This window comes from Artemia franciscana, chromosome 1, assembly GCF_032884065.1.
Source record: "Artemia franciscana chromosome 1, ASM3288406v1, whole genome shotgun sequence".
Classification (NCBI taxonomy): Eukaryota; Metazoa; Arthropoda; class Branchiopoda; order Anostraca; family Artemiidae; genus Artemia; species Artemia franciscana.
Genome location: NC_088863.1, coordinates 45,643,206 through 45,787,384, shown reverse-complemented (window position 1 = coordinate 45,787,384; position 144,179 = coordinate 45,643,206). Strand labels below are relative to the sequence as shown.

The 144,179-nt window shown below is 35.4% G+C and overlaps 6 protein-coding genes across 13 annotated transcripts; 4 read left to right on the top strand and 2 right to left on the bottom strand.

Moving 5' to 3' along the window:
• The first annotated feature begins 19,771 nt into the window (after positions 1 to 19,771).
• LOC136031844 (general transcription factor II-I repeat domain-containing protein 2-like) lies at positions 19,772 to 20,254 on the top strand. Its single transcript, XM_065711730.1, has one exon. The coding sequence runs from the start codon at positions 19,772 to 19,774 to the stop codon at positions 20,252 to 20,254; it is 483 nt and encodes a 160-aa protein (XP_065567802.1).
• Positions 20,255 to 41,094: 20,840 nt separating this feature from the next.
• On the top strand, positions 41,095 to 73,776 carry LOC136030403 (putative gamma-glutamylcyclotransferase CG2811). Of its 4 annotated transcripts, none has more exons than XM_065709375.1 (3): positions 41,095 to 41,293; positions 60,732 to 60,961; positions 73,755 to 73,776. In XM_065709375.1, the coding sequence occupies exons 1-3, from the start codon at positions 41,105 to 41,107 to the stop codon at positions 73,759 to 73,761; spliced, it is 426 nt and encodes a 141-aa protein (XP_065565447.1). In that variant the 5' UTR covers positions 41,095 to 41,104; the 3' UTR covers positions 73,762 to 73,776. The 4 variants fall into 4 exon arrangements, 3 of the variants coding, with proteins under 3 accessions (XP_065565447.1, XP_065565431.1, XP_065565439.1); XM_065709359.1 differs by lacking the exon at positions 73,755 to 73,776 and adding an exon at positions 64,414 to 64,655; XM_065709367.1 differs by lacking the exon at positions 73,755 to 73,776 and adding an exon at positions 61,721 to 61,826.
• LOC136030430 (uncharacterized) lies at positions 61,771 to 92,613 on the bottom strand. The gene is made up of 4 exons (XM_065709412.1): positions 92,476 to 92,613; positions 88,558 to 88,805; positions 71,274 to 71,416; positions 61,771 to 61,981 (listed from the first exon to the last, which is right to left on the bottom strand). The coding sequence occupies exons 1-4, from the start codon at positions 92,543 to 92,545 to the stop codon at positions 61,828 to 61,830; spliced, it is 615 nt and encodes a 204-aa protein (XP_065565484.1). The 5' UTR covers positions 92,546 to 92,613; the 3' UTR covers positions 61,771 to 61,827.
• Positions 92,587 to 125,312, top strand: LOC136030484 (mitochondrial import inner membrane translocase subunit TIM14-like). 2 transcript variants are annotated; one of them, XM_065709505.1, is made up of 4 exons: positions 92,587 to 92,716; positions 116,944 to 117,078; positions 119,781 to 119,894; positions 125,134 to 125,312. In XM_065709505.1, exons 1-4 carry the CDS (start codon positions 92,714 to 92,716, stop codon positions 125,239 to 125,241), a joined length of 360 nt encoding a protein of 119 aa, XP_065565577.1. In that variant the 5' UTR covers positions 92,587 to 92,713; the 3' UTR covers positions 125,242 to 125,312. The 2 variants fall into 2 exon arrangements, with proteins under 2 accessions (XP_065565577.1, XP_065565586.1); XM_065709514.1 differs by lacking the exon at positions 92,587 to 92,716 and adding an exon at positions 94,070 to 94,111.
• Positions 125,313 to 126,544: 1,232 nt separating this feature from the next.
• LOC136030436 (26S proteasome non-ATPase regulatory subunit 9-like) lies at positions 126,545 to 138,035 on the bottom strand. 4 transcript variants are annotated; one of them, XM_065709424.1, is made up of 3 exons: positions 137,947 to 138,035; positions 130,994 to 131,168; positions 126,545 to 127,076 (listed from the first exon to the last, which is right to left on the bottom strand). In XM_065709424.1, exons 2-3 carry the CDS (start codon positions 131,165 to 131,167, stop codon positions 126,648 to 126,650), a joined length of 603 nt encoding a protein of 200 aa, XP_065565496.1. In that variant the 5' UTR covers position 131,168; positions 137,947 to 138,035; the 3' UTR covers positions 126,545 to 126,647. The 4 variants fall into 4 exon arrangements, with proteins under 4 accessions (XP_065565496.1, XP_065565502.1, XP_065565511.1 ...); XM_065709430.1 differs by having other exon boundaries at positions 137,891 to 137,983; XM_065709439.1 differs by lacking the exon at positions 137,947 to 138,035 and adding an exon at positions 137,821 to 137,939.
• A 2,073-nt stretch (positions 138,036 to 140,108) lies between these two features.
• On the top strand, positions 140,109 to 140,615 carry LOC136031782 (uncharacterized). The gene has a single exon (XM_065711599.1). The coding sequence runs from the start codon at positions 140,109 to 140,111 to the stop codon at positions 140,613 to 140,615; it is 507 nt and encodes a 168-aa protein (XP_065567671.1).
• The last annotated feature ends 3,564 nt before the right edge of the window (positions 140,616 to 144,179 follow it).

The following is a 144,179-nucleotide window of genomic DNA, read 5'->3' as shown; positions in this document are numbered from 1 at the left end:
AGATGAATTATCCATTAAAAAATCCCGTGCGAATGCTGTGTCGTGTACTAAGCTATAATTTCCTCAAGGGACACCACTCCTCAAGTGGGAATAGAGTTGACCGCAAGGTCCCAGTCTTGCATGTGCCCCGAAAAGGTCAAAAGAGCCCTTTACGGGCCGTTGTCCTTAGACCTGAATCTTACCTCCTGCCGCAGCTGTCCTCCTATAGAGGATCCTCCCATGATGGTGTTCTGGGTCATGATGCAATTTAACCCATTACTGGGGGAATGTTTGTAACTTAAGGGATGTTTGGACACGCCGGTGGGCCCTGTTGAGGGGTACATTTGAGGGGCTTTCTTCCTCACCCACCTGTATTTATGGCCCCGGGCGAGGGTGCCACAGTTTCCATTATGCACCCCCCCGGGAAAAGGTCACCCCGTGGTCCATGCCTCCTATGGAGGTAATTTACATATCTGTAATAGTAGTAGCAGTAAATGCATTTTCCAATAGTCAATAACTTTAGCAAAAAAAATAATAGCTTAATTTTTTATTGATAACACTCAAACTATTGACAAGTCAAAATAGCTGATTTAAACCTCCATATTCTTCAATTTAATTTCATATTTCATTTTACGGCATCTATTGTTTTCTCAAGATTTTAAGAACGTATTTTCGATACTCAACTAACTCTGATAATTTTGCCGCATAGTAAGATCGCTGATTCGAGAATCAAAATCCGAGTCTGAGTATAAGATTATGAATAGAAACCTTATTATCAAAGTCGAATTTCCAAGGACTGAAAATTTTCAATTCGATTTTATGTCAAATTGAAAACAAAAATTATAGTCAATGAAAAATCCCTCTAGTCAATGCTAAAAGCAAAAAAAAATGGTTGAAAACATATATAGACTTACGTGTACGCTTGCTTATAAATGGAACTTGATTTGCAAAATGCAGCTCCTGAGCATATATGTTCTGATGGCAATGTTTGGTAGCAATATCGGCACTCAAATGTTTTGTTGAACTTTCGATGACCCTAAAATAAATAAAAAATGGTTAATTTTTACGGTTAATTGTATTATTGACAACAGGAATGGGGTCTCAGTTACCAAAAAAATATATATCTGAAAAAATATCTGTGCATTTATGGACGAATCGGAGCAAATGTTCAGAGCACGATCAACCCCAGCTACTCGCCAAAGAGGGGTTTATCACATACCATACGACTTGTGGCAATTACTATATTGGCAGAACTTATCAGAATTTAGAAAAACGGCTACACCAGCATAAAGAAGACATATACAAAGCATTAATTTCTAATAGCTCTAATAACTCCTTTGATTCTACTTTGGCATGCAATATATTTAATAATCCCAGCCACAGAATACTTTTTGAAAAATCTTTTCTCATTAGTAATGATTTGGGGATAAAATAGGTGGTTCGGGAATCAATCAATATTAGTCTAAAAATAAATAATAATATTTCTTTAAAAAGGGACTGAGTATAAATTCTTTATACTCAAATTTAATTAAAAATGATCTAACAAAATATTTTACTAAGCCAATTTACAATAGTATTGAACCCTTTACAAAAGGGCCTTTAAGGCTAGCTCCCAAAAAAGCAAGACTAGCTTTGAAAGCTTGTATTTACTTACTTTATTTTATTTCGTTTGAAGAAATTTTAATACCGTCAGAGATACCAAAAAGAATATCTCCGAAAAAAAAAATTATTTCTGCATTTATGTACGAATCGGAGCAAACGTTCAGGGCACGATCAATCCCAGTTACTGGCCAAAGAGGGGTTTATCAAATACCATGCGACTGCGGCAATTACTATGTTGGCAGACCTAATCAGAATCTAGAAAAACGATTACATAGACAAAGCATTGATATTTAACAGTTCTAATAACTCCTTTGATTCTGCTGTAGCTTGTCGTATATTTAAAAATCCCAGCCACACAATACTTTTAGAAAAATATTCTTTCTTTAGTAAGGATTTGGGGATAAAACAGGTGGTTCGGGAATCAATCGAAATTAGTCTCAAAATAAATAATAATATTTCTTTAAATAGGGACTTAAGGGAATATTCACTAAATTCTTTATGCTCAAAATCTAATTAAATCTGATGTAACAAAATATTATACTAAACCAATTTACAATAGCATTGAACCCGTTACAGATAGATAGATACATGTTTATGTGCAACAAGAATTAAACCATTTTAACAAACAGCGCAAATGCCTAATGGCATGCTTAAGCACGTGGTATATCACCAAAAAAAAAAAAAAAAAAAAAAAACAGACAAAAGAAAAAACCGTCATTACTTCGGCTTAAACTAATTTGCATTTCTTTCGGAAATCAAACTTCAACACTTACAACGGAAAATATTATGGGAGACTAGCAACATGATTCCTTAATAACTTCAGAAATTTATTTCTATCATTACAATTTCTCACAGCTATTGGGATTAAATTCCAAACTTTTGGACCAATATGACGCAAACTAAATCCCGCTCGCACCGTTGGCCTAATTTCAAAAGAGAAATCAGAACTATGAGATGTTGGGTAATTGTGGAATTGTGAATTTGTCGGGAATAATCTTGGGAAATTTAGTGAAAGTTGTCCAAAAACATAATTGTGGCAAATTTTAGAAATGGCAATAAAATGATGTTGATGAACAGAGAAGAAACAGAAGATCCATAAAGATGGCTAGCTGAAGATCTATTATTAACATTAAACATTAATCTAAGGGCTTTATTTTGTAGAGTTTGAAGAGGTTTAAACGTTGAAGGAAAAGTAGATGCCCAGACAGAAACACAATAAAGAAAATATGGATTATCAAAAGAAAAATATATTGTCTTTAAAATATTCCTTGGGAAAAAATGACGTAAACGAGAAAGAATGCCGACATTTCGCGAGATTTTTAGAGACATTGTTTTCACGTGTTCACGGAAAGACAGATTTTCATCCAAAATGATTCCAAGATATTTAAATTTATCAACTTGTTTTAGTACCCTATCATTTAGATAAAGAGAAAACTGTTGTGTTTTCTGAGAACCAGATCGAGAAAACAGCATATATTGACATTTCTTCTCATTTAATGAAAGTAAATTTCTGGCATACCAATCCCCAGCAGATAAAAGTATGTTATTAAGATTATGAAAGAGTATGGATAAATTACCATGGGATGCAAAAATAACAACATCCTCTGCAAACATTACAATTTTACAAAGTGGTAATACCTCAGGCAAATCATTTATAAATAGAAGGAATAAGGTCGGTCCAAGGACAGACCCTTGAGGGACCCCACAACTTGTCAAAAAACTTTCCGAACGGATACCATGAATTCTATCATGACATTCAAGTTTTCTATCCGTAAAATAAGTTATTATAAAATTTAAAGATTTTGAAGCAAAACCATATTTTTTGAGTTTCATTAACAACAAACGATGGCCGACTGTGTCAAAGGCCTTGGCGACATCAAGCAATACCACCAACACATACTGATCACTTTCATGTATCATTTTTCTCAAGCAGAAGTTGATGAATTGCCAACTCCGTTGATTTCCGTTTCATGAAACCAACCTGAGAATTATGAAAAATATTTTTACCAATTAAATAATTATGGAGCTGATGGTTCGCTATCTTTTCCAAAAGTTTACTAAACACTGATAAAAGTGATATACCTCTATAATTTGAAGAATCACTAGTAATTCCGCCTTTATGCAGTGCAATAACATTAGCTTCTTCAACAAATCGGGAAAAACTCCATGTACAAATGACAAATTATATATGTGTGAAAGTAATGGGGCAACATCAGTAGCTACCTGCTTTACTGTTCGAGTAGAAAAACCAAATTCATCAGACGAAGAAGTATTTTTAAGCTTCATGATAATTTTTTTCAAATGTTGGGGCGTCGTTTCGGAAAAATCAAAAGGGTTTTCAGTTTGATGATCGTTACCAAAAGAAATGGTAGGGACATTTAACAATGGAGAAAAAAAAATCCGATGTAAGCTTTTTTCCTACTGAACTAAAATAGTCTCTCAATATATTCAAAATTTCTTTACGGTCAGTTACCTTCCTTCCATCAACTTCTAGGCAATCAACACTAGATTTAGATTGCTGGTTAGGTCGAATTCTTCCATTAATCAATTGCCAAATTTTTTTCATATCTGACTTATACTGAATAATGCTCTCTTTGCATATCTAACAATCGAACTTAACTCATTTCTATATGCTCTATATTCTTCAAAAGAGGCATCACTTGGAATTTTTAAATACCTCTTAAATTTTATATTCTTATTCTTATTTGAAATCAAAATTCCTTCGGTAATCCAAGGATCAAATTTTTTTGAATATTTCCTATGTATAAACTTAGTTGTAGTAGCCTCCTCTCTGAGCCGTATCATATCAGAAATAAATTTAGAAAATGCAACATTAACATCATTTGAACCATAAACTAGACTCCAATCGTTACTATTAATTAGTTCACGTAGTAGCTTAAAATCAATCCACTCAAATCGTTTATGTGAAGTATCATCTCTAGCATCCCAAGAACGAGTATAAACTCTTCCTAAATCCAGAAGAACACTCACCGGGAAATGGTCTGACATATCAGACAAAACTATAGAGGCTTTCAGTGCTTTAACTGAATTAACAGAAAAAAAATATGTTATCAATCAGTGTAGCTGTAGTATTTGTAACCGTAGTTGGGATAGAAACGCTGGGAAGAAAACCAGCACACAGCACAATATTCAAAAATTCCTTATGAGTACTAAGATCTAAATTCAGCAAATCAAAATTAGATTCCCCTGATACAATAACTGGTTTCTTTGACTCGCCGAGTTTTAAAAGAACCAACACAAAAACCTCAAAAAAACTTTTGGGTTACTTGATGGAGGTCTATATACTGAACCAAATATAAACGAACCACCACTCGTGGGGTTAATTTCCACAAATAGCGTTTCACATAAACCCTCTTCCCAAATTGATAGATTCTCTATTACACTAAAAGACCAATCCTTGCGAATACAGATCACCTGTCCACCTCGTGCATTCAATTTCCTACTGCGAGATACACTTTTCATCATAGGAACCTCGAACATAGCCATAGGTGAAGAACTAGACAAAAATGTTTCACATATGGCCACAATATCTTTTGGACTAGATGATAGCAAAACTTGAGTTCATTATACGCACTTTGTAAACCTTGAGCAATAACATGAAACACTGCGACCGGGAATTTACATCTGTCGGGATCACACTCTAAAGTGCCTTCTGAAGAAAAATCAGTGACGGGTAAATTTTTAGCATGAGGCACATCTTTATCACCACCAATAGACGTATTCAAAATCGCATCTAATTTTGAACGGGAATCCAGAAAAGTCTGGAAGCGGTTCACACTACAAAGTCACAAGGAAAACAAGAAACCACCATTTATTTATGCTATCGACGGCTCATTAGCGAGATCATGGATTTCAACTACATCACTAATCGATTTACACGGAATATTTTGCGAGCCGCTTTTCACATAAATAACTCCTCTCATGGTCCACACGTTCTTCTTGTCGAATTTGTTGCGCGCTAGTTTGAAAACTTCCCGCCTTTCTTTGGTGAGGGCCTCGTTGACAAAAATAAGCGAACCTTAGAGCTTTTTTCGATTACGCAGGATTTCGACAGATGTCACTGCAGATACTAAGGTAAGCTCAATTGGCACCTGAGACTGGTTAAAAGACCCTAAACGCCTTGCAGTCTTGAGCATAGTATTATTAAGATGGAGTCCCATATGTGCATTCAGACGATTTAGGCCTTTTTCGCCTAGAGTAGGTAGGTTCCGAGCGGTCGTTTCAACTCCAGAAACAATGATCTTGTTAAGAAGAGAAGTCTGGCTAAGATCATCAACTTTAGTTTCTAATTTTTGAATTTTAGCACCATTTTGGGCGATTTTGCACTTCAAATCATTAAGACATTTCTCAATTTGATCGAACTTAGACTGGAACTGCAGTTCTATGGCTTTGTACACAGCCTGTGTTATAGTGTCCAAAAATTCATTTCTAAACTGCTGTGGAGACACGGTGTCTAACTTCGCTAACTCATTATCTACCTGTCTTCTGATCTCATCTTCTATTCCTTCTCGCAAAGTCAACAGATCGCTTTGCAGTGAAAAAACTGAGTTCGATAAATCATCAGGTAGACCATCTGAATCCTCCATACACAGCTTAATAGCCCTTTGAACACTTTTTCGCCCATCCTTTAAAGCGTCAGCATGCTTTGTTAAGTAACGCCAAATATTCTCCGACGTCACAATCTTAACTTCATCACTACCATAACAGGTAACCTCAAAATTACTGCCACCGTCCTTGATACGTATCACTCGCGTGATTTTACACGGCCAAAGTTTGTAGTATCGAAACTGAGCATACACTTTATCTCCCGCTTGCATAGCTCCGGAGGCAAACAAAGTCAACTAGCAGGAAAACACTTAAATATCGCAAGGGGGCTTCTTCTCGTATTCCTACGCCTCTCCTATTTTCAAACAGCTGCTCTAGATTTGTCAGGAAAATTCAGTTAACACTTTGCGCCTGCGTTTCCTGCTTGCAAAATTCTCTAATTAAAAGATTCTGACGTAACTGCTATAATAATTCACTTATATACAGCATCGATTAAAACTAGTTGGTTGCGCAAGCTGTTAAGCAAGTTAAACATGTGTTTTATCCGATTGAATTGAAACGTATTTAGCTGTTAACTCTTTGAACTCTAATTCAATACAAAAAGGCCTTTAATGCTAACTGCCAAAAAAGCAAGATTAGATTTGAAATCTTGTATTTAAATATTTTATTTTATTTGAATGAATTTATCATCTCACATCATTTTATTTATCAGTCCTGGTGGAACTCTGTTGACGTAAGGATACTAAGGGCTGTTTTAAAAAAGTTTTTTAAAAACAATAGGTTTAAAGTTCTTATTTTAATATAAGCTTATATATATATGTATATATATATATATATATATATATATATATATATATATATATATATATATACTAGCTGTTGGGGTGGCGCTTCGCGCCACCCCAACACCTAGTTGGTGGGGGCGCTTCGCGCCCCCCCCCCCAAGCCCCCCCGCGCGCGTAAGTCGTTACGCGCCATATTAGTTACGCGCCATTGTAGTTGTGTCCCTATGTCCCACCTGTGAATATAGATAGATATATATATATATATATATATATATATGTTTTTAACTACGTAAAACTTGCGAATATACAACATTCTTTGCTGTCCCATTGTCTGTGCATATAAATAGATTGTCAGGTTTACCGACTCTTGAACATGCAACATATAATGGTCCATGGGAAAACAATCCGTATTCAGATCTATACCTCATGATTCTAATGATTGCCCTTGAGCTTTGTTGATGGTGATTGCTAATCGACCATTCCCTGTCCCGGTCGTCATTTATATCCCCCTGTGCCCCCCGGCGTCCCCGTTGTAGTTGTGTCCCTGTGTCCCGGTCGTCATTTATATTCCCTGTGTCCCGGTCGTCATTTGTATCCCGGTGTCCCGGTCTGTATATACATTCGTTTTTTAGTTTTGTTTTTCTCCTTTATTTTTTTCCTTTTTTTTTCTTTTTTAGTTTATTTAGATTTTTAGATTTTTTAGGTTTTTTTATTAGTTTTTAGTTTTTTTTTTCTTTTTAGTTTTTTTGTAGTTTTTACCTTCTTTTTAGTTTTGTTAGTTTTTTTTTTTTACTTATGTCCTGGTCGTCATTTATACTCCCTGTGTCCCGGTGCTTTGTTGATTGCTAATCGAACATTCCTTTTGTCCTGGTCGCTTTCTCTTTGAGTGTCGTCATTTATTTTTTTCTTTTTTAGTTCTTTTAGTTTTTACCTTTTTTAGTTTTTTTAGTTTTTTAGATGAAAATTTTTTTTAGTTTTTTCCTTTTTTCTTTTTAGTTTTTTATTGGTTTTTACCTTTATTTTAGCTTATTTTTCAGTTTTTTCCTTTTTTTTAGTTTTTTTTAGTTTTTAGTTTTTTTAGTTTTTTACCTTTTTTTAGTTTTTTTAGTTTTTTTTAGTTTTTTAGCTTTTTTATTTTTTTTATTAGTTTTTAGTTTTTTTTGTAGTTTTTGCCTTTTTTTAGTTTTTTCAGTTTTTTTTTTAGTTTTTAGTTTTTTACCTTTTTTAGCCTAACCAGGATTTGAACCTGGGACCTTCATTCTCCGTTCTGACACCCTCTCTCACCGAGTGACTACTCCAGCATGTTCATTTTGGTGTTTTAAATGGTATATTATTAACCAAATTAATGTGTTTTACAATATACTAAGCATCGTCATAACAAAAATGACGACAACTAATTTCATGACGTCAGCCGACACAGAAACATGACCTCACCTGATCCACGGATCCACAGACTGACAACTTATTTTTATATATATAGATATATATATATATATATATATATATATATATATATATATATATATATATATATATATAGATAGATAGATATATATATATTTTTATATATATATATATATGTTGTCTGTCTGTGGATCCGTGGATCAGGTGACGTCATGTTTCTGTGTCGGATCCGTGGATCAGGTGAGGTCATGTTTCTGTGTCGGCTGACGTCATGAAATTAGTTGTCGTCATTTTTGTTATGACGATGCTTAGTATATTGTAAAACACATTAATTTGGTTAATAATATACCATTTAAAACACCAAAATGAACATGCTGGAGTAGTCACTCGGTGAGAGAGGGTGTCAGAACGGAGAATGAAGGTCCCAGGTTCAAATCCTGGTTAGGCTAAAAAAGGTAAAAAACTAAAAACTAAAAAAAAAACTGAAAAAACTAAAAAAAGGCAAAAACTACAAAAAAACTAAAACTAATAAAAAAATAAAAAAGCTAAAAAACAAAAAAAACTAAAAAAACTAAAAAAAGGTAAAAAACTAAAAAAACTAAAAACTAAAAAAAACTAAAAAAAGGAAAAAACTGAAAAATAAGCTAAAATAAAGGTAAAAACCAATAAAAAACTAAAAAGAAAAAAGGAAAAAACTAAAAAAAATTTTCATCTAAAAAACTAAAAAAACTAAAAAAGGTAAAAACTAAAAGAACTAAAAAAGAAAAAAATAAATGACGACACTCAAAGAGAAAGCGACCAGGACAAAAGGAATGTTCGATTAGCAATCAACAAAGCACCGGGACACAGGGAGTATAAATGACGACCAGGACATAAGTAAAAAAAAAACTAACAAAACTAAAAAGAAGGTAAAAACTACAAAAAACTAAAAAGAAAAAAAAAAACTAAAAACTAATAAAAAAACCTAAAAAATCTAAAAATCTAAATAAACTAAAAAAGAAAAAAAAAAGGAAAAAAATAAAGGAGAAAAACAAAACTAAAAAACGAATGTATATACAGACCGGGACACCGGGATACAAATGACGACCGGGACACAGGGAATATAAATGACGACCGGGACACAGGGACACAACTACAACGGGGACGCCGGGGGGCACAGGGGGATATAAATGACGACCGGGACAGGGAATGGTCGATTAGCAATCACCATCAACAAAGCTCAAGGGCAATCATTAGAATCATGAGGTATAGATCTGAATACGGATTGTTTCAGATCCCGCCACCCCAACACCTAGTTGGTGGAGGCGCTTCGCACCCCCCCAAGCCCCCCCCCCCCCCCCCGCACGCGCAAGTCGTTACGCGCCATATTAGTTACACGCCATTGTAGTTGTGTCCCTGTGTCCCACCTGTGAATATAGATAGATAGATATATATTTTTTTAACTACGTAAAACTTGCGAATGTACAACATTCTTGGCTGTCCCATTGTCTGTGCATATAAATAGATTGTCAGGTTTACCGACTCTTGAACATGCAACATATAATTGTCCATGGGAAAAACAATCTGTATTCAGATCTATACCTCATTATTCTAATGATTGCCCTTGAGCTTTGTTGATGGTGATTGCTAATCGAACATTCCCTGTGTCCCTGTCGTCATATATATATCCCCCTGTGCCCCCCGGCGTCCCCGTTGTTGTTGTTTCCCTGTGTCCCGGTCGTCATTTGTGTCCCGGTGTCCCAGTCTGTAATTTCTCTTTGAGTGTCGCGGTCGTCATTTATATTCCCTGTGTCCCGGTCGTCATTTGTGTTCCGGTGTTCCGGTCTGTAATTTCTCTTTGAGCGCCCTGGTCGTCATTTATATTCCCTGTGTCCCGGTCGTCATTTGTGTCCCGGTGCTTTGTTGATGGTGATTGCTAATGAAACATTCCTTGTGTCCCGGTCGCTTTCTCTTTGAGTGTCCCGGTTGTCATTTATATTCCCTATGTCCCGGTAGTCATTTGTGTCCCGATGTCCCGGTGTGTAATTTCGTCAATCAACAAACATGACGTCAGTCGACACACAAACATGACGTCACTCGACACACAGACAACTTATTTATATATATATATATCTTCTATATATATAAAAATAAGTTGTCTGTCTGTGGATGGATCAGGTGACGTCACCTGAAAAAACTGGATCAGGTGACGTCAAAACTGAAAAAACTAAAAAAAGGCAAAAACTACAAAAAAAACTAAAAACTAATAAAAAAAATAAAAAAGCTAAAAAACTAAAAAAACTAAAAAAAGGCAAAAACTACAAAAAAAAACTAAAAACTAATAAAAAAGCTAAAAAACTAAAAAAACTAAAAAAAGGCAAAAACTACAAAAAAAACTAAAAACTAATAAAAAAAATAAAAAAGCTAAAAAACTAAAAAAACTAAAAAAACTAAAAAAAGGTAAAAAACTAAAAAAAACTAAAAACTAAAAAAAACTAAAAAAAAAGGAAAAAACTGAAAAATAAGCTAAAATAAAGGTAAAAACCAATAAAAAACTAAAAAAAACTGAAAAAACTAAAAAAAGGCAAAAACTACAAAAAAAAACTAAAAACTAATAAAAAAAGTAAAAAAGCTAAAAAACTAAAAAAACTAAAAAAACTAAAAAAAGGTAAAAAACTAAAAAAAAATAAAAAATAAAAAAAAAATAAAAAAAAGGAAAAAACTGAAAAATAAGCTAAAATAAAGGTAAAAACCAATAAAAAACTAAAAAGAAAAAAAGGAAAAAACTAAAAAAAATTTTCATCTAGAAAACTAAAAAAAACTAAAAAAGGTAAAAACTAAAAGAACTAAAAAAGAAAAAAATAAATGACGAAACTCAAAGAGAAAGCGACCAGGACAAAAGGAATGTTCGATTAGCAATCAACAAAGCACCGGGACACAGGGAGTATAAATGACGACCAGGACATAAGTAAAAAAAAAAAAACTATCTATATATATAAAAATAAGTTGTCTGTGGATCTGTGGATCGTGGATCAGGTGACGTCACCTGAAAAAACTGGATCAGGTGACGTCAAAACTGAAAAAACTAAAAAAAGGCAAAAACTACAAAAAAAACTAAAAACTAATAAAAAAAATAAAAAAGCTAAAAAACTAAAAAAACTAAAAAAAGGCAAAAACTACAAAAAAAACTAAAAACTAATAAAAAAGCTAAAAAACTAAAAAAACTAAAAAAAAGGCAAAAACTACAAAAAAAACTAAAAACTAATAAAAAAAATAAAAAAGCTAAAAAACTAAAAAAACTAAAAAAAGGTAAAAAACTAAAAAAGCGACCAGGACAAAAGGAATGTTCGATTAGCAATCAACAAAGCACCGGGACACAGGGAGTATAAATGACGACCAGGACATAAGTAAAAAAAAAATTAACAAAACTAAAAAGAAGGTAAAAACTACAAAAAAACTAAAAAGAAAAAAAAACTAAAAACTAATAAAAAAAACTAAAAAATCTAAAAATCTAAATAAACTAAAAAAGAAAAAAAAAGGAAAAAAATAAAGGAGAAAAACAAAACTAAAAAACGAATGTATATACAGACCGGTACACCGGGATACAAATGACGACCGGGACACAGGGAATATAAATGACGACCGGGACACAGGGACACAATTACAACGGGGACACCGGGGGAAACAGGGGGATATAAATGACGACCGGGACAAAAAAACTAAAAAGAAAAAAAAACTAAAAACTAATAAAAAAACTAAAAAATCTAAAAATCTAAATAAGCTAAAAAAGAAAAAAAAGGAAAAAAATAAAGGAGAAAAACAAAACTAAAAAACGAATGTATATACAGACCGGGACACCGGGATACAAATGACGACCGGGACACAGGGAATATAAATGACGACCGGGACACAGGGACACAACTACAACGGGGACACCGGGGGAAACAGGGGGATGTAAATGACGACCGGGACACCGGGACAGGGAATGGTCGATTAGCAATCACCATCAACAAAGCTCAAGGGCAATCATTAGAATCATGAGGTATAGATCTGAATACAGATTGTTTTCCCATGGACCATTATATGTTGCATGTTCAAGAGTCGGTAAACCTGACAATCTATTTATATGCAAAGACAATGGGACAGCAAAGAATGTTGTATATTCGCAAGTTTTACGTAGTTAAAACCATATATATATATATATATATATATATATATATATATATATATATATATATATATATATATATATATATATATATATATATATATATATATATATATATATATATATATATATATATATATATATATATATATATCTATCTATATTCACAGGTGGGACATAGGGACACAACTACAATGGCGCGTAACTATTATGGCGCGTAACGACTTACGCGCGCGGGGGGGCTTGGGGGGGGGCGCGAAGCGCCCCCACCAACTAGGTGTTGGGGTGGCGCGAAGCGCCACCCCAACAGCTAGTATATATATATATATAGATATATAGATGTCCCGGTGTCCCGGTCGTCATTTGTGTCCCGGTGTGTAATTTCGTCAATCAACAAACATGACGTCACTTGACACACACACACACACAGACAACTATATATATATATATATATATATATATATATATATATATATATATATATATATATATATATATATATATATATATATATATATATATATATATATATATATATATATTGCGTAGTCCTGAAGACGGCTCTTGGACATAGGGCCGAAATATTCGTTGAATTAAATTCCACTGTCTTGAGAAAATCTGCCTATTGTTCTCAAGTTGTGTTTGTTTAAAATTTAGGGCTTTGTCCTAAGGGACATGATAAGGGCTATGGAGGATAATGTATTCAACGAGAAAGTAAAACTCTCCCAAATTTAAATTACTGATAATTTGAGTGGCTCAGATAAAACTGTTAACAAATTCAATGGTTTTATGGAGATCTTGGAATCTGCCTATTGTTTTCTAAGTTGTGTTTGTTTGAAATTTAGGGCTTTGTCCTAAGGGACATGACAAGGGCTATGGAGGATAATGGATCCAATGAGAAAGTAAAACTCTCCCAAATGTAAATTACTGCTAATTTGAGTGGCTCAGATAAAACTGTTAACAAATTCAATGGTTTGATGGAGATCTTGGAATCTGCCTATTTTTTTTCTAATTTGTGTTTATTTGAAATTTAGGGCTTTGTCCTAAGGGACATGACAAGAGCTATGGAGGATAATGGATCCAATGAGAAAGTAAAACTCTCCCAAATTTAAATTACTGATAATTTGAGTGGTTCAGATAAAACTGTTAACAAATTCAATGGTTTTATGGAGATCTTGGAAGTTCAGCATGCAATCATAGGTTCAAAAATTGATGTTAAGAAGACTAAGTAATTTAGACTAGGAATAATTGAAGGTGAAGAGGTGGTGTTGGGTAGCAAGAAGATAGATCACGTGGATATCTTCACTTACCCGTATATTAGTAATAAGATTATGGGTGCACAGAAGATGGCCAGAGTAGAATAGCCAAGGCACACGGTATTTTTTTAAAGGCTTAAAAATTTGGAAATATTGCAAGATAAGTCTGCGAACCAAGATTAGGATATTAGAAGCTACAATGATAAGAGCTGTCAAGTAGGGTTCTGAAAAGTAGGCGCTTTAAAAGACAGAAGAGGATTTATTAAATGTTTAAAACATATATATATATATATATATATATATATATATATATATATATATATATATATATATATATCCATATTCACAGGTGGGACATAGGGACACAACTACAATGACGCGTAACGACTTACGCGCGCGGGGGGGCTTGGGGGTGTTGGCACGAAGCGCCCCCCCCCCAACACCACCACCCCAACAGCTAGTATATATATATATATATATATATATATATATATATATATATATATATATATATATATATATATATATATATATATATATAATAACATGCAAATAATAACGAAATACAATATTTATATAAAGATAGAAATATAAAAAGACACATGCACACCTATAAGTAAAAAAAAGAAGAAAAAACACGATCCCGTCTTAATTTCCGCAACTATTTAGCTGCAAACTATAAAAGCTTGGCAGCAAATAATTACAAGATATAAAGTTCGAAAATTAATGCAAATCTTGCTGAAAAAACTGAGACTTTAAAATTGAACTCATTTCTCTGAACATCTCCAAACTCGACACCTTGTTCTTAGAAATGTTATCTGTTAATATTGGCATAAAATACATACTTGGACTGTAAATTTTAACTACAGATGTTCAAAAAATACTATTTCGTTTTTATCCAGGAACCAAAGCTGAGAAAAACGATAATTTACCACTGATTGGCTTACATATTTCATTTTATTTTACTATCATACATAGCTTGATCTTGCACAAATTTGATATTCAAAAGCAGCACTAGATGACAGACATTTTTTTTTGAAGAATTTCAATTCTACTGCTGTGGAACAATAATGTTGTCGAGAAACACAACTACTTTTGAAGTTTTCTTCCCTTTTTCGTAATTAGTGAGTTTCTGCTCGGTAATGGTAATATGTGAAGGTTCAAGAATTTTTTCTCTGTAAAATATAACTGGTTTCTAGCCTATTTAATAACATAAACAGGAAAGAAACCTTATAGCACAAGAAATGGTTACTTATTTCATCTGCGGTATGACTATTCAGTATTCAGCAAATACAGACATGCCCGCCCGTGAACAAAAGATTTTAGGGCTTGCCCAAAAATGGTACAGTTTTTGGAAACCAAAACAAGTAATATATTTAGTGGCGAATCCATGGTTTGTGTGCATTTTATTTGAAGACATTTACTTATATTTATAGGAAGCCTTCAATAAAACTGTCGACAAAAGAAGGACTCAAGGACACTTACAGAAGAGGTAATACAACCTTCTTGGTCACGTAAAATATTGACTTGAACCACTAATTCAGACAAAAAAAAAGGTATAAACATGGTTTGTGTAAACCAATAGGTTTACACATGAAAAGATGCTACTAGACTAAGGTAGAAAAATATGAATACGAGAAGTATACATTTGAAGAAAACGAAAAACTTAAAAGTTACTTGTGTTAAGTATTCTGCGATCATTAACAATAAGCAAAAACACCCTAAAGAAAAAGTAGTTGTAGAAAACAAACTCGAAGAAGATACCGTTACGAAATCAAAATTTAAACAAAATGGAACAGATAGGAAGAATTAGTCATGAAAGACAGTGTGGTCTAAAATAAATATTAACAGCTAGAAGGAAAAGGGCAAAATTTTTTAACTTGGTTACTTTTTGCTTTTTTCTTACTTGGCAGTGGCATCCTTCAAGTACCGTGCAGGTAGCGTCAGTCATTTCTCCGTATACACATTGATAGGAATGTACACAGGTGATGCATTCGCTAGGTAGATCCATACAGTATGGGAGATCCTTTTCTAATATTGATACCGCCTAGGGGAATAAATGGAAAACATATAGCTTCTTCTTAGGAATTTGTTGGGCTGGCGGACAACATGACTGAATGCAATATTACTTTGTGTGTTTTTGATAAGCTTCAACCATTTAGGGAACACCTAGGTCACACACCAATTCCTAAAACACGAAAACATGTTCTGTGCTTAGTATTCAAGGCGTTAAAATCTACTAAACAAGCCCAAAGCCCACGAGGGTTTGCATCCACAAATAAATATGCCAGAAGTTATCGATATTTTGGTCCCAAACATATAAAATTCTTTAAATTTGCAATTGCAGATCAAAAGTCACTGAAGTTGCACAAAAAAAAAACTTGCGCAGTCTTAGAAAAAGTAGAGAACGTCTCTAAAAATGGTTGTAATCATGACTAAAAATGCTGAACAAAAAAGCAAAAAATGAATTTTACAGAAGCGAGAGCCTAAGGTATGCTATTAGAAATAAAATACAATGCTTAGTGTTTTTCCCATGAAGGATGGTCAAAGACAGCACTAATTTTCTTATTATTTTGATTTTTTGTCAGACGTCATCTCATTGAATCAGTATTCAAACTTAGTGTCCCTTGTCGGTAACAAAAGAGATTTTATAAGGCAAAATAAAATCATTGGTTGGAATAGAGCTAAGATGGTATAGAGCAAAGACTTTGACGCAACCAGCCATTTTCTAACCGTTAAAAAAGCTACTTTTAAAACCTTTCCGTTTCTGAGGATGAATTAGCATGTGGTGGCTATTAGTCTCTGAAGATATGTGCAGCTTTTAATAATAGAAGAGAGGGAGGGGGCTCAAAAATTTTTCCAGAAGAAGGGTTTGACAAAAACAATTTTTATTAGAAATTTATCTTAATTTTTCTTAGTAGTGTTTAATGTTTCTTAAACCAGAAGAATATAGGCAAAACAACTGTCCTGAAAATTAAAACATTCAACCACAGATAGGGAAATGTATGAAGGAGCCTATCTAAGCAAGAGTTAATTTTCTGTTCTTTTTTTTTTTTTTTTTTTTTGATTGCCTATGAGAGGGTAGCCTCTGCTGGATCTCTTAAATAACAAATAAATTCCAATTTTTTTAATTCCAAATTTCTTTTTAGAATGTCTACCAGAAATTGACAAAGATCCCAACTAAACTTGGGGGAATTATGGGTCAGTCTCCAAGTTGTAATTCATAGTGTTTGGACTAAGTCTGTAGGAGACTAGTGTCTGTGGAATCTGTACATTACCCACAGCTTTTGCTTATCCATTTCTTCATTGCAAATTTCTTTACTCAGAAATAAAAATTCATAAATATTGGTTAATAACTTTACTTAATACAACTTTTCAGGCAGGTTCCAAAATGCAATCATGAATTTTCTGCTGTTCATAATTTGTGCATTATATCTTCACTATAAGAAAGTAGAGCAAAACCATGAATTTTAGAAAATGTCTCAATATATCTTCGCAATAAACTAGATTGACAATTAGTTTGTCCAGATTAATGCTAAAAAAATTACACCTCAAAGAACCAAAAGGAAGCCTACACAGAGTTAGAGCCTTAAAAATGGATTCATTTAAATTGCAAGGATGAAAATTAGATTTTTCTTCTAGCAGCCAAATGTTTGTTGATTGAGTTTTTTTTTTTTTGATCATATCTTCATTTCTTGGCTTATGGGCTTCTTAATTGGTATCAGGGTCCAACTCTATCCCCACCAAAACCCTAAATTTTACTGAATTTCTGTGCCCTTCTGATTCAAATTTTAATAACATTTTTTTTTAAACAGCCCCCCACCCCCACCCCCCGCCCCTCAACCAAACAAAAAAGAGAACAAACTTGCATATGCGGTAGACTAGTTAGTTCATTAATTATGGCTACAAACCTGCTCTCCATGAAAGATTTTCATAAGATGAATTTCAGTCTCATTTGATGCTTTTACAGAATTATTAATACATTCAGAAAAATCTTCAAGCAGAGTTGAATAAGTAAGCTCTGGAGGTACACGTGTTGCTTCATTAGACTCTGCACATTCCATACATGCCAGCAAATGTAACACCAATATTCCAGGACACAGAAGTTTATACAAAGACAAAAACATATTCATCTTGAGTTGTTTCAGTTATCCTTGTGTCTCATTCCTCTATTTTCATTCTGAAAAAGGAGAGTAAGTCACGCTAGGTTTTCTCTATTCAATTTATTTAATCTTCTTATTTAGAAATATACCCTTAAATTTAGTTCATTCACCCTTCTTGTTCTTCCACAGTAACAATTAGAAAAGATGAGCGCCTCTTCAAACTTTAGGCAAATATTCTTATCAAGGTAAGGTGGTACTACTACTACTACTAAGAACTAACTGCATCACCAAGCCGCCTGCAGCCAACACAGCTACACACGCTCCTCCTTCAGCCCAATCTATTCAAACCTTCCCTATTTACAACCGCTTTCATCAATCACAAGTCCAAGGTACTTTGTCATTTTCACCTGAGATACTGATAACGGATACTTAGAAGAAGTAACTCGGGTAATTCGAGGGCAGATATTAGATTTTCTGCATTAAATTATAAAATTAGTTTTTGATACATTCAAAGCAATAAAATTTGAAGAACACCAATCAAGAACATTAGAAAATGCAGTATTCAGTTTTGCCTCCAACTCCTCGTCATTCCTCTCAGAAATTGAAACTGCCGTATCATCAGCAAAATGCGTGTTGAGACACGGGATATATCTTTGCAATAAACTATATTGACAATTAGTTTGTCCAGATTAATGCTAAAAAAATTACGTGTTGAGTAATTGAGCAAAATGCGTGTTGAGACACGGGAATTTAAAAGCTTGGTGAAGATCATTTATATAAATTAAAAAAAGCAGAGGATCTAGGACAGAGCCCTGAGGTACCCCAACCTTCAAAGACTGAGGTCGAGGGGAAGAGAGGAAATTACATCCATCTAATCGTTGCTTTCTCTTATCAAGATAAGATTTAACTAGATCCAACGCCAGTCCGCACACACCACAATTATCCAATTTATGAAAAAGAATACAATGGGATATTGTATCAAATGCTTTTTTAAAATATAAATACATTGTTGCTGGAATTTCACCTCTATCTAAGCATTCATGAATATATTGGATGAGAGCAACGATAGCATGTTCAGTATTGTGTCCAGACCAGAAACCAAACTGGGAATTTGTGAAGAAATTAGACGATTTAAGTAAGTCATAAAACCTCTTATAAATTGCCTTCTCAATTTTAGAAAATGCTGACAAAATAGAAATAGAGCGATAGTTTGATGGATTTTCAGGAGAGTCACCTTTGTGAAGCAGAATTATCCGCGCTTCTTTAAAAGCAGATGGGAAAACCCCAGTTTTAAATGAAAGATTAATTACATGCTTTAATGGTAATATTACTGAAGACAATATCTCTTTAACAATTTTAGAACTAGACCCGTCAATTCCCACTGAATTACCTGAATTTAGATCACACACTATTTATTTCAGACTGAGAAATAGGCCCAATAAAAACTAAATTACTTTGAGGAGATGGAAGGTAGGAAGAAAAATGTTTATTACTATGTGAATCAAACCGGTTCATTGTTGATGAAACAATATTCTCTCCTATATTAGCAAAATAAGTATTCAAAATATCAACCACTTTCTCCAATTTATTAATAGTCGATCCATTGTCTAAACCAGTCGTTCTCAACCAGGGTCCATGTAATATTTTCCGGGGTCCACAGGCAAAACACAACAAATTGGGGGTCCACAATGATATTTGGGGTCCATGAAGAAAACCAACTCAGAACGCCCCTTATTTTTAAAATTTCAATTTCTACTGTAATTTACTGTTCACTTTATATTGTGTTCACTGTGTGATACACCATCAACACTTAGTTCCAAAGGAAATGAGTGCATGTCTGCATGATGCCCTTACTGTTGTTAAAAGTAGTTAACCATAGTAAATCAAATTCTCTCCAAGACCACCTTTTTTGAGAATTCTGTAAGCAAAATGGAGAAACGTTTGGGCCGGATTGTATTATATACAGAGGTGAGATGGCTATCAAAGGGGAATTGTCTTAATCGTTTCATTGCAATTTGGGATTCTATTGTTTCCTTTCTTGCTGACACACAGCTTGGAGCAAAACTGCTTGCAAATAAATGTGATGTGTTTTACTTATCAGATTTATTTGAAAAATTTAATTCACTTCAAAAACAGCTCCAAGAAAACAATTCTGATCTGATATGTAGTAAAAGTAATATTGCTACTTTTCTAAGGAAACTACAGCTGCATAAGAATAATATCAGGCGTCGTGCATTTGAACAGTTTCCTTGTTTGGCCTGTGTTAACAGCGATTTGCAAGATGAAGATCTTGCTTTATATTGTGAATATTTGGAAAATGTACATGAAGATATGCAAACTCGGGTTGGTGACCCGAGGATGGATATACTGATTTGGGTTTCAATTCCTTTTGAACTAATGTTGCCGAAATAGACATATCTTTGCATGAGCCCATCAACGAAATACAAAGTGATGAAATAATGTATGCAAAATTCAAAGATGAAAAGTACAATATATGGAAAACAAATTATGTATAATAAATTATGGATAATAAATTAGTTTTCATATAAAAATAAAGCTTAATCGAATACTATTTCTCTGATAATTAAAACCTTAACATTTATATTAGTGAAGAATAGAAATTTGTTATTATGTCCAATAGCTATGAAGGGGTCCACCAAGATAAGAAGAAGGGAAAGGGGTCCATTTGTAAAAAAAAGGTTGAGAACCAGTGGTCTAAGCCAACAACTTCAGGAAACTTAGATTTCCTTTCTTTTTTTATAAAAGAATTAATTAAAGACCACGTTTTGCGAGGAGCATTTGGAGCTTCTTTGAAAGACTCTTTATAATATCTATGTTTCGACAATCGTATCAGTGTGGTTAATTTATTTTTGAAAATTAAAAAATTTTCAATATTATAATCAGTTGGATTCTTTAACTGCTTTTTTAATAGCTGATTTTTTTTTCTTAACTGATATCAAAATTCCAGATGTTATCCATGACCTTATACGAAATTTTTCTCTGTAAATTTTATTCATAACAAACGGGCAACTAGAATCAAGGCAGCAATTGAAATTTCTTAGAAAATTATCAGTTACCATATCTGCATCCTCCATTGATATTAAATCCTGTCAATCCAACAGTCCAAGGCTTTCATTCAGGTTCTTTTATGTTATTTTATTTATTAACTGTACTTGACGTTCCTTACTTACCTGCAGTATTTTATAAGTAAAAGCTAAATCTGAAACCAGCAGGAAATGATCCAATATATCATTTAAAACAGCAAAATTTGCTTGAATTGGTAAAGATGTAAAAATATTATCAATAAGAGAGACAGAACTAGGTGAAATTCTTGTAGGTATCAGGAAAGTAGGAAGCAGATACGCAGAAAAGCAAGAAGACAATAACTCAACAGAAGATTCATTTGAAGCTTCTAGAAGGTCAATATTGAAACCTCGAGAAAGGATGACATCTTTGCCTTGAAAATGAGGTTGATGCAAAAAATTATGGAGTTTTGAGAAGAAAGGCTTGACTGGAGAAGAAGGCAGTCGGTATACTATGCAATTTTTTTTTTTTCCAAGACTAATTTCAGTCACCATTACTTCAAAAAGCATTTCCTCATGAGAACCTTCCAGATTTGCAATGCGTCAAAAAGAGATACCTTCTTTAACTAATACTGCTAAACCACCTTGGCACCTGATCAATCCATTTTTAAAAATAAATTGATATCCAGGAAAAACAACCTGAGGAGTCAGGTCCATAAGAAAAGTCTCATAGAATCAAACAACATGACAAGATAGTTTATGAACTACATCAACAAGATCATCCTGGGAACTAAAAAAAACCTACAATTTAAAAATCGTATTTTCACAACACCAGTACTGGGAAGATCAGAAACTTTGGAAGGTAATTTATATTTACAATTTGGAAAATTAATTAGCCCACCATCATTTATCACATTTCCTGCCAATTTATCATGGCTCTGGAAAATGGAAAAATCAAAAGGGTTAGACTCAAGGTATCTCAGTCTATCCCCAATACAATTATCATCCAATGCACAAAATCAGAATTATCATCCAATGCACAAAATCAGAATTATGATCTGAACCAGCAGAAACTTTCACAAAATGCATTCCGTCAGAATCTTAAAGTAGCAAAAACAACTGAACCAGTGAGAACTCAAAAAAAAATGAGAGAAAAAGAAACTGCTTGAAAAAAAATAGAAACAAGAGAAAGAAATGGAACATATCCATTGTAAGTTGAAATGCGGATGCTAAAAATTATTGCACTCAATTACTTCATAAAATTAGAAACAAACCCAAAAAAAGACATAAAATAACCTCATAATAAGCTACAGAGAGATGAAAAATCACGCAAGAAAAGTACAATCATATGAATAGAGAAACATTACATATTGTAAAGTAATAAAATAATCTCATCAAACAAAATGTCATTATTAATCACCATAACTAGTCAATCTTAACCCACTGTGAAGATGAAGACTTTTTACATTTGAGCCATAATTTGCTCCCTTTTTATTTAATACACATAAGATGAACTGAACCCAAATCAAAGGTGTCCTTTCAACATTGTAACATTCCCAATTGCAAATTTTGTAAGACTTAGATCATTCAAGGTGTTATAGCCTAAAAAAAGCAATGCATCCCAGTAGTGCATGTCAGGGACAAATACATCCTCTCAAATCTAAACAAAGTACTTAATCTGGCTAATAATTGGACAGCAAACAGTCCTTGGGACTCTCAGTTGAATGGAGGCTTTCAGCAATCTTGGTCCCTACATGATTTTCCACACTTGGCAATACTCTTCTATCAACAAGAGTCAACATCCAGCACAAGCAAAAACTGAGCTTAATACCTCCAACTCATTACATATTCACACCTACAAAAATTATGCTAAAATGGACAGACATCAAACAGTTCAAGGCAACAAACTGTAGTAAGGAGCAGCCTGGCTCAATAGTAACCAAAACTCTAAAAAATGGAATTTTGATACCAATAGTTACATCAAAAGAATTGCATTTTAATGCTGATTTTAAATATATAAGTTTCATCAAGATTAGTCTTACCCATCAAAAGTTACAAGCCTGGGAATATTTGCCTCATTTTAGAAAATAGGGGGAAACACCCCCTAAAAGTCATACAATCTTAACAAAAATCACACCATCAGATTCAGCATATCAGAGAACTGCTAAGAAAATTGGTCTCAAACCTTAAAATACCTTATAACATTGATCTCAAACTTACTGTTTCATTACAAATCCATTTTTTTTAATGGTATATTATGTATGTCCTGGGAAGGTATTTTGAAGTACCCATCACCACTTCTTCTCTCTCTAGAGGGCCCTGAAATTTGTCTACATGACAGGTCTATACCTATTGAAATTTTGACACAACAACATTTTACCTTAATTTTCAGTTACTAGTGGCTTTTTCTCTGCCTTTAGTTCTGAAAATACAATTCCTGTTATTTGAGTAGAATTTTGAGCCACATCACTGTTTGTTTTTTTTCAAAATTTAGGAGATGCATTTGCATATCTTTAAAACCTTATAAAATGGAATGGAGCAAAGTTATGAAGCTGAAAACAATTTTGTTTTACTTCAATTAAGCAGAAGATCTATTTTGCAAGGTTTTCACTTTTATAACACATATTTTTGAAGGTCATTAAAGGTCAGGGCCCTCTAGAGGGAGAAGGAGTAGAGGTAGTTGCTTCAAAATACCTTCCCAGGACATAGGCTACTATAGTCTGTAGACCCATCCCTGAAAGTTTCATTGTCATAACCTAAACCCTTTCTGAGATAGCAGGAAGTTAACTAGAATTTTACCACATTTTACCTTAATTTTCAGTTACCATTTGCTTTTTCTCTGCCTTTAGTTCTGAAAATGCAATTCCTTCTATTTGAGTAGAATTCTGAGCCATATCAATCTTTTTTTTTCAAAATTTAGGAAATGTATTCGCATATCTTTAAAACCTTATAAATTGGGATTGAGCAAAGATGTGAAGCTGAAAACAATTTTGTTGTACTTCATTCAAACAGAAGATCTATTTTGCATGGTTTCAGTTTTACAGCACACATATTTTTAAAGGTCATCAAAGGTCAGGACCCTCTAGATGGAGAGGGACTGAAGGTAGGCACTTCAAAATACCTTCCCATGACCTACTTTAGCCTTTAGAACCATCCCTGAAAGTTTCATTTTCCTAACCTAGCCCCTTTCCAAGATAGCCAAAATTTGCTAAACTAGAATTTTACCTCTTGTGGCTGCTCTCCTGATAATGCACTCTATCCCTCTGGTGATTTCAAATTTAGGCTAAGCCTTATCCTAGATTCATTCTAGGCCTAGGAAGTTTCAATTACAAAACTCAACTTGAAAAGTTTCATTAGCATAATGTCTTTCACATGAAAATCATTTAAAATTTTACAAATATTTTACTTTGACTGCAAATGTAAAAAAAAGCCTCAAATAATTAAACAGTCTAATTCAAGTGATATCACATTTCTTTTTTTTAAGCCTGGGCCCTTTTTTGTATTACAGGAAACCACTGTTGTAAAATGACCACGCAGGGCTTCCGGTTCGAAATTGTCAAAAAATATTATCATAGCCAAAAAACATGAGATAACATGAGAACGTTGAAACTTGAAAAACATGAGATTTCGCATGAGAATTTTCTTTTGTTTATATTTTTGAGTTCAATGTCCTAACGAAACTCAAATTTGGCAGCAGTTCATTATATCACTCATTTCTATTTAAAATCAGCTTTCAACTAATAGGCACGTATGCTGCACTCCTAGTAGTTTCTGGTTTTTACTAACTGGGGTTTGGTGCTGGTTTGGTGTTGCACTACAAAGGAGATTCTTGGTCTCACCTATTTACCATATCCCACTTTCTACTTACTAGAACCTGACTCCCAAACAAGTTTGGGGGATTCTACAAATATGAGATTCAGAAAAGAAATATCATCATGGCAATCAGTCGGAAAATAACAATCAATTAAAACTACTTTGAAAAACTACAAGCTAAGAAATTTGTATCAATTACTAGAATAGTTGCATTAAGATACTTTGGTAAAATAGTAGCTAAACCACTGGAGGGACGCCCACCAGTCGGGGTAGCGGGAACAGCAAAAATATCATGCTGAGTAGACAAACTAGAAAGCAGATTCAACGAATGATCAAGGAGGTGATGTTCCTGAAGACATAATAACAATGATTATTCATTCAAAAACTATGAAGTACAGATAATTTTCTTAACACACCATTTGAATTACAGTACGTAACATGAAGTAATACATTCATTTACAAAACTTCTTTTAAATCGGACACCTAAAGCTGTAAAATGGATGATCATTCGAGCCACAACTGGCGCATTTAACTGGCGCTTGACATGGGGAGTCTTTAGTTGAAATGTGATTACCGCTACATCGGGCACATTTGAAACATTCAGATTTACATTGATTTTGAACATGGTTAAAACTTTGACATTTAAAACAATGCCTAGGCTGAATACGATCACGTTCCACTCGGAAAAGCTCATAACCGAATTTGATGCCATGTGTGATATAAAATGCAGATATTCTTCTGTTTGAAAAATAACTCTTACAGTTTGCAATTTTCCCAGCTGATTCAACTCGATTATACCCGGAAAGTCCAATGCGTAGGCACTAACATCAAAATCAGTGTCCACACTGCTGATAATTCCAAAAAATCGCCGAAGCTTGGAAGTTATTATGCTTTCAGGAAAATTAACCTTTAGATAACAACTGAGCTTCGATTTATCTTGACATGGTACCGATACCATAACACTACCCTTAGTCACTTTAACATAACGAATATTTGCACACCCTGTCTTATCAAATTCCTTTTTGCGGCAGACAGGATCCTTCAGTAGGAGAGCGGATGGGTTTTTATCACTATGGTCTCTAGTGGGACAGTCTTTAGTGGGAGAGGCGGCCATTCATTGCGGGGCACAGTGGGTGGATTGAGATCAAGATCATTACCGGGCTTTATTTTTTTCTCCAAATTAGATTCGATACGCCCAATAGAAGACAGTGTTTTTTCAAGCTTTCGGGAATAGTCATAAACAAGTTTATCAAGCCGGACGCTGATGTCAGGCTTTAATACTAGACATTCATTAAAGCTCCGTGGGACGATTACAGGCCATATGAACTGTTTCGAATAAAGTTCTATGATAATACGCATTATGTCCAAGGCAGTAGTCTTTTCAGTTGTTTTTCCTCTCCTTTCTTGCAATCTACCAGCTTTACGACACAGACATGCGAGCAGTGTTTTTGCTACATTCAACTCCTCTAAACGATAGAAACCTGCCATTGCGTTAGATATTTCATCAACACTTATTCCGGCTTTCAACGAATCAAGAGCGAACAATAATATCGAATTAACTACGATATGCGAAATTTCTGTCTCTGACACAAAAGTCTTATCAAAATCGCATGCATTGAGTGGCTGGCTTGTGACATCAGATATATTGTCACTTGGAATTACTACAATGGAATGGTTATTTGGTCTTGAAATAGTCGGGACTGACAGGTCCACGTCTCGGCTGCATGAATTTTCAGCTACAATATTGGTATTAGCAGGAATGGATTTTTGACTGCTGATTATCGGGGATATACAGGGATTATTATTAGAGATGCAAGATTCATGAACTTCATCGTTATTTGAAAAAGATTAACAAAATCCAATTCGGTTTTTCTTTATGCTCAGTTGGGGAAATGCCTGAATACTGTGGGTGAAACATCTCGAGACATTTTGGGCATTGCAGGGTGATCCCCATACCACAAGATCGACCACAACCAGGACAAATAAATATTGACATTTCTCACTCCTTAGGTCTGGGGTTAAATAAGCAAGGCAAAAAAAAATCGCCTTTAGCGCTTCATTAAGCTTATAATGCAATAAAATCCTTAAGGTTAAACTGGGAACACAGTACGTCTATTCGGTACGGACACTCAGATCTTCAAAGCCAAAGGGGTGTGTGACTATCCCCCGTTAACAGAATTTAGTCGAGCGAAAAATGAATTTATTCCATTAGGATCAAATCAGATACACTAATCCGCTCATATAGCTGTATAAATTTAGTCACACTAAAGTAGACCGGTTTTACTCACAGTTTATAAATATCCAATTCAAACTAAATCCTTTTACTTTGAACTCTGAATCAATATAATCCAGTTATTTGAGATGTTCTCACTTTGAAAGCTAGTTCAGTAATGACATCTAAGACCTGTGTTTCAAGGTTTTCGTTACAAAAGGATACACACACTACCAAATTTTTTTTTTTTTGTGGTTTGATCGGTTGTCTCTCGTCAAGGATGCTGGAGAATGGTGACATTTTCAGTTTCTCCGCAATACCGTCCTTAAACAAAGGACCAAAACCTTGCCTGATAAGTTCATAGATTTCTGTTTCCCCAACTGTACATGCTGCACTGCTTTTCCTGCCCCAAGTAAGGATTTTACAAAGGGACACCACATATTATACATCCATATCCATTTCATTGGAAAAGTTTTTGGCAGTGGGGTAGTCGGGTGTCATGTATGTGTTCCATTAAAACATTTTTTCATCGCCCCATTTTCATTTTTCTTAATACGGTTCAATAGGGGACTCAGTGTTCTTGACTAGGACCAAGTAGGAGGTGCATCAATATGTGGTATTTCTCTTTACTTTTGGCACGAAACTTAAATTTGGCAGAAGAAAATAAACGTAATATCGGGTTAAAAGGCTTAAAGGAACTTTTAAGAAATTAAAGCAGACTTCCTGATTAGACCTTTTTTATCCGTAACGAGTTTTTAATCTTTAGTTATCAAAAAGTCTTCTAACGTTTAAGCTTCCCCCTCAAAAATACATCCCAAAAACGAAAGATACATAAGGTCCATTGCGCATCACACATGGGCTACTGAAAACGGGTTTTGTTGAGTACGACGACAGGTACAATAAAGAAACGGACAAGGACGGAAGTGAGTGCTACTATTTATTGAGAAGTAAAAAAAAATACTCTCAGTTCTACAGGCTGCTGAGTGCTGGCACTTGTGTCACGTTCTCAAATTTACTCTTGTCATTATGCATTATTTGCCCTTGGCGTTCTAAAGGTCTTTAATTGACTCTTCAGTTTAGTTGGATTTGAACAATAAGTTACTCAGGGTGTTTTAATCAGATTTGAAACTACCTCCTGATAGGAAAAATGGCTGTCAACTGTCGATGCGCAACAGGATAAAGATGGGTGACAAGCCAAAATTTTTGCCGGTGTCTCAGTGTAAAGCGGTTTTCCCTTTTGTCGCAGTTATTCAACGCCGAAAGAAATGGCGTGTGGTCGAGGCTTATTCAGTTTTCCTTTCCTTTTTCTACTAAACTGAATAGCATGGAAGTGCTCTACGGGATGAGGATGCTATATTGAAAAAAGCCTTTCTCGTTTCAGCGAATATTAAAAATAATATTCATCAGTGCTTTCTTTTTTTTTATTTTAAACCCTTCGCTCCACACTAATATTTTCCACTGATTGCATTCCTGGATAAATTTAAAGAGGCGTGCATAAAGAATAAGGGAATTTGTAGTGATAGTTTTCGTCAATTTTCACCATTTTGCAGGAGTATATTGTTTGATTTCTCCAAAAATCAGTCACCAGCTTTGGATTGGATTTCTAATATGTCTATATATATGTACTCCCCTCCCAAAAGAAAAATAGTCAGTGACCCCTATTTTCTTCAAATAAGAGCATACTAAACTAAGTTTTAATTTTTTTTTCTTAATAGATTCTCCTCTTACATTTTTCCAAAGGATAACTCCACTACTAGGAGGATATTCAGCTAAAATGATTGAAGTATGCATCGAAAACAAATGTTGAAGATGTTAATAGACCTAAGGCCTAGGCTTGAAAGGATTGCATCTGGTTTCATTTACATCTACTGGGGTTTTTGTAACTCTAGGGTCATTTCTGCATATCAAATGCCACGTTTTCATTTTTCATTTGAGGAATAGTGCACAAGGGCCATTAGGTATGGTTTCGTCTAAAAAATGTGAAGGCAAAACAGAAAGGCAATGGCTAGCAAAAAAAACCCTACTGTTACCAGGGCTGAGTTTTAATGAGAATCATTATATTAAAGTTAACAAAAATGTAAAAAAGAAAAAATTAAGATGGGCAGAAAAATGTAAATCACAATCAGACAGCCTGTCATGATTTTCACCAAAGCCTATGTGGGCAATTCAGAAATAATATTTTGACTTGCAGTAATGCAGTCCTTCAAAGTCGAAATAGCTTTTTCTTTAAGGACCTGATTAACAAATCCAAGTTTAGCTCCACTTTGCCACAGCTAAAGTTATCTTTGAAATGACTTTTTGGGCACCTTTTGACTTTCAATGTCAACGAAACTATGATTCAACTAAGGTGATTTCACCTGTTAGTTTTAACTTCTTGCAAAAGACTGAAAAGCAGCTCAGTGCGATAATTGATATTGATAATGAAAAAAGCATATTTTTGAAAGTTTGAAAACATTACTCCTCCTGTGGGAGATTTAATTGTAAAAAAAAAATAATGAACCCGTCTCCGTTTTTTTAGTCATCTCTAGAAGGGAAAGTGAAAATTTCACCAGTTTGTCACATATCCCTAGACTTAGTAAAAAACTTATTATTAGAGTAAAAATATTAAGAGACTTAATATTTCCATTTCTTTCAAAAATGAACTAAGCGTCGAACGTATTTTCAATCCTGAGAAAGATAAAACTAATTCTCTGGTAGGTAATGGTGCTTACTGAGTCGCATGCTCTTGTAGGAAACCTTATATTGGCAGAAACCGTCAACGGCTGGAGAAAGACTACATAAACATAAGCTTTCAACAAATAAACCTCTAAATCTAAAAGTAAAAATGATGAATCTGACTTTTCTTCGGCCCTTCTCGTTTTTGAATATCCAAGTCATTTAAAAATTTTTAATTTCCACACTAACTGTTTTACCGCAATCTCTTAGAGAGGCAACTGAAATTCTAGCAAAAAACACAAAAATAATCACCTCACTTTAAACAAAGATGCTAAGGATACTCTTATAGACCCAGTGCAAAGAGAATCAAGCAATATTTCTTTTCAAGATAAACCTATATTTTTTGACTCTGTTAACAAAACCAGATCAGTTCAGGGGCAAAGTTCATTGCTAGGGTGTATAATTCTTATTTAATACTAGCTGTTGGCGTGGCACTTCGCGCCACCCCAACACCTAGTTGGTGGGGTTCTTTCGCCCCCCCCCAAGCCCCCCGCGCGCATAATTCGTTACGCGCCATATTAGTTACACGCCATTGTAGCTGTGTCCCTGTGTCCCACCTGTGAATATAGATAGATATATATATGTTTTTAACTACGTAAAACTTGCAAATATACAACATTCTTTGCCGTCCAATTGTCTGTGCATATAAATAGATTGTCGGGTTTACCGAATCCTGAACATGCAATATATAATTGTCCATGGGAAAAACAATCCGTATTCAGATCTATACCTCATTATTCTATTGATTGCCGTTGAGCTTTGTTGATGGTGATTGCTAATCGAACATTCTCTGTGTCCCCGTCATCATTTATATATCCCCCTCTGCCCCCGGTGTCCCCGTTGCAGTTGTGTCCCTGTGTCCCAGTCGTCATTTATATTCCCTGTGTCCCGGTCGCCTTTTGTGTCCCGGTGTTTTTTTCTTTTTAGTTTTTTACCTTTTTTCTTTTTTACTTTTTTTTAAGTTTTTTCTTTTTACGTTTTTTCTTTTTTTAGCTTTTTTTCGCGCCATATTAGTTAAGCGCCATTGTAGTTGTGTCCCTGTGTCCCACCTGTGAATATAGATATATATATATATATATATATATATATATATATATATATATATATATATATATATATATATATATATATATATATATATATATATATATATATATGTTTGTAAAACTTGTGAATATACAACATTCTTCGCTGTCCCATTGTCTGTGCAAATAAATAGATTGTCAGGTTTACCGACTCTTGAACATGCAACATATAATTGTCCATGGGAAAAACAATCCGTATTCATATTTATACCTCATTATTATAATGATTGTCCTTGAGCTTTGTTGATCGTGAATGATAATCGAACATTCCCTGTGTCCCGATCGTCATTTATATATCCCCCCTGTGCCCCTTGCGTCCCCATTGTAGTTGTTTCCCCGTGTCCCGGTCATCATTAATATTCCCTGTGTCCCAGTCTGTAATTTCTCTTTGAGTGTCCCGGTCGTCATTTATGTCCCGGTGTCCCGGTCTGTAATTTCGTCAGTCGACAAACATGACTTCAGTCGACAAACAACTTCATGACGACATACAGCTCAATCCTTATAATGACGTCAGTCGACAAACATGACGTCAGTCGACACACAAACATGATGTCAGTCAACAGACAAACGACTTATTTATATACTTATAGATAACTTTGAATAGTCTTTCCTTTGTTGGGGCTTGGTTTGTTTGTGTTTTCTGAATGTCTTCTGTTTGGTTGGTTTTACTTGAAAAAGTTGGCTTTTTTGTGTGCGTGTGTGTGTGTGCGTGTGTGTGTGTGTGTGTGTGTGTGTATGTAGAGCACTACGGGCAGATCGGTGGAGGGGGGAGGGCATTGGCGAAATGTATTTTTTGTCTTTTCGTTTGGCTTTTTAACTGGTTGAGGATCACTTTAGTTTTCTTGGTTTTCTTAATTATTTTTATGTTGTTTCATTTTTCAACAAACCTCAAGTGTTCTACGGTTTCAATTATGTATTTTAGATTAATGACGCTTACTCACTACTAAGGTCCTTGCGTTGAAGTCCGGGTCCCATATTACGAAGCTGAAATAAAACCCACTGCGTCACCAAAGGACAACCATAACTGAAGAATCTTGGCCAGACTTCGCATCTTCAAGCAGCAAGTTTGGTTAGATGGTGAGTGCACATGGACCTAGCTAGGTTTTCAAGACCCACATTTCTTACTAAATTAAATTAATCACCCGTTTCACAGTACCTTATCATCCATATTTCATCAGAAATTAAGAGCAGAAATATCCATCTTTCCGTGTACATTGCTCAGTATAAATACAGTAATAAAAGCCATTTTGTGATAAAACCGTGGTATGCGGTATGATGAGAAAATTTGGCAATGTTGCCCTTGAAATTTAGGTATCATACCACAAATTACAAAATAAGTGACCACAGCCACCATCAGTATGGTAAAATATTATTTATAAATTTTGAATTCCACAAACATTTTAAGTTAGAAAGTTGTAAACAAGAGGTGACTGGAGCTAATATTAGCCGAAAAGAAGAGTCTTGCTAAAAAATAATTTGCTAAGGAATCGAATTTTTACGGTAATTTAAACACAGAAAAAACATTGAAATTAAAGCTGCTTAAAAATAGATACAAGACTGAGAAATTTTGGCTAATTTTAAAAAAAGCAGAAAACACCCAGAAAAAGGAGAGTGATCTTTAGGATGTTGAACCAAAATCACACCACCAAATTCATCATATCAGACATATTTATTTCAGAAGTTCTAAGCCCCTTTCTACAAAAATCCAAACTTTGTACATTCTTCCAGGAGGATGATCATCGATGAATGTTAAATTACTGGGCTTTTTCTTTCTAAGGGATGATCGTATCAAACCAATAACCATAGAATATAGGAAGAGGAGTCATTCAAACGAAAAAGTCAACCTTCTAATTTAGTTAATCTGCGACATTCTGGGAGGTTTGAATGCCCCTAATACCACCCCATTGGTCTGCATTTGAGCAGTGGATGCTTGGGGTTGTTTTATGGTATGTGCACCTCCCAGACGATCGAAAGTTAATCTAATTACAAGAGTAGAGGGACAAAAAAGGCAAAGAAGAAATGCCTAAGTTTATACAGTTTTTTTTAATGGTTGTTTCTACGAGGATTAACTTAAAAAACTTTCCAAAAAGGAAGTTTTCTAAACAAAAGTAAAGGTCATACTAAACTTAAGATTAGAAGAAATAGAAACCTACAATAACTTAAACTCAAAACAACAAGAAGTTACTATTAAAGAATAAATGAAACCCAAAACGAACAGAAATGAAATAAACAATCATAGCAAATAAACAAACAATAGTTACTTATATAAATGAGTAAATGAATCTCGAAATGAGTGAAAATTTAAACTGAATATGCAAATCGAGCTTGGAACGATCAAAACTCTGAACAAAGAAGAGTTTTGGTTTTGCCTTTTCCAGTCATTGCAAAAGTCTAAAGCCTACTACGTCACTGGCGCATTACTGAAAACTATATGTGTCTTGAACAGGCTTGAAAAGTACAAATAGAATCAAACTGAACGTATAATATATAATGCTATTAATTGTCGAAAGATCATCAGTTCAAAATTTAATTTTACTGCAATTTTATATTTATTTTTAATGTTGTAATAAAAACAGAAGAAAATATTTGTAATATGTTTCGTTTTCAGTAAAGGACCAATGATGCAGTAGGCCTTAGACTTTTACAGTCAGGAAAGTACCAGCATCCAAACTCTTGTATGTAGTGAACCTATATTTGTCTTGAACAGGCTTGGAAAGAATTATTAAAATTAAACTATATGATATTAATTGCTGAAAGCTCATTAGTTCAAAATATGATTTTACTGTAATTCTTATGTTTATTTTCAATGTTATAATAAATACAGAAGAAAATGTTTTGTAGTATAATTCGTTTTCAGTAAAGCGCCAATTACGCAGTAGGTTTTAGACTTTTACAATGGAAGAAGGAGGCAAAACTCAAACTTTGGTTTGTAGTGATTCTTGTTTGTTTCAAGCTGGATTTGCGCGTACAATTTAAGTTTCACTCGTTTTATTCAGATTTATTCAATCATTAATATTAGTAACTATGTTTGTTTGTTTGCTATGATTGTTTATTTCATTTTTGTTCGCTTTGGGTTTTATTTATGCTTTAATAGCAAAATATATTTGTTCGTTCTAAGCTTGATTTGCTCATTCGACTTAAGCCTTACTCGTTTTGCCACTTAAGTAAGTTGTTACTTTAAGTAACTTTGTTGCCACTTAAGTAAGAGAATAATAATTCTAAGTATGAAAATTGGTTATTTAAGTAAGAGAATGATACTTTTACCTTTTGGGGAACGAGTAGTACCAACGCTCTTGTTAGTACTGAAGACACCATTCATTAGAAAAGCATAAACCCAATTCTTTCGGAAACAATTGGGGAAAAAAATTTCGGAAAGTTTTTCAATTTATTTTTGTTCGTCTTTTGATTGTAAAATGTTTCAAGTTTATCAAAAAATCCTTATTTCAAAATAAGATTTTTTCTCAATATTAAACTTTAGTAAGAGAATTGGTTATTTAAGCTAGAGAATGCTACTGTTAACGTTTGGGGAACGAGCAGTACCCACACTCTTGTTAGTAGTGAAGACACAATCATTAGAAGAGCATAAGCCCAATTCTTTCGGAAAGAATTGGGGAAAAAACTTTCAGAAAGTTTTTCAATTTATTTTTATTCGTCTTTTGATTGCAAAAAGTTTCAAGTTTAAATAAAAACTCCTTATTTCAAAATAAGATTTTTTCTCAAAATCAAACTTTCACCAAAGTATCAAAACTAGTCTCAAAGTAACAATATCAGATTAAAGAAAGAACCAAGTTAACAAGGTATCAAAGTAAACAAAGTATCAAAGTAACAACAAGCAAATTGCACAACCTACAGCCTTTGGACCTTAAATCGAAGTTACTATGTAAATCACTAATCAAATCCAAGTATCAAAGTAAACAAAGTATCAAAGTAACAATAATTAAGATCCATAACCTCAGAGCCATATCCCCGGGACTGGGGGGGGGGGCGTCAAATCTGAAAGCATAGCTATTTGGCCTTCGAACTATTTTGAACAAAATGGTTGTCTCCAAATTTTGACCGGATGCCTTTTGGGAAAATGGGGCGTGGGCTAGTTGGCTATTGATCACTTTTGACTCTTCAAAAAAGCTAGAGGTCTTGATTTCCTATCGAATGAGCCTCCTCCAAAGTTTTATACGACCACACCTTCGACAGAACCTTATATTTTCATAATGCGCAAATTATATAAGTTAAAATCCTTGCACTGGGGCTAGGGAATATTTATCAGCCCCTAAGTTATAATAATTTGAATTTTGGACTACTTTGAATAAAATCCCTATTTCGAAATTTTTATAAGATACATTTGGAGAAAAAAGGTGCAGGGGGGGAAGTGGTCGGTTACTTTTTGACCACTTTCGATTCTTAAGAACTTATGACTTACACAGGTTAACATTTTTGTCCTGGCTGCTATGGAGGATTTCTCATCCCCTAATTTAAAATAATTTGAATTTTGGACTATTTTAAACAAAATGGCTATGTCAAAATTTTTATTCGATGTATTTGCGGAAAAAGGCGAGAGGGGGGGGTAGATAACTTCTGATCACTTTTGATGATTCTTGAAAAGAAAACTAGAACTTCCAATTTCCAATCATACAGCCCATCTCTGAAGTTTATAGGACCACCCCTTACATAAAACCTTGTATGCCCTCAGGGCATAGCTTACAACACTTATTCCTGGGCCCTAGGGGGATGTGTCGACCCCGGAGTTTTTGTTATTTAATCTTAAAACTAATCAGAAGAAAATAGCTATCTCAAAATTTTGATTGGATTCATTTGGGGGAAAAGAGCCTTGGGGGAGGGCTAGTTACCCTCCTAACACTTTTGACTTGTGAGAAAGGGACTAGAAATTCTGATTTACAATCGAAAAAGCACCTTCTAACAATCCCTAATGCGACAATCCCCATGTAACAATCACTAACATAAAAACCTTATGCTAACATAACAAGATCTATGAGCTCATATGGTATTTGTGACAAGGCCAGAAGAGCTAAGAGCCAAGAACTCATATGGTATGATCTCTAACAAAATTCTAAGAATAAAGAGATTGATTTAAAAGGAAAATCGGAGGCTTAATGCCGGTTGGGATGTCCTTCTAAATATTAAAAATCATTAAGATCTGATCAACCACTCGTAAGTTATAAATTCCTCATTTTTTCTAATTTTTCCTCTCTCTTTAGCCCCCCAGATGGTCGAATCTGGGAAAACGACTTTATAAAGTCAATGTGTGCAGCTCCCTGACACGCCTACCAATTTTCACCATCCTAGAACGTCCAGAAGCACCAAACTCACCAAAGTACTGAACCCCTCCCCCAAAGAAAGCGAAGTCAGTACGGTTACGTCAATCAAGTATCTATGACATTTGCTTATTCTATCCACCAAGCTTCATCCCGATTCCTTCACTCTAATCGTTTTCCAAGATTTCCGATTTCCCCCTCCAACTCCCTCCAATGTCAACAGATGTGGTTTGGGTTTGAAATAAGATTTCTGAGACATGAATTCCTTTTAAAGATCAAATTTCATTAAGATCCGGTCACCCGTTCTTAACTTAAAAATACCTCAATTTTTCTAATTTTTCCAAGTTAACACCCCCCAACTCCTCCAAAGAGAACGGATCCGTTCCAATTATATCAATCACGCATCTAGAACTTGTCCTTATTGTTCCCATCAAGTTTCATCCCGATCTCTCCACTCTAAGCGTTTTCAAAGATTTCTGTTTCCCTCCTCCAACCCCCTATGTCCCCGGATCCAAGTCGAGTTGAAAAGGGAGCATCTGAGACATAAGATCCTTCTATATATCAAGTTTCATTAATATCCGATGACCTATTCGTAGGATAAAAATGCCACAATTTTCACATTTTCCATGAATTCCGGTCCCACCAACTCCCCCAATGTCACAGGTTCACTTCGGAATTTAAAATAAGAGCTTTAAAGCACAAGGTCTTTCTAAATATCGAATTTCATTAAGATCTGATCACTCGTTCGTAAGTTACAAATACCTCATTTTTCCGAATTCCACCCCCCCCCCCCTTCAACTCCACCAAAGAGATCGGATCTGGTCCGGTTTTGTCAGTCATGTATTTTAGACTTGTTCTTATTCTTCCCATCCAGTTTCATCCTGATCTCTCCGCTTTAATTATTTTCCAATATTTCCGATCCCCTCCCCCAACTTCCCCCCCCCAATGACGCTGGATCCGGTTGAGATTTAAAATAACAGATCTGAGTTACGAGCTCCTTCTAAATATGAAGTTTCATGAAGATCCGATCACTCTTTCGTAAATTAAAAATACGTCATTTTTTCCTAATTTTTCAGAATTAAGTCTCCCCCCGAAATTCCTCCAAATAAAGTGGATCTGTTCCAATTATGTCAATCACGTATCTAAGACTTCTGCTTATTTTTCCCACAAAGTTTCATCCCGATCCCTCCACTCTAAGCGTTTTCATGATTTCAGGTTCCCCCCAAACTCCCCCCAATGTCACCAGATCGGGTCGGGATTTAAAATAAGAGCTTTGAGACACGATATCCTTCTAAATATCAAATTTTATTGAGATCCGATCACCCATTCGTAAGTTAAAAATACCTGATTTTTTCTAATTTTTCAGAATTAACCCTCCCCCCCCCCAAACACCCCAAAGAGAATGGATCTGTTCCGGTTATGTAAATCATGTATCTAGATTTTGTTCTTATTTTTCCCACCAAGTTTCATCCCGATCCCCTCACTCTAAGTGTTTTCCAAGATTTTAGGTTCCCAACTCCTCCCAATGCCACCAAATCCGGTCGGGATTTAAAATAAGAGCTCTGAGGCACGATATCCTTCCAAACATCAAATTTCATTAAGATATGATCAACTGTTCGTAAGTTAAAAATGCTTCATTTTTTCTTTTTTCCGAATTAACCGACCCCCTCCCCCCCCCAGATAGTCAAATCAGAAAAACGATTATTTCTAATTTAATCCGGTCTTTGATACGTCTGCCAAATTTCATCGTTCTAACTTACCTGGAAGTACCTAAAGTAGCAAAACCGGGACTGACAGACAGACAGACCGACGGACAGACCGACAAAATTAGCCATTGCTATATGTCACTTGATTAATACCAAGTGCCATAAAAACCTGACGGCTGGACGCTGTCAGGGCACTTTTGACTTTCAAAAGGTGAATTAAAACTCTGAGCTTTTAATCATTTGAATCCCCACCAAAGTTTATACGACCACCTGTTCCGTAAAAACCTTTTATATCCCCGCGGCATAAGTTACTACCCTTCTCCTGGCTTTCGGGGGAGGTCAGGGGGCTATGTTGACAACAATTTTTTTGTTATCTAATCGTTAGACTATTTCAAACAAACAGGCTATCTCAAAATTTTGGTTTGATGTTTTTGAATGGGGGGTCGCGTCGACCTCGGAGATTTTGTAAATTGATGTTTGAACTATTTAAAAAATAGCTATCTCAAAATTTGTACCGGACGGGATTAGGGAAAAAAGTAATAGGGGGAGGGGTTTAGTTGCCCTCGGATCTCTCCGAGATCTCACTCTAAAAAAACTCGGATCTCACTCTAAAAAAATAAACTATAACTTTCAAATTACAATCAAATAAGCTCTCTCCAAAGTTGATGCGAGCATCCCTTCCACAAGAACCATATATGCCCCAAAAGCATAACTTAATACACCTGGTCCTGGGCCCTGGGGGGTTGCCTCGACATTGGAGTTTTTCTTCTCTGACCTTTGAACCATTTTTAAAAAAATGGCTATCTCAAAATTTGTATGGGGTGGTTTTAGGGAAAAAAGAGCTAGTTGCCCTTGGATCTCTCTTGTCTCTAAGAAGATTAGTTATAATTTTCTATTTCCAATCAAATTAGCCCTCTCTGAGGTTTATACGAATATCCCTTTCATAAGAACCATAAATTCCACATGGAAATATCTTACATTGCCTGCCCCTGGGCCCTGGAGGTTTATGTCGACACCGGAGTATTGGTTATCTGACCTTAGAACTGCTTTAAAAAAAATGGCTATCTCAAAATTTGTTTCGGGTGGGTTTGGGAAAGGAGACTAGTTCCCTCTAATCTCTTTTAACTCTTAAAAAGTGAACTAGAACTTTCAATTTCCATTCAAATGAGCCCTCTCTGAAGTTTATATGAGCATCCCTTCCATTAAAACTGTATGTGCCCCCACGGCATAATTTACAGCACCTGCCCTCAGTCCCGGGGGGTTGTATTGGCACCAGAGTTTTTCTAACCTGAAATTTGAACAATTCGTAACAAAATATTTATCTCTAAATTTTTATCGGATGGGCTTAGGGAAAAAAAGGATGGGGTCTAGTTACCATCGTATTTCTTTCGACTCTTAAAAAGTGAACTAGAACTTTCAATTTCGAACCAAATGAGTCCTTTCTGGAGTTTAAACGAGCATCCCTTTCATAAGAACCGTTATGCTTCCAGGAAATAACTTACACCCCATGCCCCCAGTACTTGGGGGGGATTTGTGGACACTGGGGTTTTGTTATCTGACCTTATAACCATTTTTAACAAAATGGCTATCTCAAATTTTTTATTGGATACATTTGGAAAAGAAAGGGTGCGGAGGGGCTAATGGCCCTCTATTCTCTTTTGGCTCTTAAAAACTAAACTGGATCATTCATTTTCCAATCAAAGGAGCCCTCTCTGAAGTTTATACGAGCATCCTTTCCATAACAACCACATATGCTCCCATGGCATAACTTGCAACGCATGCCCCTAAGCCTTGAGTGAAAAAAAAATCTCAAAGTTCTTATCTGATGTTTGAGGAACATAGAACCTGGAGGGGAGGGGGCTTGTTACCCTCTGATCTCTTTTGACTCTTAAAAAGTGAGCTAGAACGTTCTATTTCCAATCAAATGAGCCCTCTCCGAACTTATTACGAGCATTCCTTCCATAAGAACCATACATACCCCAAGAGCATAGCTTACAATGCCTGCCCTCAGGTCCTGGAGGTTATGTCAATACAGGAGTTTTTCTTATCTGACCTTTGAACTATTAAAAAAAAATAGCCATCTCAAAGTTTGCATCGGAAGGATTGGGTGAAAAGGGCATAGGGGGCTAGCTGCCCTCCGATCTCTTTTGACTCTTAAAAAGTGAACTAGAATTTTCAATTTCCAATCAAATGAGCCTTCTACTAAGTTTATGCGAGCATCCCTTCCATAAGAACCATATATGCCCCCAGGACGTAACTTAGGACGCCTGTCCCAAGGCCCTGGGGGTTTGTATCTAAACTGAAGTTTTTCTTATCTGACCTTTCAACTATTTTTAACAGAATATCTATCTCTGAATTTTTAAGGATGGGTTTTGGGAAAAGGGCGTGGGTGAGGCTAGTTGCCATCGTATTTCTTTTGACTCTTAAAAAGTGAAATATAACTTTCAATTTCCAGTCAAATGAGCCCTCTCTGAAGTTTATACGAGCATCCCTTTCATAAGAACCATATACACCCTCGGGCATAAATTACAACACCTGCCCCTGGTCCCTGGGGGGTTTTGTCGACACCTGAGTTTTTGTATCTGGCCTTTGAACTATTTTTTACAAAATTGCTATCTCAAAGTTTTTATCGCATGCATTTGATAAAAAAGGGATATAGTTGGGGGGGGGGGCTATCTGACCTCCAATCTTTTGACTCTCAAAACTGAACTAGAACTTTCACTCCCCAATCAAAGCGAGCCTTCTTTGAAGGTTTTACGAGCTTCCCTTCCATAAGAACCAAATATGTCCTCAGAGCCTAACTTAAAACGCCTGCCACTGGGGAATTTTGTAGACCCCAGAGCTATCGTTATATGATCTTTGTACTGTTTTTAAAAAATGGCTATCTCAAAGTTCTTATCTGATGGGTTTGAGGGGGAAAGGTCGTGGGGGGCTAGTTGCTCTCCGATCTCTTTTGAATTTTAAAAAGTAAAATAGAATTTTCAACTTCCAATCAAATGAACCCTCCTTGAAGTTTATAGGAGCTCATCTTCCGTAAAAACCATATATTCCCCCAGGGCACAATTTACAACACCTGTCATTGAACCTGAAGTTTTTGTTATATGATCTTTGAACTATTTTTAACAAAATTGCTGTATCAAAATATTTATCAGTTGCATTTGGAGAGGAAGGGGTGTGTGGGGGGATAGTCACCCTTCAATCTCTTTTGACTCTCAAAAACTGAATTAGAACCCCTTCCTTCCATAAGAATCGTATATGCCCCTAGGGCCTAACTTGCAACACGAGCTCCCGGCCCCGGGGGTTAAGTCGACATCATAGTTTTTGTTATATGACCTTTAATGAAAAGGGAACGTGAGATAGTATCTCATCCTCACGGAAATTGGCGCCATCACACATTTTACGTTATAATAATTTAACTATTCAATTCAAATTTCAGAAATGCTGGTTTTTGTCTATGGAACCTTGAAAAGGGGAGAGCCAAACCATTGCTGGCTGACAGATGATAAAAACGGCTGCGCAAAATTTTTAATGTTTGGAAAAACTGCCTCTAAATATCCTCTCGTTATTGGAAGTGAATACAACATTCCTTTTCTATTAAAACCTTACGATGAATTTGCCATTGGACATGTAAGTTAAGATATAAAATGGAGTTCTTTTGACATTGCTACCAATCAATCCTCCTCTTGAATTTTCATTTCTAAAAACCCACCTGTTTTTGCCTTGATATTTCAGAACCCAAGTCCCCCAGCAAAAACCAAATTCAACTGTGTGGTTGATAAATTTACAATACCTTAAACAAATCAGAATAAAGAAAACAATAGTTTAATTCCCCATTTAATACTTTTATTTATAAAGGTTTAGATAAATATAGAACAGTTTAAACTACTGATTTGAGAATAATGCAAACATACCACTCAATTCCTTTTTTAGGCCCATGCTCTTTCCAAACATAATAATTGCTTTAGGCCTAATTGTGCACTGAGTCAGTTATCACTGTTTCCCTGCAAAGTTTTCCAAAGAGGTGTAAAAGTATGTAAATAAGGGAAACAATGATTAATCATCTTCATGTACCATCTTCAGTGACCCAGTCATTTGTGAGTCTGGTGATGATGACACGAGAAAGGCAGCAACTTTTAATTAAAGTTTTTCATAAGTTTTTGTAATCCTGCTGCTCATGTGCAACCTAAGCCCATGCTGGTAGCTCCTTAACTATAAAGTGATTTCAAAATTGATGATAGGCCTTTGGAGTTTACACCTGAACATATTGAGAAAATATAAAGAATATTTCTGTTGATAAAGCCCCTGATATTGATAGTGTTTCTAATACTGTCATGCATGAACTGGCTTTTTGCTTGCCCACTCCTCTTGCATCTCTTTTTAATGTTTTTTAGATTCTGGTAAATTCCCTGTTGCATAGAAAAAGGCAATAATAAAACCTCTTCATAAGGGTGGACTAAGGGTAGACTCATTGATTATTGACCTGTTTCAAATACTTTGATTTTTTCTAGGTTTATAGAAAAACAATTGTTGATTAGGTCCAAAATAATTTTGAGAAACTAACCTGTGGCATGTAGCACAACATGATTCTTGGAAAAACAGGTCTTAATACTCAGCTAATGGAAGTTTTGTCAAACAGTGTTACTTTGAACTAAAAGTAATTCTTTTCTCCTTTATTTTGCAATAACTTTTGTTTTATATCCCCCCCCCCTTGGAAAAAGTGACAATGTTACAATTCTCTGTACAATTAATATTCACAGCAAACAAACTACTCATAAACATTGCTCATTTATTGATTACAAAGCTGTATATAGAGATTTAGCATGTATTAAATGGAGCTTTACCACAGATGATGATGTTGAGGCTTCTTGGTATATCTTCAAAACTTTATTACTTGGTGCTGAATTGAGACATACTAGCATCAGAATGATTAGACAGCCTTAAACACTGCCATATCCAACTCCTATTATTTGTAATCTCATCCAAAGCATGGAAAAAGTATAGCAAAGATAAGAACTCCTGTAACTTCAAAAGATACCAGGTAGCCTGAAATCTTGTTACAAATAACACTAAAAAATTAAAATCAAATTACAAAAATAAATTGGCTCATCAAATCAAGGTAAATCCCAAACTCTTTTGGAGGGATGTGTCAACTAAAAAACCAGGCAGACACTCAGTTCTGGATTTGTGGGAAAATGGGCATATGATATCCACACCTGAAAGTAAAGCAGAAGTCTGGAACAAATAATTTTCCTCATTTCTTGATGGTCAGGATGTCCCACCTCCTGCACTCTCTTCTTACCCTATCACTACTGCTATGCCAGATATTGAAGTAACTGAATGCAGAGTGAATAAGAAACCTGCCTCAATTAATGTCAATAAATCTAAGGTTCTTGACAATATTCATCTTTGACTTCTCAAACACACTGAAGATATCCTAGCCGCCCCATTAGCTGTCATCTTCCAAAAATCAATCAAAGCTGCACAACTTCTGATGGATTTGAAAAAAACATACATAACTCCTGTTTTCAAAAAGGGAAAACGAAATTCTGCTGCAAATTACAGGCCAATCAGTATTATCTCTTCTGTTGTCAAAGTGATTGAAAAAATAGTTAATGACACTATTATTAAGGATCTTTAAAAGAATGGCATCCTTCACCATTCTCAGCATGGTTTCTGGAGTGGTAGATCTGTTGACACAAATTTGCTATAGTCTTACAATCTTGTATCAGATCTAATAGACAAGGGAATTTCTGATGATGTTTCCCTCTTTAACCTAGCCAAAGCTTTTGATGGGGTCTGCCACAGGAGACTGATTGTCAAGTTACATGCTGCAGAAATAAACAACCAAGTTGTTGGCTAGATTAAGGCATTTCTGGCTGAAAGGACTCAACAGGTCAGAATGTTCAAATCTCATGGAATGCTTATTTATTCCAATTCATTGCTAGTCAACAGTGGTGTGCTGCAAGGTACTATCCTTGACCCTACCCTCTTCAATATTTTTGATTAATGATGCCCCTAGTATATCACACAATTATTTAACTTCATATGCAGATGATTCCAAACTTATTGGTGGTATCAGAAACCAAATTGATGCAGAGGTTTTTCAACATGATGTTAATGAGCTTAATAATTTGGCAAATGCCTGGTTGTTGAGCTTTAACATATCTAAATGTCATGTCCTTCATTTTGCAGAAAATAACTTACGTTTTGGATACACTCTCAATGACCTACCACTTGAGGCTGTTCCCAAGGATAGAGATATGGGTGTCTTGGTTGACAAGAAACTTAAATTTGATTCTCATGCTGCTATTGCTGCTTCATCAGCAAATCAGACCCTAGGAACAGTAAAGAGAACTATCAGCAGCTGCTCCCCAGGAGTCGTGACAATACCAGGGCTGCCACAAAGTCCCTGGAAGACATTAAATCTGGCTTTGGTCCCTAAATCAGTGCGCAGGTCCCAAAAGAAATTTTCCTGATCAACATTCTTCCATATTAGTTGAATATCTTATCTCTAAGTAATGGAAGCCACTATGAAAGGTATGGTATTTCAGTTTTGGTTCATGTAAGTCATCTTCAACATGTGTTCTTGTAACCATAATCCTGTTTCACAGCTACAGCATTACTGTATAAAGTAGCAAAAAGGATTGACATCCTTTGCCTCTGGAGTCATATTGGGATATAATTTTTTATCCTAGCTTTCAGGAGATTTAATTATTTTGTCAGTGTTATTCTAAAATGTGGTCCTAGCTAGCCTTGAATTCTAAGGAGCTGATTATTTTGTCAGTATTATACTAGATGCGTTTCTTTTTATCCTAGCTTTCAGGAGAGTTTATAATTTTGTCAGTGTTTTGCCAGATAGTGGGCCAGCCTTGTATTTTAGGGAATTGGGGGTAAATAGCCTCTTGGAATAACTGCTCTTAACTTTTCTTCTTTTTTTCAGGCTTAATGGTAACTGCTTATAACTGAATTTAAATAGGAAAGTGCAAATTTAAGAATGCTTGGCTTGAGGAGAAAGATAAAACAGCACCAAATGAAAGAGTGATGCAGAGCAGTCCCAGGAGATGTATGCTTGTTCTACTGTGTAATTTGTAATTCATCACTTGCTTGTCAGAAAGGTTACTCTCTACTGTAGCACTCTTGGACTGGAGATCATAAGAAAATCATCCAAAACAAGCTGAAGCTCAATCAACTATGCTTAACTTCAGCCTCCAGCTGCGTCCTGGAAGGTTATCAAACTGGGAATTACACTTACTCAGTAAATGAGCAAACAGTGATAACTGAAATTACATGGGCTCTGAAGATGATTGAATCTGACTACTCTGGTAACTCGGCAGACGGAATAGCAGAAGTCATCAAGAAAATGTTCAAGGACCCAGATCTTATTAATTTCTCCATTGGAAGAACTAAGTTTACATACCTGTTGAACAAAGCGCTAGGACCACATTTTCAAAAGATTACAATGGAGGAAATTAGTAATAGATATTATGTGATAGAATTTGATGAAACTACCAATAGCAAAAGCAAAAAGGAGTTACGATTAGAATCCGTTTTTGGTCTGAAAAGATAAACCAGGTGGTAGAGAGGCATCTGAAGACATGTTTCTTAGGTCATACCACTGCAGAGGAACTAAAATTGGAAATTCTGAATGCAATTAATGGTAGCAGTTTGTCCCTCTCTAAGCTGCTTACTTTGAGCAATGACGGCCCGAGTTTCAATAACAAACTGTTCAGACTGATGGACAGTAAGAAATGGAAGGTAACAAATGGTGACAGACTTCTAGACATTGGCACCTGTAGAATTCACATTGTACACAACGCCTTTCGCAAAAGCCTAGAAGAGGTTGGCGAGACTTGCTCTAATCTCATTGTGAAGGTATATTGCGTTTTTTGTGGGTGGCCTGCGTGGCTGGAAGACTATTCAAAAATCCAGCAGAAAACTAGAGCTCCCAGGTCAAACTTGAGCAGTGGCCAGCTATTGTCGAGTATTTTACCGTCTTCATTCCAAAGAAAAATGCTATTTTAATGAGGTCAAACGCATATGAAGAGATTGCAAAACTCCTGAAGCAGTCCACTTTGAAAGCAGAGCTTCAGTTCATTGCCAACAGTTCTAGTCTTTTTACTCTGTTTACTTTGAAGTTTCAGCGTGAAGAACTGTTGGTACATCAAATTTTAATGGAACTGGAGCTTCTTGTTTGGATGCTTGCTGGGCGTATCTTGAAAGCCAAAGCAGCTGAGAAATTGTTAGAAGACTTGAGTCCAAGACCGTTCGAAGATGACAAAAATATGCTTCCTCTGTTGGAAATTGCTGCCTCTGTAAGTGACGAAGTTCAGACGTGTCTCAGAGCTACTGACAAGCTTGCAAAATGTGTGTTTTTGCTGAGTATACAGAAGCACTACACGTTGGCTGCAAAGTACATTTTAAAGCAAGCTTTGAACAGAGAATCTTTGTTGTTCCTGAAAAGCTTGTCTTTCTTAAACCCAAGCCAGTTTTTGAAGTCAAATTCTATTCGGGATTTGTTGTATGTCACCCGAATACTGCCCATCCCAGTAAAGATTGATTTGCTGCTAGACAAGTTTAAGTTAGTTCAGATGAGTGATTTCCCATCTGTGCTGACAAGGATAGATGAACAATGGAATAGACTCATTGAAGATGGGAAGTATCCAAATTTGGCTGTCGTGATGAAGAATACGTTGATTATTTCTCATGGTTCGGCCAGTGTTGAGCGCGGTTTTTCAGTGTCTGGGAGGATCCTCAGTGAGCAGAGAGCATCCAATGAGCGCACATTAAATTTCAAGCTTTTTGTTGCTGACGGGTTGCGTCGAGTTGTTGGGAGTGCTCAGAAGGTTTGTGTTACTGAATATATGATAAAGCTTGCTAAGTCAGCGTGGAAGAGCTATCAAAACTAGGAACGGAAGAAGGAGTTGAGAAAAAATGGCTAAGAAGAACAGCACAAGTCGGAAAAAGAAGAACAGCAAAAGCAGCAGCTAATTGCTGAAATGTTGTCGAACAAAAAATGATAAAGACTCTTGAAGAGACTTTGAGAGAGAAAAAGAAATCATTCAGGATTAAGGAAAAAGCAACTGATCAGATGCTTCAAGAAGCAAGGAATCGACTGCACAAAGGAATTCGGAAGAACAATATCGTAGAAATCCAGCTTGCTCAGGTAATGCTAGATGGATCATTAGCACTCCGCAATGAACAAAAATAAATTACGCAGATCTGGAAAGCAAGCAGATGGCAATCCAGAAGAAGAAGTAGCTGCTTATAACTGTCTTTTGAAACAGTCAGAAAAGCGAGAAATGCGTTTCATCCAGTTTCAGGTTTTTTCTTACTTTATATTTTTTATGTATACCCTATATCTGAAATAAAAATACAGAATCAAAATTAAAAATGGAAAGAAAGATTGGAAGGTGTTGTGGAAGGACAAATCTGCTCTATAACTCTTCTGGGAGGTGATGAAATTCCAGGTGGTCTATTTTTCTTAGCATCCCTGGCCTCTGATCCTAGCTATCAAAGGGCAAAGCCTACACTACATCTGTATGTAGGTTCCTACATAGAACTACTATCATAGGTTCCTAAAGTCCCTTTTTCGCTTCCAAAAAGTCCCTAAAATTCCCTCTTTCGATTCCAAAAAGTCCCTAAGTCCCTATTTTCGTGCCGCCAAACCTGTGGCAGCCCTGCAACCCTATATAAAGCTCTTGTTCAACCTAAACTTGAAGTTGGCTTGACACTTGCATAACTTACTTCAACAAACATTCTCCCTGATTTATTCTTGTTTGCTGCCACCTCTTCTACCAGATTTTACTCAAAGAAACTGTCTAAGATGTCATGCAGACTCTATCAGAGGAATCAGTTCTTTTTAAACAGAGGCACCAGCCTTTAGGATAGACTGTCAGAATATGCTGTATCTGCAACTTCTTTTGACACTTTCAAATCAAGAGGGGATGCTGAATGGAGTGATTTTGAGTGGAAATTTGATTGGGCAGCCCATGAGTCTTCAACTTGTCTTTAATTCTTCAGGGAGTCTACAATAAGGAAATCCTTAGATTACTCCAAACTGCAATTTAAAGTTTAATGTGAAATGGTTACGTAACCACCTTAAAAAAGTTCCACATGTATTTCTGACTGCTGAAGAGTGTGGGGGTTGCAGATTGTTTCTATCCCTTTACAACTTTGTCCAATTTTGAACAATGCTAATTTATTTTATCTACTGTTCATGTAAGTTCCTTTATGTTCAACTATCTGTTCATACTTAGCCATGCTTCAGCTAAGTTTGAACAATCACTTATTTACAAACTTTTTTCTCTTATATTCAATATAAAAAAAGGTAACTTATGCTGAAAAAAATAAGAAAGAACATAAAAAAATAGACTAAGATCCTGTTGAAAAAACTGGACTTGCTTAAAAATCCAGGAAAAGCAGAGGCTAGAACTTTTACTCTTTGCTAAGTTTTTTGTGTGACTTTTTAACTTCACACTGCCCTAAAATTTGGAAGGGGGCATGTCCTTTTCAAACAAGTGATCCAATGAACACATGTTTTTAAAGCACTTGGTATTTTTCGGTTACCAAGAAAAATTTCGGTTTTGGTTACTTCAGAAAAATTAGAAAAAATGAGTTATTTTTTAACTTACAAACGGGTGGTTAGATCTGAATGAAATTTGATATTCAAAAGGATAGCGCATCTCAGAGATCTTCTTTTAAATCCTGACTGGATTCCGTGACATTGGGCAGAGTTGGAGGGGAAACCTAAAATCTTGGAAAATGCTTAGAATGGAGGGATTGGGATGAAATTTGGTGGGGAAAATAAGCACAAGTCCTAGATACGTGATTGACATAACCGGAACGGATCCGCTCTCCTTGAGGGAGTTGAGGGGGGGAGTGTTAGTTCTGAAAAATGAGAAAAATGAGGTATTTTTAACTTATGAAGGAGAGATCGAATCTTAATGAAATTTCATATTTAGAAGGACCTCGTAAGTCAGATCTCTGATTTGACATCCCGACCGGATCCAGTATCATTGGGAGGAATCGAAAATCTTGGAAAAGGCTTAGATGGAAAGATTAGGATGAAACTTGGTGGGAAGAATAGGCAGTAGTACAAGATACGTGCCTGACATAACCGGACTGGATCTGCTTTCTTTGGGGGAGTTGGGTGGGTGGGGGTAGTAATTCAGAAAATTAGAAGGAATGAGATATTTGTAACTTACGAATAGGTGATCAGATCTTAATGAAATTTGATATTTGGAAGGATCTTGTGCTTTAGAGCTCTTATTTGAAATCCCGACCAGATCCGGTGACATCGGGGGAGTTGGAGGGGTAGACTGGAAATCTTGGAAAACGTGAAAATTGAGGTGTCTGTATCTTATGAATGGGTGATCGGATCATAGTTAAACTTGATATATAGAAAGATCTTATGTCTCAGATACTCCATTTTCAATTCGAATCGGACCCGGGGACCTAGGGGGCTGGAGGGGGGAAACAGAAAATCTTGGAAAAAGCTTTGAGTGGAGAGATCAGGATGAAACTTGATGGGAAGAATAAGTACAAGTTCTAGATACTGGATTGACATAATTGGAACAGATCTGCTCTCTTTGTGGGAGTTGTGGTGGATTTTCCGTGCTTTGGCGAGTTTGGTGCTTCTGGACGTGCTAAGATGATGGAAATTGATAGGCGTGTCATGGACCTGCACACATTCACTTTATAGCAGTTGTTTCCCCGATTCGACCATCTGGTGGGCAGGAGGGAGAGGAAAAATTGAAAAAAATGAGGTATGCTTGACTTACAAATGGGTGATCATATCTTAATGAAATTTGATATTTAGAAGGACCTCGTGTCTCAGAACTCTTATTTTAACTCCCGACCGGCATTAAGCTTCTGATTTTCTTTTTAAATCAAGCTATTAATTCTTAGAATTTTGCTAGAGCTCATGCCATATGAGCTCTTGGCTCTTCCGATCTTGTCAAAAGTGCCATATGAGCTCTTAGCTCTTGTTTTTCAATGATACTGACATCCTCTTTCTTTGGACAGTTGTAACTGAAATCAGCATTGCTCACATGTTCCAAAATTCAAACCTTGCCATCCCCTCATATTGATAGTATTCTGCTTGCCCAATGACGAAATATTTCTGAACACAGTATAGAAGTCAGACAGATTGATTGGGAGGCCTGAATTTTTCTCACATTTGGAACTGTCATTGCCCTCCTGTTCACTATTCTGCCCTTCATCCCAGCTAAGATCAATGGAATTATCACTCAATTTTTCTGACAATTTGTTTGATGTGTCACTAGATGATTTACCTAGATTCAGGGGTTCCTGTAAATTTTTTCCAGCTCCGTTTCCTTTATTCAGCTTCATTTTTTGCTTTGCCAGATTTCACTCCACTCATATCTGAATCCTCAAGATATAATCTTCTTTGTTGCTTAATTCAGCTAGTGATTTTTTGGGAGCCTTGTTAAGTTTTGTTCACTTACATGATACAGTAACAATAGTAGCAAACTGCCTTTTTGTTTAAGGAAGTTATGATGGAATCACCAACTGCATCACAAATTTCATCATTTGATTGTCAATTATTATTTTTTTCAATGCTTTCTGTCACCATGATGTGAACCCATTTTGAAGGTTGATTGTCATCCTTTGCCAGCTCATCTCAGAGGAATATGAAAAATGTTTTCTTCTGAATTGAATTTTGGCAGGGTTTTGCATCTTGTATTCTTCAAGGATTCGTTCTCCAGATTTGTTTAGTTGGCGCAAAGAATTCCATATCAATGGGTAGCAATAATTGGGTGCAATTTTCTGGTAAAAAAACAAAAGCAATATCTTCTTTTGTAGACATTGATCAGCTTATAAAAAGTAAGTACTAGAAATTAAATAATTGGAAACAATCACTTAAGACTAGATACTCAATAATTTGTAGATACTAAAGTTAGAAATCAGATTAAAATAAATGGAAAATGTTGGTAATAAATGATGGTTTTGCTAAAAAAATTTAAAATTTTGTTAAACTATGGCCTAAAATTTTTTGGGAGACATGGGAAAGGGTACTAATAAAGATTTTGCCTCAGTTGCAAGAAAGGCGAGAACCTCCACTACAAAAAATCAAAGCTACAGCTGAAAAGTTTGACAATGGTAACCTAACATTAAACACATGTGGGGAAACGTCAACATACACCACCATATGTTCAAAGTAACCTCATTTTCCCCTAAAATTAGAGGGACCATTGAAAAGCTTTTCTCATCTTGAACTATCAGAAATAGTAAATCAATAGTCTGGTCTTAAGCACTGAATATTTTTCTATTAGTTTACCAAATTAAAACGTTCTTGCACAGCCCCCCCTGCTCATGTGCAAATGTATATTGAAATTATAATATTTTCCATGTTTTTTCTGGTTCTCATTTTCATCACAGTTGATTCAATTTGCAAGTAAACAGGTTTTAAACCAGAGTGAAGTTAATAAATCCTATCTAAAATAAGAGAAAAAGGTATCGTCTTAAGGGATCTATAAAGGACTTAAATTTGAATTTGCAAGTAAAGCAATTGATATATTTAGAAGAGCATAAAAAAGCCATTGACTGGTATATTCAGCTTATTCCTTGGTCAGTAATTTGAACTGCTTCATATTTACCAAGGTTTAGAATTGCAGCTCTCCAGAAGAAGACATGCTAGAAAAAAAAAGAGAGATAGTTGTAGGAATCTAATTTCATGTTATTTTTTATAGTCTTGTTCATGTTTTTCACAATTTATTCCCAACACTCCTCCAATGGTCTCATATATTCCTGGGCTATAAAAAACAAAACAAAAAAATGATGGTGTTTTTTCTTATAACGTGCAGCAAGTATAAGTTAATCATATATACTTGTTTTCCTCATTTTTATCTTATTTGAATCCATTTTTTTTTGCATAGCATAGGACTATGAGAGGGGATAGGGTCGAATTCTAAAATCTAAAAGTGTCTCTATTTTTGTTCTAGCATGTCATCCTCTGAAAAGCTGCTATTCCAGACCTTTCTCTCTTTTCATTTGGGATAATCGCTGCTGTTGTAATTGTAACCATATCTAATGGTTAGCCTCTGCGGAAACAGGTTATACCAATAAAAGTGATACCATAAGATTTTTTTTGTTGTATGCTATTTCCAAATATCACGATTGCTTATCTGACAATTCTGCCCCCCCCCCTGCATTAGGGTCTGAGGTATAGTCTTAGCAATATACTGAAACAACACAACTCTTGCTATATATATTTGTCATGTTTTCTTTATTCCTTATCCACTTTTGAGAATTGTTATATTCCAAGCTTGTTATCCCAAGACTTAATGCAACAAGGAAATATATTATCTTGGCTATATCTGAGACCATCAGAGAGAAAAGTTGCTAGGGTGCATTACCAGAAAAGCAACCCTGATATTTGAAAAAAGCATAACATAATGAATTTAATGGTGTTTTTTTTTATTCGATTAGCAGGTTTCCTTTTGAAGAGGCCGGCAACTGAATATTTTTGGGGGCCACAGACAAGATAAGTAAGGTTGATGCTGTTCAAACCAGATACCTGCATTAATTTGAATGCTTCAAATGGTATGACAGGATCCACAACATTGAGATCCTGACCCTCATGCTTGCAACTATTTCTGCTCAAGTAGAAACCTACTCCTTATGGAAGAATGGATACCCATCCTATTTTCCACAAAAAATACCCCACAAGGATATTTTAATCCCTTGGAAAATGGCTGGCAGTATCTTTGAGGGAGACCATTTGTGGGACGATTTTTTCATTTTTGGGGATTGAGCAGAACCTATTAGAGTGCTGGGAGCTGGAGTGGCAGACAAGGGGACATTCATATTTATGTTTACAGAGAAGGAATGTATCGGCCAAAAAATGTGTTTCCAGGATAATCTAGTTTCTGACATCCAAAGAGTAATTTCAAGAAAGATGCCTAGCAGCTACCTGTAATAGTACAACTCACCTCATAAACAGAGACAAAAGAAGAGGGCTAAATGGTCTTGACTGAATGTCCCTATTTTGCCTAGCTGAAGGAAAAGCCTCTAATCCGTTTAAAGTTTTCTGTTCACAGTAAAGGAGGGAGGTATATTAAAATACAAAACATTTGTCCTGGCTAACAGAATAGCATACATTTAATATCTTGTGAATAAATAGGGTATTAAGTTAATACCCTCATGTTCTGACCTTATTTTTAGCCTAATACTTATGGTGGAAGAATCACGAGAATGGAATAAAAAGCTTTATCTGCTATTCATTGATTTCAAAAAAGTATTTGACTCCATTGATCGTGATGTCTTATTGAAGATTTGAAATTTTATGGAGCACCTAATAAAGTAGCCCATATAATAATGGCCCTCTATGAAGATGTTGTGTCAGAGCAGAATATGGGAAGACATGATTCTTCAAGATTCTCTCTGAGGTGAAACAAGGATGTGTGTTATCCTGTTCCTATTTGTTTTAGTAATGGATTATGTCCTTCTGTATGCATCAGGCTTTGGTGTAAAAGTCAGTGGTCAGTAGCTCACAGACTTAGACTTTGCAGACGACGTAGTACTTATAGAAGAGGCAAAGCAACGTTCGCCTCTGAAGACTCAAACCTTTGCCTTGGAAGAGTCTCTTCCTGGCTTTTGACGTGTAATCAGCTATGTTGGGTAAATTTTTTAAACCCCTTTTGGAAACTATTGTAATCCTAAATTCAGTCATTGACAATTCCAAGCTTTATAATATGGATTATTTATTTCACTATTGTGTTAAAGACCATGAAATTCACATGTCCATAGTGCAGACTTCTTGCCGCTAGTGGAACAGTGCACTGCAGTCAGTGTGAACAGTGGTTTCATCCAAAGTATGCGTGCATTTCTATTGAGAGAGAAAACAATGTGGTGAGTTGTTATATTTAAACTGTAACTTTCTAAGTAAGTGTTGATTCTTTTTATTGTACTTCATACAATGAATTATGACTGGGAGGTCAAGTTCTTATGATAGATAATATATATATACTACTGCTTTTTTTTACTTAAAATTCAAATTTGGCAACCATGCTATGATAGAAGTTTTTAAGATAAATTTCTTTTCTATTCTATATCATAGCAGACAAGGCTGAGAACGTGGGACTAATAGTAGAAGTTGGTAAATCGAAGAGCATGGCCACATCCAACTCACCGTTGATCCTTAAATGTAACGGGAGAAGGATCAAACAAGTCCAGGGGTTCAAATAGTTTGGAAATTTGATCGAATATGATGGCGGAATATTACTGAGATATGAAGGAGAATTGGACAAGCAATATCGGCATTTAACAAACTAAAATCAGTATGGCGAGGCAAAAAATACTCTTTGTATATAAAGCTCCGTCTGTTGATTAGCAGCATCATGTCCATTCTCCTATATGCAAGTAAATAATGGAAGCTGAATATCCAGTTGGTAAAAAGTACCCTAGCATTTGAAAATGTCTGTCTCAGAAGAATCCTTAACATTTCGTGGCAGGACAGGGTCACGAACGTAGTGATCCGTAAACAAACGGATCAACCACCAGTCACCAATCTCCTGAAGCAGAGGAGATGGACCTATGTTGGTCATGTCCTCCGAATATCAGGAGATCATCTTCAGGATGCTGTCTATGAGTGGCAACTCGAGGGTGGGCGAAAAGGTGGATGACCGAAATACACACACCGACGACAATACGACCAAGACCTGTGGAGTGCTGAGCTGTCGTTACAACCACAGGAGGAGGAGGTCAAGACTGCTGCTCCACTTCAAGACATGTGGCGAGGCTTCATTGATGCCCTATGCGCCACACCTGCCCTTGTAGGAACTAAAGTCTAAGGTAAGTTAATACTTTTACCTTTGGTTCCAACTGGTCCGGTTTATTTTTAACGCAAAACGGCTCACGGGTGCGGGAAAATCGCAATTATGTTCATACAGAAATCTTTGTTTCCCGCTGGTGTGATTTTTTTAACGCAGAACGGCTAACGGAATATGGATGCAGAAAAATCGCAAAAATGTTCGCACAGAAACGGTTCACTACAGCCATTGAAGCGCAAAGATACTACGATATATTTAAAAAGCATTTGCATAGGAATTGGCTAAATTATTTCTTAGACCATACTGCTTTTTTATTTACTAATGAAAGGACACTAATGAAACAGTAAAAAAACATAAAATTAATGGAAGTATCACACCACAGATATATTACAAGTTCTTTCCGAGGCGATCAGTCTGCCCAAGAATATATGGTTTGCCAAAAATACATAAAATAGGTATTCTTCTAAGACCTACAGTATCAAAAACTAGTTCACCAACGGAAAAAAATCAAAAATGGGTAGCAATGACGCTTAAACTTTTAGTATATCTCTAAAATTCGTATGTAAAAAACTCAGAATTCTTAAAAGATAAACTTATAAATATTGAACTATCAAATGAATCTAGGCTGTTACCAGTAATGAATGCGGGAAGTATATACCTTTTGATAAATCTTTTATTTTTTTTTATCCAAAATATTTCATGAACATAAAAGTGAGATAGGAGAATTATCTGCGGGAATTAAAATAGAAACTATATTAAATTTAGTTAAAATAACTAACAGGCATACTATTTATTTCAAGTTTAGAGATTATTTTTACCATCAAATTAGGGGATTAGCAATGGGAGGGCCCTAAAGTCTGCTGTTAGCTAATGTTTATGTAGAGTATGCAGAAACTCTAACTATAGAAACATAATTTTTAAAACCTGAATTTTGGGGCAGATAGATGAAGGACCTTTTAGTTATTTCTAATAATGGGGAATCACAAATTGAAGGTTTTCCGAAACATTTAAATAGTTTGGGAGGGGAATTAGTTTTGAAAATTGAAAAAGAAACAGAGGTTAAGTTATTGTTTCTGGATATTTGGATCCATAGAAATATTAATGAACTAGCTTTTTCAATTTACCGTAAACCGACTAACAACAATCGTTATTTGTCTTTTGCATCAAATCACCCTATCCAAGTAAAAAGGGGTGTAGTTATCTCTTTAGTTGATAGGGTATTAAAATAAGGCTCTGCAGAATACACGAGTAGTGAACTATTTTTTATTAAGGATATTCTGATAGTTAATGGATACCCCGAAAATATGACTTGTCAAATAATTGAAAAAAGAAAAATAAAGTTAATGTAACTTCTAATATTAGAAGGAGATGGGTTAACTCAACAAACAAATTACATAACTTTGCCTTATATTCCAATGTTGTCACAGAAATTAAGAAGAGAACTAAAAAAATAGAATGTAAAAACAGCATTTAAATCAGGACAAACTATAAACTCTTTGCTAAATAATGGAAAAAACAAGGTTTCAAGAAAGATATAAAGGAGAGTATACAAAATTCCTTGCTCTTGTGGTAAATTTTATGTAGGAAGAATACAGCAGAATTTAGAAAATAGGCTACAGTGACACGAAAATGCCATAGATTGCTCGCTAAGACACAATCAAAAAATGGAAACGTTTGAACTATCAGTTGTAGAACATGTTTTTGACTTTCCTCATCACAACATCTTACTTGATCAAACAAAGATTGTATATACGTCTGGAGGACTTTTGCAAAGTTTCAGATAAATTATAGAAATAAAAAAGATGATCAATGGGGGTATTAGTATTAATAAGGATGAAGGGGGTTCTAGAATAAACTCAATTTATAATAGTTATACTAAGGAGCAGATAAAATCGTGAACCAGTAGTGATTTACATAATTGTATTGGAACAAGTTGTAACCTTGCGAACAAAAGTCAGAATGAGTTCAAAGCTGGTAAAAGTCAACGGAATGCAGTTAAACTAACAAACAAACAAAATCCAATTAATTTTTAATTCATGAATTTGTTTATTAACCTGTAAGATTTAATTGGGGATGATGGACCTGGAGTTTTGGGATCTTTTTGTTTGTTCAAGTAAATATAGTCTTCACTTTTAATAGATTGTAATTTATACACTGAATGCTGAGAGGAGAGTGACCCATGGTTTCACTACAGACATTAGCTTTGGTTTTGTTCTTATGTTTTAATATCAGTGCTGAAAGTTTTTTTATAATGTGAGTTGTTCTTGTTTATTATTTTTTTTTTCTTTTCGTGTGTTTAGTGGTCGTTTTTTGTGTGTTATTTCTCTAAAACAACTTTTTTTCGTTCTTTCGGTAGTTTTTTTCCCGTTTAATTATAGTTTTGTTTTGTTTTTATTTTTTGCTCACTCCTTTGATGGAATTAAAACCTGTCTTTTTGGTTAATTTTTTCTATAGGCTAAATCAAATTCTAGAAGTCAAGAAAAATATTCAAAGATCTAACCTGTAATAGCCTAGGCCAACTATGCCTAATGAAAAATGTAAGTCTTATCTCCTTGACTCATTTCTTTGTAAAAATCCCCCAGGACTCGCCTATTAAAATTGTGTATTGAAAGGACAGAATCCTCATGTTGTTTGTCAAATATTAACGGAAATTTTTCTCTGGGCCAAAACTTTTTTGAATCCAGCCTTTTTGTAGTTGCTTAACTATTTTAGAAGTTAGCAAATGACGAAAGTGCAATTGATACACCTACAGATATACTTTGAAGTTCCTTTCTAAAAAAAATTATCTTGGAACAGTAAATTGTACCGAAAAACCAGTGACACTGAAAATTTATAGTATTTCATTGCATTCCCCAGAGATTATGCTTTGCTTGGAATTTGTGAATGTTTTGAAATTTCTAATGTTCCGAAAAGAGCATCATAAATCACCTGTTAGGTATCTCACTGCTTTTATGATGTGGGTTCGACATTCTCACCTGTTATTGCAAACTAGCTTCACGGTAACACCTTTATATATTGAGAAGGTACTAACCATCTTCTTGAAGATGCAAAAATCAATACATAGGTGTTAGAGAGTACCAAAGAAGGTTAAAGCTTCTGGGCAAATTTTTGCCACATCTCCCAATATTGGGAATGGAGCCTGGTGATGTTCCATCCAGGACGGATCTGATGCTAAGAGATATTTGCTCCTGATAACTGACATCTGGAGTACAATCAAAAATCATTGCAAAATATTTTCCGTATTTTATTCTATCAACAATCTTATTTTTAGTTTGTAACCTATTATTTCATTTTGTATTATTTTTCTTCAATAAATTTAGCGTATTTGTTTTGTTGCAATTCTTTGTATGTGATCCTGGATTACTGGATCAAATTTTTCAAGTAATTCAAGTTAACTAAAAAATTTTCATTTCGTGCATTGTCTAGGTTTTTGTTGGATCGTCTAAACGTGATAATACGTTCGGCTATGTTAGACTGTAGAAAATAATCTTTCAATTATCTTATACAAATGAATTCTTTCTTGGTTCAGCAACTTCTCATGAACATTATCTGTTGTTTGATCAGTAGAAAGTCTTTCTAAACTCTGTACATTTTAACATAGCTACCAAATGATTTTTTTTTATTTTTCATGTGTTGCTAACATTATCTATTGTTTGCTCAGTAGAAAGTCTTTTTCAATACTCAGTACATTTTAACATAGTTACCAAATGATTTTCGATTTTTCATGTGTGGCTAACATTATCTATTGTTTGCTCAGTAGAAAGTCTTTTTCAAAACTCTTTACATTTTAACATAGCTACCAAATGATTTTTTGATTTTTTCATGTGTGGCTAATCTATATATTTGGACAGTAATTACATCATGTAGTGGCTAGTGCAATTGAGTCACTCGTACTGCATAGCCGACAAAAAAACATTATATTCCGTCTTCTGATTCTGAATGTATTGTATAAGGACGTCTTATGTCCTTATACAGTCTTATGTCCTTATAATTGTATACATATATTATGTCTATACAATTTTGAAAAGTGCGTTCCTTCCTCTTTCGTGGAAACTCATTTAAGGTGATTTTTGTAGGACATTTTATAACTAAATAATCTCTTATTTGATGGGTAATAATCTCAGGCCAAGATGCAAGATCATCGGTTATATTCTGTGATTCCGTTTTGATTCCAATATTTGCTTTTTCCTGTTCTGACTCTGGTCTGTGTGATTGTGTTTCTTGTTCGTTTTTACTTGTTTTCCTCGATCTTTTTCATTTTTATCATCAACTTCCTCTTCACTTTTTCTCGTTTTCTTCTTCATGTTTGTCAGTAATTACTTCTTCAACTCTGTCATTAGTTTCTTCTTCACCTTTGTCATCATTTTCTATTTTTAAAATTTTGTTTAAAGCACATGCGAGTTTTTTCCTTTCTGTTTACCTCTTTGCACTTAATTTCCTTTTTAAAAAACCAGTTTTATATTTTCTTTCTGTATCTCTTTCTCGTTTCAATGGACTCGAAAACGATAAAATTGTAGGCGAAGCATCCATTTTAATCACTATTATACTTAAATTTTATATTTTGGAATATAGTTAATACACACCTCATTCAACAATTAGTAACTGTTGGCACATAGTACGATTCTAATAACTGTATAGATTACTGACTGATGCAGTTGCGCAACTAGTTGCGCGTGCATATACCTGCATAGTAGTTCACGTACATAAAGTAGTTCACGTACATAGTGCAAAATCTTTCTAATACAGGACTATCCTGATTAAATGCAAAAGATTTGCATGAACTTTTATGGGTATCAGTTTTCTACATTATAAAGCATATATTGTATAATAATAAATACATTAATAAATCTCATTCAGCATTGTAAACTTAAGATAAGTACATTTTAATTGTTTGAATAATTCATAATTTATCCATTATTCATTATAGTCAAAAGCGATTAGCTCTAAATCTCGATTTTTTTTTGTACATTTTTATGGTAACGTGGGGCCGTTTCAAACACGGGTCCAGATTGATCCCAATCGTTTCATTGCCCTTTATCCCACCCTGTACTTAGCACTGCTATATGCAAGAGCAATATTGCTACAGTTAAGATAGAAAAGGACGTTATTATCGGGTTTTGCGTTGAATCAGGAGTTAAGTAGGTCTGAGTTCTATCTCCATTTATATGGATCATTTTGATGGACTTCGTCATGAAGAACAGCAAAGGTTATGGGAGAGCATGGAATCAAATGGTAAAATAAAACTCTCCTGGACTTAGATTATGCAGATAATTAGAGTGAGTGTCCAAGGTGAAAGTGTTAGCAAAACGAAGGTTTTTTTGGGGGGGGTTGAGAGTTCATGATGCAAGAATAGATATCACAATTAATGTTAAGAAGATTAAGCTAATAAGACTGAGAATAAATGAAGGTGAAGAGGTGAAGTTTGGTAACGAGAAGATTAATCAAGTGGATAGTTTCGCATTTCTGGGTAGTAGTATTAGTAGCGTATTTGGATGTAGTGAAGATGTCAAAAGTAGAATAGCTAACACATAGGGTGTTTTATGACCACTGAAAACAGTTTGGAAACGTAGGAAGGTAAGTCTGTTAACTAAGATCAGAGTATTTGATGCTGCTGTGATGGCGGTGGTCAATTATGGCTCTGAAACGTGGATGCTTTGAAAGACAGAGGAGGATTTATTAGACCTTTTCCAGAGGCATTGTCTGTGGTTTTTGATGCACCTTTCTTACTGACCTTGGTTCAAACAGTAAGCTGTGCGAAAAGTGTGGCTCTATCCTAGTGTTTTGGGCTGTAATGAAAGATAGGCTTAGATGGCTAGGACACATTCTGCCAATGAAGGGTGACAGATTTCCAAAGATCTTCCTTTTTGGCCAACCATCTGGGGATAAAAGTAAAGCAGGTTGTCCCCAAATGGGAATGGGAAGAGTGTTTGGCTGGTGAGTTGTTAGTACACTACTAGCCTAGTAATTGTTCATTCATCTATTGCGATATCTGTTAACTTTATCTTTGATGTGATTCTTTGTTTTGATATCTGCTCATTTGAGGATCATTTATTTATTGATAGTAATTTCTGTTTGGTTTAGGTTTGAACTATTATATGACTTTGTTTCTGCTTGTTTTAGATTTTATAATATTATGATATCTTACTTTTCTTCGAAAAGTAAAACATGTTCATTCCTAGAAATTTTTTTCTTGAAGGTTTTCTTTAATAATTAATGCTGCCTAAGATATCTAAATTCTTTTTCCCTCACGTTTTCTGTAATTTCTTTTCCAGAACGTTATTGGAGAAGTATATGATGTGGATGAGAAAATGCTATCCAATCTTGATGTGCTTGAACAGCATCCAACTTTTTATCGAAGAGAAGAAATAAGTATTGCAACGGATGATGGTAATTTGTTATGCTGGACATACTTCTTAGTAGACTGTCGTCCTGAACTACTGAAGCTGCCTTTCTTAACTGAATACTCTAATGAGGGTAGTCATGGTCTCCGCTACGTTGAAAGGTATCTAAGAAGTATAAATTGGAATTTAACTGTTAAAAATCATAATATCTAGCTAGTTGTTTTTTGTAATTGATTGAATATTACACTGTTGGTAATTTCTTTTATTTTTCTTCAGTAATTGTAAAATACAAGGTACTTTAGATGTGTACCGTAAAGCATGTTAAAGAAAAGTGTAACCAGAGAGAGAATCCACTCAAGAAATAAAGATTTAAAGGAAATGGGAATTTCCTGGGAGGGTGTAAAGAGGGAGGCTTTAAATAGATTAGGTTGGAGGAGGAGCGTGCGTAGCTGTGTTGGCCTCAGGTGGCTTTGTGCTGCAGTGAGTTATTAGTAGTAGTAGTAGATGTACTAAAGCTGTGGTGAACTTGAAAAAAAATCAACTTTTAATCAGTTTGACGCTGCCCAATCATTTTATTGGGTTTCATCAATATATAGGTGTTGCTCATGATTGGGAAAACTGACTTTTCATTCTGAAAAATCACAGAAAAAAGTGGAAAGTATTGAACCTAAGATTTGCATGAAATGGAAGTGCTGAGCAAAGAAACAACTCTGTCTCTATAAGCCGCATAATTTCATCATTGTGGCATGGGAACCAAGGCTGAAACGTACAATAATCTTGAAATGCAAGATTTCTCGTTGAATATAAAATTTTATATTGCCCTCTGCTGCATTGATTTGAAATGTTTTTTTTCTTCTCATATGTTTATTCTTTTTCCTGTCTTCGCTTTGATATTCAATCTAATTATTTTTTAATTTCAGCGAAGAATATTTGGAATCAATATCATAAATACGGAAAACTTAGACAAAAATTAACCTGGGAGTTTTATTTTTATTTTTTTTGTATTAAAACTTCTTCTTAAATGTTGTCACAGTTCATCTCTTCTTTGTAGCTTAGGCTTTATATCTTCACGTGTGAATACCGCAGTTCTGTTCCTTGATGTAACTGAGTGCTGCAGATGCTTTGGTAGATCTTTACCTCCTGGATCGGCATCTGCTAAGCTTATGACAGCTCTGACTCTCCTGAAAAATTAAAGGATAATAATGAAAAGGGATATTAACATCGTATTTATGTTACTTGGAAAAGAGCCCAGAAAAATGCATGAAAAAAGAAGAAAAAAATATGCCAAGAAGGATACACTTAATTAGAATTCCATTCGCATAAAATCACGCCACTGTGGCCAAAAAATAAAACGCGTTCAGCTCTGTGTTTACCTCTCTCTGACTAATTCAGGGTCGCCAATTCATGAAAAAAAATTTCGGGGGTAAAGATTTTTTCCATTTTTCAGAACAAAGATGGACTAAAAGTTATTTTATAATCTAAAGAGGGATTATTTTCGATTTTCTTCGACGAATATACCAAAAATAAATTGAAATCTAGGATGGGGCAGTTGTCCCTACCCCTCGATTTGTTGCAGCTGAACTTATCTTTACTTTGAAAACCAAATATTCAGTTTTTGTCTCAACTTCGTAATTTTCTATTAACTTCTTTGGATCTCTGAAATAGAAGCTCATAAAAATATATGTATATATATATATATATATATATATATATATATATATATATATATATATATATATATATATATATATATATATATATATATATATTTATCTAGTTACAATTCTAGACGACTTATTGAATCTATCTATCTAGATTTGTCAGGGGCCATAATTTTAACTGAAACAAGGGCAACTATATCTATCCAGTCTTAGCTGTGCTATAGTTGTTTACTGCAAGCAAATGTACAATGTTAGCTTTGATTTTGGGAGTCATTGCGCCTAATTTAAAATAAACCTAACCAAATATGATGAAAAAGGGGATTATTTAAGCTACATTAAGGATTACTAAGTTTTCTCATTTTTTACCATTTTTTTTTTAGAGAATGATAGCAAATGTTAAACGCTTGATTTTGATTATGGTTGTGATACTCATCAGTAATCCAGAAAACTTAGTGTGTTTATGACGGCCTTAGCCATCAGGAGATATTTTTCCAATGGGTGGATGGAAAAACGGTTCGGTTTCAAAACATATGGCAGAAATGTGGTATGTTTTATCATAGTTTGCCTTCTCTATATACTTTTACTCTCCTAAGAATAGGATTTTTTTTTGTTCCTACGCAGTTTTGAGTTGAATAGTTTGTTTTTGCCAAAAGATGAAGCCTTTCCTTACAATTGACATTGAGAAATAATTGTTCAGGGTCATGTAACCACATCAAAAGATCAAAATCCACGAGTTTTACAATGTTCTGTCATCCGGTGGAAGATTGAATCAATGCCTCTGTTTTTTTTTTCTTTAATGAGATTTATTTACTTTCTAGTTGCATTTCGACAAGACAGGATATCCGCTTTATGTCTAGTCATAGAAACAAGTCCTTATCAAGCTATTGGTGTAATCACTAACCGTTTTAGTTTTTAGCATTATCTAGTCTTAATTTTTATTTGGCGATTTTTTTTTCTTACGTCTGTCCATTGTTTGTTTCTCAGGCTAGCAGTTTTAAAAGTTACCACTTTTGTCAGGTTACTGGAACAAACGTGATAGCTAACAAAAATGGCTCGCTAAGAATTCTCAGAAACGTATTGATCTAGTAGAAAATTCTAAAACAAGTAAGCCTGGTAAATTTAAAATATACCAAAGTCCACGGGGCACACTCCAACTGATATTAGATTTAAATTAAATTGAATATTATTGAGTGAAACGAAGCGTTCTTTGAAGAATAGCTGTCACATTATTAAATTGCATAACTCAAATTTTATCGCATAACTAAATCATGATTAGTTTTATTGTGTAACTTAAATTTCAAAGGTATTCGACATTTTATGGAAAAGTCTGTTGTTAGCTGTCAATTTCTGCTAGGGTGGTGATGAAACGCTATTTGCCTTCATGGTATCAGAAGTGTTACCTACTCATGGGTCATTGTGAGAATTTCTAGTTTATTAGAGTGTATTCTGAAATGCTTAGCCTAAAAGACATAAAATCAGTCATTTGATTTTTTTTTTTTTTTTTTTTTTTTTTTTTTTTTTTTTTTTTTTTTTTTTTTTTTTTTTTATCCTTTGAAGCAAAGCGAATGGAAACTAATAAGAGTTGGTTCTCAATGCTTTAAGAGAGTAAATATTAAGACAGGAAATAGTGCCAGTTTCAATGTAATTTCTAGCGTCTTAATTAAAAAAGTAGAAAATTTTAAAGCTCATTTCATATTTGGCGGGATTAATCTTCAGTATAAAAGAATGAAAGCTGCGATTTTTTGCAAATTACAATTATACAGTTTTTTTCCAAATTATTTAATTTCAAAATTCAATCTATACAAAGTAATCCTAGGTTAACTCGAGAAAAAAAATCTTGGCAGGCCAAATGGGCCCGTTGTTTTTAGCTAATAGGTTTACTTGGAACAGAATTTTCTTTAATTACTGATCGCTCAAAAATAGATTTTGTTGAAATACTTTTTTATTGTTAGTATGCTAATATTCATATATGCCACAATTTTTGGCCTTGACGTGGTGGAACGAACATTGAAGGAGCAGATGACAAATCCTTCGTAATGTGTCATTTGCTACAGTGGATTTTGAGCCAGCGTGAATTTGTGCGTCAAAATGCCAAGCAACGAAGACTGTTTAGGCTGTTAAAGTGATGGTTGAAAACAAGGACATGATGAGTCTTAAGCGCTCTTTTACCCAAGACTACTACTACTAGTAGTACAAGAAATAGTTGTTTTTTTTAATAGAACTATAACCTTTTCAATTTGAGCCGACTTAGAGCTCATCACGGCTTGATCATCTTTAGTAATATGGTAGAAGGCAAGATTTGTGGGTTTTAAAGAGTAATTGTATGATAGGAAATGATAATTAAATATACAAGTTTGTGTCTGATAAAGGGTGCATCTGATGTTTTCGTTATTTCAAAGGGGATCAGCTGGAGCCGCTATCTTTTTGAAGGTTTCAGTTACAAATAAATCTTCAAGATTTCTAGATTGTAAGTCAAGCTTTCTCTATCTCTTGTGAAGTAGATATGAGTCTGTAAGCAGAGTCACGTAGTTTGGTTTTAACATCGATAAAACTTCGCAGTGGGACTCCTGGAATATTTTAATCATAAAAAAAAAAAAATTTGAAAAAAAAACCGAAGACTTAGTGATCTTAGGAAAACCTTGATTAAACCCCTATATAAGAAAGGTAATTAAGAGTGAGTGTGGCAATTTTGGTTTCACTATCATTAACTTGATTTAGGTTGGAAACAAATTACTTAGATTGGTGATAGTTATTAGAATAAGAGATGTTGTAGGTGGGAGAAGATAAACCAACCCAAAACCACCAGTGTGGTTTTAGGAAGGGGAGAAAATCCGCTGACCAAATTTTTACTCTTATAATTGAGAAGTGTCTGAATCTTCAGACCCTTTCAAGTCCTCAGTTTTGTAGATTGTGATAAGGTATTTGGTTCAGCCAATTAATGCTAATTGCGGAACAGTATTGCTGCGGTTGAGGTAGGAAGTGAAGTGATTATCTGGTTTGCTGTTGAACTAGGAATTAAGCAGGACTGTGTCCTATCTCTGTTTATGTGGACTGTTTTATAGACTTTGTCCTAAGGAACACGACAAAGACAATGAAAGAGCATGAAATTAAATGGGGAGGTAAAATTTTTCTAGACGTCGATTGTTTAGATGATTTGAATGACAAAGATGCTGACTCAGTCAATGAATTCTTGGGGGAGGGGTTTGCTCAGGTGGGAGAATAGGTTAGAAAATTAATTCTAAGAAGACCAAGTCACTTAGACTGGGAATAAGCTGGTCGTCCACGAATGGGTGAGTTGTTAGTAATAGTAGTAGAAGTAGTAATGGGAATCTTAGGACCCAATAGTTGGCCCTAGAAAAGTTACAGATGTGTTTTGTTTTGGATGCTATGGATAGTAGGTAAGATTTCTATGCTTTTTCTTAAAACTATCCTAATTATTTAGCTCAATAATAACGGCACTTGTGCTCACCTTTGCTATGACTTTAGTGGTTCCATTTCAAGTATCCGTGCCATGTCGTCATTAAGCTTGTTTCAAACTTTTGAACTATCCGCCCATAAAAATCAATATAATCTATAGTTGTATAGATTATTGGCAAGCGTTCGATTCTGTTGATAGAAGAGCTTTAGCAAAGGTCCTATCCTTGTACTATATACCAGACAAATAAATTAAAGTGATTAAGTGCTATATACGAGAATAACACTGCTGCGGTTAAGGTAGGAAATGAGGTTAGCAGCTGGTTTTGTACTAAATCAGGAATTAAGTAGGGTTGTATTCTATCTCCCTTAGTATGGATCATTTTGATGGACTTTGTCACAAGAAAGAAAGAATCACAAGAAAGACAATGGGAGACCATAGAACCAAATGGGGAGGAAAAACTCTCCTGGACTTAGATTATGGGGATGATTTAAGCATCCTAGAAGAAACTATGGGTAAATTGAATGAATTTTTAGAGGTTTTGCTAGTTCAGGGTGCTAGAATGGGTTTGAAAATTAATGTTAAGAAGACTAAGTCACTAAGGCTAGGAAGAAGTGAAGGTGAAAAGGTGACATTTGTTAACAAAAAGATTGATCTGGTGGGCATCTGAACTTACCTTGGTAGTATTATTAATAAAGACGGTGGGAACAGTGAAGATGTTGAAAGTAGAATAGCCGTGGCTCAGGGTGTTTTTTTCACAGTTAAAAAAGTTTGGAAGAATAGGAAGATAAGTCTACAAACCAAGATTAGAATATTAGAAGGTACAGTGATGACAGTGGTCAAAAATGGTTCTGAAGCATTGGTGCTCCGAAAAGCGGATGAAGATTTAGTTGATGTTTTCCAGAGAAATTGCCTACGGATTGTTCTGGGTACCCAGCTGACTAACCGTATTTCAAAAAGTAGGCTGTAAGAAAAATGTGGTTCAATCCCGCATTCTAGGGCTATATAGAAAGAAAGGTTGAGATGGCTAGGGCACGTTCTGCGGATGAAGGATGACAGATTGCCGAAGATTGTCCTTTTCGGCCAACCGTATAGGGCTAAATGGAAAGCAGGTCGTCTTTGTCTGGGGTGGGAGGATGTCATAAAGAAAGATTTAAAGGAAATGGGGACTTCCTTAGAGGGTGTAAAGAGGGAGACTTTGATTAGATTGGGACCGAGTAAGAGCGTTTGTAGCTGTGTTGGCCTCAGGCGGCTTGGTGCTGCGGTGAGTTGGTAATAGTAGTATTAGTAGTAGTAAAAATCTATACCTTGTGTAAGCTTAAATACTGTTATTACAATCAAATATCTTTTCGCTTGGGTTTCCACTTGGTGATTTTTGAATGACGTTAAAAGCTATTTGAGGCATTTTGTTCTTCATCATTGTAAGATACTACCCAATGCAGCATTCAGATATATGTCCTTTCCAATTCCCGCAACAAAAAAAAACTTAATAAGTGCCTGGTTAAAATTAAGCAGTGGTATTTTATCAACAGCATTCATTCCTGAAATTTGTTTATATTTTAATCTTGATCAAGTGTATATATTTGTTTATGATTCGTATAGTGTTATATTTTTTGTATTAACCATTGCCCGTAGAGACTTTTAATGTTAGTAAATGTCATATCATGTCATTCCCTGGAATGATGTGATAACGTCAAAACCCAATAAAATGCACGATTGAAGATATAAACCCTTTCATATGATAAATTGTAGCGCTAAAGGCTTTTTGCTACTGCTACTATTGCCCACTCATTGCACCACCGTGCTGCCGTAGACTAACACAGCTATATATACTTCTTCTCTACCGTAATGTTCAGAGGTTAATTCTTCAGCTCCTTCTATGAAATTCCTATTTCCCTTGACGTCTTCTCTTGGACGCCTTTCTTCTTTTTTGTGGATGCTTTACTTTTTTTTTACAATTTCTGTAAAAAAAAAAAAAAAAAAAAATGCAATTTTTGCCAACTTATCAGCTTTAATCTGTAATTATAGCCTAACCATCTTAAAGTTTCTTTCATTATAGCCCTAGAAAGTGTGATTATATGGCATTTTTTGTGCGAGGTAATTGCTTGATACACGGCTATTGAAACGAATACGTAAACTATTCTTTTATGCGTCCGTGTTTCAGACATACTTGACTACAGTCGTTGCTATAGCTTCTAGTCTCATAATCTAAGTTCTAAGGCCTATATTCCTATTCTTCCACACTTTTTCAGCTGCAAAAAATGCGTTGTGCCTTCTGTACTCTAGTTTTGCATCTTCACTGTATCCATCATCATTACTAATAATAAAGCCTGGGTAATCGAAACTATCTGCCCGGTCAATTTTCTCGTTACCAATTTTCATCTTTACATTCTCTTTTAACTTCTCGTACCCTGAACTCTCAAAACCTCAAACGATTCTTTGGTTTGCTTGTATTTACCTTGGACCCTAGTCATCTGTGTGATCCGAGTCTGGGAGAGTTTCGTCTTCCGAATTAATGCCTTTTTCCAATAGCCTTTGCTGTGTTCCTCAAGACGAACTATGCATAGATATCTGGATTAAGTATTACCCTACTTAATTCCCGAACCCATGGAAAATCAATCAAAAACGAAAAATAGCAAAGACAACGTGAAGTTATCATTCTAGATTCTTCACATGATTAGATAAGAAAACCGAGTTTTTTTTAATTGAAACTTAAAACGAACCGAAATTATTCCGTTTATTCTCAACCCTCGCTTGTTATGCTAAACTTTTTTTGTGCTTTAAAAAGCTCCTTATTCGAATTAAATGGTCCTTCTGTTTATGGAGCCGTTTTAAAGAATTGGGCCAAAGAGTCAAATTTTAGCATAAAGAGCGAGGATCGAGGAAGGGGCAACCACTCTCATATACGGAGTAATTTCTATTTGTTTTAATGTTACTCCTTACTTTCAGTTGAAATTTTTTTTTTTTAATTTTCGATCGTTTTTTAAATCATGCCGGGAAATCCGCACCTATTGTACGCTCACTTTTTAACAAAATACCTTGAATATTGCGTAGCATTTTAACAATGAGCCGAAGCTCAGTTTGATTGAGGAAAACTGACCATGTTATTTAAAATAATTACGCAATGTACAAGGATAAAAACCAGTCTGCATTTTGTCGGTTTAATGTATTCAGATGTACTACTTTATGTTATTTTCCTTCTAGATTGGAAATTTTTTGAAGTTCACTTCATCGGTCTTTTCTTTCGTATGCTTTGGTATCTCTGTTGGTGTTTTTCTTTTTAGTTTTTTTATCATACCTCTTCTTTCTCTTCTCTTTTTTAACTAATTCAATTTGTACTACAGTAATATTAGCTTTAATTTGAAATTAACCAGCAAGGTGCACAACACGCAGGAACAACAAACACATGGCAAAAATGTCAGGTATCAAGTTCTTTTTTTATATAAACTAGGGTAGAGAGAGGTACTACTTTCAAATTCACAAAGCAATATTGCATTTCAAATTCAGCATAATCTGAACCCTCTCTTTGCACTGGTCCTGGCCGGGGGTTGCAGTTCACGAGAAACATAAGGGGGGCTGGAGCATACTGCATTGTTCAAAGCCTAATGATGGCAATCTTTTGATACTTTCAATTAAAACACAAAAAAAAAAAAAATTCGGTGAAAAAACCTAAAAAAGGTATTTTCAAATCTAAGGGCAATTCCTACTACACCCGCCTCTCCCAATCAAAGTTTCTGGTTTCGGCCTTTAGTGTGGGGATGATTATCAGAGGATATTTTATACTGATTTTCAAATTTTCTAAAATTGAGTGGTCAAAAATATGATAAAAGTAGTTTTTCATGTCCTAATTTTACTGTGGAGACTTTTTTAGGGGGTAGAACACCCCTTTCCCTGTATGCAAGTATGTAGGTTGATGGCAACTGACTTCTGAGAAAATTATGTGTTATGTTTGCACCTACAACAATGAAAGGAAAAATAGATGCTGTTTTTTCTTCTTTTTTTCATTTCTGTGATTATTGGAATCTCGATATGTGAGATAAGAGTGCTTCTAAAAAGCCACCAAATGAAGAGCTACTAAGTCGAAGTGTTTTCTTTACAGTGTTTTAAAAGCATACGGGAACGTACGATAAGCTAGGTTCTACATAATATTAAGTTAAACCAGATCAACGCCTCGTTCTTTACGCTAAAGTTTTTTTTATTGTTTTAAAAAGTAGAGTTGTGACAAAGAGTCAAACCTAGCGTAAAGAGCGGGGAGTTGAGGAAGGGACAACCCCTTTCATATACGGAATAATTTCTGTTCGTTTTAACTTTTAATGTCGCTCCTTGCTCGCAGTTTAAAAAAAATTTCTTTTATTTAATCAGCTTAAAAAGACAAAATAATAGTTCTAAAAAATTCAAGGTTGAAATTTGGTGTGCCCGCAAATTAATGCATCCATGTTGATGAAACGTATAAAGTTAAAAAAAGACTATGCCTTCCAACCTCTTTAAGACCTTGTCTTGATGACTTGATTTGTCATGATTTTTGAAATTTTAACAATCCAGAAGCCTTTTGAAAGGACCCTGCTTATAGATTCTTGCGAAAAGATAAAGGCGTCCAGGTGCATAATGGAGCTAAGCTTGGACACCGAAGACGACGCTTTTAGGACAATCGTAGACGTAATTTTTAGCACCTTGTACAATCAAGATTGAGCAAAAATACGAATTCTAATTGATAAACATATTAGTTCAGAGGGGGTTCTTATTTTCAATATAAATACGGATTAAGACCATATATTCATTCCATCAAATAAAACAAGAGAAAATATTGAGGAAATTTGTGAAGACAGTGAATACAACCTAAGCGGATTTTTCCCCATTTTCGAAGATGCAGAACTCCCCTTTTAGCAGGAATAGAAAAAATCTACAACTTTCGGTGTAAGCAAGGTATTTCCATATAAGGATTATCAAAGATATTTAATAATATTTAGTCAATTATCAAGCTTAAATAGTTTAGTATAAGTGTATTTTGCGTTAAGGTGCAAGGAATCCCCAGCTCGAAAATTGACAAATATACCCCTGCATTGAATATGTATGGTCTTTCTAGCTTCAAAATACTATCTCTATCCAGTCCCTTGAACAAACATAATTTTTTTCTGCAGCGTTTTGGGCGATGTGAAAGTTAATTCAGGTGAAAAACTGGATTATACCATTCATTATAGAATAATAATATTATCATGGTAATATACCAAATTTTGACGACGTGGTCTGGAATATATGTGCTTAAGTAAAAGCCGTTGTGTTGTGTCGCTCGTTCATAGTATAATTTGTTCACTTATAAATCATAGTTAAAACTTTTATTCTATGTTCGGCAATTTTATAAAACAAAGCAAATTCTTTGCTAATATTTTGACTACTCACTTTTCTGTAACTTGTAATCCAGCTTCAAGTGTTTTTTCACGGCTGCGAAAATCACAAACAAGTTTAAAAGCTGAATCGCCAGGCATTATAAGCTCTTTGTCATTTTGAATAACCAAAGTCACGGTGTATGTATTTTTGTCTTTCTGAAAAAAGAAAATAAATAATTAAAACAGGTCGGTGGAAATTACCTTAATGTCCAGTAAAGAATTCAATGGATATGACGTATTCGTTGTGGCTGACTCTCGGGAAAGGCAATAATAACCAACTCCTTCGACAGCCATTCGGTTAATCATCGGCAGCGCAATGGCGTTGCATAAGTAAAGAACGATGTTGCCACAGTGTATTACATATTTTTTTTTTTTTTTTAAGACCAGGGCACTTCGTATAGAAGGTGTTATCGTAGAAATTTCGAAAGGGCTCATTCGATTGGAACTTAAAAGGGCTTGTGCCCTATTTAATAGTCTAAAGGATTGCGGGGCAACCAACCCCCCTTCCATGCCCATCATTTCCCCAAACACACGCAGTCAATATTTTGAGATAGCCATTTTGTTTAGCTTAGTTACAAGGTCCTAAAATTAAGTCTTTCAGGATGACCACATCCAACAGCTCTTAGGGCAAGGGTTGCAATTTGTGCTCTGGGGGCACATAAGGTTTTTATAGAACGGGTGGTCGTATAAGCTTCGAAGGGGGCTCATTAGATTGCTAATCTGAAGTTGTAGTGCTCTTTTTAAGATCAACAGTGATTGGAGGGCAACTACCCCACACACACACACACGTCGTATAATCACGGAATGCATCCAATTGAGATTTTGAGATAGCCTTTTTATTCAAAATAGTTCAAAGATCATATAACGAGGCTTTTGAGGTTGAAAGAAACCCCCAGAGCCTGGGGATAAGGTTTTAAGCTATACCTCGGGGGCATTTAATGTTTTTATGAAGGGGACGATTGTATAAACTCTAGAGGAGTCTTATTTGGTTGAAAATTGGAAGTTCTAATTCCCTTTTAGCAGTCAAGGGTGATGGGGGGCAACTAGACCTCCCCCAACTACCCTTCTCTTCACCAACCGTATCTGATTGAAGTTTTGAGATAAGCATTTAGTTTAAAGATCGTATAACAATGCCTCTAGGGTTGGCACAATTCCCCAGAGCCCTGGGGCAAGGGATGTAAGTTATGCCCTGGGGCATATAAGGTTTTTGTGGAATAGCTGGTCGTATAAACCTCAGATGGGACTCATTTGATTTAAAATTGGAAGTTATAGTGCCCTCTTTAAGGTCAAAAGTGATCTGAGAGCAACCAGTCCCTCCCCCATCCACACCTACTCTTTCCCCAACATATCCGATCAAAATTTTTAGACAGCAATTTTTTTCAGCGTAGTTGAAGGAAATTATCTCTTTGAGGATGATAACCACCCCACAGCCCTCGGGACATGCGTTGTAAGTTATGTCGTGTGGTCATATAAGGTTTTTATAGAAAGGGTGGTCGTATATACTTAGGGGGGGTTCTTATTTGATTGGCTTGTCAGAATTTTAAGTGCCTTTTTAAGAGTCAAAGTGGTCAGAGGGCGCCCCCCCCCCACACGTCGTGTTTTCCCTAAATGCATCCAATGGAAATTTTGAGATAATCATTTTGTTCAAAATAGTCCAAAGATCATATAACTAGGCTTTTGGGGTTGTTAAGAAACACCAGAGCCTGGGAGCAAGGGTTGTAAGTTATGCCCCGGGGGCATTTAAGGTTTTTATGGAAGTGATGGCTGTATAAACTTTAGAGGTGGCTAATTTACTTGAAAATTGGAAGCTCTATTTCCAATTTAAGAGTCAAAAGTGATGGAGGTCAACTAGCCCGCCCCCTAACTACCCCTATTTTCACGAAACGCATCTGACTGAAATTGTGAGATATCCATTTTAAAACAAAATAGTCCATAGAACATACAACAATGCCTCCAGGGATGACAAAAACCTCCGAGCCCTGGGGAAAGGGCTGTAAGTTATGCCCTGGGGGCATATAAGGTTCTTATGGAATGGTTTGGCGTGTTAACTTCAGATGGGGCTCACTTGATTTGAAATTGGAAGCTATAGTGCCCTTTTTAAGAGTCAGAAGTGATTTTAGAGCAACCAGTCCCCCCCTGTCTATTATTTTCCAAAAACAAACATCCAAACACAAGTTTTGAGACAACTATTTTACAGCATTGTTGAAAAGTTTAGAAACTATGAGTTTGGGAATGTCAACCCTCCGCTCCCCAAAGCGTCAAGGTAAGGGCTGTAAATTAGGCAATTTGATCATTGTCTACATATAGTATATGTTATTTTGAAAAAGTCTACATGTTTGACTACTACTTTCCCAAAATACGAAGGGTAACAAGGTGAGTTTTTCAATGAATGGTGTGGAGAGTGTTGAATTAAATCAAAGCATGTTACGTGTCTATGAGTTGTCAAAAGGGCGTAACTCAGGAAGGACTGAGTGTATTAATTTTGAAATTTCAGGAAATGATAAAAGAGATGATCAATTGACCAAAAAGGCAATATTTGCACTCTACTATTACTACTACTACCACTGCTGTCACCAAAACTAATGCTTCTGTAGTGGGTACTACTATACTGAAGATATTGAAATGAACATCTGAGGAAATGTTGAGGGAAATGTTGAACTAAATCAAAGCATATTATGTGCATACAGATTACCGATATGGGTGTATCAGCAATATTTTTGGAACGGCTAATCGTATCAAGAGGAAACTTCAGGGGTATTAAGAGTCGGATATACAGTTGACCAAAAGGCAAAATGTACCTGCTACTACTGCTAATAATAGTCATATTATTTCTGTTACTACTTGTAATAATAATACACTATTGCTGTTACTGCTCGTCCTACTACTACCACTATTACTATGATTCTAGTAGCCTACAATTACGCCTATGTGTATGAAAGTGAAAATTTGACAGAATATTGAGAGGGAATCTGAACTAAATCCAAATGCACTATGTGCATTCAGATTGTCAAAAGGGCGTATATCAAGAATAGATTTGGGCATTAAAATGGAACTTTCAGAGAATACTTGAAGGGAAAGATCAACAGATAAAAAGGTAATATATGCATGTCACTGCTACCACTATTATCATATCTACTTTAACTAATATTACTACTGCTACTAAACTACTCCAACTACTACTTTAATTGCAACAACTTGTAAGGCTTAGAGTATTAAAATGAAAAAGGCGTCAAAAGGGGGTCAGAAGCGCACATCAGTAATATTTCTGGAACGGCTTGCCGTGCCAAGATGAAACTTCTGGGGCATCATGAAAGGGATGTTCAATTGATCAAAAGGCATGAAGTACATGTTACTACTGCTTTTAATACTGCTGCTAATACTGATACTACTAATAATAATATAACACTAACTCCCCAACTACTTCTCGTACCATCGCAACTACTGTAATATTAATACTATTAAGGCTAAGTCAATGAAAGTAAAATTTGAGAGAATATGGAAGTCAGATTTGAACCAAGAAAAGACAGTATTGTGTTGCACTTTGGTTTTGCTGTGTTTTTTTTGTCTTTTTTTGTTCCTAGCACCCCGATTTCAGCTTATTCCTAGAAAGTGGTAAGGGTCTAATATCTGCGGTTCTTATGAAAAGTGTGGACCTTATGCCGGATTGATGAATACGACTTTGAATTTTGGAAAGCTTCGTAAAACTCTTGCCTGGGGCCAAAAAGATGGTTTTTGCTTATCCTTGAGCCAGAGCCTATAGTGTGTGAAGTGATGTGGGGTTTTATAGCCTATGTCGGAGAGAACTATCTGAAGTTATGCAGTCTAGCTTTCGTCTCATCAAACCATGTTTCTGCTTTCGAGTGAACTTTAAAAGTTCTCTCATTGCTAAAGAAATTAGAGTTTATCCTTTGCTCCTTTCTAAGTGATGACGTTAGAAGCTTGGTCTACAGCAAAAAAGTCAACTTTTGAACTAAGACAGATAGATTTATTTTCCACGGCAGTCGATAGCTCTCGATGAGCTGATCAAAATGTATGTCATCCATTTTTTTTGTAGAAAAATTCCTCAATGAGATGTACCAGTTTGAGAGTTTAAAGGGTTTGACAACTTCAGTAGTAAGGTACACACTGAAACCAAAAATAGGCCGATACCAATTGTGAGACATATAGGGGAGTTTTAAGCAACAGTTGGCTGCTAGCTCATAATCATCTTCGGCAATGAGGGGTTCGAAACTTTTGCTAGTTGGTGTACCTATTATTTGTTTCCGGTGTATTTGATGGTAAGACCAATTTGGTTCAGTGGTAAGACATGTGACTTGTTTATTTTAAGATCCTTACAGATTAACAACTTCAGCGTTTAATCTAAGTGAGGAAACAAAACCAAAGTGTTGCGATAGCAACACTTTGCTCGGCAAAGCCGAACAAACCTTGCCTCAACACCTCACTTTGCCCATGCAACGGAGATCTAGTTTGCATTTAGATTGTCAAAATAGCGTATCTTAAGAATTGATTTGTGTATCAAGTTGCAGCACCGTGTTTTGAAGGGGATGTTGAAAAAAAACAAAGGTGATATGTGCATAGTTCTATTAATGCTGCTACTTTTACTACAACTATTGCTACTACACCAGCTAGGGGTATTAAGGTGAAGGTTTCAAAGAAATAATTAAGCATATTTTGAACTAAATCAGAACGGACTATGATCATGGAGATTGTCAAAAGGGTTACAAAGCAATATCACAATAGCGGCTCGCCTTTTTAAGTTAGACCTTTCAGGGTAAATTGTGGCGGATTTTGAACTAGCCAGATGACACTATGTGTACACTTTTAATACTACTGGCGCTGCTCTATCATAGCTGTAATACCATTGATATTTTAAAGGAGCTAATTTGGTCAGAAATTAAAAGTTCTAGTGTACTTTTTAATAGTCAAAAGTGATTGGAGGGCAATCACCCTTCCAATTTTTTTTCCTGAAAAAGACTATGTTGAAATAAAATGGACAAAAATTAGTTTAAAAAACTTTTCCCACAAAATCTATTTTTAAAGAAAAGTAAAGAGCTCCATTAAACAAAATCGTTAAAAATAGAATCAAATAATCTACAAAATATAAAACTACCACAAATGGGCATCTATAAATAAACGAAACCGAAGACGAACAGAAATTTCAATAAATAACAGAGTCAAACCCAAAACGAACCGAAATTAACATGAATAGGGCTTACAACCCCTATGCCTTCTCAAGGCCAGAACAAAATTTGAACTTTACTAAATTTTTTTTTTCAATGTTTTCGCTTTTATAACTTCAATAAATCAAAAATTATTAAGATTTTGAAGAATGACTATGAGCATATGTATATTAAACTGACAATGCACAATTCTTTACTTTTCCTAGAAAATCTTGTTTTATGGAATTAGTTTTAATTTAATTTACTAGAAAAAGCAATCTAAGAATCGAAGTTAAATTGTTGATAGACTAGAAAAGAATAATATCTAAGGTGTTTGATAATGCAATTTACTTTACAGCACCGTTTACTTAATTAAATATGGAATTTAGCATACTTGCACATTAGCCTAAAGACCACATAACTCAATACCAGATGAACTAGTGTAACTGGTTGATGAACAGAGGAAACTAAGTACTTAAGGATGAGATCAGCCCTTTCCAAAAAAAAATATTTAATAGAAAAACTATAAATTTACAAAGTGAATCCTTTGGGGGGGGGCTATAGCCCTCTTCGCGTACGTTAATAGCTACACCAAAAGTAAATATAAGGTTTTCCTGGCTTAAGGCTTTTGTTTCCCGTGCTAGATTTCGGTATATTGTTTTTATGCAGTCCTACAATATTAATGGAACTTGCCATACTTGAATTCATCCAAAGAACAGAAAACTCGAAAGTAGACACCCCTAGGGTAACTGATCGATGAATTGAGGAGACTAAGTACCCAAATGTGTGAAAACCCCTGTTAAGAAAAATTCTTATTTGATAGAAAAATTATAAATGTGCAGAATGAAGCCCCTTGGGGGGGGGGGATATAGAATCTTTATGTATGTTAATTGCTACCCTAAAAGTAAATATAGGATCCTTCTGGCTTAAAGTTGAAACATAGTTTTAAATTATCTTATCCAATAGACCATGGAACTCAACAGTAGACCTACTAGTGTAACTGATCGATAGATACAACAGACTAGCTACCGAAGGATGGGATCAGTTGTCTCCCAAAAAAACTTTTGATAAATAAAAAAAAACATAATTGTCTAGAAAAGAGCCCCTTAGACGGGTTATAACCCTCCCCCTTAGTAGCTACTCCAAGAGCAAACACAATTTTCCTCTGATTTTAAGTTTATATTCCCTTTGCAAGAACTTCTTATGTTATCTTTGCAGTCATACGAAACAATGTTTTTTTGTAAGTTTTTATCGTATATTTTTATATGATTTGGATGCACAAATACTAACGATGTTTTCTCTTCTTCTTTTTTTCCTTTATTGCAACTAGAAGATGCAGCATGGACAATTGCATTGGCACAACTACCTTGTTAAAAGTCGTTTTCAGCAATCTCTGTATTGTCCTTTCAGAAAGATTTCCTACATACTAGATACCTTAACTGTTGTCTAGAAATAACGTTTAAGCCGCAGAGTCCGGCACTTCAAACGAGGGATTTTATAAAGATTTAGTACTGTTATATATAAACAAAATATCTGAAATTTAAGGAATTCCAAATCTTGACAAAGGGGCTCTTAATCGTGCCCTGTCCAGGTCAAAGTGAGTGTGGAGAGAATGAGGTTATCTCTTCTACTTACGGTGATAAAACACCAGGGAAGTATTCAAAGCAAAATTTAACCTTATTTCCCTATCGTTTTAAATGAGCCTGCATGACAATTCCGGCTGAAAAACGACGTGAATCTATCCCCTGAATATTAGAATTCTGAATTTTAAAGATAATTAAAAGAAAAAGAAATTAGAGTATCTACTAGACATTTTATCAAACAGTTCGTGGTAGCAAACTGTAAGTAAGGAGCTACACGGCTCAATAGTAACCGAAACTTTAAAAACAGAATTTTGTTATCAATAAATATATCAAAAGAATCGACTTATTAAGCTGATTCCAAATATTTAAAATCCATTAAGCTTAGTGTTACCCATAAAAGGCTACGAGCATGGGCGCTTATAAGTTATCTTAGCGAGTAGATATGTCGCTCCTTACTTACAGTTTGCTACTACGAACTGTTTGATAAAATGTCTAATAAATACTCACATTCTCGTTTGTGCAGTGATATACCTAGGCGCCGAAGAATTAAGAATCTGGATTATATTTTTTCACGGGGGTTTCTTTTGCCCCCCTTGTCTTCATTTTTTGCCTTTGATAGTAAGAATGTCGACAGAAGTCGTTATTGATGAGGTGCTTAGCTTTTTTATCACTCGGATAGACTCTTGGACTCCTAAGGATCTCCAAATTAAGCTTTGTGCAGATTTTTACTCGGTGGAGGAAATCAACCGAGCAAAAGGAAACCTAGTTGCTTACGTTCCCAGTGAAGTGATCGCGTCTCTGACGAAGGATTTTCCAGACTTTGTAAAAAGCCTGTTCGGGCCAATCTACAAACAGCCCTGTACTTTGTGTTTTTCTATCCTCTTACATGTTGATAGAAAATTACTTCCGACTTTTGTGGCGTGTAATTTTTTGCGACTCCCCTCTTTGTCACTCTTGCACTTTGATCTTGCGAGTATTATGAGCTCATATAGTTCTTTGAAATCCAAGATAGAGCAGCTAAAATTATTTGTTCAGAATATTGCGTCATCGGAAGTCTCAAGCTTAAAACCTGAACTTGATGAGATCAGATCTACACTTCATACAGTTGTTGCTAAGCAACAGATGACGCCCGCAACTAATTTATCGTAGTCATCTGAGGTTCCCATCATGGTGCAACCCAAAGAGGTTGTTTCGACGGATAGTGCTAATGAGTATGCGCCTGTTCCTATTAATAGATTGAGTAGTGGCTCCGTGACTCTTTTTCTAGGCCAGTGACTGGTACCAAGAGTCAAATTGAAGCTGGAACTTATGTCAGTGCTACAAAGAAACCTGCTAACACGCGTAAGGTTAAAACGGCTCAGGCAGTTGGAGGTCGTGGTTCTCTTTCACGTGGTCTTCAAGGTCCCAAATACGCTGTGGGAGCTAATATCAGGTCTGTGATTCCTAATATGAAGTTAGTCCTGCAAACTAATGTATCAAAGCTCTTTGTTAGTAGATTTGCTCCCAAAACTACTGAGGACACAGTTGCTAATATTGTTTCAAGGAAGCTGAAGTGTCCAGTATCTTGCTCAAAAAATGTGACGACCAGTCCAACAGTACTTCGTTCAAGCTCGTTGTGTCGGCTGCGCTACAAGCGAAAGTGGTTTCACCACTTTTTCTACAGGAAACCATGTTAATTAATTTTGGATAAAGCTTTTTAGGAGGGTTTAAGTGAGGATTTAGTTTCTTTTGCAGTGAATCCTACGAAAGCAGGTGATGGCCTTTTGAGAGGGAGACCGAGAGGGGGGTTAGCTATTCTTTGTAGAAATGCTCACTCCCACCTAATATCTTTTCCTTTCCCCTCAGATGAGAGACTGCAGCCAGTCTGCCTCCGTTGTGATTGTCAGGAGTACCTTTTTGTTAATGTTTATATGCCAGTTTGCTCAAGTGAGAATTTGCTTGAATTCTTCCTGTACTTAGGTAAACTAGTATCGTTTTTATCTGATAAATATACTTATGTTTGTTTCCTGGGTGATTTAATGCTAATTACAGTACAGAAACTATTTTCAGCCGTGAGCTGAAGGCAGTAACAGCTGAAAATGATTTGGTTTATTGTGATGAAGTGGCTCTAGAGCTATCGACTTTGACATATTTGAGCCCGTCAGGCCATACGTCATGGATTGATCATGTGGTGTGTTCAAGTTCTTTTAGTAGTAATGTTATGCCTATTTCTGTAAGATAAGATATATTTAGTTCAGACCATTTCCCTCTTTTGTTTGAATTATCTTATGCTATTTGTGCCGCGGATTCGTTGTGTGTAGATCCGCCACCCCTTGTCCGCCTGCTGTGGACTGGGAGCGTGTGAGTGCGTCTCAGCTTGTGGCCTATGGTGTGGAGGTTGAGAGGCGTATCCTTGCTCTGGATATAACTAATATTTACCATTGTACTCTCCCTTACTGTACTAATCCTTCTCATACTAATGGGTTAGGGGCTCTTTATTATACACTGATTTCGATTTTTATTGTTCGTGCATGTCATACTCTACCTCTTCGTCTGGGTAGTACTAACAGGAAAAGGGTGGAGCTAAATGTAATTCCTGGTTGGAATACTCACGTTCGCCCTCATTATGTAGCTGCGACAAATGCCTTACTTTTGTGAGTTGCTTATGGCAGACCTCGTGGAGGTGGGCTTGACTCTGCGAGGAGAATTCTTCACAGTAGGTTCTGGAGTGCCCTTCAGTGGTGCGAAAAGAATATGGAGAGTTTGAGGGCTTCGACTTTAGCCAGTAGTTTGGGTTCACTTGATTTCCGTGATTGTTGGGGAAATGTTGCTAGTTCTAAGAGTGCTGGTCTCCCAAAAATGTCGAACAGAGTCAGTTCAGCGACTGGTCCCAAAGACATTGCTGAGTTATGGAGGGGTCATTACAGTGCTGTTTTCTCGTCAGTGGCTTTGGATCCCAAAGCAGCAAGGGCAAGGTCCTTCTCCAAACCTAGGACTGATCCTGTTAAGCAGCTGATAACGGCAGAGTCTGTCGCGCGGTCGGTGTCTGGGCTTCCGGGCATGAAGTCTGGTGGACTTGATGGAGTGATGGCAAATCACATTAAGCATGGTGGCCCGTCCCGAATTTGTTTGTTGAGACTGCTCTTCACTGGTTTCCTTAACCACTGATGTGTCTCAGATTCCCTTACTGAGGTTTGCCTGGTTCCTATTCCTAAGTCGAATGCCGGTGATATGGCATCGTTAAGCAATTACAGACCGATTGCTCTAGCAGCTACCATCTCAAAACTTTTGGGAAAATGTCTTTACTCTTTGATATCACCCCAGATTGATTTATCTCATAATCAATTTGGGTTCAAAGAAGGATCTTCGACGGAGTTCTGTGTGTTTATCCTTAAATCTGTAGTGTAGTACTTTTGCCATTTTTTTAGTCCTGTGTTTGCATGCTTCGTTGATGCAAAGGTGGCTTTCGACCGAGTGGGAACCTTGAGATGCTCCTTGACAAAATAGACACTAAAGGAGTTGACCGTCGTATCACTGGAACTCTTCAATACTGGTTTGAAGTGCAGCGTTTCAAAATCAAATGGAGTGGTTTTTTCAGTGTGTCTTTCCCTGTTTTGAATGGTGTGCGGCATGGTGGGGTCCTCTCGCCGTTACTGTATAACCTTTATGTTGATGATCTTAACCTATGTTTGGCACAAAATGGGGTTGGCTGTTTCATTGGTGGTGTTTGCTTCAATAACCTGAGTTATGCTGATGACCTGGTTATTTTAGCTCCTATAGTGGCTGCACTTAACCATTTACTTTCAATATGTGATGAGTTTGCGTCAGCCAATGATATCGTGTTCAACGCCTCTAAGACCCAGTGTATAGCGATTATTCCCGGGGAACTCCTTTGAAACATATCCCTATGGCTTGGCCTTCTGGAGTTTCATTATCTTTTGTTGGGTCCAACAAACATCTTGAATTCACGGTGGCTCCAACTCTGAGTGATGAGTTTCATGTTAAGGTACTTTCACGTTCGCTATGCTGCAGGGCTAACTTACTCATTCGTAAGTTCGGGAGTTGTTAGCCCTCTGTAAGATGCTTTCTTTTCAGAGCTTACTGCACTTCGTTGTACAAGGTGTTGCACTCCGCTTTTGTACAATCTCTGTCTGTTAGGTGTGAGAATTCTCTTTGGGTTCTTTATAACAATTCTTTACGGTGGCTTTTTAGTCTTCCTTTGAATTGTAGTGCATCTGGAATATTTGTTGATGGTGGCCTACCATCTTTTCCTGAGCTGCGTAGAAAATCTTCTCTTTCTATCCAAACAAGGATACTTATTCGAATAATCCCCTCATTTTGGTGCTTTCTGAGCCTCTTTTTCGCCTCTCTCTGCCACTTTGGCTGACTTGGTCAAGTATGATTTACACACAACAATTTTGACATGTTTAAATGTACCATTGTTATTTGAATTATTTTTATTTTTTTTTTTGCTGATTGTTTTTTGTGTGCTATTGATTTATCTGTTTTTATTTTATGTAAGTGGCCCTAGTTGGTCTTAAGTTTATTATAAGCTGAATTTTAGGGTGGGGAGTCTCACCTGGTCTAATCGGAACTTCCAATGTTGCATATGGACCCTGGTACCGCGCTGGCACATGCATCAGACGCTGACAAGAGGCCCGGTCGACCGCCGCCGGCCGAGGTTGTGACGTTCAGCTGATTTTCAATTAATTTGAGCCAATTCTTTATTGTGTCAACCACAATTCTGGAGCTTTTCTTTTCTCGTATGGTTAAGGATTTCGATTTTCCTGCTTAGAAATCAATTGCAGTTTTTAAAATCAAATAAACAAACTTAAAGTACACACACAATAGTTTGCAAGAATTACTTGTGTTTCCAGTGTGAATTTTCACTCAGCACTAGTTCTTGTAACAAATCCAATGAATAGACCATTGTCTTTCAAACAGACTCCAGATTAAATTCCATCTAGGAACTTGAGATTTAAGGACCTGTCTATTTCAAGACACCTTGTATAGTAAAGAATCAATATTTCTTGATTCCTTGCCATAGGCAGGTGTTTATAAGTACTGAGGTTCTGATTCCGTGAAATCAAAGCGTTACTTGAAACGGTATGCTCTGAAAATTCTCAAGCTCCTAACTCTCAAATTCTGAATCTAATATCGAGGACAATTAATGTATTTCCTTGTTTGTCATAAAACCACTGGAGGTGTAATAACAAGGGGGTGTCTAATTACAGGACGGGGACCTATTTCAGACATCCACAAAGTTGTCATCAACAGTCACTGTATGAACCTTTTCAGTTTCATTTTTGCCCTCAGTGCTGCCTTCTCACCAAATCTCCTCACAGCCTTCTTCTTTGTTTTTCTTGCTTTTGTTACTTCAATTTTTCTTTTCCACCTCTTCTTTGCCTTCCTTGTAGCAAAGGCAACTTTAATCTTGGCTTTCGCTGATGCATCATTGCACACTTTTGTTCTGCCCTCCTTTCTTCATTAAGGCATGTTGTTTTCATGGTGATGCTGGGATGTGGTTGTGCTTGTTCAGGTGTGACTATCCTATTTCAAAGTGGTTGCAGAATGACAGAGTTTATTGAAAGCATTGGGTGAGAGGATGGCAGTGTGGTTAGGGATGAGGCTGGAGTTAGAACCTCTGATGAGCTTGGGAATTTGCCACCAGTTTAATGGGCTTAAAAAACATTTGGTTGCTCTATATTTAAGGGCACAGATCTTCATTATCAAAATAATCTGGATTGAAAGGGGAAGTACCTTCCAAATCCCTTCTGGATATTTGATGCTATGAAAGCTAAGGGGAAAGATTTTCCTACCAACCCAGCTGCGATGTAAATAGTAACAGTTCTTCTTGATGATGAAGGTTGCTTGATGAAAAAAAAATACTACTAATTTTGAGAATTAATTCTATTAGAAATATGTTGCTGTTAGAAATTTGCACTATTATGCAAGGGTTCTAAAATACCACAGCCATTTCGTTTCTACCAGATTTCTATTTCTCTTGATGAATAACGAAGAAGACCAGCGCCCAGCCAGCGACTCGCTAACTACCAAACTCATTAGTAGGCCCGAATCTGATATATCTTAAAGCTGGGACTTGAGAAAGACTGATCAAAACATACATGTTTGCGTTCAACAATGATCACACAAGCGGCGCGCCGCTGCTGCTATTTTTTGCCCCCGCCGCCGCCGACTTCCCTTATCGGCCCGGCGCCAGGGTCTAGTTGTATAATAGAAATCTCAAAAGGAAAATCTAGAAACATATGGCAACCTCATTCAGCCAGGGGGACTGGCACTCCCTCCACCTCCCCCTTCTTATTGGTGCCCATGGCTACGAGCCTGAGAAAATTTGCCAGATTTTTGAAAACGAGGATAAACAACCCCTAAAAGTCAAGGAGTCTTAATGAAAACCATGCCGTCAGTTTCAACGTATCAGAGAACCCTGCAGTAGAGGTTTCAAGCTCCTATCTGCAAAAATGTGGAATTTTGCTTTTTTTGTCAAAAGAAAGATCACGGATGAGTGTTTACTTCTTGTTTTTCTTTTCTTTTCCTCAGGGGTGATCATATCGAACAAATGGCCCTAAAACATCGGTAGAGGGCTCATTTGAACGGAAATTAAAAGTTTTAGCTCCCTTTTTAAGTTAAAAAACGTTAAAGGGCAACTAAACCCTCCTCCCACGCCTTTTTCCCCAAAATTGTCCTATCAAAATTTAGAGGTATCCAATCTGTTTAGCATAGTTGAAAAGTCTGATAAATAATGCCTTTGGAGATAACATGACCCCCCCCAGCCCCTGGGGATAAGTTTTTAGGCTATAAAATTTGCACATTGTTTACGAATATTATCTCTCATTGGGAAGTATGAAGATATTTTTCGGGGTGGATTTGTGCTTCGGAAGGGTTTCCATGGGATAATTTTCCTTGTTAAGGGAAATTTCAAAGGGTGAACGTTCTAGGGGACCGTTTACACTGGGGAGATTTGACAGAAATCCTATGCGAAAACATTTTTATTTGTCTCAATTTGTCTTTGCCTATTCATTTTTTCATGCAGAGATGTTCCGGGGGAATTGTCCAATGGAAATTTTCTGTGTGTTTCGATTTCCAGGGAATAATTTCTATGGAAGCGCATATTTCCAAAGTGATCAGAAAAATGATTAGAACTTAGTCTTTTTCAAACTTTCCCATGAGGTGAAGGAATTTTTCATGGAGGGTGAGACAGATTTACCGGTATTCTTTGAAATCGATCAGAAATTAAAAAAGAACAATTTCTTTTCGACTGAAAGTAAGGAGCAATATTAAAACTCAAAACGAATAGAAATTATTCCATATGTGAGGGGGTTACCCCACCCTCAATCCATTGCTCTTTACCCTAAAGTTTGACTGTTTGCACGATTTTTTAAGAACGAGTCCTCATACACAAGTAAATACAAGAAGCACAATTATAATAGGAAGCTTTTATAAAAATGCTAAACAGTTCAGCGTGAAGGACAAGGTATAGAGGAGGGGACAACCCCTTCATATACGTAATAATTTCTGTTCGTTGTTATTTTTAGTGTTGCTACTTACTTTCAGTTAAAAAACTTGTTTTTTTTTAAATACTCTGAGGCCCGAAGATTATTTATATTTTGTTTTTCACAAATTTAATGAATCCTAGATATCTTAAGTTTTGTTTCAAAAATAACATTTAAACTTGTGAGTCTAGAAGTACATACAGTTGGTTTTGTGTTATTTTCCCATCAGACTTTTTACTTATGCTACCTCATGAGTTTACTCATTACTTATTATCCCCGAACATCAATACTGCTGCTTAGGAATTATCCGTAACGTACCGTCTTACCAGGACATTTTTAACTATTCCTCTATTGAAAATTAATCCGTATCATACTTAGGCAAATACTGATAAGTATTAACAACTTATGTATCAATTACATGCCCGTCCTCAGCTGTTTCAGGGATATTATGTCGGTATTTGCCTGTTTTTCTTGTTGCTAGACAGTATTTTACCCCCATAATCAGTTTTTTTTTTTACCATATCAATAAAGGAAGTAAGCCCTTCCCTGTTGGGATTCTTCTTTATTTTACCATTTCGCCATTAAATTTTTTTTTCTCTTTCATTATTGATGTTTTTTTGTTTTTTTGTTTTTTTTTTTTGTCGTATCTTAGCAGTCACTTTTATGTAACCTTAATCTTGGTGTATGATGTGTACCAACAGACTGTCATCAATCTTTCCCAAAACAAATTGGTGTGAACATGACTAACTTTCAGAGACAAAATAATTATTATGACAATTTTATAATACCCGATCAAACATCAAAATCATCTCTGGCGAATAATCGCTAATTCCGTAAATAACAATCAGACTGTTTTCTGGCAATATCAAGTAATGTAATTAGTTATTTACTTATTGATTTTAATAGTCTACTTTTACGGTTTGGGCTGATGTATAAATAGTATTGGCGTACCACCAAGGCTGATTAAGGGGTTCAAAGTGTCCAAACTCATGTAGGCTCCCGGTATCTCTTTGATGGGCACTGAGTGATAAGAAATAATAGGTATTGTTTATATCTTGCCGGCCCTCAGTTGTACTGCGGATAATGCCCTGATTCTGTCCGTTTTTCCTGGGTGCTGGACAATCATGCAAGGATATAGGCTATCCTCATTCAAATTTATCTCTGTTGCAGTAAAAATAAAGGGAGTACTTTATACTTTCCTTTTGCTTTTTTCTTTTCTTTTACTACTCCACAATTGTTTTTTCTTTATTCCTCTTTTACTATTAACGTTCTGTTGTCTTTTATTGTAAAATCTCAACAGGTACCCTAACATAATCTAAATAAACTTATCGATGCAAATCAATACCCTGTTAATCATTTCAGATCTTGATATTTATTGACATTGGTTGTCTGCTTTCCCCACGCCACATTCAACCTTCCACTATCCCTGAATTTTCGTGGATTTTCCCAAAAATCTTTGTGTCTCCTCGATAAAAATTTGGCTCCCCGAATCCCCAAAAATCACCCTATCACGTTGCCACCCCTAGTGATTAATCACTATTGACAATCTACCCCTGGTAGATATTATTTTACTTGCCATAATTTTTTCACTGCTCTCCAAAATTTTCGTCTCTTGTGAGATTTGCGAGATTAAATCATTTCATTGGTTGTAGCATTCTGAATTCTATAAGTTTTTTTGTCTTTCGCAGTGATTAAAATTTGGAACGTATTCGGAGAATTGTTTTGACAGCTGCACCGTGAGTTTAAATTTTGTTCTCTTTTGCTATTTTTGATTTTGGACACATTGTATTAATGTTTAATACATGATAATTTTGTAGAGAGTGATGCGGCTCAATAGTAAACGAAACTCTTAAAAAACGGAATTTTGATATCAATAGATACATCAAAAGAATTGACATATTACGCTGATTCCAAATATGTATTTGATTCTAAATATATAAGTTCAGTGTTACCCGTCAACGGCTTGGAGCCTGAGAAAATTTGCATGATTATCGAAAAAGGGGGAAAACACCCTCTAAGAATTTCGTCCTAATTCCTTAAGAACAACTCCTCAAACACAAGTCGTTCATTTAGAAGAATAAAAAGCTTTTCAAAAATAATGTAAAACTTTAGTTTGAAGAGCCAGTTTTTGAAGAGAGGTAACCCCTCTCAAATATTTAATAGTTTTTGTTCGTTTTAAGTTTTATTTTGCTCCTTACTTCCCGAAAAACTTGTTTTTGTTATTTAATTCCTGGTGTAAGTTCATGTGCGCTTGCCCGGGAATATCCATTAATTCAGAAAAATCATTGCGGATGTTGTTGCTCTGTGTGGAATTATCGCATTTCTATGCTTTATTTTTGCCATCTTTCTAAATATTACAGCCATTTTTATTTTTAAAACAATTTTGAATTTTTTGCCGCAATAAGCATTTTCTAGCTAGAAGTTCAAGTCCCGTGCTTTTGCTCTAGAACCTGCTTTGTAAAACGCTTGATTTACTACGCGGATTCAAGTCCTGCTTGTGTCTGAGAACGAAGCTAAAACCAATTTAGGCTCCCAGACTTTCGCAATAAAATTCTATTCCCTCTTTTTCCCCAAATCTTAAGAGTCGAGAGTTGAAGCCCTGCATTCAACATAGCAATATAGGAATGGCCTAATAATTCACCACAGCCTTAACTTTCATGTCAACATTATATTGTATGAATATTACATCTTTACACAATAAACAAAAATATACAGCATCAACCAGAGGCGTCACTAGCCGAAATGCTTGGGATTTTAAATGTTTGGGGCAAAGGATTTTACCAACTGGATGGCCATTTTTTAGATGATATTGCTGTTGAAATTGCTTTGGTTTTAGTTTTTTACCGACCGAGACTGATCTTCATTCATGGACTCCACGTCATAAAAATTATGCCAGTAAAATAACAATGCTTTGTGCCACTATTTAACCGACACAAATTTTTCTACAGAATGGCTGAAAATATTGGAGCTGAAAGGCATCCCCCTATCCCCCATACTTGATGCTCCTGTCAGCAACTTCTGTGTAAATCTGCTAGAGGATGAATCATGAACAATCCCAAACTTACTTTTTTTACATTACATTCGTCGAATTCAAAATCAAAGTAGTAGTCTGTTTGGCCAAATCTTCCTTCTTGAAAGCATTTCTCGCTTCGTCCGTAGAAAGATCCGCGTGTGTAAATTACACCATCGAAGTCGTTTTCTGTTACAACAGCGACTGATATTGAATTATCATTGCAGTTGAGTTGGACTCTATGGTAACCATCAGTTGGCGCACCAATATTGATTCTGTTACTGAGATCTTCTCGCCAAATACCTGAAAGGTGGAAAATGTGTAAACTTGCGTTTCGGTTATGTAAGGACAAAAAAAAAACCCAAAGACTTTGGTATTTATTTATCACCCTGAGCAGGGTCATGTTTTCATAATAATGACCTGATTAATTATTGCCTAGACAGACACCTCCTAATATTTCTTTTTTAACCTTTTTTTATAGTTGTTTGATTGAATCTTTTATATGGTAATTCCTGACCTAATTAGACATTTTGTTTTTCTGACCTGTGCCACATTCTCCCCTCCCCCTAAATATCACAATCCCGTAAAATACGTTGAAAAAGTCAAATATTCGGCGAAAGATGTAAAACAGGGCTGTGTTCCGGAGGTCACAAGACTTGAAACTTCTTTCTGAAAAGTTAAAAGTAACCCCTTGAATTCAAGAAAATGAGCCCGGAAACAACCCAAAATAAGTTGGATTGGTTCCACGTCTCGTGAATATGTACAGGAGTTTATTTCTGGAGGGGGTGGGAGGCGTGAATCCAAGGAAAACACAGGCAAATATTGTGAAAAAAAATGTCTCGAGTTATAGGAAGAATATTGAAATTTCGGGAAGTACGTCCGAAACCTTTCCTTTCTCATCTGCCTATGTGGCTGTATAGTTGTTCAATTTTTTTTTTTTTTGTTCATCCGATATAACTCATCTTTTACCTTAAATATGTATAAGTCGGGGTATTCTTTAAGATTAATCAGTAAATCTTGCTTTTTGTGGATCAATAGAGACTCATTCATGCCAATTTGCTTACTATTCTATTTTCATGTGGAATATGCTAATTAATCGCATTTTATTTTATTTTTTCATCCCCTGAAAAACATGTGGCAATACAAACACACAAAACAAATCTAGAAACCAGTGGCTAAGATTAACTATTACCTCATGAAATCTTCTGTCTTTTAATCACACATAGAAAGTATAATAAAATGGTAAAAAATAATATTAAGAAAAAATACTAGGGTCCAACAATTCCATACTAATCCTTGTCAGAATAAAGCTCTCACTGAAAAAGAATATACCAACCGATTTTGCTTTATCATAAACATTGCTTGCTGTACAGTAGGTTCTTATCTTACTTCTTATTGCTTCATTTAGGTTCTTTTTCAAGCTAGAGTAATTCTGTATAATAAGTTTGATATATATATATATATATATATATATATATATATATATATATATATATATATATATATATATATATATATATATATATATATATATGTGTGTGTGTGTGTGTATAGTATTACCACACAATGAGGCCGCATTATTCGCCTACATAGTCTATTTTGTATAGATCAAGAGTGACAGTGGTTCAAGTAGTTCAGCCTTGCTTAGTTCTATTAAAACACAAAAGAAATTTCACTGTAATTTACATTGATTCGTCAGACTTTTGTATTGCAATGTTATAACTATCCGACGACCACTAGATGGAATGATAGTACAAGGGTATTGAAGTCACTGAAACTGCGGGCTCTGCCAATCTTGTGCCAAGAAAAAAAATAGCTTTTCTCTAAAACTATTACTCATTATAATTTATCTAAATTTTATGAACTTGATCCAAGGATACACACGCTAAGATCTACCAATAGGCCCGGACATAGGGGCCCAAAATACCAGGGGGCGTAATAAATTATCACTGAGTGATTGTTTTTCTTAACAAAAACTGTACTGATGCGTTTTATTGTCAAAGTGCCGGTTGCGCTTCGCCGCCGCCCTGCCAACTCACAGCAAAGTGATTTTAAAATAACACAGGAATTCCGTGACCACTGATAAACTGTTAGATTTTTTCCAAAAATGGCAGCTGAGAGTTCGGTATCACCTCTTTCTTTCATTACTTTTGGCTCATCGGTTGCGTTCTGTTCAGTGTTTCTATTAACCCCAAATTTTCTCGAACTTCCCCAAAAATCTCACAAAAACGGAAAGGCAAAAACGCTTGAGCGTATGAGCATCAAAGCTTCAAATCCAGCCATGAGGATACAGTCTCTTTTTTGACGGTTTAGTCACTTGGTCGTGTATATTTACTGAGCCTTCACTTGAAGGAATCAGTGTAAGTGTTTCATGAAATAATCAGCTGTTGCGGATGATTATGCAGTTCCAAACAATATTCTTTTAAGGACTTTTTCTAAGACATTTCCTTCTTTAGTTAATCAGATTGGTCAATGTTGGTATTACCTGAACAATTGTTTTGGGTCATGAAACTATTGTTAATAGATACATTTTGACTTTTTGAACATCTTTTCTCTCTTGCAAAACTACCGAAAACTCACCGTTATGGAGTTGTTATATATTTGCACATTAGGGGGGGGGGGAGCATAGCATATACTAAATACAGTAATGGTTAGTTTACGTATTTAATATATGCTATGCTTTTCCCCACCCCCCTAATGTGCAAATATATAGCCCAAATTTGTTTCTAAACTATTACAGGTTCGCGATTTCAAATATCCGATCAACGAAAACGGAAATAATTGCAATTCTATATGTGTAAATACAAGAGTATTTGGACCGGCATAACTCCATAACGGTGAGTTTGCGGTAGTTTTGCAAGAGAGAAAAGATGTTCAAAAAGTTAAAATGCATCTATTAACAATAGTTTCATGACCCAAAACAATTGTTCAGGTAATACCAATATTGACCATCAGATTTGCCTTGTGACCACATATTTCAATTATCTCCAGAGAAAAGGTAGGATCATTTATCAAGTTTGATTTGAAATTATTATCAATACTTGAAAAAAAATATATTGTTAATTTGTTAGCGGAATCTGACGATATAAATATAATATGTTCTTTCGGGTAGCTTTTTCTTGGATTGTTTTAATTTCTGATATTAATTTTAATTGGAATATATGGCTATTCAAAACGCAGGACTAACTGTTCTTGATGTTCACAATGGTAGATTGTCCCTTCGGTAGAAGCACCATTCCTAGCAGTTTGTTTTAAGGTTTATGTTCCCTGCGCCATTTTTCTCCCCTATGTTTCGAATGCATTAACGGAAGATGACGATTTTTCTATTATCCCATAACTCAGGTTCAGTTGCATCCATCTACTGAATTACGTTTTTGAAGTTCGATGTGCGGAGTTTTTAGATTAAAAATACGCTGAAATTGTTGAAAAAGGAACAGTATTTTATATTTATTTTGTAAGTAAGTTTAGATCTTTATCTGTGAAAAGTATAAATAATATCATTATTCTAATTCGACGAGTGAACAGATGTGAGACCAATGAACCCAGTGATACATGTTTCTTGTCTGCAAGATACAGCTGCAGGCTCGTCGCTTGTTTTGGACGGGACATGTACCTTAATACAAAACGATTTAGCAAGAACTTGAAGAAAAAGCTTTTGGGTGCAAGCTAATATACTCTATGGAGTTACGGAGCCAATTTAAGAAAAAATGCCTTTCTTTTAATTTGTTGATCACAAAAAATTTACATACTGTATAGAATTTTTATGAAAATAGTCAAAATTTTATTCTTGACATTAGAATCCTAGAGAGGCTTAACTTATTAAACTATGACTCATAAGAATTATGAAATGATATTTGGTTTGGCACCCAAAACTAATCTATCAAATAAAAAAAGGCAATCTTCTTATAGTTCTTGTAAAAACCAAAGTGACACGCCTACTTAGCTGAAATCACAATTAGAAGGAATTGCTTACCATCACAATAAGCATAAGATATCAGAGCTTGTACTACAATAAAAAATTTCGTTATGCACAGATGAATCATTATTAACTATACATATTTCTTTTGTGAATGAAGTCTGGGTCAATAGCTTATAATTTTTATTGACCTTGCCATTGGCTATACTCAGGCAAGCTCGAAACGAAGCAGGCGAAATTGATGATTTTCATTTTGGCAACGTAAATCTTAGCTCTAAGTTTGAAAACTAAAAACATGGTAAGGTTACCTAATTGAATATCGGTATTTTTTAATCCTCTCAAGTCCTAAAGTCCTTAATCCATCTGAGAGCTTTAAGGTCTAATCATCTCCCACAGTTTCTTTACTTTTAAAGGCTTTCTCGAAAAAGTAAACCTCGTCCTAGATTACTGGTACTCCTCAGAAGGAAACACTAAAGTTCTGGAAACGATTTTAAAAAAATATTTAAATGAGTCATAAAAGCTCTTTACTTAGCCCTTTCCTCACCGTAATGTGAAAATGCACAGCCTATACAACCTATATAATTCTCATGTATTTTACATATGTCACTTATTCAAATAGATTTAATGATCAATAAGCAACATTGACAAAATCAAGAAACAGAAAAATGCACATAGGCCTAGACCATACATTTTGGATACTTTGGGGAATGCTATAAGTAAGTATTTAAAAACATATCTAAGTTGTCTTTAGAATTTGAAAGTGTTTCCTTCTGAGGAGGACTAATTATAAACTAGGACCTCAGATCTTCACAAGGCTAGGCTATCATATTTCTTACATTGAAATAAGATGCCTAGTAACTTGGATTGCCAACTAACCACTTGAACAGGTAAACTACTGTAAAATCTTATATCATGCCACCCAGTCTAGAAAGTGAATTGGGTTAATGTTTACATGGCTCCATTACTGATAGAGACAAGATGTACATTCTGTTAAAGTCTAGATTAGGGGCTAGTGAGATGAAAACTTTTTAAGAAGACAATTCTTATTTCATAATAAGAAAAATAATTGCATCTAACATATTTTGACTATCACTCCACTATACTTCCCCTGCCCCCTGTTGCAAATAGCCTGTGTAGCTCAAATTGTATGCTTCTTATCCATTTTGCTGCCCATCTCTCTTGTTTTTCACCAGTTGATTAAATTTATGGGTGCACAGGTAGAAACAAGAGAGATGCATTGGCAGAACATATAGGAAATAGCCTATATAATTCTGGCCATATATTTGCACATTAGTCTTAGGGAGGTTGAGGGTAAATTATAGTAGAGCTCCAGTCAAAATTTGTTAATTACAATGATAATGCATATTAGAAGCAAGAATGGTTTTCTAACATTTTTCCTTCTCAATAGCCCTTAATCTACACCTTTACCAAACTTGCTACTCATGCATTTTTTATGCTCTTCAAATATACAGCAGTAAATGCTTCACTCCTAAATACACCCAAAGCCAGATTTAACTTTGCCTGAAGGGAGGCAGATTTAGATTTGCCTCCCCTGCTGTTCCATCAAGTCTGAACTATCTGCAAAAATCTAGGATTTTGTAGTTTTGTCAGAAGAAAGATCACTGATGCATGTTTTTTGTTATTTTTTCCAGGGGTGATGGTATACACCCAATGGCCCTAGAAGATTTACATGGTACTTGTGCCAATTAAAAATTCTAGTGCCCATTAAGTGGGCAAAAAGATAGGACCCTTCCATCCACATCCCTTTTTACCCCAAACACATTTAAACATCAGATGTATTGTTCAGCATAGTTGAAAAGTCCAACAACTAACCCTCTAGGGATAAGATGATACCCCAAAGCCGCTAGGGAAAGGGTAAATAAAATTTGCTTGTCTACATAAATTATTTGCTACTAGAAAATATATAGTTTTTTTGGGTGGGGGTACTTTCAGTGAGAAGCAATTTTTAGCAGGTATAATTTTCTGTTTAGCAAGAAGTTTCCTATAGAATTTTACATGGGGGAATTATCCAGAATTTAAATCTGGAATTTGTTTTATTTCTCTTTCTTTCTCTTAGCAACTCATTTTTATGTATAGAGTTGTTCTGAGGGAACTGTTCAGAGAACATTTTCTGTAGGGTTGGAATTGTCTACAACTATTTTTCTGTGGGAGGGGGATTTTCTATGGGGGAGTTTTATGCAGGCAAAAACTTTCCATTGGGGAAATATATGTTCCCAGGAAAAAATTCTTGTGGGGGGGGGGGCTACAGGCATAATTAAAAAAAAACAATCAGAATCTAATAAAAAAAGGGTACTTGTATATTACCCCAAACACACTCAAGAGTTATGTTAATTGTTATGAAATATGTCAAAATTTAATCAAAATATAATGCTTTAGTAAAAAAGTCATGGGAGCTATAACAAAGTATTATAGAAAGCAGGCTGCCCAGAAGACATCATATTAAATACCTAACCACCTCTATATATTGCTTATTCAGTTAAAATGTACCTGCATTTAGTTTATTTCACAAAAGAATAAGCTAATTATAACCAAATGCAAGAGAAAAAACAATTTTACTTAGATTGATCAAACAAAGCAAACTTCTTGAGTGTGTTTGGGATAATACACAAGTACAAAAACAAGTTTTATTTCAAATACAAGTAATTAGAATGTTCTAAGGGGGATTTTCTACTAAGAAAAAGATTCCTAGTAGAATTTTCAGTGAGGATTGAGTTGTCTAGAGAATTTTTTTTTTGTGGAGAGGCATTTACACAGCAGGAATTTTCCATGGAGAAATTTTTTGTGTCAAAGTTTCCATGAGGGGGAGGTGTACTTTTCAGCATTGTTTGAAAAGCAATCTAAAATTAGCTTGAAAATATTTTTTCAACTGAAAACAAGGAGCAACATTAAAACTTAAAATTAATAGGAATTGTTCTATATATGAGGAGGGCTGCCACCTCCACAATCCCTTGCTTTTTATGCTAAAGTTCGAATACTATTCAATTCTTTAAGAACAACTCCTGAAACATAAGGGCCCTTTAATCTGGATAAGAAACTTTCTTAAACTACTAAAAAGTTCAGTATACAAAATGTGGGATTGAGGAGGGGACATTAACCCTATATATGGGACAATTTCTATTTGTTTTAAGTTTTAATATTGTTCTTTAATTTCATTTTAGAAAACTTTTTTATTTGATAATTTCATACACAACAATATATTTACAACATAATCAGAAATATCAAAATTGGAAATATGTTTTTTCTGTTTTACAAACTTGATACTCTTTTTGGGAATATAGATACTTCATTTGAAATATTGTAAATTTTTCAAATCTTTTGTTTCAGGAAACCTGCTCTCTTCTTTTTTATCTCCAAAGTGCAGGAAAAAAATTGCTTTTATTTTAATTAATTAAAAAAAATTCCCAAAAAGAAGTTTTTCAAAGAAAAGTAAAGGCCATATTAAACTTAAGTTCAGAAGGAATAGAAACCCACAATAATTCAAACTAAAAAAAAAAAAAAAAACAGAAATTACTACTAAAGAATAAATGAAGCACAAAAATGAACAGAAATGAAATAAACAGTCAATGTAGAAAAACATACAACAGGTACTAATATGAACGAATAAATAGATCTTAAAATGAGTGAAACTTAACTTGAATATGCAAATCAAGCTTGAAACAAATACAGACCACTACAAACTAGAGTAAGGGTATTGTCTCCTTCTTTCACTGTAAAAGTCTAAAACCTACTGCATCAGTGGCACTTTACTGAAATGTAAATGTGTTTTGAACAGTCTTGGAAAGTACAAATAAAATCAAACTGAATGTTAGATGTATAATGAAATTAATTGTTGAAAGATCATCAGTTCAAGATTTTTTTTTTCACTGTAACTTTGTTTTAAATGCTGTAATAACTGGAAAAGAAAATATTTGTAATATAATTTGTTTTCAGTGAAGTACTAATGACACAGTAGACTTCAGAATTTTGCAGTTAAGGAAGGTGGTAGTATCCAAACTCTTGTTTATGGTGAAAATATATATGTTTTGAACAGCCTTAGAAAAAACTAATAAAATTAAACTGAAGATTTAATATATATAATGATATTAATTGCTGAAAGCTTATCAATTCAAAATTTTGTTTTAATGGTAATTTTTATGTTTATTTTTAATGTTGTAATAAGTACAAAATAAAATATTTGTAATATAATTTGTTTTCAGTAAAGCGCCAATGATTTTAGACTAAAGTAAAGCAGTAGGTTTTAGACTTTTACAGCAAGAGAAGGAGGCAATACCTAAATTCTTGTTTGTAGTGATTTTTATGGCACTTGGTATCCACCAAGTGACATATAGCGATTGCAAATTCTGTTGATTGGTTGGTCTGTCTGTCCTGGTTTTGCTAGTTTAGGGACTTCCAGGTAAGCTAGGATGATGAAATTTGGCAAGCGTATGAGGAACCAGACCAGATTAAATTGGATATTGTCGTTTCCCCGATTTGATCATCTGGGGGGAGTGGGGGGACAGTTAAATTGGAAAATTAGAAAAAATGAGGTATTTTTAACTTACAATGGGTGATCAGATCTTAGTGAAATTTGATGTTTGGAAGGATATCATGTCTCAGAGCTCTTATTTTAAATCCCAACCGGATCCAGTGACATTGGGGTGAGTTGGGGGGACCTAAAATCTTTGAAAACACTTAGAGTGGAGCAATTGGGATGAAATAGAATGGGAAAAATAAGCACAAGTCCTAGATACATGATTGACATAACTGGAACAGATCCGCTCTCCTTGGGGGAGTTGGGGGGAGGTTTAAGATCTTAATGAAGTTTCATATTTAGAAGGACCTCATAACTCAGATTTCTTATATTAAATCCTGGCCAGATCCAGTGTCATTGGGGGGGGGGGGAATTGGAAATCTTGGAAAATGCTTAAAGCAGAGAGATTAGGATTAAACTTGGTGGGAAGAATAAGCACAAGAGGGGGGGGGGAGTAATTTAGAAAAATTTAAAAAAATGAGGTATTTGTAACTTAGAAATGGGCAACCAGATTTTAATGAAATTTGATATTTAGAAGACTCTTATGCTTTAGAACTCTCATTTTAAATTCTGACCAGATCTGGTGACATTGGGGGAAGTTGGAGGGGGAAACTGGAATTCTTGGAAAATGTGAAAATCAAGGTATCTTATGAATGGATGATCGGATCTTAATGAAACTTGATATATAGAAGAATCTTATGTCTCAGACGCTCTGTTGTCAATTCGAATTGGATCTGGGGACATAGAGGGTTGGAGGGGGAGACAGAAATCTTGGAAAACGCTTAGAGTGGAGAGATTGGGATGAAACTTGATGGGAAGAATAAGCACAAGTTATAGATACGTGATTGACATAATTGAAACGAATCCGTTCTCTTCGGGGGAGCTGGGGGTTGTTAATTTGGAAAATTTGAAAAATTGAGGTATTTTTAACTTAAGAATAGGCGACCAGATCTTAACGAAATTTGTTATTTAGAAGGAACTCATGTCTCAGAGCTCTTATTTCAAATCCCGACCAGATCTGTTGACATTGGGGGAAGTTGGAGGGGGAAACCAGAAATCTTAGAAAATGCTTAGAGTGGAGAGATCGGGATGAAACTTGGTGGGTAGAATAAGCAAATGTCGTAGATGCGTGATTGACGGAACCGGAATGGATCCGCTCTCTTTGGGGGAGTTAGGGGGTGGGGTTCAGTGCTTTGGCAAGTTTGGTGCTTCTGGACGTGCTAGAATGATGAAAATTGGTAGGCGTGTCAGGGAGCTGCACAAATTGACTTGATTAAGTCGTTTTCCCCGATTCGACCATCTGGTGGACTGAAGGGAGAGGAAAAATTAGAAAAATTGAGGTATTTTTAACTTACAAGTTGGTGATCAGATCTTAATGAATTTTGATATTTAGATTGACCTCGTGACTCGAGCTCTTATTTTAAATCCCGACCGACATTAAGCCTCTGATTTTCCTTTAAAATCAATCGTTTGATTCTTGGAATTTTGCTTGGCTCTTGGCTCTTCCGACCTCGTCACAAGTGCTATATGAGCTCTTAGCTCTTGTTGTTTATTACAAGCTTGATTTGCATATTCGATTTAGGTTTCACCCGTTTTAAGATTTATTTATTTGTTTATATTACTACCTATTGTATGTTTGTTTGCTATGATTGTTTATTTAATTTCTTTTAATTTTTGGGTTTCATTTATACTTCAATAGCAAAATATTTTTGTATGTTTTAAGCTTTATTTACATATTCAAATTAAGCTTTCAAACAGTTCGTGGTAACGAACTGTAGTTAGGAGCAACCCGGCTCAATAGTTACCGAAACTCGAAAAAATGGAATTCCGATACCAATAGTTACATCAAAAGAATCGCATTGTAATGCTGATTTTAAATATATAAATATCATCAAGATCAGTTATACCCATCAAAAGTTACGAGCCTGAGAAAATTTGCCTTATTTTAGAAAATAGGGGCAAACACCCCCTAAATGTCATACAATTTTAACGAAAATAACACCATCAGATTCAGCGTATCAGGGAACCTTCTTGTAGAAGTTTCAAGCTCCTATCTACAAAAACGTGGAATTTCGCATTTTTGCCAGAAGACGGATTATGGATACGTGTTTATTTGTTTTTTGTTGTTGTTTTTATCCATCTTATCGACTGAGTGGTCCTAGAATGTTGCGAGAGGGCTCATTCTAACGGAAATTAAAAGTTCTAGTGCCCTTTTTAAGTGACCAAAAAAATTGGAGGGCACCTAGGCCCCCTCCCACGCTCATTTTTCCCAAAAGTCACCGGATCAAAATTCTGAGATAGCCATTTTATTCACCATAGTCGAAAAACTTAATAACTATGTCTTTAGGGACGACTTACTCCCCCGCAGCCCCTGTGGGAGGGGCTGCAAGTTACAAACTTTGACCTGTGTTTACATATAATAATAGTTACTGGGAAGTGTACAGACGTTTTCAGAGGGATTTTTTGGTTTAGGGGGAAGAGTTGGGGGGTTACGTAGGAGGATATTTCCATGGAGAAACTTCTAATGGGGGAAGAGAATTTCAATGAAGGGGGCACAGAATTTTCTAGCATTATTTGAAAAAATAAATATGAAAAGTTTTTTTCTACTGAAAGTAAGGAGCAGCATTAAAACTTAAAACGAACAAAAATTATTACGCATATAAGGGGTTTACCTCCTCGTTATACCTCCCTCTTTACGCTAAAGTATTTTTAATAATTTCAACTATTTATTTTACGGCCTTTGTGATTCAGAGGTCATTCTTAAGGAATTGGGACAAAATCTAAGCTTTAGTGTAAAGAGCGAGGTATCGAAGAGGGTTGAACCCCCTTATAATCGCAATAAAAACATATGAATATAGAAGTTCGTTACGTAAGTTAATTCGTAAGTTACGTATATTTTTTACCAATGAAAACGTTTGTAAAAAACTAAAAATTCTAGTTGCTTTTTTAAGTAATCAAAAACCTGGAGGGCAACTAGGCCTCCTCCCTCGCGCCTTTTTCCCCAAAATTTTTCGATTAATTGCAATTAATTAATATGCAAATTTCGTTTTAATTGTTTATGTGCGGAGAGCCAAGATCAAAACATGCATTAATTCAAAAACGCCCAGAAATTAAATAAAAAAAACAAGTTTTTTAAATGAAAGTAACGAGCAACATTAAAACTTAAAACGAACAGAAATTACTCCGTATATGGAAGGGGCTTTTCCCCCTCAACGTCCCGCTCTTTACGCTAAAGTTTCTTACTGTTTTAAAAATAGAGTTAAGAGAAAGTCAAACTTTAGCGTAAAGAGCGAGGCGTTGAGGAGGAAAAGCCCCTTTCATATACGGAGTAATTTCTGTTCGTTTTAAGTTTTAATGTTGCTCCTTACTTTCATTTAAAAAACTTTTTTTTTTTTATTTAATACATGTTATGGCACTTGGTATTTACCAAGTGACATATAGCAATTGCAAATTCTGTCAGTCCCTCTGTCTGTTGGTCCTGGTTTTGCTAGTTTAGGCACTTCCAGATAAGCTAGGATGATGAAATTTGGCAGCCGTATCAGGGACCAGACCAGATTAAATTAGAAATAGTTGTTTCCCCGATTCGAACATCTGGGGAGGGGGGAGATGGTTAATTTGTAATTTGAAAAAAATGGAAAAATGAGGCACTTTTAACTCATGAACGGGGGATCAGATCTTAATGAAATTTGACATTTAGAAGGATATCCTGTCTCAGAGCTCTTATTTTAAATCCCGACGGATCCGGTGACATTGGGGGGAGTTGGAGGGGGAAACCTTAAGTATTGGAAAACGCTTATAGTGGAGGGATTGGGATGAAGCTTGGTGTGAAAAATAAACACAAGTCCTAGATACGTGATTGACATAACCGGAATGGATCCGCTCTCTTTGGGGTTGTTGTTGGGGAGGGTTAATTCTGAAAAATTGAGGTATTTTTAACTGAAAAAGGAGTGATCAAATCTTAATGAAAACCCATGTTTAGAAGGTCCTCGTAACTCAGATCTCGTATTTTATATCCCGACCAGATCCAGTCTCATTGGGGGGAGTCGGGGTGGTTGGGGCGACTGGAAATCTTGTAAAACGCTTAGGGTGGATAGATCAGGATGAAAATTTGTCGGAAGAAGTCCTAGATACATGATTGGCATAACCGGACTGAATCCGATCTCTTTCGGGGAGTTTGAGGGGGTGTTAATTTGGAAAAATTAGAAAAATGGAGGTATTTTGAACTTAAGAATGGGGGTACTGGATCTCAATAAAATTTGGTATTTAAAAGGAACTCATGTCTCAGAGCTCTTATTTTAAATCCTGACCAGATCTGCAGACATTGGGGAGAGTTGGAGGGAGAAACCAGAAATCTTGGAAAACGCTAAGAGTGGAGAGATCGGGATGAAACTTGGTGGGTAGATAAGCAAATGCCTTAGATACGTGTGATTGACGTAACTGGACTGGATTTGCTCTCTTTGGGGGAGCTAGGGGGGTCCAGGCGAGTTCGGTGCTTCTGGATGTGCTAGGATGCTGAAAATTGGTAGGCATGTCAGGGACCTGTACAAATTGACTTGATAAAGTCGTTTTCCCCGATTCGACCATCTGGGGGCTGAAGGGAAAGGAAAAATAGAACATATGAGGTATTTTTAACTTACAAGTGGGAGATCAGGTCTTAATAAATTTTGACATTTAGAAGGACTTTGTGTCTCTGAGCTCTTATTTTGAATCCCGACCGGCATTAAGCCTCTGATTTTCCTTTTAAATTAATATATTGATTCTTAGAATTTTGCTACAGCTCATGCCATGTGAGCTCTTAGCTCTTGTTTTTTTCTGTGATTCTTTATTTAATTTCTGTTTGTTTTGGGTTTGATTGATTCTTTAGTAGTAATTTCTGGTGATTTGAGTTTGAGTTATTGTAGGTTCCCTTTTTCTTCTGATCTTAAGTTTAATAAGGCCTCAACTTTTCATTGAAAAGCTTCTTTTTTCAGAATTTTTTATAATAAACTTTTGTTTGTTTTTGATTGCCAGAGTCTCAGTTTCTTCAAATTTCTTATCTATAAATAATTTTTTATTCCAAAACAAAACTATATGTGTCTGAAAACAGTCTTGGGAAGAACTAACAAAATTAAACTAAATATTTAATATATAACGATATTAATTGTTGAAAGCTCACTGCAATTTTCATTTTATTTTCAATGTTGTAACAATTAAAGAAGAGTATATTTTTAATATGATTCATTTCAGTAAAGACTGATAAATGATTTATCAGTGATAAGTTTTTTTTGTTAGGGGGAAGGGATCGGGTCATAGAGTGCCAGGGGTCAACTTCATTAAACTTTTTAATAGTATATTGCTGATAAATTTTTATTTGGGGGGATTGGGCCATGGAGTGCCAGGGGTGAATTGTCACAAATTTTGTAATAAAATATTGTCAATAAGTATTTTTGGGGGGTCAGGCCATGGAGGGAGGGCCAGGGGTCAGCTCCCATGATTTTTGGAATAAAATATTGTTGATAATTTATTTTTTAGGGGGAGGGGGTGGTTGGGCCATTGAGGGAGAACCAGGGGTCAGTTCCTATGATTTTTGTAATAATAAATCGCTAATATTTTTTGCGTTGGGGAGGGGAGGTCAGGCAAGAGGGGAGCTCCCATATTTCTGGAATAGAATATTGTTATTAATTCTTTTGGTGGAAGGTTGAGCCTTGGAGGGGGGACCAGGGTCAGCTCTGATGAGTCATCGTCGATAAGTTTTAAGGTGGGAAAGGAGGAGGATCAGGCTATGGAGAGACTGGGGTCAGCTTCCTGGAGTTTCAGAACAAAATAGCATTAATAAGTTTTTTTTAGTAAGGATGAGGGTTGGGCTTATCTGATCTTTGAACTATTTTAAAAACCCTTGTATAACAACCTTATATGTCCCGAGGGCATAACTTACAACACTTGCCCCGGCTCTTGGGGGTTGTGTTGACCCTGAAGTTTTTGTTATTTGATTTTGAACTTATTCTTAAAAAATGGCTCTCAAAAATTCAATCAGATGGATTTGGGAAAAAGAGGGCAGGGAGGAGACTGGAGGGCTAGTTGCCCTCCAGTCTCTTTTGAATTAAAAAAAAAAACAGAATTAAAACTTTTAAATTCCAATCAAATGATTCCCCTCCAAAGCTTATACAACCACCCCTTCCATAAAAACCTCGTTTGCCCCTGGGGCATAATTTATAACACTTGTCCCTGGTTTCTGGGGAGCTGTGCAAAACTTGGAGTTTTTGTTGTATGATCTTTGGTATATTTTGAACAAAATGACTACCTAAAAATTTGTATAGGATACTTTTGGGAAAAAGGGCGTGAGGGGGGGGGGGGGCTTAGTTGCCATCCAATCACTTCTGAATCTTAAAAAGGGAACTGAAACTTTCAATTCTTAATCATTTGAGTCCCTTCCAAAGATTATACAACAAGCTCATCCATAAAAACCTTATATGCCCCTGGTCATTAGTTACAACCCTTCCCCTGGGCTCTGGGGGATTATGTTGACCCTGAAGTTTTGTTATCTGATTGTTGGACTTTTTCTAACAAAATGGCTATCTCAAAATTTTGATTGGAAGCATTTGGGGAAAAGATTGGGGGAGGGGATAAATGTCCTCTATTGACTTTTGACTCTTAAGGAAGGAACTAAAACTTTCAGTTTTCAATCAAATGGCCTCCTCTGAAGTTTATAAAACCATCCTTTCATAAAACCTTGCATGTCCCCATGGTATAACTTAAAACACCTGCTCTTGGGCTCTGGGGTGTTGTGTCAACCCTGGGGTTTTTGTTATCTGATATTTGAACTATTTTTAACACAATGGCTATCTCAAAATTTGTATCAGATGTGTTTGGGGGAAAGGGGGGGGCTATTCGCCCTCTGATCTTTTTTTTCTTTTACTCTTACAAAATGAACTTTCAATTTCCAATCAACTGACCCCCTCTGAAGTTTATACAAGCACCCCTTTCATAAGAACCATGTATGTCCCAAGTGCATAACTTACAATACCTGAACCCAGGCTCTGGGCGGTTGTGTCAACTTTAGAGATTTTGATATCTGATCTTTGATCTATTTTTAACAATATGGCTATTTCAAAATTTTTATTGAATGCATGGGGGTAGCTGCCCTCCAATCACTCTTGACTCTTCAAAGGGGCACTAGAACTTCCAATTTCCAATCGATTGAGCCCCCTCCAAAGTTTATGCGACCGCCCCTTTCATATGAAGTGCCACTGGGAAAAAAAAATATAAGAAAACATTGGAGTCTTATGGCCTTTACTATAGGCAGTGTTATAGTGTTGCCTCTAATTACCTGCATTTTATGTTGCAAATTTTATCATTTCACCAATTTGCCCTAAAGTTTTCATCTTAATTTCAATGCACAACTTTAAGAGTCAGGTTGAGCCTTGCCATTAATGGTGCAACAAGTCATAAGATGTACATATCTTAAGAAGCTTAGACCCAAATTATGAAGGACAAATACCATCTTATCTTAATTCATATATAAGATGATTGGAAGAGTTAATAGTAATACCTGTCTCTTCTTGGCATTCTTATTGCTTCTCTTTTCCTCACTATTCTTTCCTTGGTGATTTTTTCCTTATTGTCACCTTTCCTTGCAAGACAATCCGAAAAGATTGCATTTATAAAGATTAATTGCTTCAAATCTAAGATATATTGTGGTTACAAGCTGCAACCTAGTAAAGCAAGAAAATAGAATGATGTCCTATTTGAAAAAAAAAATCGTTTTTTATTTAATTTCTGATCGTTTTTCTAATAATATCAGGAAATCCAAGGAGGGGGTAACAAGGTATTGCAGATGGGTCAGCCTCCCATATACAGAATGATTTCTGTTTGTTTTCAGATTTAATGTTGTTCCTTACTTTCACATTAAAAAACTTGTTTTTAAATTCAATTTTTGATTGGCTGTCAAATAATGCCTGGAAACTTTCATCTCATTCTAAGGAAAATAACCCCCCCCCCCCCATTTCACTAAAAATTCCTGCAGACTATTCTGCCTAGAAAAGTCTCCTTGGCCTATTTTTATTTGAGAGAAACACTTGTTTTTCATTTAATTTCTGGTCGTTTTTGAAATTATTTCGGAAATTTCTCTGCTGTGAAAACTTTTAACACCCCCCCCCCCATTGGAAAGTTTTTTTGCTTAAAATTTGCCATGCAGAATTTCTCCTGTGGAAAATCTCCCCGTGGAGAATTTTTCTGGCAGAAAATCACCCAGAGAATTCCAACCCTGCTGAAGATATTCCCAGGATGATTCCGTTGAAAATTTCCTTATGTAAGAGTTGCCAAAAAGAAAGTAAGACAACCAAAATGAATCTAAAAAAGGAATTCTTACAAACTCTCACCATGTAGAATTTCCCATGGAATATTAACTCCCTGGAAATTTCCCTCCCTCACCCCAAAATGTCTGTATACTTCCCAACAACTATACTGAACAGAATAAATCATCAATCATTTTATTGATACTAAAACACGATTACAAACGTAAAAAAGTTATTGGGCCCAAGAAGCTTTGCTTGTTATGGGCCATACAACTCAATAACAAGCACTAAAAGAACCATTAATAATACACTAAATGGCTACCTCAAAATTTTGATCGGATGACTGGGGAAAAGGGGGCAATGGATAGAGGCTAGTTGCCCTCCAATTTTTTGGTCACTGAAATTGAACAATAGAATGACCAATTTCCTGTCAAGTGAGTCCTCTCCCAATCTTCAATGACCTTTAGTTTGATGTGATCAACCCTGGGAAAAAAGAAGAACAAAAAAAAAAAAAAATAAAACCGCATTCATGATCTTTCTTCTGGTAAAAAAAAAAAATTCCGCATTTTTGCAGATGGGAGCCTGAAATCTCTACAGTAGGGGTCTCAGAAACGTTAAGATTCCTTGATTTTTATTGGATGTTTCCCTCCTTTTGAAAAAATCAGACAATTTTTTCAGGCTTGTAGATTTTGATGGGTAACATTAAACATAATGAATTTTATAAGTTTAGAATCAGCATGCATTTACTGTTGTCAAAATTTTGTGTTTTAGAGGTTTCAGTTACTATTGAGCTGAGTCACTTCTTATTTACTGTTTTCTTACCATAAACTTTTTGATATTCGCCTTGTTAATCAAACAGTTCGTGGTAACGAACTGTAGTAAGGAGCGACCCGGCTCAATAGTAACCAAAACTTTAAAAAGTGAAATTTTGATACCAATACCTACATCAAAAAAATCGCATTTTAATGCTGATTTTAAATACATAAGTTTCATCAAGTTTAGTCTTACATCAAAAGTTACGAGAAAATTTGCGTTATTTTAGAAAATAGGGGGAAACGCCCCCTAGAAGTGATAGAATCTTAACGAAAATCACACCATCAGATTCAGCGTATCAGAGAACCCTACTGTAGGAGTTTCAAGCTCCTATCTACAAAAATGTGTAATCTTGTATTTTTTGCTAGAAGACAGATCACGGATGCGTGTTTATTTGTTTTTTTGTTTTGTTTTTTTTTGTTTTTTTCCCAGGGGTGATCGTATCGACCCAGTTGTCCTAGAATGTTGCAAGAGGGCTCATTCTAACGGAAATGAAAATTTCTAGTGCCCTTTCTAAGTGACCAAAAAAATTGGAGGGCACCTAGGCCCCCTCCCACGCTAACTATTTTACCAAAGTCAACGGATCAAAATTCTGAGATAGCCATTTTATTCAGCGTAGTCGAAAAACCTTATAACTATGTCTTTGGGGACGACTTACTCCCCCACAGTCCCCATGGGAGGGGCAACAAGTTACAAACTTTGACCAATGCTTACATATAGTAATGGTTATTGGGAAGTGTATAGGCGTTTTCAGGAGGATTTTTTTGGTTGGGGGAGGGGTTGAGAAGAGGGGGATATGCTGGGGGAACTTTCCATCGATAATTTGTCATGGGGGAAGAAAATCTCCATGAAGGGAGCGCAGGATTTACTAGCATTATTTAAAAACATAATGAAAAAATAAATATGAAAAAGTTCTTTCAGCTAGAAGTAAGGAACAGCAATTAAACTTAAAACAAACAGAAATTATTACCCATTTGAGGGGCTCACCTCCTCCTAATACCTCGCTCTTTACGTTAAAGTATTTTTAGTAATTTCAACTATTTACTCTACGGCTTTTGTGATTCTGGGGTCATTCTTAATGAATTGGGACAAAATTTAAGCTTTGGTGTAAAGAGCGAGGATCTGACAAGGGGGCGAACCCCCTCATGTATGTAATAAAAATATGAGAATACAAAAGTTCTTTACGTAAGCTAATTTATAAGTTACGTAAATCTTTTACTAATAAAAATATTCGTAAAAAATTTAAAGTTCTAGTTGCCTTTTTAATTGACAAAAAAAATCGGAGGGCAACTAGGCTTCCTCCCCCGCTCTTTTTTTTCTCAAAATCATTCGATAAAAATTATGAGACAGCCATTTAGCCAAAAAAAAAATGCAAATTTCGTTTTAATTATTCCTCTGCGGAGAGCCAAAATCAAAACATCCATTGATTCAAAAACGTTCAGAAATTAAATAAAAAAAACAAATTTTTTTAACTGAAAGTAAGGAGCGACATTAAAACTTAAAATGAACAGAAATTACTTCGTATATGAAAGAGGCTGCTTCCTCATCAACGCCCCGCTCTTTACGCTAAAGTTTTTTACTGTTTTAAAAAGAAGAATTGAGCGACAGAGTCAAACTTTAGCGTAAAGAGCGGGGCTTTGATGAGGAAGCAGCCTCTTTCATATACGAAGTAATTTATGTTCGTTTTAAGTTTTAATGTCGCTCCTTACTTTCAGTTAAAAAAACTTGTTTTTTTTATTTAATACCAGAAATGAAGGCTCTTTTATACTGTTATCCATCAATTAAGACTAACCACAATGCCAATTATGATGTGGTTTTGGCTGTTGGAAAGACTTTTATTCACCTCTTTCTCTGGCACTGAGCTCTTAAGTATAAAATGTAAATTAAACTAAATGTAGGCAAAGCTATGGTTATGCTTACTTTGTCTGGGAACTTACTTTGTCTTTGTTAAAGCTTGCCATTTTTATTTCAAAACTGTTTCAACATGGTGTAATGACATAAGTTTAACTTTTATTGTAATTGATTAAATAAAATAAAGTACCACTATGTCATTAGACATGCGTGCTGGAATATGTTTTGTATGGATTTTAAAATACCTTGTTTGTGTCTTCATTAAAAAACGGTAAAACCGTTGCCTCCTTCCATTTTCTAATGGTGCCACTGGAAACTCTTATTTCTCTATTGTTTTGCATCTACTCGTGCTTTGTTTTCTTTGTTAATGGGTTCCTTGAAGTGTTGGAACCATTAGGTGAAAAATTTGAATATAAAAGAATATCAAATCTGTTGGATATCAAATTGTAGCTTAACCTATTTTAAGATGGTTTATGAATATGGATAATAATGGACGTAAACATGATAGTTTATGAGTAATAGAAACATCGGCCCCTTTCATGCTGCATATAATAAAGTAAGAATTTTGTTGTTTTAGTAAAAAAAATTTTAGATTTGTACAAACCTACATCCTGTGTCTATGTATGGGACCATCAGGGGACGGGGAGCATTTGCAAATAAAATGACTATACATTTTAAAATAGCATAAAAAAGGCATAGGATAGTGTGTTCACCTTATCCCTATTATTATTATTATTCATTGAAAACCTATCTTCATACAAAAAGAAGATAGCAGGGCATACAAAGAGAAAAAAAATCGCTATAGAACCATCATGATATAACTAGAGTTGAAAAAGTTGGCTCCAAGCATGTCTTGAAATATTTTGGTTGTGTTTCTCCATGAGTTTAGCAACCGCTATAGTAGGATCTTCTATGTGAAGGCTATTGATGAGCTTTGAATTCCGTGTCCAACTTGTACATCTCAGTAGGTATTTTGCGAAAAGGAAGAAAGTGGAGCGGATTTTCAATTTATCAGCATTTGTAAGAATCTTCTAGAAGGGTGCAACGTAGAGGATGTGGGGAAGAGCAACAGTTTTGTACATCGTTGCAAGATAACGGCGATTGGAACGAAGCTTAGCAGGGACTATAGAAGCATATGATGCTGATATGCAGTATTTGATGCCTTGGGTAAGGAGATGAAGAGTATGAGAAATGATATTTCCAATGGGAATTCCAAAGTTAACGATGTGGTCAGAAGGACAGATCTTTGAATTCCTAAGCCGAGTTTCAGGAGGAAGTGGGCCTTTCCAGTTAAAAACCACTATGTTGGACTTTTCAACGTTAAATTCAAGACCAGATTTAAAGTATTTTGCATGCAGTTTTTGGAAAGTTTCAGAAATTTGTGTCCAAAGTTTGGAGATGTTAAAAATGTCATCAACATAAGTAACTAGGGAGATATTGTGGTCAGAAAGAACACAAGACATCTCACACTGGTCCTGAACTTCGAGGACATATTTATTGAAAGAACAAGATGAGGTAATCGCACCTTGCATGGCTCTCTTAACTGGTAAAGTTCTATCCAGTGGCCTTGTCATCTCATTAATGCCATCATAAGTAATTAGGAGGGATTTTAAGACGGAATCGTAGCTTAGCATACACATCCTTTTGAGATCTGATTGTAGCCAGATTTAATCTTCTTAATCATAAGGGGTGAATCAGGGAGTCAAAGGCGTGTCAAACATCATGACTCGCCAAGGCGAGTGAACTGTGTGTAGAAGAAGCATTAATGAGGGCATTGGCAATAAATGCAAAGGCGTCTGCACATCCAGTGCCCTGTTGAAAGCCGAATTGATGTGGCTTTGTTATTACTATGTCAGTAATAAGATTTTGAAAGTATTTACCAGGGATTATTTCACCATTGGGTAAAAATCTAGTTGATGAATTTCTATCTGTCTTGGAAAATAGCTAAGGTGAGTGCATAAAACTCCCAGGAGTAAATTCAGAACTTAAAACGTATCTCAGGAAGGTGTTATCAAGCTACTATCTTTAGGATTATAAGATTGCCTAAATGACAGGTTTAAAGTATGCCTGTCTAATTTTTGACAAAACAATTTGTAGCCTATCTTAATTTTAGGTTTCATTACCTTTAGTTTTCAAAATGCACTTCCTGTTATTCAGCAGAATCTGGCAAAGTTGATGGGCATGGCCACTTCTAAAGGAAAGATATTTGTAAAATAAAAGAAGAACAGCACCTATCCTATTTTAAATTCCACAGCACCGTTAGATTCCTTATTTTATGTTGTTTCTGAATATCATTGTCACTTTTCTGATGATGCACCCTCTCTTCCAAGATGATCTCAAATATAGCCTAGGATATATACAAAACTAAAAGAGAATAATGAAATTCTTATATTATGATACACAGTGTTTCTGTTAATGTTACCAACTTGGGAAGCAGCTGCGTTAGGTGAATGAAACATTCAGGAATGAATCCAAGGGCTAGGATATAGTCCGGGAAAGTGTCATCAAGCTATTATCTTTATGGTTTCTTTATTTCTAGGGTTTAGAAGATTGCATAGATAATAGGTCTATGGTCTAACATCCAAGTTTTGACAATAGATGTTGAACCTTAATTTTGGATTTGTAGTCTTTAACCATGTTGAATTTGGCTCTGGTGTTAGAAGATGTAATTTATGTTATTTCAGTAGGATTTCGTAAATTATGGTACACAACCAATGCTAAAGGAAACATGTTTATAAAATACAGACATTATCTTTAGATTCTTATTTTATGAGCTTTCCAAATATCATGGTCACTTTTCTGACAATGCACCCCATCCTCCAGGCCAGGATTTACCAACACGACCGCTAGGTCCAGGCCTAGGGGTGCACAATGCCAGAGGGCTCAATAAATTATAACTGATTGACTTTTCTTAACAAAAACTGGACTGACGTAATTTATTGTCAAAGTGGTAGGTGCACCCTGCTGTCTATTCATAGAAAAGTGATTTAAAAATAAGACAGGAATTCCGTGGCTACTTATAAACTGTCAGATGTCTCCCAAGAATGGCAGTTGAGAGTTCGGTATCACCTCTCTCTTTCATTACTTATGGTTCATTAGTTGCGTTCTGTCCAGTGCTTTCACTATCCCCCGATTTTTTGGAGATTTCCCTGAAAATCTTGTAAAAACGGAGTGGTAAAAACGCTTGGGCCTAGAAACGTCAGAGCTTGAAATCCGACCCTGCCCTCCCCAACTAATGATCCCGGGTTAAACCGTGGTATATATGCAAAACTGAAACAACAAAATTTTTGCTTTAAAGAGCATGTTCCTATTAATCAGATTTTCATGTTTCTTTCCACTGTCAGCCACATTTTTAAATAATATTTTAGTCAAAAATTATGTTGCAACCCCTCGGGCTGAATATTTTCCATGGGTCAAGACTGCGTGACACCTTTTAACATAGAAGACAGGATATATCATGAGATGAAAACAAAACAACTTAAAAATACATTGTTTAGGGCTATATCTGGAACAATCAGGGGGTAGGATCCTTTTTCTCTAAATTTATGAAATGGATTTAAATCTTCAAAACTATGCAAATCAGGATCAAGCAAAATTTGAGGTTTGAAACAGCCCCCAGAATTTGTCCACCAGAATTTGTCTAAATTTTCCTAACTGTACGTGGTCAGCATGATTATTCAACCATATAGATTAGATATTTAACACTAACTATTTCAAATGTACTGATAGTCAACAGTGGAGCTTGATCATGGACACTCACCTAAAGCTTGAGCTGAAACTTAAGAAATGCTGCTTCTCAATTTTGATTATGGGATCTTAAAGTATGTAAGTAAGTGTGACAGCACTAGACCCTTAAGGTCCAAACCGATGGTACTGATATCTGTTTCATGGCCCATCAACCAGGAAGTGTAATAGGGGGTTGAAGGTTAGCCATCCTGTGCTTTCGCACATTCTTCCTCTTTACCATTCCCAGATTTCTCCAGGTACCGATTTAGAGCTGGGTTGACTCTGGGTGAGCTTACAGTCACGCCACTGAGCTTACAGTCACGCCACTGAGCTTACAGTCACGCCACTGAGCTTACAGCTTACAGCCCGTCCCAAACCAAATAACTAGCCAGGTTAGGAATCGAACCTGGGCCCCTGAGACAAAGGATTCCCAAACCAGTGCGCCAACCATCTTAAAGTATGCGATGAGCTTCAATATTTAACCATACCCATTACTAACAATTTTAATGTACTGATAGTTGACTGTGGATCCTATTCATGGACACCCGCTTTGAGCTCAACGCTATATCTAGAAAATGCAGTCTTGGGTGTCAGATTGTTACAGCTAGAACAAAGTACCTAAATTACAGACAGATTCTATCATGAATACATTCAGTCCCAGGCAAGTATTGTTAAGCAGAAAATGTATAATTAAATAGGGTAGGGTTTAAGGGTAATTCCTATTCAAGTATAATGTTTAGAAAAGTTTTGTAGACGGTATTCAGCCAACCTTAACTCCAAGCCTTCATTCAATCCCAACTATCTATTGTACATCATATTCAAGATTAAGAACACACTGTCCTTGTTTATGAAAGACACATTTTAATCAAAACATTTGGGACTGTCTAAGTGTCGGGGATATTACACTACACAAACTGTCTGTACAAAATTTGTCCAATTGTGTTCTGAAATAATGTGTAATTGTGCATGAAGATTTCTCCATTGAAAAGAAATGCTATAATAACAAAGAGCATTACCATTATTAGCTATTCAGCATTGGTGTAGTGTATGAGTAATTCTAGATGAACCATCCTAAAATTCTGGAAACTACTTTAAAACATTATAAATACTTACTTATGTCACTCCTAAAGGTTGCTTGCCTTCACTTTACCCCACACCCCTCCTAATGAACAAATTTATAGCTCAGATTGGGTATACTCATTGTAGTTTTCAGTAGTGTGCTTTTCTTCCTGTTACTTGTTTAGAATTTGATGCTGAATCAAACAGTTCGTGGTAACGAACAGTAGTAAGGAGCGACCCGGCTCAATAATTACCGAAACTCTAAAAAAAAGAATTTTGATACTAATAGTTACATCAAAAGAATCGCATTTTAATGTTGATTTCAAATATATTATTTTCTCTTAATCAAGTTTAGTCTTACCCATCAAAAGTTACGAGTCTGAGAAAATTTGCCTTATTTTAGAAAATAGGGGAAAACACCCCTTAAAAGTGACAAAATGGATGCGTGTTTATTTGTTTTTTTGTTGTTTTTTGTTTTTTTGAATGTCGCGGCAGTGCTCATTCTGACGGAAATTAGAAGTTCTAGTGCCCTTTTTAAGTGACCAAAAAAATTGGAGGGCACCTAGGCCCCATCCCACGATAATTTTTTCCCAAAGTCACCGGATCAAAATTCTGATAGCCATTTTATTCAGCAAAGTCGAAAAACCTAATAACTATATCTTTGGGGACGACTTACTCCCCCACAGTCCCCTTGGGAGGGGCAGCAAGTTACAAACTTTTACCAGTGTTTACATATAGTAATGGTTATTGGGAAGTGTACAGACGTTTTCAGGTTTTTTTTTTGGAGGAATTTGTCATGGGGGAAGAAGAAAAATTCCATAAAGAAGAGAATTCCCATAAAAAATAAATATGAAAAAGTTTTTTCAACTAAAAGTAAGGAGCAGCATTAAAACTTAAAACGAACAGAAATTATTACGCATGTGAGGGGTTCACCTCCTCCTAATGCCTCGCTCTTTACACTAAAGTATTTTTAGTAATTTCAACTATTTATTCTGCGGCCTTTGTGATTCAGGGGTCATTCTTAAGGGATTGGGACAAAACTTAAGCTTTAGTGTAAAGAGTGAGGTATTGACGATGGGGTGAATCCCCTCATATACGTAGTAAAAACATACGAATATAGAAGTTCGTTACGTAAGTTAATTCGTAAGCTATGTATATTTTTGCTAATAAAAACGCTCGTAAAAAATTAAAAGTTCTAGTTGCCTTTTTAAATAACCAAAAAATTGGAGGGTAACTAGGCCTCCTCACCCGCTCCTCTTTTCTCAAAATTGTCCGATAAAAACTATGAGAAAGCCATTTAGCAAAAAGAAAATTAATATGCAAATTACGTTTTAATTATTCATGTGCGGTGATCCAAAATCAAAACATGCATTAATTCAAAAACGTTCAGAAATTCAATTAAAAAAAACAAGTGTTTTTAACTGAAAGTAAGGAGCGACATTAAAACTTAAAACGAACAGAAATTACTCCGTATATGAAAGGGGATGTTCCCTCTTCAAGGCGCCACTCTTTACGCTAAAGTTTTTTGCTGTTTTAAAAAGTAGAGTTGAGAGAAAGAGTCAAACTTTAGCGTAAAGAGCGGGGTGTTGAGGAGGGAACAGCCTCTTTCATATACGGAGTAATTTCTGTTCGTTTTAAGTTTTAATGTCGCTCCTTACTTTTAGTTAGAAAAACTTTTTTTTATTACTTAATTAATAAGAAGAAAAGAAGTTGTGCTGTTGAAAATCCAATGAATGTATACATAGTTCATCCTATCTGTTTGTTCATTTGGGAGGTGGCAAATTGAATTAAAGTAACCTTTAGGAATGATGTAAGTATTTTAGAATGTTTTAAAGTATCTTTCAGGATTTTATAGGGTTTGCTTTTAAAGTGGTCATGCACTACACCAATACTGACCATTCTCTATTCAACACTTTCCAAGCATTGGCTTAAGGATCGATGCACCCATCCCTGCCACGATGCACCCATCGCCAGCAGGACTAGATAATAGAAGGGTGGTCAATTATTATTATTTTTTTTTTTACAACATTTGCAATTTTTTCTTATTAGTTGTCTAATATTGAAATATCCAATTTAGATTCAGATTTTTTCTGCAAGACAGTAGAAACAATTCTTATGTGATAATATATAAAAAAAAGTTTTTTTTAACTGAAAGTAAGGAGCGACGTTAAAACTCTAAACGAACAGAAATTATTCCGTATATGAAAGGGGCTGTCCCCTCCTCAATGCCCCGCTCTTTACGCTAAAGTGTTTTATTGTTTTAAAAAGTAGAGTTGTAAGAAAGAGTTAAGTTTTAATGTCGCTCCTTACTTTCAGTTAAAAAAAAATTTTTTTCATTTAATTTCTGAACGTTTTTCAATTAATGCAGGTTTGATTTTGGCTCAACGTACATGAATAATTAAAACGAAATTTGCATATTGATTTTACTGTTTTTGGCTGAATGGTTTTCTCACAGTTTTGAGTCTAGTGGCCCTCCAATTTTTTTGGTCACTTAAAAATGCCACTAGAACTTTTCATTTTATTTATGAACGTTTTTATTAATAATAAAAATACGTAACTTACAAAATAAACTTATGTAACGAACTTCTTTATTCATATATTTTTATTACATATATGAGGGGGTTTGCCCCTTCGTCAATACCTCGCTCTCTGCACTAAAGTTTTATTTTGTTAAAATTCTTTAAGAATGATCCCTGAATCACAAAGGCCGTTTAATTAGAACAAATAGCTCTTTTGAAATTGCTAAAAATACTTTAACGTAAAGAGCGAGGTAATGGAGAGGGGACGAAACCCCCCATATACGTAAAAATTTCTGCTTGTTCTAAGTTATAATGTTGCTCCTTACTTTAGTTGAAAAGACTTGTTTTTTCTATTTAATTTCTTAATGTTTTTAAATTAATGCAGGTTTTGATTTTAGTTCACCATACATGAATAATTAAAACGAAATTTGCATATTAATTTTACTTTTTTTGTTGGCTAAATGGCTTTCTCAAAGTTTTGGTCAGAGAAGAAAAAAGGGGCGGGGGAGGGGGCCTAGTTGCCCTCCAATTTTTTGGTTACTGAAAAAGTCCACTAGAACTTTTAGTTTTATTTTAATTATGTTTTTATTAGTAATAAATATACGTAACTCACAAATTAACTTACGCAATAAACTTCTATATTTGTGTATTTTTGTTACATATATGAGGGGGTTCGCCCCCTCGTCAATACCTCGCTCTTTACACTAAAGTTCAAATTTTGTTCCAATTCTTTAAGAATGACCCCTGAATCACTAAGGCCACTTAATTAGAATACAGCTCTTTTGAAATTACTAAAAATACTTCAGCGTAAATCCTTCATATACATTATAATTTAAGTTTTAATGTTACTCCTTACTTTTAGTGGAAAATACTTTTTTTTATATTTAATTTCTCTTTTTTTTATAATGCTGGAGAATCCAGCTTTATGGAAATCATCTTCCCCCATGATAAATTCCTCCATGGAAAGATCCTCTCACGTAACCCCCTCCCCACCACCAGAATAAAATCCCCCTGAAAACGTCTGTATACTTCCCAATGACCAATACTATATCTAAACAATGGGCAAACTTCATATTTTGCAGCCCTTCCCCCGGGGACTGTGGGGGAATAAGTCGCCCTCAAAGACATAGTTATTAGGTTTTTTTACTATGCTGAACAAAATGGCTATCTTAAAATTTTGATCCAATGACTTTAGAAAAAATATGAGCGTGGTTGCCATCCAATTTTTTTGGTCACTTAAAAAGGGCACTAGAACTGTTAATTTCCGTTATAATGAACCCTTTCATGATATTCTAGGGCCACTGGATCGATACTATCACCCCTGGTGAAAAAAAAACATATAAACAAATAAACACGCATCCGTGATCTTTCTTTTGGCAAAAAAATACAAAATTCCACATTTTTGCAGATAAGAGCTTGAAACTTCGAAAGTAGGTTTCTCTGATATTCTGAATCTGATGGTGTGATTTTCATTAAGATTCTGTGACTTTTAGTGGGTGTTTCCCCCTTTTTTCGTAAATAAGGCGAATTTTCTCGGACTCGTAACTTTTGGTGGGTAAGACTAAATTTTATGAAACTTATATATTTAAAATCAGCGTAAAAGTCTGATTCATCTGATGTATACATTGGTATCAAAATTCTGTTTTTTAGAGTTTTGGTTACTATTGAGCCGGCTCGCTCCTAACTACAGTTCATTACCACAAACTGTTTGATATTGCATCTGCGAGATGATGATGGTAGTTGCTTTTTACAGGCAAGTAGTTTCGTTGCAGCTGGTCTTGGATTGGCTGCTATTGGTTTTATTGGACGATATGTAGCTAGAAATGCTCCAGTGATGTCTTCAAAAATGAATGAGGTTGTCAAAAATCTACCAAAGTTGGATCTAGAGGTAAAGAAAATTTAAAAGTTTTGAATTGTGCTGTTTGAAGTTCTTTTTCTGTCTCAAAACCTTTAGTTTAAACTCAGACCAGATATATTGATTGCAATATCCTTATTTTTGCGGAGATTAAAATATATTTTTGCGGAGATTGGCGACAACGGGGTTCCTTAAAATAAAAATTTTATTATGAAAAGTGTGATATGTATATCTCTTTATTACATTTTAATGATTGCTTACCAATATATTTGCCATTTTTATATGATGTGCAGTAAAATAATGTACTTATTACATTGAGAAATCAAAGTTACCATATTGCATAGGGACCAATTACGTCAGACAATAGTTTCCCCTGTGCTGTCGGGCATCCAGAAACAATCACCAATCACTCGTCATATAATCGGCTTTCTAAACATCATCTCACTGGTTTGGACTTGTTTTAAGTCCTGGTGGTAGGTGTGGTGAAGTGCATCATTTTTGTCACTCTGACTGCCACGCCAGTACTGTTCTGAGGAGCCTACCTTCTGCCATACAAATGACATGGCCTAAGTAGTGCTGCCCTTGTTTGTGCACTAGATTTGTTAATTGGGATCTAGCTAGTATTTGGTATCCCGTGAAGACGTTTAATCTCCAAAGCATAGTTACTCTTTTCCTGCTGCCAGTTTAGACCACCGCTTAGAGCTATGTATACGGAGGAGCTATTACTGTTGAACGGTTTTCAGCTTTAATAAATACTCTTTGTATTGCTAGACTAATTTTTGTCAATTAGAATCTCCACTGCCTTCTCCAACCCTAGACTGTGGCTCCTTTTTGTTGAAGGTATCTAAACTCCTGCATCTGCTCTACTACTTTTTCTGCACTTTATGTACAGTTGCGATTTGCTTCAGGCTTCTTTTTTTTTTAAGTTGAACCTCGGTCACAAAAGATTCGCTTTCTCCTGGGTCATGTTGAAAAATCATTGAGTCTATCGTCATTTCTATCCATCAGAGTTATGTCATCAGCAACGAAGATCTGCTACTCGCTTGCCAAAAGTTTGGAAGCCGGAGCCTATGCAATCCTGGAATATATAGTCAATTGAAAGCACAAAAAGCATAGGGGAGAGGTTAAATCGCTGTTTGACTGCAGACATCATGCAGAAGTATCTCGTCTTGTGTAGAGTAATGAGCTAGGTCACATGGAACACAAGTTTATCCAGAATGTCATAATGGCAGAGAATTTTCTGCAGCAACTCTTGGATAAGGGCTTTCCATAATCCACCTAGAGAAGGTACATTTTTGAATCAATTCATTGATTTCCTCGATCAATATGGACATAACACTAGTAAAGGTCGAAGTAGGAGCAAGATGGGTGAAGCCATGTTGTTTATCTTGCTGATGTCTATCTAAGACTGTCTGGTTGGCATGGGATTATCTATGAAAATAGTTTGCCTCAGCACCCCTCCAGTATTCTCACTGCAATGCGTCTCCTTTCTTAAAAAAGCTTGATGATTAGGCTTTTCTTGTTTCTTTGAGAACATTCTCTTATTTTCATAAAGAACACAAATGATGTAATTTATACAGTTCTGCAAACACTTAATAAAGTTTTGATCATACTTGCTGACATCCTATTTCTTCCTTGTGCTCTGTCATTTTCTTATTTGCAAGCTACTTGCATCAGCTTCTCGGCTGAGGGCTTTTCTTTATTGATATTAAAGTTCAGAGAATGCGTTGTTAGACTTTTCGCTGTATTAAGGGGCTAGGACTTCTGAGAACTCTGTTGAAGTGCATGACCCAGAAATCATTTTTTTTTATCAGGATCTGTGAGTGATTTCCTGCTTCCGTCTTTCACTGGCCAGTTCATGTTACGAGATCTCTCGATTTTTTCTTTGGTAATTTTACGGACAGTGCTGGAATTACTGCTCTTGGCCGCTTCTTTCTCCATACCTGCCTTGATTTCTTGAAAGTACCGTTTATCTGTCCTTGTGGGTCTAATTCACTTGTTTGTCTTGATGTCAATACAGCTGGTTATTCGACTGTTTTGCTGTTATATCCACCTTTTAGAAGACGTTATTATAGTGTCCAATAATCTTCGATACTGGCCCTTGTCGATCGGATAGTCCCTGTCTTTCTGTCTTTTTACACCTATTTAGTTCTGATGTTGTCTGGCTGTAGACTTTTGGGTGTTGGAATTTGTCTCCATGGTGTCACCAATGTCCAAATCAAGAGCCGAACTGAGAAACATGTTTATAAGCTCCATAATGAACTTTGGCGAACTGCAGCATTTGAAAGCCTTTCAAAATCAAAGGCAGGTTTTTGTTTCGTTTGAGATTTTGAGTAGCTTCCAATTTGACAAATATCTTTGCTGTCATCAATGTATGGTCTGAAATGGCATGCGCTCCTCTTTAGGCTCTCGCTTCTTGTGGACCTAACTTCCCCTTTTATGAACAAATTATTCTCGTTTTATTGAAAGATTTCGCATCATAAGAAATAGATTGCTAAGCAAAAATTTGAAATTGCAGCATTCTACTTTGCTGTTGAGAAGTCTACCGTTTCTACCGTTCTATCTTCCCCCTCCCTTCAATTAAGATAAAATGAAGAAAAAAAACCTTAAGGGGCATGATCGTCCACTGTCAAAAATGTGCGCCGGTTGTAGGTAAGCTACAAAGAGCCTCTGAACTTTCGCCTAAAACAGTGTATTGAGTTTTTCGAAAATGCAACATACAGTTTTTGTTTCAGAATTTTGCTGCAGGAAGTAAATATTACAAAGGAGGATTTGAGCAAAAAATGACGAGACGAGAAGCTGCTCTCATCCTCGGAATCTCTCCAAATGCTCCTTCCAAAAGGATTAAGGTATGCTTTTAACTCAAACCAATTATAGTCCTTCAAAGTATAAGACTCCAAGACATGACTGGAAAAATGAGACTCCAGTCCTTTGTTTTTGGAGAATAGTAGAAATTAATGCATTCTATCTTGGAAATTTTCTCAAGATCTAAAAGAAGAGTTAGAAAAAAAAGAGACATGTAAAAAAGTTCATTTTGAACTTTGAGTTAAAATGGAATAGTTGTGGGCATCAAGTTACGGCTAATATAGAAAAAGCTAAGATAGATAGTCCAATTGAGTGAGAGGCAATTCTGGCATTAATCCCCCCGCCCCCCTTATTAGGATTGTATAAAAATGATGTTAGTTCATTTGTTAATAGATATGTCTATCTATTATCTGTCCATGCATCATTCTTAGGGCAGTAGAACCAAGGTAGATAATCATAGAGCTAAGATAGTGATAGAACCTATAGTTTTCCAAGTGTTGGGTTAAATGTAACGGGTAAACGGCGGGAGTAAGTGTGCCTCTCTTATTGGACCAATGTTTGATTGTTACCTTTTAGTCCAATTGAAAAATCCAAGACAGATAGCCCAGTATGGATAGTCAAAAATGAACATGCTTTATTCTTGTTTGACAAATCTAAATTCAATCACATATCAAACTTAAAACGTGCGTTAAAAACGACTGTAATGATTATTATGTTACTGTAAACTCTCTACAATCTGTACCATTGGGTGATAGAACAACCACGTGGATTGGTGAACTGTGCAGATAATTTTGAAAAGTCGCTTTACCGGATTATCGTAACTCAGGTCGCATAGTACATAGTATTGTTACATTCATATACACAGTTCGTGCTTAAACAAAGTAATTCTGATCTTAAAGGGCTGTGGATAATCTTCAAAATAGATAGCCTCCCCGTGGACTGCTTCGGGATTAGTCTTTTTCTCTTTTGACGTAGCGAAGGAACCTGAAAACCAATAGAAATTCGTGTCTAATACTTGCCCTTTATTTGAGCGCATTATAGACTATTAACAGTTGCTAATGTACATAAATCAGAACACATTAATGCATAGAGAGTGAATATCTCAAAATGAATTTCTAAATTCCAAGATATACAAAATAATGGGTATAGGCGCGAAGTTAGTTCTTTTGGCTATGAAGGGGGGGGGGGGGCTAACCAATGTTATGTCGTTAGCGTCTCTCAAATTACTCTACTTAAAGATGGATTCGTTGGTGCTCCACCCAATTGTTTTTCCATTAGTATTTTAAGCGGCCAGGGGGGGGGAGTGTCAAACTATCCCCTATCTTTACCATCTCTCCTACTGCCCCACTCAATAGGATCAATGTATAATCTTACTTGTGTGTTCTGTTTTGAATATTAAAAATGTTTAAGGGAACCTAAGAGCTTATGGAAAAAAGCGACTCAAGTAGTTCGTGTCTGAACTTTCACAAAGAATTTATGCAGGAGAAGGATACAAGCTATTTCAATCCTTTGTTGTTTTATTATGAACATAAGCTATATTGGATTGAAATTTTTGAAAAGTAAAATACAAATTGTGAATACTTTAATAATTGCTTAAATTAATAATGCTTAAAAAATATTACATCAGGATAAAACTACATTGAAGAAAAATTGGAATAACTGGATCTAGTTTTGCCTGACTAATAGAGTCACATCAAGAATCCGCCATCATTTGCTTTCATTGACCTGAACATAAGCATTCGTGACAATTAAACTAAAGTAAATATAAAAATAAATAAAAGCAGTTTCTATGATAAGAAGTTTTCTTGTTGTAGGTCGTTCAGAGGGGAATCTTGCACTACAATTCCCTATCCCCTTTTGCCACTCCTGGGAATAGTTAGGAAATTGAGCTTTTGATATCATCAAAGTTAAGTGTTATTTTAAATATTTAAAAAACTTTGTCTATATTAATAACTAACCCAATATTAACAACTAACCCATATGTACGGTATCCATCTCCAATGAAATGAAACAAAGAAATAGTGCATAGTTTACATGTAAACCATGTTAAACATCCAATACAACTTTCTTACTTTTTCTGCTCTCCTCTAAAATTGTACTGTGTAACATATTGGCTATAGCACAAGCACTCCTTGAAGATTTGGTTCCAAGCTCAGGGTAATATATTCAACTATCAAATTACTTTTAGCCCTTACACAATCTCTTACTTATTCTGTACTTATGCATTTATGCCAGTCATGGAGCCTTCAAAGAATGCAGAGAAACGATTACTCAACATTGAAAACAACTGCCTACGTAGAATCCTTGTGATCCAATGGACCGACAGAGTGATGACTGCCCAGACAAGTACAGATACTGGACAGCTAATGGTGACGAACGAGATCAGGATCAGGAGGAGATGAAGATGCGGAGGTATATGATCCGCATGAATGAAGGGTTCCTCCCACACAATGTGTGATGTTGGATCCCTTCTGGTCTTCGAAGGAAGGTGAGACGGTACAACACATTAGGTTGGTCCCTGGAGAAAGAGGCAACAAGTCTTAAAACTATCCTTAATGAGCTCTGTCTCTAGCAGCACAAGATCAGCTGAATTGGTGGCCTACTGTTGCTGCCTGATATGTCTCTAAGCATGGAGAGACATAAGCTTACATAGCCAAAAAAAGGTGTTTTCAGTCTTCATCTAGCATCCAACGTGTGAGGATCTAATTTTGTTAAATGTTGAGCAAAGTTTTTCAGTCGGACCATTAACATCTTAAAAAAAATGGTTAGACAAAGACTAATTTGTCCCGAATGTAGGCTGAGAGTTTTTTCAAACTCGTTGAAATGTGGGGGGTGCAATTGCTCGTTTCATGCAGGAGCGGAAAAATGTGCCAGAATTTATACAGTTAATTGGAGTGAGAGCTGGTGTTGTCCTGACTGATCCTCTAAGAAAATACCAATCAACTAGGTAAATTCTTTAGATTCACCTGTTTTATCTTCACCTCGAACCTTTCTTGCTCCAAATTCAAGAGCTAGGATGCTTAATATCTTAAAAGAGCTTAATCGCCGTTGCTCCCATCTTTGCAGAAGTTGAGTCCAGCCTCTCCCTATTTACAACATGAAGTGACATCCCCCCCTCTTGAAGTTTCTTGTCAGACTGAGGGCCAGGCCGTTTTTTCCGTTGACCCATCCTATACTCTTAACACCACCATTGGAAAATTACGCACCTGCTCACGTGAGGCATCAGTTCAGACCGAACCTTACTCATATGTTACCAGTGAAAATTTAACGTATCCAAATCCCAGTGTTAAAGATTTTGTTTCCCAGACAATTCTTGATATTGTTAAACCATTAAAAGACAGACTAGAAGAGTTATAAAGCTACATTTCGACCGTTATTTCTGAACCCCTATCTGCAACTCAAAACAGTGATATAACAAAGAATAATGAAATCAATCTAGTGAAAATAAAAAATTCAGAAAATCCTATATTGCCCTTTGTAAATTCATTTGAGAGGTCAAGGGCGTTTGAACCAGTGACAAACAAGGTGATTAGCAATGACATTGACAGGAACGGTCAAGTTAATAATGTTGAAATGAAATCAATTATTCGTGAACGTAAAAATCCCACAGACAAATCCTCTATTACTATGGTAGAAGATGAAGCTCCCGAATACAGGAATAATTTAACGGTTTCCGGTTGTGTGCTGAATTTGAAAGAGGATAATGACACTTTTGTTTTAAAGACTAATAAGGTTACTGCGAAATCCTATGCAGATATAGAAATTGTTTATGAGAAACTTGTGGCAAATGAAAGTGAAGGAAACGGAAGAATTAGCTGGAAAAAAAATGGTGATCAGGGTATAATTGAAAACAAAAAAAACGAAATCGGTTTGCAAGGACTTTTTACGTGCAAAATGTAACCACGGAAGAAGATGTAATCGGCTCCATGTTTGTAAATATTTTCTGACGGGTTCTTGCAATAAGAGTTCGTGCTCGTTTGCCATGTTATGCTCGTTACCATGTTTCAATAAGTCTTTTAGTAGGTTATTCTCAAAGCCACAAGCTATACCTTCGCATGGGTACGATGGTAGTACTAAGAATTTGACAAAAAAAGGGCATGGATTTCGGAGAAAGGCCCAGCCCTTTCCAACTATGATTTCAGTTCGCAGCCCTCTGTACCAATATCATTACAACTCGGTTCATCTGGAGCTCTCCCGGACGCGTCCGAATTCTTCCGCGTACCAAAGGCCGGAGTTTTACATACCCACCCAAATTCCCTCGCACACATTTTCGTCCCCCCCCCTCCGTGTCTACCCAACCCACTTCCCCCGCCTTAGTCTCGTCTACAGCACCAGACAGCAATCCCACTGAACAACAGCTACTCACATCAGCGATCCCACTTAGTAACAGGTTTTCGCTATTAGAAGAAATTGATCTTGCAGAATCGTTTGAACGCCAGGAAACTTTTATCCAGGAATCTCTCAATTTACCCCCAACTTTTAAAACTGAACCTCTTCCCTTCCCACTTCGAAACCGGTTTAGTAGTCACCCTGCTACTAGGCAAATTGATCTTAAGCCTACCCATAGGTCCTCCATCCCTGCAAAACATGATAAAACCCAGCCACCCCCAGAGAGTGTTCGTAGACCTCCTCACCCTCATAATAATTTTCAAATCGTTTGCCAGATAAAACAGGTGTTTCTAGTACTCATAATAGCAAACATAAGAATAGACACATTGAATTTTGATCATCAAACATAAGGTTTTGTTTCTTTACATTCTATTTCCTTTCATCAAGTTTGGCATTATAAGCCTTTAATCTTCCAAGGAGCTATGCATTAGGATCAGTAAAAAAGTGATATATTCAGCACTCAATGTCTTATTGTTACTCCTGAAAACAGCTTAAGTTGAATTCTGACATCTTTTGACAAGATGTTCTTTACTGCTACAATTTAAAATAAAGCTACAGCAAAGCAAATTGATCAATGTCTTACAGTTAACAGGGTGTCTCATAAAGATAATTATTCCTATATTTATATCCTAAGATTTGATAAGAAATCTAATGAAGGTTGTGATTTTTTTTTTTAGCTTCTTTTATCATTATAAGGATCAACAGTTTTTTTGGCCATTCTCCGGAATTTCATTGTCATATTGATATTCGTATATCTCTAGTTTACTTATTTTTATTATCATTCACTTATCAAGCAAAGCTTAATTTATGCTATGTATGTTTTGTGTATGAGCAAATAATAATTTTAGACTTGACAGCTTTCTCTATTTTTAATTGGATACCCTGTATATTTAGGAGGCCCACAAAAGGATCATGCTGGCAAATCATCCAGACAGAGGTGGATCTCCTTACTTGGCTGCAAAAATCAATGAAGCAAAAGATATATTCGACAATACCAGATGACAACTGTAGAAGTTTCGATAAATTTGTGTATGACTAGCGTGTATTATAAACTATTTGTTCAACCTCAAAAATTATTTCTACTCTAAATTGTCCACAGAAGTCTCAGTTTCTCTAATTGATCACTTTTTTTTTGTTTTTATAGTTTGATTACGTTACACGAATAAAGAAAACTAGGGAATAAAAAATATATAGGAATCAGCAGCAGGAGCCTCACTGGAGCATGGATGAGCTTATGATTACACTGATGACCAAGCAAATTAATGCTCCAGTGTTAGAAGACCAAAACCATGATACTCCTAAACCATACAATATAAAAGGGCACCAGACACGCACACAAGAAATTACTTGAGGGGGGGGGATTCTGAAAAGCTAACACAGAATGGGCAAATAACATAGAAATGTCAGAAGTTACAAGAAAAGAGGTAAATATCTTGAGATTTTGTGGCGGGGCAAAGCCAGCGTTCTCCACCCTTTGTATACACTCAAGGGACATGTTTGCCAGAACACTTAGACAAGAGCGAAAAAGAGATGATCAGACGAACTGCTAAAAAAAGCTGAACTTTGTTGACATCATTTAATACCGTCTAGGTGCAAAACGCCTGTAAAAGCAGCAACATCTATCATAACATCGAATTTCTGTTTCTCTCTACAGCAATAATACAAAGTGATAATAATTTTCAAACAAATAGCAGAACTGGCATGTCTGTTACTGCTGTATACTGTCTTCGATGAAGACAGTACAAAGAGATCGATTTATTGCAACAAATCTGCAATATTAAACAAAAGCTTGTCATTATAATTTAACAGATGGGAACAAAATCATATTTTTTAACCTTGACGGTGCTGAACAGAAATACAGCAAATTCTGAATTACTGCTCCATGTCGGACAGCTAGGCTACTTTTTCGTAATTTAAGAAAACAAACCAATCCGAGTGTGGAAAAAAAAATTATTGTGCTAGTTTCTTTTATGACTAGTAATCAGGGGCGTAATTTGCTATAGGGCAGGGGGGCAACTGCCCTCTCAGCTGAAACTTAGTGTCTTCATGAGTCTTGTCAAAACTAATTCAAGCATCCCCAGAAACAGATCAGTTTCATTCAGTATACCTTTGCTTTCTGATACTGTATGGCTCTTTTTTCATTTCTCACTTGGTCATTTTCGCTTAACTTGGGAAGATCGGCTCCTACTTCGAACCCTCCCCCTCCCTAGATTTTTATGAAAGTACGCCCCTGTTAGTACTAAAAGTCGTTATAAATAATTATTCCCCTTAGATAATAAATACCGATGCCAGAAAAAAGGCCGAATTTTTTTTTTGAACAATATAATTTTTATTTAATTAGAAGACAGAGGAATTTACAAAATCAAACAGAAAAAGCGACCAAGTCTGACCTGAAGCAAAAGAAAAAATCATCTTTCTGGCTCAGGATGTTCAATCGGTACAATTACGCAGCCAAGAAGACCTTTCCCAGACCACCTTCGTGGTCTTAAAGTAACCTTAAAATGCCTTCCTTTTCTTTGAATAGTTAAAAAGACTTCTTTATCAACGCTTCTAAAAACAACCTCCGAAATATCTTTCATTGATTTAAAGTTTTTCTCGGTAATTGAACCAAAATTGGTGATCTCATCTCCTTCAACAAGTCCGTCAATAAAAGCGGGCGACATATTTTCAACAGAAGAGACTCGGGCAAAAGGGATTTCTGCGGGTGATACTCCTTGCAGGTCTTCGGAACTGTTCTTTGTCAAACTATGCAGCTTGAAAAGATTGTCTTCGAACTGGATCATCAAGTTTTTCAAATCATTACGTAAGCAGATGATGTCGTGACGGGCATGGCGAACCTAAAAAGTATTAATAGGTTTCAAATAATATGCGAAGCTAATCTGAGAAAACCTACAGTTAATGGTTAAAAAATAGTAAGTATTGCAATGTTAGTGTTATGAAGCTAAATCATAAAGCTAATCACAAAAACCGAATACAATTGTCAGCAGTATTCACTTTATTTATTTCTTTATTTACTTCTGGTTCACTATGCGCCGAAAAAAATGCCTCTGCGGAAGGGACATGATAATTCACTTTTTTCTTCAACTAGCCTATATTCTTTTAGCCAATCAACCCGTAACTATTTTACAGTCCAGAAAGAGTTCAAAAACGAAAGAAGTCGGACTACTTTCAAAAGATGCAAATAAAATGTGACCTTTACGGAGAATCGGACTTTTAATGGGTTTAAATAAATATGATTCTTTATTTTTAGTTTTTCTAGTTCTTGTATGCAAAGCAGCACTAACAGCGGCGCTAGTAACGTTGAATCTCTATTACTCGAAAGAAACATCAAGATGGCTAGGCCCCGTTTGAAGACGATGGATGACCGGTTGCCAATGACTGTGCCTTTTAACCACCTACCTGGGGCCAAACAAAAAGTAGGTCGTCCCCAAATGGGGCACGAACAGGTCATGAGAAATAAATTTAAAGGGAAACTGAAACTACATGAGAGAGGGTAAAGAGTAAAGCTTTAAATAGGTTGGCACGGAAGAGGAGCGTCTCCGCCTGTATTAGCCTTCAGCAGCTTTTTGTCGGAAGATATCAGATTAAATTTTTATATAGGAATTTATATAGGAATCCTCTTGTGGATTATCTTCATTGATTTGGTATTTCTATTACTAACAACCTTCCAGGCCCGCGCCAGTGCATAGCCTCATATATTAATAGAAAAACAGCTAGGATACGTTCAGATTGTTACTAATAAAGGAAAATATAACAGACGTGCGTTGTCCCACCTCTACTCAATTTTCAGTCATTATTCAATCCTTTTTGCTTCCGTAATTTTTCTTCTTCTTAAGAACAAAGAATTAAAAAAAAATATGTATTAATTATTTTAGGTTTGGCAAATTTGTTTGTTTCTTCCATCTTGGAAGAAAAACCAAGATTTTATTAAAAAATTTATTGTTCCTCACGTCACAATTAAACTTTAAATACTCCACAGAAAGCTGTCAAACACAGCATATGTCCGTATTTCTCCGGATCACCGCGTAATTAGGTTCTTTCAATTGAGATTTTTTTTCTCTTTCTCACTCCTTTTACATTTGTTTTTCTTCACCTTTTTTTTATTTTTAGGCGTTACTCTACATGTATTTTCTGTTTGTTTTCTATTTTGATTTGCATTTGTATGTGTTTTTTCTATGTGCTACTCCATGTATAATACTATTGTATAGTGTAGATGAAAAAAAAATAATAACAATTTGGTCATCCTTAAGGAAAACAAAGCAAAGCCGCCTTTTCCTTGTGTTCCACCAACCCTGCCCTCCTTAATCCAAACTTACTTTTACCTAGTCAATCCCCCCCCCCGGAATCGCCTCCCTTGCTCTGCCTCAACAAAATCCGTATTTTCCCCCCAATAAAACTCTCCACAGAAGGATATGATAGAAGAAGTTTTTACCGTAAGCAGTTGACGTGTTAAGTAAGTGAATCTCCTCCTTTTTAATACTCAGTTTGCTGTGTTTGTTATGAATCTTAAAATAAACTCGTTTTTATTGTCTTTTCTGTTTTACTAAATTTTGTTTTATTTTACCCACACAACTAACTTGTCATTGTGTTTTTCTTTATTCAACTCGCTATAAATTCTGCGACACCTGATTGCATTTATCATTCTCGTTGTTTTTAATCTTCTTGAGATGTTGAACTTTTTTTTACATTTTTTTTATCTATTGACAGAAATGCAAATTTTTCAAAAACAAATTTTGTCTTACCTGTATCTAAGCTACTTTGGAAATAATATCTACAAGGGAGTTTTCATTTTTCTTGAGACCTCCAAAAAAAAAAAATAGTCATGTAAAAGGTCATTTTACAGCTTAAAAGTTCTCTAAATTTGGGGTTATTGGTATTGCTTAAAAATTCAGGTTCAGTAATGGCTCTTTTCTCTGAACTCAATTTCTTGCTTCCAAACAGAACTTAGTTTTGCTGCTTTTCGTGGGGCTTTTCATACCATTTTAAAGTAATACATTATCTCACGTTACGCTACTGCAGCTCAATAGCTTAACATGGGACAATTTTGTGATTTTTCTTTTGAGTGAATCAAAAGTGCTTAAAAACGTGCTTGCGTTCATAACAAAAAAAAAATACAGAATAGATGTGTTGCACCACCCTTTCAAGACAAATAACTCCAAAAATCATAGCAGGAAGTTTGCCACTCGACATTTCTGGTTAAAATATTAGAACATTTACACTATGATTGCAAAAAGAATAAAGGTTTTAAATATTTTATGTCGTTTGCAGTCCTATTTTTGCACTTAGTTCTTTTGCACTTTTAGTTCTGAACGCTTGAATTGTGGACCTTTGGGAAAAAAAAGTTGATGAATCTTTAGTGCCCATACAGATGATATTCCAAAAGCAGTTACGTCCATTGGGGAAGGGGGAGAGATCAGAACATTTAAGACCTTTTTATCATATACAATCACTTTAATACCATTAGGAATGGCTATTTCAGAAACCTTGATTAGCTCAGGGCTCAAGTGCTAGAAATCGTTTGAACAATAGGAGTTCCTCAATTTTGGTAACTCCTGTCACCTAACCTATTCAGGAGTCTACGACACTATTAGCTAATTAGAATTAGTAGCTTATGGACATAAGACTTTTGAGCAGTCCCAACAGATAATGAAATGTGTTTTTTAAGATAGCACAAAGGAAACCCAAGTGGCGATTCAAGGTATTTACTACCACCATTAACAACACATTACTAAGCTTACTGAAACCAATACAAATATCCATCCACCTCTTTTGCTTTCTTCAGATTCTTTATTCCTTTCCATAAAATTCCAACCTCCTTTAAATCTTCCCTTATAAGCTCCTTCTGTCCCATTTGAGGACACCCTCCATTTAGTTTACCCAAAGTCAAAATTTGCCAACCAATCATCCCTAATCCGATCTAACTATTTTTACCTTGTTTTCCTTATAGCCTTAGATAATGGGATTGAAAATTGTTTTGTGATTTTTTTCTCTTCTTTGTCAGCACAACCATAACTTTCATAACAATTCTCAAACATTCCCATCATCACATAGTGAGAATATGCATTTGTTGTTACTTGTATGAGAGCTGCAAAGAGATGCTCAAAGTTAAAATGGGAGCTTACCAGTAAAATCAGTCTTTTTCATGAGAAAAAAAAGGCTTGGTGCATATTTTAAATGATCCAAAGAGCCAACCAATCTTAAAATTCTTGGTCATAAGGAGGTAAGCAAATCTAAATCAGAACAGCCCCAATAATAGTGGCATAAATACACAAGAATTTAGGGGGAGGAATATATCTTTCAATATCTAGGGAGTTGCAAATTCGCCAATTTTTTTTTATTTTGCCATTTAAAATACAGAAAAAAAGGAGTTTTCAATGAAAATACGTAAAAAAAAAATGGTACTTTCAGAATCTAAAGGGGGAGGGGGTCTAGGTGGCAGCACAAAATTGATATTCTATCTTACTCCCTTTAAAGTTGCTGCTTAACTTTGTTTTGCAAAAGGAAATTGTAGTTTGGCTGATAATAAACTAGTTTTTCCAATAAATCACAATTTTAATACTGATTGTTAGGTAGTGAGACTGTTACCTTAGAAAAACTAGATGATGAGTTGGTAAGAAACAAAACAACATAAATTTTCTAGAGCAGAGTTATACCTGTTTTTGGAAGTATAAAAATTACATTTTGTTACTATATTATATAGATAACTAACTTCAGGTATATCACTGTTGATTTATTCTGACATTAATGTTTGTACCTGGTATACATCAACGTCATTCCGTGGATAGCCTTCAGAGTCGACAAGACTTTCAGACATGTCAACTCTATTGTGGTTTAATATCTCAAACTTAGCCGCCATGCTGGCTTCAATTTCTCGTTTCTTAGTGTCCAATGAATGCAAAGTCGACTTTATTTCTTCAACACTTGCCATACTGGAAAATGAGATAATATAAGTGACTTTTTTCTCTTTATTCAGAAAAAAAATATGCTGGTTGCTATTCATCAATTGCTATAAATACTATTTTAGTACCAAACCAATAACAACTTTATTTCTAGGCCTATTTCAGAGCACCATGAATTCCAAAATTTGCTTGGTTTAATGTGGGCTAAATATTACTATTAATTTATGTCAACATCCAAGGTGATATTCACAGTGTCCTTTTGAGGACAAAAAACATGTAAGCTCTCCATTCTGTTGATAGAAACATAACATTTGGATAAAATAATCAAAATAAAAGGGAAATGACTAATATTTTATTTTTAAATGGAAAAGGAATCTTTGTACTTAACCTTAAATCTCAATGAAGTCTTTAAATTCTATCAAATAGATTTTGTAACTTAATATGCTGATGTGATTTGCTCAGCTAGTAAAGGTGAGTGCTTTTTCACTAATTTCATAAAGTCACCAGGGTATGAGGCATAATTGCTATGTAGCCATCTAATTGCATAGAAAACTGCCATTTCTGACACTTCCAAAGTTTCGTCTGTGTCTAAACTATGGTTGATAATGATGTCATATATGGTGGGGTAAGTACTACAAATCTGAGTAAAAAAATTGTTAAATTCTGAGACTTTTATTAAACTACTGTGTGGGTTGCTCATTTGTACTGCAGTACACTTCTTTTTTCTGTTAAACTGTTTTGCTGAATCATACCACTTCTGAGCCTTTCTGCCACTCCTGAGTTAAGGAGCAGGGTTACTTTTTTCTGTATGTAAACTACCATTGTTGGGGATATTGGAGGGCTTAAATGACTTCATTCCTCATCTTGTTCACATTTTATGTACCTCAACTGGCATGTAGTTTATATTGTTCTTTGACCATGGTTTTTATCTTAGTATCTAACCATGGCTTATCTGTTTAACAAATTGTTCATTCTTGACTGGAAAAATTTGCAGATGAGTTGAATTTGATGCTTTGACATTGAACACTTATCATGTTACTGGTACCTTGGAATATTATAAGTACCTAGATCTTATAGTTCAACTAAATATTAACCTTGGAAGCTTCATCTTAATAGACTAAAGATTCAGCTTGGAAGGGATGTAGGGTTGTTGAAGAATCTATAATTCTACCTCCCTTTCCCCAACCTTAAATCACTTTATCATTCTCAGATTCATTCTTACTCATTTTCTGTGGGATATTTTCCAGGGGGTAAATGCTGGCCACCCCAGGAATCATCTAATTGTTTTAATTTTTACTTCCAATATTTAATCAAAATTCCAATAATGCTCCAAATTCTCCTATTTGTCATTAAAATGTTTAACAAGCACTGCTAACATCATATTCATTACATTTTGGATTCATACACCAACCCATAAATGTAGAATTGCTTCTATTTTAAATACCATGACAACTTCTCATTATTTCCACTTTTCTATAGGCCTATATTTCTTTTAACCAGATCCAAGAAAAAGAATTAACATAAGAATTATTACTGAAATTAGTGACATTTCATGCACTACTTTTACAACATTTTTCTCTGTGTCAGCATGCTGCATGAAATGTCTGCTATAAGTAGAATAAAGTAAATTCAAACAATAGGCATATATGTATATTTTTCTCACATTTACAAATTCCATATGCACATATAAGTGGTGCCAACCTATACTCTATCTCTGTTGTTATTAGTTTTCACCAATAGTTTTAGGGGACCAAGCAACACTTGGTAAATGGAATTTTAGACATAAAAAGAATATTTTAAGCTGCTCCCCCCCCCTTGTCAAACATGTATAACCCCATTCCTTGATTCACACAGGGAAAAACTGGTGTCGTCCAAATTGCACATTTTGGGTACCATATTGCACCTTATGACAGCTTTATTAAGTCAAATTTATAAAAAACGATAAATTATACAACTTAGCTTTTAAAAGACCCCTTAACAAAATTTTCTATAAGGTTCCAATGCTCTAATAGTGATATAAAACGTCCTTTTTTATGTAAATATCTTGAATCTTAAATTAAGCCCCTTCCAATGTTTTCAAGATAAAGCCTTTCATATATCAAAAGCACTCCTTTTTTCTCCATCAGCACTCCCTGATAAATGCTCTACAAAGGGTCTTTATACATTCTGAGAATAATGCCATATCCTTTACCTTACCTTATGTCATTATTAATTAATATTTTTAAATTAAAATAGGATTGTTATTTTAAATGTGGAGAAAATTTCAAGGGGAGGTTATCTGTGGAGGAGAATTTCCTCATAGGCGAGGAGAAATTTGTCTTTGGAGATTTCAGTGAACAAGACCTTTTTTGTTATTGTTAAATTTTTTGTTAAACGAAAAACAACCCAAAGTGCATTGTTTGGGTGCTGTATGCCACTTTCTAATTGACTTAAGCCATATTTACAAAAAGCAATTAAATATAAAAAAAATAGTTTACAAATGAGCCCATAATTTGCTTTTGTCTACGATATTCATGGGTCCATTCCAGCCTTTCTATTCCTGAACTGTCATCCAAAATGCATTTTTACTGTAGGCTACCATATGGCACATTATGATAGCTAGATCAAGTCAGATTTATACAAAAAAAATAATAATAAAATATAACAGTTAGCTTTTGAATGAGCCGTTAAACAGTTCTCTACAATGTTGCAGTGACCTGATAGTGACATAGTAATATGATATAACAATTACCTTTTAAATAAGTCCTTAAGCAGTACTCTATAATGTTCTGGTCCCCTGATAGTGACATAATATATCCTTTTTTCTGCTGCCCATGCAGTAGAAGTAATTTTCTTTCTTGTTCAATGAGGTCTCCTGTGTAAGGTTTCAGTAATGGCAATTCAAAGGGCATACTTTTGGGTTTGCTATGATGCCATTCTCAAATTGCATGTAACTAAATGATGCAATGCACAGGGCTACTGGAATAGCACATAGTTCAACAAGATTTAGTCTCCTGGGCTGGAGATGGTAGTCGAGGAAAGTGGAAGAGATGGGTACTTTAATATTAGCAGTGAAGCTGGCAAAAAAAGCCAAGCTTACATGAAATTCACCATTACCCACCTCAAGGCTTGTTTACACTGCATTGTCATCTGCAGCAAATCATTGCTGACAATTTTAGTAAAAGCCAAGCATCAGCACTTAATTTTATGTTTATATTAATTTTATGTGCATCTATTGTTTATTATGTATTGTGTAATATTTTGAAATTAGCCAAGTAGTGTCTTTGCTAAATAGGAACTTTTTTTTTCACTGCTGCTTGAAAAAGTGTGCTATTGAAGGTTTGGGGCAAGCACATGCTGCCTTTACCTTTTTAACCATTGGATGTTCAGTGTCATTTATAAGATAATTCCCAAAATAAGTTTTCAAGCATGTTGAAAACACATTTAGGTTTTTATTTTTCACATATGCTCCTACACTCCCTTCTCCTGAAGGTCCCACACCCCTTGACTCCCCAGATGTGAAACCCCTCTTGCCCTCCAAATAAAAATGCTGGAGCTATATCAATGAGTGTGAGCTGTGAGTTGAACACATTGCCTGATTTCTTTTTATCTTAAGTATTTTTAATCTTATTATTATTTCTATTTTCATTACTTTCATACCATTTCTCTTTTTAAGTGTACTGGTTTCAAGTATAGGCTAACTCTATTTGTAGAAATTCTTTGTAAATTTTTTCTTTTCTATTGTATTTTGTATTTATAATGTTAATTTGTCATGTAGCAAAATTAGTGCAAAAATTAAAAGAACTTAAACCAAGATCACTACCCTGATTATACCTAGGCAATAAAGGTATTGCCAAGTAAAGGGCATAAATCACATGGGAAAAAATCAAAAATTTACCACTATTCTCTTTATTCAATGTCATTTCCAAATATAAGAATTACTGGCATTACAGTAAAATTGCACTTTTGCCCCCCCCCCCCCCTTACAAAGTCAGGTATAGCCATAGACTGTAAACTTTTGCTGATTTTATGGCTTGGTTGGTGTTTTTTATAAAGATTTCTTATCAGAAGTTGGTCCATAATATGAAATAAGCTTAATTAAAAAAGCAAAATGCACAAAACCACCAAACTAGACTACTGATATCTAGTAGGCTATATGGACAGCAAATCACTACTTCAATAGTTAATTCACTTTAAAATCTCTGTTGCAGCATTTGAAAAGTGCATTGATTCACTATTGGATTTGTCTAAATTTTCTTAACAAGCACAAGAATAGCTTAAATACTACTCTAACAATATGCAACACTGGCAATTTAAAATTTACTGATAGTCAAGAGTGGAGCCTAGTCATGGACACACACTTTAAAATTGAGCCTAAACTTGAAAAAGCTACTTACTCTTAGACAAAGATATAAAAGCTAAAACAAAGCATCTAAAGTAGCTTATATACCAATTCTATCATGGATATGCTCAATTTAATGCAAATATTGTGAAGCAGAATAATTGTAGGTCTACAAAAGCAGGATAGGATGTATGGGTAACTTTTGTTTAAGTTTAGGTAATACAAAAGTAGGTATCCTAGATTGGTGTTAGCCAATTCTTTCTAGGATAATACCCCTAGTATTTGGGCACTGCCTAATCTTGGAAAAGTATTTGGATTGAAACAACATCAGATCTGAAACAAAATCTTACAGGGTGGAGGGAAATATGATGAGGGCAAATTGACAAGTTTATTTAGAAAAAAAGAGCAAAAAAGAACTGAATAAAGGTACCACAAAAATCTTAAGGAGGGGTCCCCCAGACACTCTGGATTGAAATTTGCATGAACCCTTAGAAATGTGAAAATCTTAGTGACTAAAACTCCATTTATGAGCTTTTGAGGTAGGCTATTAGAAAGTTGTTGACCTAGGATAGGTAGCCTAAACAAAGGTGCAAGGATAGATCTCAGATATCTGTGTTTTGACATTTTTTGCCAAAATCTGTTCCTATCTCTACACCTTGTGAAGCCTACTCTACATTATATTGTAAACTGCAAATTTACTCACTATAGGCCTACTAGGCTAAAATTAAGATAAGCCTCCCTGTTATCTCTAAAATTATGGATAACTGGAATACAGCTATGATTATGTGCAGCTAAAAATAGAAGTCTAAAATACTTCTCCTGAAGGTGCCACACCCCTTGACTCCCCAGATGTGAAACCCCTCTTGCCCTCCAAATAAAAATGCTGGAGCTATATCAATGAGTGTGAGCTGTGAGTTGAACACATTGCCTGATTTCTTTTTATCTTAAGTATTTTTAATCTTATTATTATTTCTATTTTCATTACTTTCATACCATTTCTTTTTTTAAGTGTACTGGTTTCAAGCATAGGCTAACTCAATTTGTAGAAATTCTTTGTAAATATTTTTCTTTTCTATTGTATTTTGTATTTATAATGTTAATTTGTCATGTAGCAAAATTAAAAGAACTCAAACCAAGATTACTACCCTGATTATACCTAGGCAATAAAGGTATTGCCCAGTAAAGGGCACAAATCACATGGGAAAAAAATCAAAAATTTGCCACTATTCTCTTTATTCAATGTCATTTCCAAATATAAAAATTAGCCTACTGGCATTACAGTAAAATTGCACTTCTGTCCCCCACCCTTACAAAGTCAGGCATAGCCATAGGCTGTAAACTTTTGCTGATTTTATGGCTTGGTTGTTGTTTTTTATAAAGATTTCTTATCAGAAGTTGGTCCATAATATGAAATAAACTTAATTAAAAAAAAGCAAAATGCACAAAACCACCAAACTAGACTATTGATATCTAGTAGGCTATATGGACAGCAAATCACTACTTCAATAGTTAATTCACTTCAAAATCTCTGTTGTAGCATCTGAAAAGTGCATTGCTTCACTATTGGATTTGTCTAAATTTTCTTAACAAGCACAAGAATAGCTTAAATACTACTCTAACAATATGCAACACTGGCAATTTAAAATTTACTGATAGTCAAGAGTGGAGCCTAGTCATGGACACACACTTTAAAATTGAGCCTAAACTTGAAAAAGCTACTCACTCTTAAAACAGTCAATAAAACAAAGCATATAAAGTAGCTTATATACCAATTCTATCATGGATATGCTCAATTTAATGCAAATATTTTGAAGCAGAATAATTGTAGGCCAGGTCTACAAAATAGGATTGGATGTATGGGTAACTTTTGTTTAAGTTTAGGTAATACAAAAGTAGGTATCCTAGATTGGTGTTAGCCAATCCTTTCTAGGATAATACCCCTAGTATTTGGGCACTGTCTAATCTTGGAAAAGTTTTGGATTGAAACAACATCAGATCTGAGACAAAATCTTACAGGGTGGTGGGAAATATGATAAGGGCAAATTGACAAGTTTATTTAGAAAAAAAGAGCAAAAAGAAGTGTATAAGGGTACCACAAAAATCTTAAGGAGGGGTCCCCCAGACACTTGGGATTGAAATTTGCATGAACCCTTAGAAATGTGAAAACCTTAGTGACTAAAACTCCATTTATGAGCTTTTGAGGTAGGCTATTAGAAAGTTGTTGACCTAGCATAGGTAGCCTAAACGAAGCTGCAAGGAGTGATCTCAGATATCTGTGTTTTGACATTTTTTGCTGAAATCTGTCCCTATCTCTACTCCTTGTGAAGCCTACTCTACATTGTAAACTGCAAATTTACTCACTATAGGCCTACTAAGGTAAAATTAAGATAAGCCTCCCTGTTAACTCTAAAATTATGGACAACTAGAATACAGCTATGATTATGTGCAGCTGAAAATAATAAAGATTTTTCAGGTCAGATATTTTGCCTGTGAGTTCAATAATTCACGTTTCCCGAAGTTGAATGTTTGGGAACAAATGAAGATAGATGGCTATTACGGACCATAAACAAAAAAAAATAGACTGAACTAAACAGAATAGCCTTTTCCATAAATTCGTATTTTAACCATCTTTTTAAAAAGTAAAAACGATAAAACGTGAAGACAACTTTGGATAAACCTAGAAAAACTAAGCAGATTATTTCTTTTCTGTGGATACTCCCAATTAGTCAATGTTGCTTCCATAGTAACATCAGCAGAAGTAAATGGGAGTTGATGTTAATTTCCCTCGCGATGTTTTGTAAAATGTAAGCATTCTTCTAATTCGAATTCTTATTTAGTTGTTTCAATTTTTAAGAATCAGAAGATTTCAAGATATTCAAATCAACAAAATTAATACTTGAGCTAAATCTTCCAGCAATAGGTAATTATAGACTGATAAATAAATCTAGTACCAAAAGTCAACTATTCCTACAGAACTTTGCCTGTAATGATAAATTCTTTCATACGAGTTGAATTTCATTTCTTCATAGATTCGTTTAAAAATTATAGAAATCTTCCATTGCCTTACTATCGTCTTTGTAGCTATGTACCTGCATTGAGAAGACTTGAGAAGATGTGACGGTCCTTGTCCTGCAATGGTATCCGGGACCATTGCTTTTCCTGAGGCAAAAAATAATTCCAATTATTTAAAGAATACGAAAATTGGAACTTAGAATGTTACGACGTTAAGAAATAACCGTATCGACATTTTCACAAAACGAATACAGACAATTTGAATATGATTTATCAAAAGTTTCAGAAACTCATATCTGTGGGGTAGAAAGCATGAAATTGGGTGATATAGAATTTATTTACTCAGGCAGAAAGGATGGAGCACATAGACAGGGATTAGGACTCATAATAAATAAGGGAGCTGCTAAGTCTTGCTTAGGCTAGGAAGGTATTAATAATTGTTCATTTTATGACTAAAAAGTTCAGTGTATCAGTTATAGTAGTATATGCCCCTGTAGAGCCGGCTAAACAGAGATAGTAGTGACTCAGATACATTTTACTTAAAGTTACAGGAACAAATAGACAGGGTCCCAGGTTAAAAAATTAAAATAAAATAGGGAATTAGCCTATGTAAATTTGGTGCAGGGAAAGAAAACAGTAATAACCACAGACTGCTGCAATCTTGTAGGTATAACAATTTAGTTATAACCAAGACAGGGTTTGAACATAAAATTGTCCATAGGTTAACGTTGTATTTGCATGACGATAAGACAACAAACCTTATTCATTCTGTTATTGTAGAGTGAAGACTGATTGGATTAATACAAGATACTATGGTTTATAGGAGTGCTGTTATTGATGTTAAAAGTAAAGATCACCATTTAGCAGTGTCTAAGGTTAATTTGAGTCTGAAATTTTGGAAGGGCACCTACCTCCCGGGAAGTTATGATTTTGGTAGACTCCAGGATGAGAATTTGAGAGCGAAATTCCCGGAACAGTTGAATGCTACACTGGAGAGTTTAAAATTAGACAATATAGAAGATGGATGGAATGATTTTAGAAAAACAATTTGTGAAGTTGCTGATGGTGTCTTAGGGAAAAAAGTAAGCAACACAGCTAAGAATAGTAATGAAAAGCTTTATGTTTAATAGAGAGAAGAAGAGGCTTGTACAAGAATTATCTGAGTGAAAGGTTAAATGAAAACAAGAGGAATGTAAAGAAAATGGAAAAAGCTTTAAAATATGAATCAAGGAGATATGAATGGAGGCCATGGATAAAATTTGCCAAGATCTGGAGGATGTAGCTAGACAGCATAATAGTAAAATATTGTGCTGACATGCTAATAAATTGGGAGCGAGTAATCTGGACTTGTCCCAGTTAAAGATAGGAACGGGGCCACAATTAGTGATAAGCAAAGAGTTAAAAAGAGATGGGCAGAACATTTTGAGAATGTGCTAAACCGAGGTAGAGCTGCAGGAAAATATAGAGGAATTTGAAAAAGTTTGTGATTCGATGAGAAGGAGGATTTGTTCTACGAGGAAGAATTATCGATAGTACTAAAAGGATTACAAAATGATAAAGCCCCAGGTGCTGATAGTGTGGTAAATGAGTTTCTTAAATATGGTGGCTCTAAGGTTAGAAATAGGTTACTGAAGATTATGAATACGGTTTTTGAAAAAGAGGAAGCACCAAGCGACTCTAGGAAAACCCTAGCTAAACCACCGTATAAGAAAGGTGATAAGAGTGAGTGTGGTAATTATCGAGGTATTAGCCTGGTCTTTGTAGGTAGCAAATTACTTAGCAACGTGATACTTTTTAGACTGAGGGATGCTGTAGACAAAGTTTTAAGAGAAAAACAGTGCGGTTTTAGAAAGGGTAGAGGATGTGCAAGCCGAATTTTTTCTCTTAGGTTAATAATTGAGCAGTACCTGAGTTTTCGAACATCTTTGGTCCTCAATTTTATAGGTTATGTGCAAGCGCTCGATTCTGTTGATAGAAGAGTTTCAGCAAAGGTATTATCCTTGTATTACATTGAAGTCATTAGTACTATGTACAAGGATAACACTGCTACGATTAGGGTAGGAAATGAGGTCAGCAGCTGGCTTCGTATTAAATCAGAAGTTAAGCAGGATTATGTTGGATACCTTTATTATGGATCATTTTGATGGAATTTGTCGTAAGAAGCACAGGAAAGGAAATGGGAGAATACAGAATAAAATGGGAAGGAAAAACTTTCCTCGACCTAGATTATGCTGATGATTTAAGCATCCTAGATGAAAGTGTGAGCAAAATCACTGAACTTCTAGAGGTTTTGCGATTTCAGGGTGATAAAATAGGCTTGGAAATTGATGTTAAGAAGACTAAGTCGCTAAGGCTAGGAATAAGTTAAGATGAAAAGGTGACGTTAGGTAACAAAAAGATTGATCAGGTGGACAGCTTCACTTACCTTGGTAGTATTATTAGTAAAGACTGTGGGACCAGTGAAGACAATAAGAGCAGAATAGCCAAGGCTCAGGGTGTTTCTTCACAATATAAAAAAAGTTGGGAAGAACGGGAAGATAAGTCTGCAAACCCAAAAATTAGAATCTTAGAAGCTACAGTGATGACAGTGGTCAAGTATGTTTCTGAAGCATCGGCGCTCAGAAAAATTACAAAGATTTGCTAGATATTTTCCAGATAAATTGCCAACGGGTTTTTCTGGGTACCCGTCTGATTGACCCTATTTCAAACAGTAATCTGTACGAAAAGTGTGGTTCAATCCCGCTTTCTGGGGCTATGGTGAGAGAAAGGTTGAGCTGGCAAGGGCATGTTCTGCGGATGAAGGATAACAGATTGCCGAAGATTGTCCTTTTCGGCCAACCATCTAGGGCTAAACGGAAGGCAAGTCTTCCCTGATTGGAGTGGGAGGATATCATTAAGAAATATCTAAGGAAAATTGCAACTTCTTGGGAAGGAGTAAAGAGGGAAGCTTTGAACAGATTGAGATGGAGGAGGAGCGTGCATAGCTTTGCTGGCCTCAGGCGGCTTGGTGCTGCGGTAAGTTGTTGGTAGCAGTCGATCCCCCTAAAGTAATTTGTTTGTAAATCAATCAACCAAATTTTCTTGAACTAGTAACGCAAGCTATTCTTTTTTGCATTGACTTTTCATTCTCACCATTAAACATGTTCAGGTCTTGATAAGATGAAAACGTTTCTTTTCTGACTCAAAAGGAGATTTCCTCAATTAAAGCTATAATAGCTTTCATCAACATCAGAAAACCGCAGCTTTCTAACGTTGGTTTCGGGTGTTTCAGAATTGTGAAGTTTTTAGGGTAGTACCACATTTTCATATAAGTCGCAAGGTTGAACCGTGAAAAGAGTTTAGCAAAACTAAATAGTTGAATTTTACGAAGGGTTTCCATCCACAAAACTTCAACCCTTAGTAATCTATTAACTCCCAAAGACAACTACAATCTTGAAAGGAAATCTACTGCATCTTTAGATGTTTGGTGCCATGCGTTTTTGTTAATGTTTCCTTGTCTTGAAATTGGTACCTGCTATTATAATAACTGTTTTGAGGTCTTTTCCGTTAACAATCAATTGTCCAATTATACAACTTTTTCAGGATATATGTGGTTATGTAAGTATCCACCTAGCCCATTCAAACAATCAGATTTCATTTTCGCTGTCCTTGGTGCTTCAACTGATTTTGCCTGAATCCTGTGCTCCTGAATGTGTCATTAGCCTCCCAGTCAACAGCGATTTGGAAATTGTTCGGATAAATTTTATTGTTTAAAATTGTTTGACATTGTTTGAAATTATATTGATAAATTTAAATTGGTGTTATTATAACTGTAAATTACGAAAAAAACAGTATTTAAAACAAAAACAAAGTATGTATTTAAGTTTTCAACGCGCATTTCTCCTTGGGCGCGTGAAATAATAAAAGAAGATGAGTAACGCGTGAAATGGAAGGAGAGAGAGAAGGGGATGACTACAACAAGTCCACAGTTTGTTTTTTTCAAGGCTCCAATGATACCAAAATCATTACCGAATCAAGGATTCTATACTATCCAAGATTCGTCTAGCTCAACAGATGTTTGGATCAGAGTGATTCCCTGGAGTTCCAACCCAATCGCTCTGAAACCCACCATCACTCCGACCTTTGAAGGAGTATTTCGACTCATATGCTTAGTTTTAAGGATATACTTATACGAACCTTTATTAAAGTTCTAAAGAGTTTAGCCTTTATTTTAATGTTTTAGGATGAACAGAGAAGGTGATATGTCATATAATGCAGAGCTTTAATTAGATGAAAATAGACAGTAAAGTGGCCACCATTTGCTCACCAAAATCCAAAACTTAAATTAATAATTTTTGCATTTCTCATACATTTAATTTCTATTATACAAATCCCCTAAAAAACAACAATGTTGTAAAAACCACCCATCTTTGCAAAAAAAAGCAAACCAAAAAAAAAACAAACAGCCAAAAAAAAGTAATGATATCAATTTATTCGCCTCAGTGCCATAGCAAGACTCCAAAACAAATTTTTGATAGTAAAAAGAAGTGAATATTTTACTTTTCAATCCCCTTGTGACAGCACAATCCTGAAATATCAATTCGACAGCCTAAAGAAGTTAGAATTTTAAATTTCCCCTCCCAGTTGGTTTTTGTGGTAATACGGACAGATTCCCTTGATTAACCTAAATTTAGTTAAACACTTTTTGGCGGTATATGTCATTAGACAAATCTAACAGAGACCGCAGAAAGTAACTGAAACCTTGTTTTAAACTTGTTTGTAAATCGAAACAGTCTTAATAATTAAAACCTTATTAAAACCTCGACTATTAAAACCAATTACAAAAAAAAACTTTCGCCTTAACCCAAACCAGACCAAGTGATCCCAACCATATATCCACCACGACGTCAGGGGGGGGGCACCCCTCCCCCGAATCCGCCACTGCCTGGTACGGAAACTCGTCTCGCCCCTGGAACGAGTTACTTTAGCACCTGTAGATGATTACCAGGAAGGAAAATTTTAATTTACGTCAGAATTTTTTAGTTCAACTGTAATTACTGATTTGCTACTCTGCGACTTGAAACATAAGAATAAAACAATGATTATGCAAGCGCGTAATTTAGATATGTCAGAGGAAATAGGCCTCGGAATAATCCTGGTTGTTACTGGTTATATAACTATGCAATTAAAGCAAAAATATAGAAACTGAAGAAAAACTTGAAAAGAAACCAAGCCAATACAAAATCCCATGTGTGATTTTATTCGTAGTTTATTCAAATTAGTCAATGACAAAAATGTTTGTCTTTTTTGTTACATAATAAAAAAAAAAAAAAAAAAACAAGGACAGTGAAATGAGATCTGATTCATTGAACTGGTTACAGGAAAACTTACGCAACCATACACGTCTTAAAAAGTAATAAAAAAGGGATTTCAATTTTAAATAAAAAAGACCCCCATATGCAGTTAAAAAAAATTTCACTTCTAGCGGGAGTTAAAATTAAAATAAATTTTTTACGAAAAACCACAAAATATGTTGAAAACAAATGATACCAAACACCTTAAGAAGAGGTATTTTACTTTGGGAGTCAATAGATTCTTAATGTTTCAATTTTTATGGATTGCCTTTACAGGTTATGGCGACTTCGTGGGGATCAGCGTTGTACACTTATTGTGTCTTAAGTGTTTAATGTATTTTATGTTGATAAATTTAATGAGTTAGTTTGCTTTGC

Coding starts and splice junctions, on each gene's coding strand:
- LOC136031844 (XM_065711730.1), top strand. CDS start 19,772: ATGGAGAAACGTTTGGGCCGGATTGTATTATATACAGAGGTGAGATGG.
- LOC136030403 (XM_065709359.1), top strand. CDS start 41,105: ATGCTGGTTTTTGTCTATGGAACCTTGAAAAGGGGAGAGCCAAACCAT. Junction 41,294..60,731: donor ATGAATTTGCCATTGGACAT/GTAAGTTAAGAT, acceptor TTTCTTTTCCAG/AACGTTATTGGAGAAGTATA. Junction 60,962..64,413: donor GGTCTCCGCTACGTTGAAAG/GTATCTAAGAAG, acceptor TTTTATTGTTAG/TATGCTAATATTCATATATG.
- LOC136030430 (XM_065709412.1), bottom strand. CDS start 92,545: ATGATTCATCTGTGCATAACGAAATTTTTTATTGTAGTACAAGCTCTG. Junction 88,806..92,475: donor ATCTTATGCTTATTGTGATG/GTAAGCAATTCC, acceptor TCCACCTTTCAG/GTATTTGGCGAGAAGATCTC. Junction 61,982..71,273: donor GGATTACAAGTTACAGAAAA/GTGAGTAGTCAA, acceptor TTAATTTTTCAG/GAGAGTCAGAGCTGTCATAA.
- LOC136030484 (XM_065709505.1), top strand. Junction 117,079..119,780: donor TACCAAAGTTGGATCTAGAG/GTAAAGAAAATT, acceptor TTTTTGTTTCAG/AATTTTGCTGCAGGAAGTAA. Junction 119,895..125,133: donor CTCCTTCCAAAAGGATTAAG/GTATGCTTTTAA, acceptor CTGTATATTTAG/GAGGCCCACAAAAGGATCAT.
- LOC136030436 (XM_065709424.1), bottom strand. CDS start 131,167: ATGGCAAGTGTTGAAGAAATAAAGTCGACTTTGCATTCATTGGACACT. Junction 127,077..130,993: donor ATGACGTTGATGTATACCAG/GTACAAACATTA, acceptor AATACTTTTTAG/GTTCGCCATGCCCGTCACGA.
- LOC136031782 (XM_065711599.1), top strand. CDS start 140,109: ATGAATACGGTTTTTGAAAAAGAGGAAGCACCAAGCGACTCTAGGAAA.